This window comes from Molossus molossus, unplaced genomic scaffold (genome assembly GCF_014108415.1).
Source record: "Molossus molossus isolate mMolMol1 unplaced genomic scaffold, mMolMol1.p scaffold_m16_p_15, whole genome shotgun sequence".
Classification (NCBI taxonomy): Eukaryota; Metazoa; Chordata; class Mammalia; order Chiroptera; family Molossidae; genus Molossus; species Molossus molossus.
The window spans coordinates 60731959-60876137 of NW_023425350.1; the positions used below are offsets into that span (position 1 = coordinate 60731959).

Sequence of the window (144179 nt, forward strand, 5' to 3'; positions counted from 1 at the left end):
TAAAGTATGGTATATTTGTCTTTCTCATAGAAATATTCTGAAACTAAGTAAAAACTATTCAAAGAATCAAACTAAATATAAGAAACTACATGATACTCTTTGGAACTCAGTTGGTGGTTTCTCATAGTGTGTATTCTTACTGTAATAGACTTAATATGTTCCCCAAAGCGTCAAAACAGTGTTTTTGGACTAATGATGTACTGAAATGGTATTTGAAAGTATTTCTAGTATTACCATCTACCTGTCTCCCTTTTGCTGACAAGAAACAGTTCTTCCGATGATCTCCAGTTCTGCGCTCCTCCAACCACTCCCTACTGTCTACTTCAGATTTTGTTCCCATTAGGAACTACACATGTGTGGAGTTCAGTGTAATCTCCCTGGGCATTAAGACATGGCAAGAAAGCAGCCTGGTTTGGGAGAGAACTCAACCAGATCACAGCAGGTGGTCAGGAGGCTTCCGGGAATCACCTCTCTGCTAATCACTTGTTCTGTGTGCCCCAGGGCTCCCAGGTCCGGTGGCTCTTCTCTTCTCCTTCACCCTTTCTAATACCCATCCTCCTGTCCTCTTGAAACCAGCCTAATGGGACAGATCAGTGTTTTGATGGTGGTTTTGTGTGTTGCTAACTGTGGCCAAGCAATCTGACCTTTGATGACCAATTCTCACTCTGTGAAGAGAAGGAACAACGTGAATTGAACCACTTGACCTAGGAACTTGAATTCAGTCCAGCTGTTTTGGTTGGTATCGTGTGTTAAAAATGTGAAATTCACATGGCTTTATACTAGACCTGCATGTTCTCCTTTGCGGCACACCCCACTGTTACCTATGGGTGATTCCAGTCTCTTCTATACAATTCTCACACCCGTGTAGCCCCTGAAAGCATTAGAGTTGGTTGCTGTGGACTGGCATCTTCCTGACAGACTGACAGGCAGCTCTGAGTTCCTTCAGGTGTAGTGCTCTGATTTTCCACTTATTATGAGTCTCTCTTCAATCTAAAGCATCGCCTGTAGCGTGTCTCTCACTGACCCACATTTAGTACTGATTTGGCCAAAATCACAGCATTCTGCACTCAGTGATGAGTCTAAGGGGCTCAAATGACCCTGTAGGTAGATCAGGAAAGCCCACAGCAGGAAACGGGTCAAAACAACTCAGTGGAAATACATTATGGTGTGAGCATAAGAAACCTGAAGAAATAATTTGTTGTTAGCACCCTATTCTGGAAGAAATGCCTAACTTGGCATCAATACTCACAACATTTGGCTCAACACTGAAGGGTACCTCATCTTGTGGAAGATTTCTCCTGGATGTGCCGCTGCAAGCGAAGGTGCAAGGCTATGTGCTAGTACACTATTCCTTTGCCTCCTCATCATTTTCACTCAAATGTTCTTTAATACAGGTTGCCAACTTGGCCTGCTCCATCTCCAACAATGAGGAAGGGGTGAAATTAGTTCGAATGGCAGCCACCCAGATCGACAGCCTGTGTCCCCAGGTAAGCCTCCTTCACTTCGTCTCAAAAGTGTGTCAGTGACCTGATATCAGGGACCTTCCACATTCCAGTTGGGGATCATCACTCCTTGCCTGGCCTGGCTCTCTCTCCTCTTATCACAACACGCTAACCAGCATCCATGCGTGGTTTCAAGTTTTACCTTTATCAACAACAATAAATAATATCTAACTTTTCCAGTCTCTTCGGAATCTCTGTGGCAATTATTGTCTTTTCCCACTCATACTGGCTCTGTTTTATCTGTTTTGGGCTGTTATTTAATCACCCCTTCTCTGTTTGACTTGTCTCAACAAGTCAATTGTGAGCTTGCACATGTAGAACAAGAGTGATATTGCTATCACGTCCGTGATAAGTAAACAGGACTTGTCCAGTGAACACTTTCTGAAACCTGATGCTAATTACTGTATCTGAGAAGAAAAGCAAAGCAAACAAAAATGAATGGCAGTTGATCACCTACCTCATTATTCATGTTTCTGATTGTCCTTCTGAACACTGAGAACCAATTTAACTGAAGAAGCTACGCGGTCCAGGGTTTCAACTTGGTATTTTGGAGGACGTTTGTTGTTGTTATTAATCTCCTTACCTGAGGAGTTTTTTCCCATTGAGTTTTATAGAGAGTGGAAGGCAGGGCGAGTGGGGGGAGAAGAGAGAGAAACACCAATGTGAGAGAGACACATCAATTGGTTGTCTCCCACATGTACCTTGACTGGGACGGGGGATTGAACCTGCAACCCAGGTACATGCCCTTGACCAGGAATCAAATCCATGACCCTCAGGTGTATGGGCTGATGCTCTAACCACTGAACCACACCAGCCAGGGTTGAAGAGTGTTTTTACTATGTCCCTGGATTGTGTCTAACAAACAGGTCATCAATGCCGCGCTCACACTGGCTGCCCGGCCACAGAGCAAAGTTGCTCAGGACAACATGGACGTCTTTAAAGACCAGTGGGAGAAGCAGGTCCGGGTGCTGACAGAGGCTGTGGATGACATCACCTCGGTGGATGACTTTCTTTCTGTCTCAGGTAATCAGACACAGGCTCCTGAGAAGGCAGCTGAAGGAGGAGAACAGGATGAGATAAGGGATAATTTGTAAATGTCCTGGGTCTGTGTTTCAAATGCTCTTCTTAGTCCTCTGAGCTTTCAATCATTTCTGCCAGTGTGCCTGACACACCCTCTTGAAAATTCCTCTTTGGTGTGCACATCATTTCAAGATATTTCAAGTCAAAGTATTAGGGGGGAAAACAGAACTTTCTGATAAAGATATCAGAAGCCCGAACAGGTTATTTAAGACTTTGGTTCCTAAATATAGTTTCTCCTGTTTTCTAAATCAGGACGGCCTTCAAGGCATCTGAATCACCCACCTGGAAAGGAGACTGGGGTCTGGGATTACTTAATCCTCATGGTTTATGTTTAAATATCAAAATTAAATAAAACAATCTGCTCTTCCAATGTGGCCATGTTCACTTTTGCAATAAGTGAAGTTATCCAGGTTTGTCATAAGTCAGGAAGAAATATTAGCCACAGAATGAATCCGTTAGAAGGCACTTGGGAGCTATTGAGGCTTTGAGCACTTGTCTACGAGCTTGTGGAAGGAAGGGAGAGAAAGCAAATAGAACTACTCGCCACTTGAAATTGCAACTTTCTTCTTTGTAAATGCAGCCAGACTGAAGGAGGTCGGTGCATCTGAATAATGGTGTAGTCATTTTGATGTCTAACGGGACTCGCCAGCGCCATTGTGAAATAGGGCAACCAGCCAGCAAATGGGCCTTTTCCCAAACATATTTGGCTCAGTTCATGTAGAAGACTCTCTGGACACACTGCCCTCCAGTGTGAGGTATTCAAATAACCAAGTGACCCTTGACAATTTCAAATTGACCAGGAGTTGATTCTACCCACAGGTGTGTGTGGGACTCACACCTGTCAGCTCAGTCAGCAGTAACCTTGACCAGGCTGTTCTTGTTCTTGGCCACTGAGGCCTGAGAGGGAGGGGTCACAGCACTGCCAGGGGCGACCAGGCAGACAGGGCCCCTGACTGCAACAGTGTGGGAGAGATTTCTAGGGGAGGCTTGTTGTGTTTGCGAGTTTTCCCTAGGTACAGCCTTTCCTTCTCACGAAGAAACAGGAAATGAACTACTGGGGATTTCTGTTCAAAGCTTGTCTGACAGCAGCATGGTGGAATCTATAGATCTGATGGATAATTGAAAAACCAAGTTTGAAACCATGGAGGGCAAGACAAGACAGATGGGAAAAACAAGCCAACACATGCTCAGTGCCTATAATTTGCCCAACTCTCTACTGCTTAGTTGAATTCTTGCCAATATTCTATAGAATAGGTGTTAGTATTCTGAGCCTTTCTTTGAGAAAACAAAGTCATTGAGAGGGTGGGCAACTTGGTGGAGAAGGCACTAAAATTCAGATTACCCTCTTTTCGGAAGCTGTATCGTTCTCAGTAAGTCAAGCTAGAGAGGACATTTTTTTTGGTGCCTCTGGCTTTCCTTGAAGCTCCTGCTCCCCACCTCTGGTGTCCTCATTCCTCTTGCTAATCCCTTTCAGAAGTCTGTCCTGTTCTCCACTCCCAAGGTGCTCTGTTTTTGATGACTGGACAAGGCAGCTGTTAGTTTAAATATACCCCTACCTAGGGTTTGGCTGATAACTCAATATGTTGCTATTTCTGGAATTTTTGTTTTACTGATGGCTGAGTTCTAACAACATAAAAGGTACACTCAGGAAACACGTCTCTCATAAGGTGCTTAGGAACTATTTGTTTGTTTGTTTTTAAGTTTTTATTTTTATTTTTTATTCATTTTAGAGAGAATGGAAGGGAGAGGGAGAGAGAGAAACATCGATGAGGGAGAACATTGATTGGCCGCCTTCTGCATGCCCCCCACTGGGGATTGGGCCCACAACTTGGGCATGTGCCCTGACTGGGAATTGAACCGGCGACCTCTTGGTGCATGGGTTGATGCTCAACTACTGAGCCACACCAGCCGGTCTTAGGAACTATTTGGATAGGCATGTTGGGAATTTGGATAGTAGGGGATAGAAGTGGGGCCAATGATATTGAGTATCTTTCTTGTATGCAGTCAGTTTTTTCCAGGATGACCCACAGAGACACCCCAAAAGGGGCAAGAGGACTGCCCACTCAGCCTCAGATCTCACAGAGCAATCCCAGTAGCCCCTGGAAATCTCACTCTGCCTCCCCTTCTAGCTACAAATGAGTAAAAAAAAATACCCATGCATTACCTTTTCCAAAGAGTGCAGTACTTCTAACTTCCCCAGCTTATTCTTTTCTCTGAATGCATGTACAAAAATTTCCGAGGATGGGGAGAAACAAGGTGAGCAGGTCTTATCTCAGACTTTTTCAATAGTGCAAAGCTTTTCTTAATTTTCTCCCACCAGCCGGGCCTCTTTGCTACTTTTTCCCCTGCCATGCCTTTGTGCATCTCATTATTGCCAGCAACAAGAAAAGGCTTTGGCTTCCTCTGATAACACGGTGCTGTCCAACCCCAGGGGTGCAAGCGCCGCAGCCTGCCAGGACAGGGAAATGAACAGGCGCTGTCAGGGAGCCAGTCACAGCAGGGCCTGCTGGAGCATGCCTTTGCTGGCCACAGACACCTCTGCCCAGGCAGGCTTGACACGTAATGACACAGCCCACTCACCAGCTGGCAGGCTGCGGACACAGCCCAGTAGTTGGGGAAAATACTTCTCATCTCCTCTCCAAGCAGGAGCCCAACTATTTGCATCCATAAATGGCGGGTTTGACCCAGGAAGTAATTTTGAGATGGCATTGATGACATTTTATGTGTCAGTTTCTTAAGGGACTATTTATTCATTTTGGCAGGAAACGCTATTGAAAAAGCAACGAGAAGAACTGCGTGTTTATAGCTTTTCTGTGTTTTGGTTTGTTTCCTGCTACCTGAGCGTGTGCGTCTGAGCACTTAATCTGTCCATTTGAAATGCAACAAGTTTGCTGTTGCAGTGATGCCACCTAATAATGTTTCAGGAGCAAAACCAATTTTCTGAGGTGGCCTAGGCTCATAAAGAAGTGGAATGGCTGTGTTTGAGCACTTTAACTTTTCCCACTGGGCAAAAACTACAATTTTAATAGTGTTTTCAAATTAGCATCTTGGCATGAACCATGTGAGAGTTTAATTCTTGGGTTTAGGTGACAAAATAGCAGGCATCTAAGATCGGAAAAAGCTATTAACTAAATACCACAATATCCAAAAGTTTTGTTTCTTTTTTTTTTTTTTGACTCCAGAATTTCACGTTTGTTTCCTTTTAAAAATTCATACGGTGAACTTTGTTTTTGAATTTAGAAACAATAGCTTTGAGGTTTCTTGTTTTGTTTTATAATCATCAAGTAGTTTGGTCATCAGTGATTTCTGTAACATAATCACTTTTCTGAAGTAGGTTGCAAAAATTTAAGAAAGTTTATTACAAAATCTGTTGCAGTCCAGCATTTTATGAAATATTTAAACACCATGCTTCACATCCAGGGATGATATCCAAAGTACCTGAGCAGTTTTGCCCCGTAGGATACACACACTTTTTCTTGCTACTTTCACCTCTATATTCTTTTCTAGTTGGAACAGCATTCCTCCGTTTTCTTACTGAAGAGAGTATTTTCTCTTGAAAATACCTTAGGATCAAAAAATGTATTTGTCCCTTTTCAATGGACACATGTATTCACTATTTCTTCTTTGATTGCCTCTTGTGAAAGGCACTGTCTCATGTGGATTCTGCCTTTAAATAATTCATCGCCCTTCTTACTAGATGCTACACCAGTGTGCACCCAAGCCTGAGAGCCCCGGGCCTGAGTGTGCGGGGAGCAGGAGGGGAGGAACTGTTACAAGGGGTCCAGCAATTCACATTTACACCAAGTAAGGTCTTGTGATCAAATCAAATGCCTACATAAACAGGTAAAGCTCTTTTTAAAATGCATTGTTGGTACTTAGATTAATAAAATGCAAGTCTATTTAGATACATTCTTTATCATTGGAGCTTTTATATATATCCCGTCTACCAGTATAACACCTATCATGAGGGAACTGTGACTTATTTTTTCCATGAAAGGGGCACCTGTAATTGGAAAAGGTTGGGAAATGCTGAGAAAACTATCTTAACATTTCAAGCAAAAGTTAATTGGGAAAATGGAGTCAATTTATTCACATGATTAAATGTATTCAATATGATTAACCTATCTTATTGAACAAATTAGTTGATTTGTCTTAATTAAAAGCCTTTTTAAACTTTATTTTTGTTTGAACTGTCACAGATGTCATATTTTCCCCCCTTGCCCACCTCCACCCAGCCCTCATCCTCCTTCCCTGTGGTCAACACCACACTGTTGTGTGTGTCTATGGGATATGTATACATGTTCTTTGACTAGTCCCTTCACCTTCTTTTTTAATTTTTTTTTTTTATCCTCACCCGAGGACATTTTTCCATTTTTTGTTTAGGTAGAGTGGGAGGGAGAGAGAGGAACAGAGAGAGAAAGAGAAACATCGATGTGAAGGGACACATTGAGTGGCTGCCACTCGCACAACCCACCAGGGCCGGGGACAAACTGCAACCGAGGTACGCGCCCTTAGCGGGAACCGAACCCGGGTCTCTCAAGACCGCAGGCCGACGCTCTAACCGCTGAACCAAACCGGCCAGGGCCCCTTCACCTTCTTTTATCTAGCCACACCCCTTCCCCTCTGACAGCTGTCAGTCTGTTCCTTGTATCCATGCCCCTGTTTCTATTTTGTTCATCAGTTTAGTTTGTTCGTGACATTCCACGTAAGTGAGATCGTATGGCAGTTGTCTTTCTCTGACTGGCTGGCCTCCTTCCGATATTTGTAGTTATATATACAAAGCATATTCTTTGTCTTGTCCCTTAATTAAATTAGTTGCATGTTTCCAGTTTGGAAAAGGAGATTTAAAAAAAAAAAATTTTATTTTAAGATATTGGGTCATAAGTGGGTTGCTTAATTTTTAAAAATATGTTATTACCACCAGAGAGATGAGTATCTAAAATAACGAACAGATTCTTGTTTGCATTCAATTCCAAAATTCCATCTTTAAACTATGCACAGAAGAGCAGTAACTATGCCTACTCTTACACTAGATTATTCAAAGGAAATGACAATTGGATGCTTGTTTTTGACATGAGGACCCTCTCAGTTGCTCACTTTCAGGGATTAGGGAGTATTTGAAAAAAAATTTATTGATTTTTAGAGAGAGGTAGAGAAAGATAGAAACGTTGATGAGAGAGAACATTGATTGGCCACCTCCTGCATGCCCCCCCCCCCCCCCGGGGATTGGGCCCACAACCTGGGCATGTGCCCTGACTGGGAAACAAACTGGTGACTTTCTGGTGCATGGGTCAACATTCAACCACTGAGCCACACCGCCCAGACAGGGAGTATTTTAATTGGAGGAATCCAGCCAGGCAGGAGGCATGGCTTATGTCAATCAGACTTTTGAATTTAAAATCCTGTACCAAGTTTCATTTGAGTAAACCTTTCTCTCATTGTCCTTTTAGGTGAGTTTGCATGATAAAATCCAAGATCTTATAAAGGAGTAGTTTGCAGAAGTTTCCTTAATCAAAAGAAACACTTCTGAGTCTACATTGTCACAATTGTTTTTCTCATTTACTTGGAGAAATATCAATATTCAGAAGTACTGCTACTTGTGATTTTAAGATATTTAAAAATTTCAACATTTTATTTTTCTATTCTAATTTCTATTTGAAATAAAAGAGTTGGAGAAGGTAAAAACAGGTATTTGTAATGGTTGAGTGAGGAAATCATATTACATGAGGTAAAAATGGATGTTCCCTGATAAAAAGTAAGTCCTACTTTGCAGTTTTCTACCAAGTGTTGTACAAGAACAATTGTTCCCTCTGAGAAATGGTTTAGTGAAAGAAGGAAGGATCCATAGTGGAGACGGGTTTGCCGAGTACCCTCTCATTTCTCCTCCTTCAGGAATTTTACAATTAGAACTAGGTCTAGAAACTTCTTAAAGTGGTAAATACGTATTTTCTTCTTTTATTAACTATTCATTGGGTTTGGCAATTATAATTTTTTAAAGGTACCAGATTACTTAAGACTGTTTTTAAAGTTGTTCTATTTAATTGATTCTGTGTGTGTATTTTTAGTTGAAGTTCTTTTCTTTCCTGAAACTAAAAATACTAAACTTTTTGAACATTTCCTTAGTATTCCATTTCTAAAGCATGTACAAGGGACATAATTACAAGTCTCGCTTTGGACATGGGAAATCCAAACTGTATACTTGCAAAACGGTGAGGGCGCACACTATGTGTTTTCTCTGCGCCCGTGGAGAGTGAAGCCCTTCATTCTGCCTGCTTAGGTTCTGTTCTGGGCAATGGCAGGAAAGTGATCACTAATCTTGACTCGAATCCAAGGGAAGACTGAATTGCATTATAATCATCTCCCCAGTCTGTGGCCATCTTCACCTGATCAGTTATCCCATTGCATATACCTTGTGCATGACATGACATCAGAAAACCGATTGGGTGATATTTGTTCATTCTGTGGTTTCCCTTAAATGTTCTTTAATGAAAGCACAATCCAAGAAACATGCACCCAAAGCTGGTATGTCTAGAAAACGACTTTGTATTAGCTGTACAATCACTTCTAAAACACCTTTTCCTGCGGTAGATCTCAAACACTGAAACAAAGAAAGGGATATTCTTTAGATTTGTGGTCCTCAAAGTTCGGTCCCTAAACCAGAAACATTAGCATCATCTGGAGCTTGATAGACATGCAATTTCTTGGCCTCTACCCCAGACCAAATGAAAAACCCTGGGAATGATGCCTAGGAGTCTATAGAATTCTGTAAGTCCTCAGGCTGGTGCTCAAGTTTGAGGACCACTATTGTAAGTATAAACTCTGTCCTTTAAATACCATTTCTGTGTTATCAGGTGTATATTGATATGCAAGATGATGGTTCATGATAGTTGATGAATCTTTGATCGGTTATTAAAGGTCTGGGTGATATCAAATCATATAATGTGCACATGTTTTTTTGCCCTAGAAAATCACATTCTAGAGGACGTGAACAAGTGTGTGATAGCCCTCCAAGAGGGGGATGTGGACACTCTGGACCGGACTGCGGGGGCCATCAGGGGCCGGGCAGCTCGAGTCATACATATCATCAATGCTGAGATGGAGAACTATGAAGCTGGTGTTTATACTGAGAAGGTGCTAGAAGCTACAAAATTGCTCTCTGAGACAGGTAAACATGGATATTAGATTCTACCAAAATGTTGATGTGTGATTGATTTTTATGTTGGAATAAATCTGTTTCATTTTTTTCTATAGGTCTTTATGCATCTAGATTACACACGACCATGGGAGGGGTCCTGTCTTTGTTTTTTGAGTTTAAACATGTGTAGCATTAGCACAATGATGATTTTATTGCTTTGCATGTGACTTCGTAGTTTTCACATATACGCTCATTTGATTCTCACATGGACCTTACAAAGTAGGCAGATAACAAAATGTTTTTCCACTTACAAAAGCAAATGTGGATGTTTGAATCAGTGAAGAGATGGAAAAGGCTAGAGAATAGTGCAGATGTGATTTGAACTTGGAATTGAGAACCTGAGGACCATTCTGTAGTTTGCTTCTTGAGAAGATAGGACCTTGAGGATGGACTACAGACCACAGTGGGAAGGAAGCACAAAGGCTCTAGGTAATGCCTGGATAGGAAGTACTTAAAGGAGGTGGTGGCTTCTGACAAAGGGTTAAACATTCAATATATGTCCTAGCCCCTCTAGAAAAGCCTTACATGCCCTCCTCAAGGGGTGTATGGCTGCCCACTGGGGAATCAGTGATGTGGTAGGACACAGTCACTTATGAGATTCTGGCATACCTGTCTGGTACAATGAGATGAAAAAAAAGATTTATTTCCAATGAGTTAGTAGAACAGCCCATAACTTTGAATAGTTGTATCAAAGACTGGCTTACTTTTAGTAGCTTATGCTCTTGCCTAGTGTCTCTTGGCTTCAGACCACTTCCAAAGTCCCTCATGTCTTGTGGATTTGTATGTATTGGGGGAGTGAAAATAAGTTCAGAAAAGGAGAGAACACAAAGCAAATGTAAATCTATATTGCATGAGGTTATGATTAGGTAATGAGTTGGGCTCCTTGCCTGCACAGAAGGACCTATTCTCAAACCCCAAGGTTGGGGGTAGGAAGTGGCTTCTCCAGTCTGCACATGGACTTTGGAACCTAGTGCGCTTTTCAAAAATAGATGTGTCTCTAAAAGGTCAGATGTAGCAGTGTTCAAGTTCAACGCATTAGAAACATGTTTTCTTCTACAGGGAGAAGGTTATTTACAAAGACTTCTGTAGATATTTGTTAGTCTGGAATACCAAAAAATAAAAATAAAATAAAGATAAACAGAGACATTGGTTGCTCTCTTTGAGATATAAGCAGAATGAAAATAGTGGGATATCACATAATATAGAGCATATCCAGAGATTGTAGCTCTTGAGAAGCCTCACAAATTTAGAATTAGAAATAATAACAATAAGATCTATTTGCATTTTAATCGGCTGAAATTCAGCACTGTTTTCTTTCATAAAGGCTTGCCCTTTGCATTCAATAGAGCAACACACAAGCCATACAGTATGCCTTTCCTCACTTGGAAGAATTAAGAAATAGGCATATAGCCCAGCTAGTGTGTCTCAGAGGTTGAGCATCGACCCATGCACCAAGAGGTCGCCATTTGATTCTTGATTGGGGCACATGCCTAGGTTGTGGGCCTGGTGCCCGGTGTGGGGCTTATAGAAGGTGGCCAATCAATGTTCTCTCTCATCGATATTTCTCTCTCTCTCCCTCTCACTTTCTCTCTCTCTAAACATCAATAACAATAATAATAATAATAATAATAAAGAAATAGGCACATAACTTTCCAATTCAAGGACTTTTCTTTCACCCTTAGGGGACCCTGTTACATTCCTGTGTCTCCCAGTTTCTCACCCATTAGCTCTATTTGTTACAAAGTCTCAGCTTCATGCATCAGGTCTGACACAGAGCAGCATTACCTTGGGTGTGAAACTGGAAATGAGGGTCAGAAGGTGGAGCACATAGAGATGGGACTCCCAGTTCATGCCTGCTCATGACTGGCTGGAATGGTTGTCGCAGGTGAAAGGTACAGAGCATAAAGTAAATTTACATATGATTTCTGTGCACACAAAGAATTGAGGCATTTTTCAAGAGATAGTTGAGTTTTTTTCTTATTGTATCTTGGGATGCTTTAATGAACAGGAGTGGTGCCCATTGGGTCAAAATCTACTTAAAAGCAAGGACAGTGTGCTTAGGTGATTGAGATATTTCAACATAATTTTTACCGAAGTCTTGAAATGTATGTAATTTTCTGGTTGATTATTTAAAAAAGAAAATCAGTGAAACAAAGCAATCCATTCTGAGTTGTTGTTGCTAATCAAGACTTTGCTTTTATTTGCTAATTTTCAGAGCTTTTGAAGTTCTCACCCTAGCCCTCCTTTACAGAGATTGAATACTCTGGGACTTGACTAAAGATACTCTCCTGATTCTGAAGTCCACATTTAGTTTTTAATTGAATAGCTAAGATGAGCAAGATATTTAGATGTATTCTATTTCTCAGGATCTATTGAAAATAAGTAGGAACATAACCAGATAGAAGACATTGAAATAGACAATTTGTACACAACTTGAGTAGAAAATACAAGAATGCATGTCAATAAGAAATGGATATTAGTATGCTACAAGCTAGAATATAGACAGTATATGAATTATTTCGCTTCTGTCACCAATTGGTCACTAAAAAGTATGTACTTAAATATGTGGAATTTGAGGAGGTCAATAGGATCAGATCTGTGAGTATGATTGTACAGAGTTTTGTTGAAAAAAATATATATATTGTCTTCCTAAAATGAATTAGTCCTTGTCAGTTTCTGGCTGTGCAAAGAAGACATATGTTCTCAAAATAAAAACTCTTATGCATATCACTAATGTTCAAGTTTCTACCTTTGGGGTAATGTTTTATTCCTGGTTTAAAAACAAAAAAATCTTATAGTCGTGTTGATTTGGTCACTTTTTTTTTTTTTTTTTTTTAAATATGAACCTATCCAACTTTGTCCTGAGAGTACATTTTATTTTGGGGACAGCATACAGGGGCATTGGTCAAGAAAAGGAAGGTACCAAGAGGAAGGATGAGGAAAAAGGAAAGGAGTCCAGGACATGGAAGACAAAATGTCATGTTTTCTTTTGCCTCGCTACAACCTACGAGGTTCTGCCCTGTTTTTTATCTGAGTTATTAGATCCAGGACCCTAAGGCAGAAGTTCCCAAATTCTGTATTATTGACATTTTAGTCTAAGTAATTCTCTCTTGGGGGATGGGAGCTGTTCTGTGCATTATGTGATACTTGGCAGCCTCCCTCGCCTCAACCTACTGGATGCTTATAGGACCTTCTCCCTTCTCCTCCTCAAGTTGTGACAACCAAGTGTCTCTAGATATTGCTACATGGCCTTGAGAGAGATAACTCCATTGAAAATAACTGCCTTAAGGGGAACAAATATCCCCAAATAGGGGCAAGTTTCAACAAGGCAAAATTGAGCTCATATGTTGTGGCCATAAGGCCTTGTGAAGGGCATAGAGTAATAGTATATTATAAAAAAGAATCTTAAGAAAGGCAGAATATTCAAAAACTCTTGACAGACTTTGCTGCTCAAGGAGTTTGTAAACAGGCCAGTCCCTGTTTAGACATGCAAATGACATAGGGTGGGTCTCTGTAGAGAAACTCCCACTATACCACCTGACTGCTTTGGTTGAGTGGCTAGAAAGTAGGAGAGATCTAAAGAGTACAAAAGAGTCTGATTTGTTTCCCATGAATTATTTTACTTCCTCAGTAAAGACCATGCTGAAGAATGCTTTGTGTGTTCCTATGAATGCTGAGTTAAACTTGAGGAATAATTTTGGGAATTATGAGGAGGCTAAAATTTAAAAACAGTTATTATATTTAAAAATTACCTATTTATGTTTTATAAAACTAATCTAGGCTGATGAAAACACAGTAAACTCAGTCTATATCAGCCCCATTTCATGCTTACGTATTTGGTGGGCTCTTCAATAAAACCTGAATTATAACAAATTGTCAACAGCTTGGTAGTAAGGGAATGCTGGACCGGACTCACCTTTGGAGATCTCATTTACAAAGTCAGGCTGCTGCAGCACGTTGAGAGGGGCTGAAGTACAATCAGTGACATCATATTTAGATATGTGAGGAGTAGCTCATTCTTCACTGAGCAGATTATATTGAAATGTCATTTTAAAAATTTGGTAGTTGATGCCAGTTTGTGGCAATGTGTACGTGATCAGGTTGAGATTCTGCCAGCTGTTTCTTCTTTAAAGAAGACAAAAAAAAAAAAAAAAAAGAAGAAGAAGAAGGAAATAGAAAAAAATACACTGTATTTTCTAGGATTCTATGTTCTTAGGCACTTTATATGCAGAAATGAAAATTCCATTATTTTGGAGAACATGTGGGCCAATTAGATGGCATAATTTTTTTTAATTAAGGCTTTTTTTTTCAGAAGAGTTTAATGCTCACTGAGAAATTGAAGGGAAAATACAGCTATTCCCCATATACTCTTTGATTGCACATATGTACAGTGTCCCCTATTATTGATAACCCCTACCAGAGAGGTGAATTTGTTACAGTTGATGAACCTATATTAACATGTCATTATCATCTAAAGTCCATAGTTAAAATTAAAATTAATTCTTGGTGTTGTATATTCTATGGGTTGGACTAATGTGTAATGACGTGTCTAACTTTGTTATTATATCAAATATTTTTCACTATTCTAAAAATACTTTGTATTCCATCTAATCATCCCTCTGCCCTTCCCAACTCCCTGACAATGACTGATCTTGTACTGTCTCCATAGTTCGCCATTTCTAGAATGTCGTATAGTTGGAATCACACAGTATATAGCCTTTCCAGATTGGCTTTATTCACTTAGTAGAGATGATAACATTTTTACTTGTATGCTTCTGTAAAGGTTTTATGAAAACATGAGATTTTTACCATTATTTCTATATATTTTACCCAGAAAAATGTAATAGGATCAGCAAATCGAAAGCACCCAAACTGGAACTAGCAACGAGGCTACCACTGCGTTTCATTGTAATAGAGTAGAGGGAATCCAGGATAGGAATCAGAACTCAATTTCTTGGCTTTTACCAACCACTGGGACCTTACGCAGATTAGTTAATGCCTCTGGGCCTCAGCTTCTGATGTATTGCCTGACGTTTTCTCATCCAAGAATGTCAATGTTATTGATCTAGGAATATATGTGTCCCTCTCTACTGGCTTCCTGGTGACTTCACTTAACATGGACAATTGTTGCCCATGAATCTTCTAGTTTTAAAAAAAAGTCCTCCAATCTGTCTAGACAGGCGTATTCATTACTCTTTAAGCTAAGTGTACCCATGCTGTTCATACCCTCCCTCCTGTAATGTGCTCCATTTTCTCTTTCTCTACATCTGTGTGTTGAATTTATTTTTTTAGATTTGGCTCAAGTCTCTGCAGGAGACAATAAGGACCAATCTCTATCAGTCTTTTGACATTTAATGTTCTCTTCAGTGTAAAAGGTTTATAACTAGATTCATTTCTTAGAGGTTGGTGTTTCTGTAAGCATCTAGGGTCTAGAACAGTGTTATATAATTAGCATTTAATATGTATTGAATAAATGAATACTAAAAAATTAGGATACTGCATCTTTGGTTCAATAGAGAATAAATATGTCCTCTAGTATCCTTAGGTTTATAGCTCAAGATTTCAGGATGACTATAAAGATGCCACTCCCCTTCGTACCTATTAAAGAGCAGCAATCTGCTTGGTCACTTGGAGTATGATTACTCTAGTGAACTGATTTCTGTTGCTGGGAGTGGGGGTAAGTTTTATGATTGACAGGTCTAGGTGATCTGCCTATATATGTGACTGGACATGTGAGGTGTGGGCTGAAGGAAGATCAATATCAGAAGAAGATGGTAGGGATAGCTTATTGGGAAGACAAAAAAATAGCTATTATAGATAAAAAGGCCTATTACAGTCTAAGTTCACTTCTCCATAATTGACCTTGAAACTGGATTATAAAAGTAAATAATGTCAATAGATCTGTAATGACTGAGGTGGTTCAGCCTAGACATCCTAATATGTGTATTTTAATATGGCTGTTATTATTGGTGTAAAGAATTTCTCTCTAAAAGATCAAAAGGATTAGGTATAGAGGAAATGTCTTTCTTACTGGTGGTTGTAGTATTCATATTCATGGTGGTGGGAAGTCAGAGTGTAGGAGAAATGAGAAGGAAATTTTATCCACTTAATAGCCCTTAAAAAGGAAATGTGTAGTTTCTCTTGAAGCCCTTTCTCTATGATGAAAACCTACATACTCTAGCTATTGTTGAGATTTCGCTGATGGTTTTAAATAACTATATTTATTTTATTCTGAAATCAATCTATATTTATCTATATTTATTTTATAGATAAATATCTATATTTTATCCTGAGGTTTCTGGCTTAGAGAAAAATAAAGTATTACAATAATAACCTTGCCAGTCCCCAGTTCTTCATTCTGCTTCTCAAGACATGTGATGAGGGCAGATGAATTCTGCACACACAAGGGAGGTCTATGCTACAGGAGAGGAGACACAACATTATGAATCTGGGAGCTTACTTAGGAGCTGGTGCTCAGCTGCCCATCTCCCCTCCCAAGAGGAGGAGAGAAACATTTACTCTTTCACATTAATAAACTCCCTCCAAGCAAAGTCCCCATGCTGTTACTACCCTTTGGAATATGAGTGGAGTGGCTCCTGGTTTTATCCCCTTTCGAAATGTGGACACGTTTCTCTGGGGGAGATAACCTGGAGATGTACAGGTTTATTTTACTGTCTTCGGACTGTTCATTAAGTCATCCTTTGAACCAGGTTCCCATCCAGAAAGCCCTGGCCATGAAGAAACATGAACGTATTTTCTCTACTTTGACTTATTTGTAAGCAAGATGTTCTTTTAGAATTCAGACATGTCCAGCTGTCTCAGGACAATGGGCCAAAAAAACACCTGAGAAAATACAACTTAAGAGAAAGTAAGATACACAATGTTAGCCTGATAATAACCCTTTAATAGGGAAGTTGAAGTGAGATGGGGTATACATAGGAAACTCACAGTTTCATATTTATGTGTCCAAAGTTTTGAGCAACACAGTGGAAGAAACAGCACTGTTCTAGTGTCTGGCTGTCCAAGTAAAATGAAAAGGAAAAATGTGCATCTCCAATAATGCATAGGGTCACATCATGGATTCAGAATTCTGGGGACTGCAAAGGACATGGTACTTATTTCTCACTTTTACGGCTCCAGGGACCAGTGTCCATGGTAGTGATGGGGAGTGGAGGAAGGGCATGAGTATTTCATCATCCAGCAGGCACCCTGGCACTGATAGTGTCCACTGAGATTGGAGACCAGGATGTATTAATCGTGCACAACAGAGGCGGTGTTAGATTCCCTTCACCTAGAAGAGCTGCCAGGTCAGTGACAGGTGTTTGCATCGAAGAAGGGAAGAATGTGCTGATAGTCACTTGTTTGGGAGCATGTGACACATCACGGGTGTATTCCAGAAATAGTTTGAGGAGGAAAAATAGGCTTTGTTCGTAGCTGGAAGATCTGATTTAACAGATGGACACAAGAACAAGAGAAGTTCTGTTTATTCTTGTCAAAATGATCCCAAAATAATCTGCCCACCTGGTTTGTCTTTCTGTTTTTCACCTGTTCTCTAGCAATGCTGGTTTTGTCCCTGTCGTTGAAGTTTTCTCTTTAACCACACCAACAAATCCCACCCCTCTGTTTCCCCGTTGCTCTTATTATGTGTGTCACTCATTAGGCACCTACTTATACTACCCTGTGTTGCAAAATCTTTGCCTTTTTGTTTGTTTTAATGTATATATCTGTGCTCTGTCCACTTTTTTATCTGGGGTGTGTGTGTGTGTGTGTGTGTGTGTGTGTGTGTGTGTGTATTCCTAATTAAATTTAAACCCCCCTGATATGTAAGACCACCTCTTTATTTATTGTATCCTTGAATAGAGTTGAAGCTTAAAAATATGTATTAACACAAATGAAAAACATAAATGACAGAGTAATATCTTATTTTGGTGGTTGTATCCTTTTTGAAAATTACAAGGTTAATGATCAAAATCAGAATCTTTTAAATTATATGCAGTAAATTTTCAGCAATTCTTTTACTACATCTTCATCCGTTGAACTTCAAAGATGCCAAATTTAACTGTATTTATCAAGTGTGATTTTCAGAAATACTGTAAACAAAAGAAGGCACGTTCAATTCTTTATTGCTAAAGTTTCAGAATTAAATGTGCGATTGTTATTTTTTTGTAATTTATATCCCATTTGTTATTATTTTTGAAATGCTTATTTTAAAATATAAGAAAACTTTCCCAGCAAGCTTTTTCTGTCCCTAGGGAAAGGAATTTGTGTCCAGACAAGAGCAGATGTATGTTTCCCGATTCTCTTAGGGTAGTTATCATGAATGAAATTTAGAGGAATAGTTCCCCCTTTTTCTAGGCAGTGCTTTTTTATCTTTCATCAAACAATTCAGCTCATGGGTTATGTATGGCCTTCTGGAACTTGAATTCGATTTTGATGTTTGGAAAATTACAATGTACATTTCAAACATGAATTAATGAAAATGGAAGCCTTTAGGAACTCCCACAGAGGTGACAGATGACTGACTCTGATAAAACTAAGTCCAGGAATACATACAGATGAACGAATTAGAACCACCCAGAATGACGCTGACGCCTGTCTGGAAAGGGAGAAAGAGCAGACAAATAGTCACTAGGGAACAAGGAACAGATGAAGCTTTTGTCCCTCCTCCTGGTTTCTGGTGCTCAGCATCATCCAACTTGATTAAGAGTTAAGAGAATGCACTGCAACACTTCGTATATCATTGGTCTAGACAGGACACTTTAAATTTAGAGACGGTGTTTCAGTAGTATTTTGGAATGGTCTCTACCACATGTCAAAAAGCATTTGAGGACACTGAAGATTCAAATCCAATAAATCAATTAGTATACAATAAAGTAGTATAAGTTTGAGATAGAAGGAAAATAATTTCACAAGAATATTAGATTAAGCCGAGAGGTGTTTTGAAAAAAGTATCTTATTTGAGTTAGGAAAGCTATATATTATCGTTGTTGTTTTTGTTTATTATTATTATTATTTGCAAAGTCTCTTAACTTTTTTTTTTTAATCCCCACCTGAGGACATTTTTCCATTTTTTGTTCAGATAGAATGGGAGGGAGAGGGAGGAAGAGAGAGAGAGAGAAACATCCATGTGAAAGGGACACATCGAGTGGCTGCTGCCCGCACAACCAACCAGGGCCAGGGACAAACTGCAACCAAGGTACATGCCCTTAGTGGGAACGGAACCTGGGTCTCTCTGGACCGCAGACCGATGCTCTAACTGCTGAGCCAAACTGGCCAGGGCAGTCTCTTAACTTTTAAAGATTGCCTTTCCTTATGGATCTGGTGAGGTCATAATGGAATACAATGTTTAACACAGACCTTGCTGGCAAGCAAGACAAAAAGGGCAATTCTAGGGGTAAGTGTATAAAATCTTGTCCCAGTGACAGATATTATAGGAAATTTATTATTTAAAATGCAGAAGGATGATGTGGTCCCACTAAGGGCAGAGAAAGTCATAAAAGCAGGAATACTCTGTTTTTAACATAAATTGTTCCAACTTCTCAATTTTCAGAAATTTCAGCACTAATTGGTATGCTGTGTTCAATTTATTCCCACAAGGTGTACTTTTTAGGGATGAATCATGTAGTTGTACCTCCAGGTTCTATCCAAAGGAGACTGGGTGGTTGGTTTTGCCTGCTGTAAACCATGAGGGGTGCAGGGCTGGGTAGACACAGAGGGTCACGGTGTCAGAACAGTTACAACAACCGTTTCCAGGGAATCTTATGTGCCAGGCACAAGAGTAGGCATTGTACGTACATTCCAATCTCTTGTGCCTTGAAGGAAAGATCATTTTGTTTTGTCACTTTATTCCCAGTGCCTGAGGTGGACTGCCTATGCTTATATAAAGTTCCATAAAAAAATTGTTGAATACATTATTTCTAAACTTGATGTAAAACCCAAAGGACTTCTCTCATTATCTCTGTTTTGTAACCGAGTAACTGAGGTTCCAATTGGTTAACTTGTCCAGAATGAAATATTGAGATGCAGTTGTTATTCTGTCTTGACCCACTACAGAGATGAGAAACCTAGACCAATGCTACTTGCTAAAATGGAGCAGAAATTTTAATATTCTGCTCACTCTTTTTACTGATATTTCTATTTATGGCACAGCATAGGCTATTAGTTATTGCTGAGCATCAAATCACCCCAGATATTAATAGGTTAATATTAGAAATATTATTGCCTCCTATTTTTTATGGATCAGAAAGCTGGGCACAGCTTAGCTGAGGGCCTCTGTTCCGCTCTCTCAAAAGGATACAGGCAAATAGCCGAGCTTGGTAGTGGGGGAGGAAAAACTAAAATTGGTTCAAGGTGATTGGAGAGAGGAGAGGGAGTACAGAAAGACAAGTTTGGGGAATTGTACAGAGAAACATAAAGCTGGTACATAATTCAGAGGGAAGGAAAAGGAAAGAGAAAAATAAAAACATATCACTAAGGAAAATTTCATTTGACTTAAGTTCAGAGATTCAAATATTAATCTCAGCATCTCAGAAGAAGCTGTGTAGCCAGTGGTGATGGACGTCGACCAGGAGTAGAGTGAACATCCAAAATCAGGGTGAGGAGGGGAAGGTCTGGAAAACGCAGGACATCCTGGCCCAGCAAATCCACAATATTCTGGCTACTTTTGTACCTTGTAGGAACCCGATACATCTAGTGGCTTTATACACAACATGTGGAAATAAAATAGCTACTATCCACGCAGTAGACTTATAGATCTATTCGAGTCTTTACTTTTTGCCCAATGGGTAGAAGCCCAAACAGTCCTAAAGAGATTCTGAACTCAGGATTTTGAAAGATGCCCTGTTTGGGGGTGAAGGGAGCCCTAGGACATTCTTTACCATCTTCATGATCATGAAGTTGTTTACTGAAACTACTGAACAAATGGGAAAGATTGGCTAGCTTTTGTTTTTTTTCTTCCATTATTTTCGAGTGGTACCAACGCAGCAAATGTGTCACAGCTTCAGCTGCATTGGTCCCTGCTTGTGCAGGGGTTATGACTTGGAGCTTCAGATTCAAACTAAGTAACAAGGCTTCATGGATGTGCTGAACTATCCAGGTATACCCAAAACCTTGTAAATGCTACTCAGGCTGTGCTTTGGGCAAATTCAGGTCCCAAGTGGTTTAGGTCATACTCTCCCTTATACTATCTTCTTCTTTTACCTAGCATCTCATTGGGGGCACCTGAATGACATACCTTCACAGTGTCGGATAAAAACCAAGTTATGGAAAGAATGCATTACTTATAGAAATATCAAACAGTACTTTCCTGCCATAGGAGGATATTAGAATTGCCCCCCCCCCCAGTGTCTCTCCAAATTAATACTTTCTGGTTCAAGTTACTTTGATAATACCTAATTCTTGACCTATCTCCAACTGTTAAAATGGCATAGTAACTATTTGTGATGGGTAGCAAAGGAGTACAATGTATTATTCCCTGCACTGAAATTGGCCACAATTCCTTCCCAGTCCTGATATTTTATTTTCTTTCTAGATTTTTTAAATGTTTTCTTTTATTTTTATATTTTCTCTGAACACTTATTAGATTGGGTCTTTCTTTAGAACAAGGGCTTTGTCTATTTTCTCTATCTGCAGTAATAAAGTTTTATAAGGAACACTCCTAAGAGAGTATGTAGGTTGACTGTACCATCACGATCGGGTACCTCCTATGCATACAGATATGCTAGTTTGGCCTTGGTGAACTAGTCAAGGGTACAAAAATGAATTTTCCTCCATGCTTTGTGGTGAAGCTCCTACACAAGCAGTTCTGAAAGGATTCTGAGCTCAGCTCTCTGAAAGGTCCCTAGAGTCCAAACCTAGAACGCTCACTAATAACTTGGTTAATGACTCATGAAACTCTTTAATATGATTACTGAACTAATATAAAATGATGGGCAGAAAGAGACTTAGTATGTGAAATGTAATACAGCTCATTTTGTCCCTGAAATACTTGATGACAGATGAGTTCTTCCTTATATTCCCCTCCCCACCCTTTTTTTTTTTTTTTCCACTTCTCATTCTTCTCCCAACTGGATAGATTAGCTGTGCTAGAAACACAATACGGGCTTAACATGCAAAGAATGAAGATGACTTAATCTCTTCCTAGAAGTGACTCCTACATGAAACAGTTGATGTACAGATATGTCAAGCAATCCCAATGTTCTAAGGACTGTAATAATGCATGTATAATTAGGGTGCTATTAAATTGTAAAGAACTGTCAACTTTGGAGTGTTTGTGGATTAAGGAAGGCTTCATTCACAATGGTAGTCAATTCTAAATTGGATTTTGAAGATTGAGGAGGAATTTACCTGGGCCAACGAGAAAGAAGTACATTTCAGTATGAGAGAATAAATTGATCATGGACATGTTATAACATGGTATGTCTCCATGTCATATTAGAAGACATAGGAGTAATTCAGTCTAATTGTAACATTTGAATATATGGAGGAATAGATGGAGAGACAGTGACAGGAATTATAGGAGAGTGTCAGATTTTTGTATCTTGATGAAAAGAATTCATAGTCTCCTCTATTAAAGGAAATCACTGGAAATTTAAAGCTGGGTGTGGAACTTTCAGATAGTCACTCAGAGGCAGTGGGTTTGGTTGTCATTCATTTCCATGGCCTCTAGCTCACCTTGGTTTTTGCTCTTATGATCATCAGCTGTCCGATTTGCATCTTCAGCACAAGTTTTTATTCATTTCATTGACTCACCCTATGCTCTGAAACGTCACCTCTGAAGTCTCTCAGGAGGATTCAGTCCAGATCTTTTTCACCTCTGGTTTAGGATCTCAATCAACACTCGAATGAGACGACCTTGATTTTTATATGCACACTTAACTCTGATTTCATTGCTCCTAGAATGTCATCATTCTGTGGCCTAGGCTGCACTCTGCTTACAAAAGTGTAGCAAGGGTTTAAAAGATCATTTCTAACTTTGATCACCCTTTCAGGACATAAGCTATTAAAAGCACTCCAGGATTTTGATAAATAACACTAAAGTGGTGTCTAAATTTTTTGGATGTAATTCAGAAAGTAGAAAGAAGCTTCTATTTATATAATCCTATATCAGAAACTCTGTTAATATATAATGTGCGAAACACAAAGCCAGTGTGCTGTGTTTTGTCCTAATTAGAGGCAAGCAGAATCAGCCTCAACTTGAAGTAGCTGGAGACTTTTTCTATCTCGGTGTTACTTTTGGGGTGTTTAACTTTATAGACCCTACTGAAGTGTTAGAAGAATTTATGAACGAACATCTTAGAAGGATTGCTGTTCTATAAACTCTTGTTTGTCTGTCTTACACTTTTAAAAACAAAGCTAAAACTAAAACAGAGAACAGCCCTGTGGAAAGCCAATAGTAACGTAGGTTAAAAAGCATCAGTAGTTGACCAAGTCCTCAATAAGTATTGAATGTACTTTGGAAATGAACATAGGAAAATATTCTCTTAAGGGTCAGGTCCAGAAAAACCCTGACTTGTTAGAAAAATAGATATCTTGTCAGTTACAGTAAATCAGATCTACTTAAATTGAGTTCGAGTTCTAGGTTTTACCAGCTTGTGGAATATAGTAAGGCCATTGGACTATTAACACTAAATTGTACCCTGAGCCCCCATCTGGAATGGAAGGCTTTTCATCCCTTTTTCTGCCATTATTCCCCTGGGAAGGCTGGTGCTTTTTTCTGTTCCTCTCTATATAAAAGGACCTTGTTTCTGCCACTTTGACAATGCCATACCATCAACACTGCGTTTGTGCCAAGACCTTGTCCTCCTAAATTTTCACATCCTCCTAAAATTCTGCACTCCATGCTGGAGCCAATAGAATGCCCTTCTCAGAGAAGTACTGGGTATGTTTTGGGTCCTAGAGCCTCCCTTCGGAAAATACTCCCTTTGGGTTTTAGCTTTCTTTCCTTCAACATGTCACCTGCTGCCTTTTCCTCCTCCCCAACTCTTCTTAGAGTGACCTTGCATGAAAAAACCCTGAAGTAACACACAACCCTGCTCACCCTTTTAGACTCTAACAAAAGACTTCATGCAAATGGGGATTGGTGTGTGGGAACTGAGGTCTATCAGAGGGGTGCTCCTTAACTCAACTTCCCAGTTGGCACCTACTCCAGCTCAACATTAAGCATTTGATCACAGCCACAAATTCTGAGGGAATTCCTCACCTAATACTCTTATCAAATTAATTTTTATTATGTCCTGAGCCATGAGCTAAAACTATTTTTTCAGAGCCTTATTCTGTAAGAAGTACAATTGAAAATAATATGTTGATCTCTTTTTAAATATTTGAATTGTGGAAAGATTCAAAGGTATAAGAGGAACAGAAACTAATAAAACCAACAGCCTCCTTTCACCCTGAGGAGTGTAACACATATTAACATTTTGCCATATCTGATTCCCATTATTTTTTTCAAGTTAAGGTGCACTTGAGGCCTCTTTAAGATCTCTACTTAATCCCATGTCTCTCCTTTCCCTCTCAAAAGGAACCGTGATAGTTAAGGTGGTATATAGCCTTTCAAAACATGCATAATAAGAATGCATATTGCTTGGATTATACACAGCACTCTTTTGTATATTTTACAATTTCTCACAAATAATATCTCTTTCAGTTTGCTTTGTCCAGATGAAACTTTGACCTCTAGACTTATTTTAGTATATTGGTTGTCCCCTGATCCCAAAGTCCACTTTGAGCTACCCAGGAGGACTTCCTGGAGTGAGCAGCTCAGAGTGGTTCCCTCCTGAGTTCGGGGACTCAGAATAGAGCTTGGATAGAGCCTGTTGAAAGAACTCTCCATTATTTCAATTCCCAGGTTTTACATCTCTTATTAACTCTTAGAATATACGACCTATAGAGAAAAAGAAACTGTAACCAGAGACACAAAGACCTTCCCGTGACTCTAATGTACTCAGCCCCTCCTAACCAGTGTCTCTTTATAAGTCAATATTTGTCTATGCTCTCGATAATGCCCCAGACCACTGATTAAGACCAGGTTGCTTTACTAGATTTTGTCAAAGTGTTTGCCAGAGGGGTGTGTACCTATTTTCACTTCATCTACAGTAGAAGGCTCCCCTTTTCTCTACATGTTCAACAAAATATTAAACTGATAAGAACAGATACTACACTTGATCTTAGCCAAAAGGCCGAGAAGCGATAACAAAATAAATATTACTGGGTTTCAATCTGTTTCCCCCTCCCAACAGGTATATAATAATATCTCATTGTATTTACATTATAATTTTTTCAATTATTAGTGAAGTCAAGCATCTCATTGTGTGTTTATTGATAATATAGGATATCTTTTACTCTGAATCACCTTTTCTAAACCTTTGTTTTCTACTGTTTTTCCTAATTGATTTGCTGGAGTGTTCTTCTCATGTACATGTAGGATTACTGATCCTTTCTCAGTTATACAACAGGGACAAAAATGTATGCAGCTAATTGCTACTGATGGCATCATATAAATATGTAAAATTGTTGATGGTCATGATCATGGCTTAAACATAAAATAGAATTATATTCAGAATTTTCAGTTTACGAAAGAAGAGAATTTAAGGAAAATATTCACATGAAAATGGCAAATACCTACAAAAAAATGTTTTCATGCTTAAGGAGGTCATTTTCAATGATCTAGATTATCTTTTGTGAATGAGTTTGTTCCCAGCACTAAAGCATGGTTGAAGTGGCCTGAGTTGAATGTGGTGGTTTTAAGAAATATATTTTCCTTAGATTCATATTTGAGGCAATACAGTTCAAAATCCCCCAAATTTCTCTTATATGAAAGCAGTTCAAAAGCCCAAATGCCAACTCACAGAAGAAAATGAATCTAGTGCATGCTTTGGTTTTGATGATTTCTATTGAAAGAATGATTATTCTGTTTTCCTCTAACCTTCCTTTAAAAAAAAAAAAAGTTTGATTTTTCCTAGTAGAAATACATTTTTCTAGGAATGTTCTATCTTGAATCTCTGACCCTAGAAAGTAAAGTAATTCATCAGAGTTCTCACACTAGGGATTAAAATGGATGTTAAAATGTCCACCGAGGATGAAAATGAGTATAAAGACGAATCAGGCATGAAAGTTCAGAAATGGAAAGAGATGAATTATGTTTCTATATTAGTGTTCTTGTAAATAAAATGAACTGTGCTCCTGGCTTTCTTTTGCCATACGAATGGATTGTTACAAGATAACAACTGAGCAAATTGAATTACAATTTTTGAGAATCAGTGAATCAGCATCATTTTCATAAGTATTCCAGGCATCCCCTGAGTTTACTTTCCACAAACTTCTGGTGTATACGTAGTTGCCCTAGTTCAAAGAAAGAGGTGCCAGCATTTTGGAAACGTACAGATTCATCTTCTTGCACATCACGGTGGTCCTGGTAAATGGAATGATCAATTCATCTGTAGCTCACTAGTCTCTTGGGATTTCCCTGTCCTCTTACACAGTCCTCCCACAAGCCTCCTTCCACAGCCATGCCCCGCCCCCCACCTTCAACCTCTGGAGTCCTGCATTTCAGGAAAAAGTAGAAAGGGTTGGATTATTCCATTCACACTTTTCTATGACATTATGTAAGTGAATGTCTGCTACTCACCAGTTACGACTTTAGCATCTGCAATTAGTTACAGGACCGGGGGCATCTAGTACATTTATATGCATTATTCTACTGAATCCTAAGGAAGGAGCTTGTTGTTACATTTTTTAGACAAAGGTTTAGAAGAGTTAAGAAAGCTTGGCCAAGGTTTCACAGCTAGTAACTAGCAGAAGGGACACTCAGCTTGGGTCAGGCTATCATGAAATCTGTGCTTCCACACCTTGTAACACATCAGCTGGGGCAGGCTTGCTCTGTAGAACACCACCACTCTCAATGGAGTGACAATTGCTTCCCCTGTTGTGAGTAAGTAGCACAAAGACCACTAAATCGGTTCACCCCAAACTGGACGGGAGGACACGCGGCTCCACTGAACTGTTGGAGTGCCCAGAGCCTGCCACCCTGCCCAAGGGCCAGTAGAAAAGATCACGAGGAAGATTGGCTGATGCGCTGCTTTTCATTTTGTTTACCCCAGTGATGCCACGCTTTGCTGAACAAGTAGAGGTTGCCATTGAAGCCCTGAGTGCCAACGTCCCTCAGCCGTTTGAGGAGAACGAGTTCATCGATGCCTCGCGCCTGGTGTACGACGGCGTTCGGGACATCAGAAAAGCTGTGCTGATGATCAGGGTACGTAAGTCCTCTGTAGCTCAGAGCTCATCAGTCCTTCAAAGAGGCACTCCAGAGACTTTACCATTTGCTTTTTAATTACTCAGTTTAACTTGGCAAGTTGTTTGGCTCATTTACTCAGACGTTGGTAACTTTTTCCTCATAAAGGGACGAATGAGCACAAGCAGCCTAGGTTAGTGATGAAAGTCCTAAAGAGTGATGTCAGCCTGCTTCTTGCATGCATTGTTTCCTCAGTTTGATTCCAACCTAGGGCTGCTCATGCAATTCTCCATGTGTTCCTCTTGCTAACATTATCTTCCCAGCAGGACCATGAAGCCATGGGATGCAAAGGCATGAAGGTTACCTAGCCTAGTAATATTAATAATGATGATAGGGATTAAGGAATACATAGCTACATGCTCCTAGTAGCAAATAATTAAGACATTGTAAATAAAGCTATATGACCTTTCAGTAAACTTTCCCCTGTCACTCACCCTATAATTGTCCCATCCTCCACCTGCTATTGTCAGGTCGTGTGAGCCTTCCAAACCACTGTCCAGGTAATTACATAAAGACCCATGCTAGAGAACATCCAGGGTGGGGTAAAAGTAGGTTTAGAGTTGGTCATATGGAAAATAATGCAATAACTAATAAATAATACAAGAAGATACTCTGTTTCATGGACTCATTATTGTACAGCAGATTTTAAAACAAGTATCATTTGCAACTGTCTTTGTTGGCACACATTGTGCCTTCATTTGCCTCTATCAAGACACATCAGTTACCTTATTCCATTTAACTGCTGCAAAATACTCCATGGTAAGATGAGAGTTGTTCTCCTTACCTCAGTAACAGTTTGGCATAGGAGTTTTAAAACACTCAAGCCACAGAATTCTTTCTTAAAATAAACAAATATGCAAAAACAGAAATAATGAACATGTTGGCCAATAGAAATAAAATGTAAACCACATTTGTAATTTTAAATTTTCTAGTAGACACGTTCAAAAAGCAAAAAAAGGAACAGTTGAAATTAACTTTAGTAATATATTCCATTCAGCTAAATATATCTAAAACTTAATCATTTCAATGTGTGACACTAGCCATATTTGAAGTGCTTAGTAGCTCCAACATATTGGACAAGTAATACTTGACTGTATCCTCACCCTCAGTCTCTATGGTTGTCTCTGAGGCTGTTCCATGAAACCACAAGGTGTCTGCTGTGTGCATTTTGAACACCTTTCTATCAGGATGACCACTGAGCATTTAAACCAACATCCTCTCTAACACTGCAAAATGATAACCAAATAATTCATTTTCTGTATGTGGTCCCTCCGATGTTTCCTGAAGTATCTGTTATATATTCTCACTGGACCCTTGAGAAGTTCATATGTGGCATTAATTGTCCCCCAAATTCTGGTAACTTTGAAGTCATATGTGGTCCATCCTCTTCCACTGTGGTATCTAGAGGACAACATGGTTCTTCCAGGGTGGCCTGAGCAGGTGGGGTGGGGAATCATCAGAAAGGCTCTCCCCTCTCTATTGACAGCCATGCTTCTCTTGAAACATCTACCAAACTTCGTCACTTGGGAGCACAAACAGCATCTTCTGGTCTTTTCATCTTTAAGTAAGCTTGCCTGTTCTTATGTTAAATGTGTCTCTTAAAAATTAGAATTCCATGATCAATTCAAAGTATTCAGAGCATTGTATAAGTTGCATCAAACTAACTAAACAATGTAGAGTTCAAGTTTGGAATTTGGAGTCGGATACATTTCCTGTTCTTCTAACATGCCCATTTTGGATCTCGCAAACCCTTACCATCGTTCTTTTTCCTTTTTCTTTATTATTTTCGTTTGTTTGCTTCTCTCTTTATATTTTCAGTCTGGCTTTATTATTTTTTAATTGAATTTATTGAGGTGACATTGGTTAATAAGGTTATATAGGTTCCAGGTATACAATTCTGCTATACATTATCTGTATATTGTATTATATGTTTACCATCCCAAGTCTCCTCCTATCACCATTTATCCCTCCTTTACCCTCTTCTACCTCCCCCACCCTCCTTGCCCTTTGGCAATCACCATACTGTTATCTGTGTCCATGAGTTTGTTTTTCTTTGCTTAATCCATTCACCCATCTCACCCAGCACTGGCCTCTACAGCTGTCAGTCTGTTCTCTGTATCAGTGAGTCCCTCTCCACTTTGTTAGTTTATTTTGTTTATTAAATTCCACATATAAGTGAAATCATATGGTACTTGTCTTTCTCTGACTGGCTTGTTTCACTTAGCGTAATCATTCCTAGGTCCATTCATGCTGCCACAAAAGGTAAAATTTCTTTCTTTTTTACAGCTAAGTAGTATTCCATCGTGTAAATGTACCATAGCTTTTTAATCCACTCATCTACTGATGGGCACTTGGGCAGCTATCAAATCTTGGCTACTGTGAATAATGTTGCAATGAACATAGGGATGCATATATTCTTTCAAATTAATGTTTCAGTTTTCTTCGGATAAATTCCCAGTGGAATTGCTAGGTCATAAGGCAATTTTACCTTACCATCATTCAAGACCTGGCTCAAAACTTTCCCTAAATTTTCTCCCTCAAATATACCGACCCTGTCCTTTAACTCTCGCTAACTGTTTTGCTTGTGACCATATTTATTATGCTATTTCCTTGTAGGTCTCTTACCTTCTTAAGTCTGGGAGAATTTGGAAAGCATGGGCTCTCCTTTTCTGTTCCCTTCCCTGTGGTGTGCTGCCTTGCATAGTGCTTGATACTGTGTGTAAGCTGGGTCTGCGGTCGGGGGCAGGTACCTAGGCAGATAAGAATGTAGCACAGAAAATGTAGGAGATTGGAGGAGAAGGAAAGAAAGGATAGTCAGCCTTTTAAGACAGTAACAAATTAGATCGTTTTTCTCATGACATACTAACATGTAAAACAAAGTACTACACCATGAGAGTTATGTTTTCAAAGCCTTTGGCACTAAATCCTACTAGAATCCTTAAGATATAGTCCCTCTTTTGCCATTTTTCTGTTTTGTTGGCCTTCACAGTTCTGTGACAACCGTTCATCTGTGGCTGAAGAAACGTATAGCCACCATTCATTTATTCATTCGTGATCTGTATAAAACAAACATAATTTTCGATAAAATGTCAAATCTTTGTTACACGGTGCCATTCCTCCATCTCGACATTTCAAGTGATTTGATCAGATGGATTTCACACCCCGTAAAACTTAGAAAGAAAAAAAATGTACAGCATGTCCAAATTATTTTTAAACTCCTCCATTTAGCACCCAAAATGGCTTCACTTTGTACTTAATTTCTTGGTTTGCTTTGGAGTATAGTGATTAAGTCTACTTGAAAAATACTTCATTGCATGAGGTCAGGAAGAAAGATAGCAAGACGAGTAGAGTATTCCTTTCCCAGGAAAACTGCCCATGCTTCCTCCTGTCCCAGTGTCTATTAAACCGAATGCAGGAAGGCATCGAAGGGACACTTCTCCATATGTGGCTTTCAGCAACCAATACATATTTACTAGTGATGATCTCTCAGGCCAGCCAAGACAATATTCTGAAGTAAACAAAGCTTACCCTTCCTGCATTCCAAACTCACCATTCATGACTCTACTTCCTTCTCTGAGAGATCTACTGTGCTCCTCTTCCCGGAGATTGTTTCTTTTTGTTTGTTTCTTGCTGAGGCTTGTCCTGGGTGATCTGTTGGCCACACAGGAATTTCTTCATCACTCCAGTATGGTAGTTTAGAAAGTTTCTGGGGGTTAGGGATAAAAAGCAAGCACAATGGATGTTCAATTATATTCCAAGGTTTGAGAAGTCATACAGTATGTAACAGACCTGAAGTTGTAGGTCCAATTAACTTAATCCATTTTTAAAAATTTCTTAATCAACAGAACTATTAGGTTTGTGGGGTTGTTTTGGTGTTATTTATGTATTTAGCCTAAAGTCACCATGAAAAATTGCTGAGGCAATGAGAGTGCTTGAAGCAATAAAGTTTGGGAACCTATTGCTTAATATTTTGGGATTGTTGTTATGCTAATTCCCTTCTCTGTGGCTTGGTTTCCTCAGCTGCAAATGGGGACAGATATTACCACAATTATAAAGCACTTGCATTGATCTGGACTTTAGTAGGTTCCCAAGAAATGTTTTCTTTTCTCATCCTGCTGGGATGAAGTTTATCTTTATACAATTATTTAATGCAAATAAAACTTGTTAAATAAATCAATATTATTAAAATCGCAGGGATTGGAGTCTGAGTATTTTTCATAGCTGGAAAATAAAGGGTTGAAGAGTCTATAGAAATAACTTATGAGACAAAATTGATCTATCGATTACAGATTGCTATTATCAAGTTAACCCATAAGGTAACCTAGTTTTGTTTTCTTAACTAATTAGTAATAATTTGGTATGTTTTTTGTTTTTTTAAAATGGTCATTTGATCCTGGTCATTCATGTATCAAATATTTCTTGAATGCTTACTACAGGCTTCACTGTTGGAGGTACCCCAAATATAGAGAGGAGGAAAATCTTTACCCTCTAAGAATTTACATTCCTTTGGTGGGAAACAGAGAATAAACAAACTGATATAATTTGCCAATTAATGTGCCATGGAGGAAACCAAGACAGTGTCAAGGAGGTAGAGTACAGGATGGGTGTGGGTGTTTTGAAGGGTGACCACTGGGTAACATTTGAGAAGAGACTTGGAGAACGAGACAACAAGTCATCGAGGTATTAAGGAAAGTGTGTTCCAGGCAGAGGGAACAGCACCGGTGGCCTGGGGACCACAATGAATGAGGTGAGAGCCATTGCAGGGTTCTGAGCAGGGCAATAATATGACCTGACTTAGATCTTAGAGGGACCACGCTGGCCATAGTGGTCAGAATAGAAGGTATAGAGCAAGGGCAGGAAAAAGATAAGTTAGGAAGCCAGAATGGTAATACAGAATAGAGATGCCAGTGGCCAGTCAGTCCTGACAAGGGAGATTCAGTTCTATATTGGCTTTGGGAAATCTTTAATTCTGTTTTCTAGTTTCCAATCCATTCCAGTGGTATAGAGCTCTGTTGGGAAATCTTTCTTCATCCATCACCCAAACTTTCCTATTATAGTTGCCAACCTATGTCCTCATCTTTCTGCTCCCAATGAAACTCATATACATTTGAGCCTTTCCTTTAAATGGTCCTCAATACATTTTTCACATGTCCTTGAGAAACAGCTCTAAACCCTTCAGCCTTTTCTCATTTGGCTTCTTCACAGAAGCTGCTGTACAGGAGATTGGGCGTTTGATTGAGGACCAGAGGCAGGAAGAATGATCCTGTTCTGTAACTGATGTGTGGTACGATCATGGGCAAGTCAGATGAGCTCCTTGGGCCTCCACATTAGGCACAAGTCACTCTCATAGACTCTTAGAAGGGAGAGGTTTTAGAGGCCAAATACTTTAATTATGCCATTTTACAGGTAAGACCTGCTTTCACAATAATCTGCTATTATTAAATAATAGTAGATCTGGGGATCCAAGTATAGCTCAAAGTGGTTTTTGATTGTTGTAAAGAAACTTCCCTGAGAGCACATAGGGCAGAACTGAGACTTGACCCCCAGTGTCCAGCCTCCAGGCCAATAAATTACAAATTTTGTTGATTTGTTTTACCCTATAACATCATCTGATGATACAAGTCTGATTATCTCTGGACCCATTGCAGACCCCCACTATTTTCCACGTCTCTTTTAATTTGTAAGCGCCCTTGACCAACCAAAAATAACACTCATACTTTTAAAAAATAGTAATTCAAAAATAACTGGATGAATAGGAAACGTGTGTGTGTGTGTGTGTGTGTGTGTGTATGTATATACACTGTGTATACATGTATATATCTGTGTCTGTATATATACAATATACATATACATATGTACTCTAATACATACACACACAAACATGCAATTAGCAAAATGCACATGCACAGAACTATTTATAGGGTGGCTTGGATGGGTTTACTGCATGGTTAAGGCACAAGAAAATATTTTAATTTCATTTATTTGCGTGGTGCATTTGTGATGGTTGAGAGCATGGGTTCTGGAACCCTCAGCTTGCTAGGTGTGACACCTTGGAAAGTTGACTCAAATTAGAGCCTGCTTACACATGTATAAAATGGAGATCCATTTATTTTAGTAGGTTGTTGTAAGGATTAAATACTTTAACTGAATGCCTGTCCCTAATGGATGGTAGAAATTAATGCTATTAGCATTATTATTGTTGTTAGGTGTATATTTTATTAATCATAATAATTATCTCTTATTTAGTTCCCTTTTATAATTTACAAAGAATTTTTATATATATTTGATTCTAGACTCATGCGAGGCAGGCAGGACAAGTAGCAATTTTTATCTTCACTTTATGAGTAAGGAGAAAGAAACGGTCTAAGTGACTTGCCAAAGACACAGTTTTTGAGTGGTCGAGAAAACAGAAACATTTTGCTCTCCTGGGTCCACATCCAGGCCATTACTTTCTTCATTTTTAAACTTCGTTTTAGTTCCTAAGCCACAGTCACTTAATGAGACTCATCATCATTAGCCTTCTGCAGACAGGCTGTTGGTCACTGACTCAGCTAAATTGGCAGATCACCGACGTGTTTGCACACAGTGCTGTAGGCACTCTCCTATTCACCTTTGTCTGTCGAGTGAGGTTTTCCATTCGACTTTGCTCTCTCCTTCCAAAGCTCACGATGAGAAGTGTGTGCAATCTTGTCATCTCATCTGTCCGCAGAATTTACCAGCTTGCTGTAACTGTTGCTTAGTACATCCCAGAAGGTTGAGGATGACCGAAGAGGATAGATAGTCTCTGTTCTTAGGCTTATAGCTCAAGATCTCAGGATAAATATGAAGACACCCCCCCTTTCTACATATTAAAGGGAACCAATCTACCTGGTCACTTGGAGTGAAACTGCACCCCATTACTAGAACTAGACTTTGACCACCCAACTCCTGGTTTATTTGATCAAGTATGGGAACAAAACTTCTTCCTCTTTTTTTTACTATTCCTCTGAAAGAAAATTGAACATCTTTAGATGACTCAGTAAATATCACTAAGGTTGATGGCAAGAGGAGAGAAACAAAAGGAGTACGCCAGAGTTTGGAAAATTACTAGGCATGATGTGATTTTGGCATGGAGAACCCCATTTTATGCTTGTCTGACCGATCTCAAGGCTTCATCAATAACCAACCCCGATTAATTACACTGAGGTAGTCAAAACAATCCGGCAGAATAAAAATGTGCCCTTGTGGATGGGGAATGAGCAAAAGCATCATCAGTACTGCTTGTTAGCCATTCCTCCCTTTTGAAAGACAGCCCTGGGAGGTGGTGCAGGTGTGTGCTAAGAGGCAGTTTGTGGGTGACGTCACCCTTAAAGCCAATCACACTTGAGCTACAAATCTCACACCATTGCGTCACTTTCCCCTCATGCAGCATCCTTCTACCTCCTGGCTCCATCCTCTTAGAATTAACAGAGTATGATAGTTCAGACTACATGCTTCAAGTGGCTGGACTTAGAGCCTTTTAAAAAGGTACAACCTCTCACATCTCAGTTTTATTATCTGGAAAATGAATGAAATCGTGTCTATATGGTAGGACTGTTAAGAAAACTGAGTTAGCGTCTGTAAAGCATGTAGAAAAAACAGTGGTAGCCACATAGAAAGCCCTTAATGCACGTTGCCTATTATTATTATCATTGAAGATGGGAGAGTTTTTTATTTCTGGGTTTATGGATTCATTGGTATCTTTTCTCCAACACTCACTTGACATATCCGACAGGTTTTCCTCTAACTCCACTCACTTTAAAGCCATTCCATACCTCCCATTCTTGCCTGATTTGTAAAGTGGAAAAAAAAAACTTATAAAGAACAACATGTTTGGAGTCAGACACATTTGGGTGTTTGGGTTTAAATGCTAATTCTGTTATTAGCTAGGTCAGAGGCATTTGGGCAAGTTGCTTCACTTCTCAGAATCTTAGTTTTCTCATCTTTAAGTGGACAGGAGAACTCTCTATCACTTGAAACAGCTGCCCCAACAAAGCAAAAACATACATATATAATGGTTTTATTGGGATTCAGTATTACAAATAGATGGTTCAACAGCCAAGGGACATAGACTACCTAGATCTTGAATTGGCACACGCATCATGGTGCTGCTTGAAGTCTCCAAGTGTGTTTTATGGTGCTGTACTGAGATACATGTATGAAAGAGTTATTTCATCCTTAATGGGTAGGTAGTAGTGGACGGCTTCACTATAAAAAACATTTGAATAAATTAGTTCCCAAATCCCAAGCAGTAGTGATGGCAAACCTTTTTAAGATGCTTGTTACATACTAGACATCTACACAGAGTACATTACTTAATCTTCATGACAATGAAGCTACTGTTATCAACACCAGTAGCTACTGTTATCAACACCAATTCACAGACTTGGAAAGCAATGCTAGGAGAACATTTTCCCATGGTCACATAGGGGTTTATATTTAGGCATTCTTGACTCTAGAGTCTGAAGTTGTAACATGTATACTAAATGGCTTAGTGACCACTTCAGTTATTTCATCAGTTCTAATCAGTTCTGGCCATTGGTCTGGAAATGATCAATCCTTTTGGGGCTTAATGAGACTAAAAGAGAGCTAACATAGAGCAAAAAGGGCATTCCAGAAGAAGCATAGGTTTAACTTTGTTGTTGATGGTGCATTTCTATCTTAGAATATATTTGTATGGGTGGAAATAACACAAATATTTTTTTCCTTAAGAAGCATGTCATGTGAAGAATTAGACTTGCTACATCTACAGAAAGAAATAATAAAAAGCATTGAGAGAGAGAGAGAGAGAGGGAGAGAGAGAGAGAGAGAGAGAGAGAGAGAGAGAGAGAGAGAGAGAGATACATACATACATTAGGGCAGCCTTATTTTTCTGGCTCCATTTTAGCCAGTATCTGCTAAACCCTATACAGATAATCCCCTCCAAACTCTTTTCTACTTAGCTTTTGCAGTGACAAAGTATATGGATGAGGGTAGAGGTTATCCACTTAAAATATAATGGTTGTTCTCTTTCCTCTGTATCTTTAGACTCCAGAAGAACTAGAGGACGATTCTGACTTTGAGCAGGAGGATTATGACGTGCGCAGCAGGACAAGTGTTCAGACTGAGGATGACCAGCTCATCGCAGGACAGAGTGCACGGGTGAGTGGATATCCAGGACTTTGATGTTTTATTATTTATTTAAATATTTTTATTGATTTTTAAGAGAGAGAGAGAGAGACAAACATTGATGTGGGAGTAAAACATTGATTAGCTGCCTCCTGCATGCCCTCCATCAGGGATCAAGCCCGTAACCTGGGCATGTGCCCTGACCTGGAATTTAACTGGTGACCTTTCAGTGCATGAGATGACGCCCAACCAACTGAGCCACACCAGCCAGGGTGAGGATTTGGTTTGTTACACAGAAGCTATGTTCACCAAATTGGTTTGAGGGAATTTCCAATTTTTAGAGACTTGGAACCCCAGATTTATGGCTCCAAAATCTGTGCTCTCACCGGGGGTTGTTTATAGTGACTCACATTTTGCACAGTGGAAATAACCACCACTGCTTCTGATTCCTTTTAACTTGGTTCTCTCTTCATCACTCAAAAAATAGCAGCCACAACACAGCAAACACTTATGTGTAGAGTGGGTCTTGTTGGGGATGAGGATTATGACTAGATGGTCCAACAGCCAGGGAAACAGGATGTGCAGATCTTCCATTGGCACAGACACCATGTTCTGCTTGAAGTCTCCAAACTTGTGAATTACACAAGAGACAATGACAAATGGAGAATTAGAGTGCTGTTTGTTACTGATGGGCTGTACTTCATACTCTGGCCTAGGGTCTCTAGTAAAGAAGACCACACCTTTTGTTTTAAAAAAACTTTTTTTCTTCATTGCTTTTTAGAGAGAGAGAGAGAGAGAGAGAGAGAGAGAGAGAGAGAGAGAGAGAAAGAAACATTGATGAGAGAACAGCAATTTGACAGCCTCCTGCATGCCCCTCACTGGGGATCTGGCCCACATCCTGGGCATGTGCCCTGACCAGGAATCGAACTGGTGACCTCTTGGTGCATGGGTCGATGCTCAACCACTGAGCCATACCAACCGGGCAAGACCACACTTTTTGATTTTGATTGAAGACCTATGGCTAGGACAGTAGGCCATATCTGTCTGCCATGTGATAGCAAAAGAAATTATAGAGACATACCAGAAATATACCACTTTAAGGCATGGAGCAGAAAGCAAAGAAAGATGACTGCTCTGGCTGACATCTGAACACTCCTGAATATTTTGTGACACTGTCCACCAGCACAGGTATTTCAAAGAGGATTGTGGACTCTGACCAGTCTGATCAGCTGTATCTCCTTGAGGCTAGAGGCAGGTAATCAGGCAGGTGGCAGGAGATGAAATACCTGGGATTGCAAAGGAGGGCGAGATTCTCCCTTCCTTCCTTCCTTCCTTCCTTCCTTCCTTCCTTCCTTCCTTCCTTCCTTCCTTCCTTCCTTCCTTCCTTCCTTTATTTTTAATATATCTTTTAAAAAATATTTTTTATTGATTTTAGAGAGAGAGGAGGGAGAGAGAGATAGATAGAAATATAATGAGAGAGAATATGGATTGGCTGCCTCCTGCATGCCCCCCACTGGAGATTGGGCCCACAACCTGGGCATTTGTCCTGACCAGGAATCGAACCGGTGACCTCTTGGTGCATGAGTCGATGCTTAACCACTGAGCCACATTGGCTGGGCAAGATTCTCATCCCTTTAAAGCCTCCATTTTCATAGGGTAAAAACAATCAAGTTATAATATGGCTGACAATGAATATTCTAGTTTTCTGTTAGGTTTAATTTAAGAAAGTATAATCAGTGGGAAGCATGATGTTCAGAAAGAGGTGATGATTTAGGATAGGGATTAGGAAACTCCAGAAAGCTGATGCTGGCTTAGGAATTGGGAAGAAGAGTGAGAAATAACCACAAGTTAAAATAAAGAGGCTTCAAAGAAGATTAGGCCTGTGATGAGTCATAAAATTTTAATAAAACCCAAACTCTATTTTGTGCTTTATGTCCTGATAGTCTCATCTAACGATTAGCTAATCCAGAGGATATTGATGGACACTGATTGAGGAAATGTGAGGGTAAAATCCAGAACATTAACGATGCATTGGCTTTGATTTCAGACAGACTTAATTTTAAATGATAAAGGTTAGAATGAGGACCAAACTTTGTTATATGTTGCTTAATTTCCCTGGGCTTCAATCCTATCATCTCTAAAATATGAATAATAAACTTATTACAATTATCTTAGGGTTTTAATTACTTAATGTTTGTAAAATAATGAGGATAATATACCTGATATACATTAAGTGCTCAATAAAGGATGAGTCTGAAATGCTATCCTTTGGAGGAGTGATATCTTCTGATCACAAGCTGGTGACAATAGAAAAGCACACAAAACAGTAGGAAACCCCTTCACTGAAAATTCCTTGTGGACTCTATTTAATCCTGCCCAAAATGTTGAAACCTGGGAACCTAATTAGCTGAGAGTCTTTTGAGCCTAGTTGGCATAACACTGAACTAATTCATCAACCAAGTCATTCGTCTTCAAAATTAAGTAAAACCAGCATTTTTACATCAGTTGACAAAGGGCAAGTTTGAGTAATTCATCCAAACTTTAATCAATTCAAAGTCAATTTGATTGATTGCAGCTCAGTATTGATACAGCCCAGTAACCATTGACTTGTTTTCTCAAAGACCAAGGCTTATTGTACAACTCCTCTAATCACCATCTGTCAAAATAGCACGATCAGTTCCACTTTTTACAAGGAAGAACCAAGTCCCATTGTACTTCTGTGTCATGCGTCTCACTTACATTAGACATCGAATCCGTTGTGGGTGGAATCGAAAGCCAGAGGGCACCTAGCTACACCATCAGTTATTTCTTCCCCCAACAGGTGAAAAGACAATCGTCTTTTTTGAAAGATTTTTCATCATGAATTCTGAACATGGTCCACGATAGTAAGAACCAAGTCTCATGGTAGCCCAGCACTTGCTGATTGGTCTTTGAGATCCATCATGGGCTCTGTGTGATTATTTTGCAGCAAATAGCATTAGTTATTGAGTCAGTCTGCTTTAGCCTGTAATTAGATGATGACAAATCAGAGGCATAGAATTAAGGCTGTAAGTCGGAAATAAGAGTGTGCATTGAATCACTAAGATGACAGCTGGTTGAACTGACTAGAGAAGTGTGTTAACTTGGTCAAAATTGTGAAGGAGGCAGAAGCTGTTTTTGACAGAACCAGTTCTCCCCTTTAATGACCTTATTTTGTGTTCTCATTGAGACAGTCTTCTCTGAAATGTTAAATTAATCTAAAAGGAGGTCAAGGTGGTTAAAAAGCTTTTAGTACTCACTCCAGCCTTCCTCTCAAATTCTGAAATAAGAGTATTGGTTTCCTTTGTGTGTCCCTATCTGATGCTTCTCTACAACATTTTAGGAAAGGGAGTTAGTGAAAAGAAGGAGAGTGATGATACCCTGGTCTAATGAAATACATAAGTGATTAGACCTTGACATGATGTCTTATAAGATCTTTTTCTACAAGTTGTTATAACTAAAGTTGGTCAACAACCTTGGAGATAGAATATATTATTTAGAGTCACACAAACCTGGTTTTAAATATGGGCTTGATTATGCTATATGATTTGGGGCTACTTTCTTAATCTCTTCATGCCTCATCCTTTTGCACATACATACACACAGCATCCTACCTTGTAATGTCATTAGAACTGCGTGATACAATGTATCACAATACTTTTTATATATGTAATATTAATTTGAGGAAGATGATGATGATGATGACGATGATGCTTGTAACATGAGGCAGTCATTCTTTAGCAAGTTGGCCAAATAGTTTACCCTGAAAGCTGGACAATGTAGGCAGTCATGAAAAATTTTACTTGAATTAATGGGCCAATTGCTTCAATTTTTCAATTCACGTCATAGCCTGAGACTGGTAAAAGTCAAAAGTCCCAGTCCTTAACTACTTATAGTTATTATCCTGCTTTCACTGTGACTAGAAATGGGTACATTGAGTATTATCCTTTTTACTCATTATTTACAAACATTCATCTCCTTGCATGAAGCTTTAATGTTAGACTCTTATTCTGCATTTAAGAAACAACACTTGTCACTTTGGAGAACCGTAGACTTCAACAGTAATTTTTTTTTTTTTTTTTTTTGAGATTAAAAAAAAAAAAATTACTATATGAAAAGCTTCTTGAGATTTAGATTAAAGAAAAGATTCGGGCTGAGGAGTTGTTGGCTTAGATCAGTGAATTTTACTTTTATTTAGTAAGTGGAGTTTATAACATGAATCACACACTCAAAAAATGGTTGTCAGTTCAGAGGGAAATCTGGGAACCTGAGATGAGCGGATTGGACACGTTGTGGATTCCAGTTTCTGATGCCACAGATTTAGGCCCCTTCCACAGTCTGGAGAACTCTGCATGGCCACTGTGATCAGAAGCAGCAGAAACTCTTCGCCGGCCCCAGGTGATCACATCACACAAACAGAAAAGCTGATTTGTTTCCTTTCCTCTTGGCCGTGAACATTATTTTTCTCATGTTCCCTTACTTTGAGGGAATGAACAATTGCATGTTATTACTTTGTATTCAATTTGATTTCAGTGTGACCAGACTCTATTTATTTTTTCTAGCCAGAATAGCATTAATGTGTTAACATTTCAAACTGCCGAGTTACATTGATAAGACCTAATTAAAACTGGTATGTTGAATTTCAATTTGAAATAACTTGCAAATTTTGTAGTTTGTGATCTACTGTTTATAGATAACTTTTTTTTAAAATTGCAGTTTTAGCAAAGGTCAATTATGAATTTTTAAAAGCCAGAACGTTTAGAAAAATATTTAGGAAAAGGCTGTGGCTCATTGATAACTACATGTGCAGAAGCTTCTATGATGATACTTGCATCCAAGTCACACAACATTAAGTGTATTATGCGGGTTGAACACCCTGAGAGTCAAAATAACATTTCCTTTGCATATCTGCCTTGAAGGGACCAGTTTTCCTTCAGAATTGTACCCTCAGAAAATGTCTGTTCTGGTAAGTCCTCTGGGACTGTGTTGATGCAGTAAGTGGGAAAATGTTTAGGCAGTCAATCAAAATATATTTATTGAGCTTCTATTCTGTGGAGGATGTTGAGGCCTCTACCCTAAGGAAGCTGAGAGAGAAGTCAGGTAGGGCATTAATAAGCATTAGAAGAGCGAGGCAGCTAAAATTCAAATGCTAAATTGTACAGTTGAAACTCAAGTGGTATATTTCAGAGAGTAGTGTATATCCCTCAACACACAAATTAACCCTTCTGGGGTTACAAAAGACCCATTGCTTTGCACCTGGACATTGAAGGTAGAGTTTGGAGGTCTGCAGGGAAGGTTTACAGATTCTTTTACAGAGAACTACCTAGTGAATGCTTTCATCATGATGATTGGAACTTGTGAGACTAAATAAAACATAATTGTCGATTTTGTATGTGGGGGACAAGTTAATCTATGACAGCTTTAGGTCATGCAAACCTATCTCAGATGCACTGGAATAGCTGTCTTGTCATCAATACCATATTGTGTACATGGGTTTATGACGAACTCCTGTGTATATATAACATTGTTTTAAATACAGTGTTTGAAAGTACTTTTTCAAAACGTAGTGTTTTAAAATTCTTTTACCATAGCATTTGTACCAGTCTATTTATTTATTTAATTTTTTTTTTCTTTTTTGATTTTGGAGAGAGAGGAAAGGAAAGAAGAGAGAGATAGAAACATTAATGAGAGAGAAGATTGATTGGCCGCCTCCACTGGGGATTGGGCCCACAAACTGAGCATGTGCCCTGACTGGGAATCAAACCAGTGACCTCTTGGTGCATTGATTGATGCTCAACCACTGAGCCACACCAGCCAGGCCAGTCTGACTCTTTAAATATGAGTTTTGACTTGTCTATGCACACATACATGCCTATAAACATGCATTATGTACACACTCGGACATGTATTATTTATATAAAGTCACATACATGCAGGCATGAATGTTACTAAACATGGCTATTAATGAGATGTAGCATCCAGATAGCTGCTAGTCCAAGGACACATTTATGCAAATAAGACAAAGATAGCCCTTACTCTGGGCAGATGAACCCTCATCGATAAGATGCTCAGCTTATCAGGCTAGTGATTTCAGTGACATTTGTCTCATTGAGCTGGGATCACTGCACAGTATCTAACCTGTATGGTCATGGGTGGTGATTCAGTTGTGCACAATGGTTAAGCACAGTGTTAGCTGATTTGGTTTTGAATCTTATTTCTACAGCTTATTAGTTGTGTAATATGGGGAACTGAATTAATTTCTCTTGGCCTTGGTGTCATCATTAATGCAATAGAGGTAATAATAAAATTGAACTGGTAGAATGATTATAAGCAGATTAAGTTTTTTGACATGTGTAAACTTTTCAGCACAGTACCCACTATGTATGTCTGGGTTTCATGTCAATCTTCTGTTTACAGGTGGTCATATAGACTCGGGCTCATTCCTTCCCATTGATGGCCACTAAGTACTAAGTTACAGGGGTAGCTAGAAAGGAAAACTGAATCAGAAATGATGATAAGCTAGAGTTAACAACAATCCAACACAGGCTTAATTTCATTTTTGTCAGACGAAACACTTGACACATTCCTTTTGTTTGCTGTCCACCATAACATTTTGAGGTAATTGTTAACTATTCTTACATTATATCTGCAGGTGTTAAAGCTAAAACCCAGTAGCAATGAGGTCAACCCAAATCAGTGACAGCCTGGTAGAGACCAGTTTTTCCGAGCTTACATTGTCCACTGACATTTCTATTAGGCATTGGCCACCTCTCTTTCAAGCAACTCACTCACCTCGAGAGGAGCTTCACAGTGTAGGAGGCAGTTGTTCCTGTTTTTTGCTTGTCCTCTGTAAAAGCTGTAGGTCCCTCAAGTCATGCCTGCGTGGTCTCTTTTCTGGGAATATGAGTCCTAGAGGCAGAGGGAGGCTAGGGCTAATATTACTCATGCGCTCCTTCCATGAAGCAAGTTGCACGCTTCTGTGAGGATGCACTGAGTTGATGTCAAGCAGTTCACTGAAGGCCTGCTACATATAGTGCTAAACAGCCTGGCTGGTGTGGCTCAGTGGATTCAGCATTTTCCCATGGACTGAGATGTCCTGGTTTGATTCTCAGGGCACATGCTGGGGTTGCAGGCTCGATCCCTATGGGAGGTGTGCCGGAGGTAACCAATCAAGGTTTCTCTCCCTTACACTTTCTCTAAAAAATTAATAGAAGATATTAAAAAAAATAGTACTTAACAAGTACAGTTGATTCTCTTTATTCATGGTACTTATGTTCTGTAGTTACCACAGACACTTAATTAGCAATACTGAATTATTGTTTCTAGTGGAAATCAGGGTTAGGTTCCTGAGAGCTGCTAGTCTCAACACTTTCTTCAATCAATCATCTATAATCTTGTTTAATGAGTGTTTCTATTTAGGTATCTGTTTTTGTCATTTTGATTCACTTCCACTGAACTCACACATCCAAGAGCACTATAACTCAGCTTGATTGAGGCTCATCTAATACATGGGTTTTCTCCATAAGGCACATCACAACCTTCTTTTTATTGATTGATTGATTTTAGAGGAAGGGGGGACATTCATGTGAGAGAGGAACATCGATGGTTGCCTCCCACTTGCGCCCCAGCCGGGGATTGAGTCTGCAACATAGGCATGTGCCCTGACCAGGAATCAAACCCATCACCCTTTGGTGTACAGGACAACACTCCAACAAATTGAGCCATCCCGGCCAGGACATGTCACAACCTTCTTGTGCTTAGGGACACTTGGCAGTAATATGCACTATGCTTGGGGGCCATTTATACAGCAAAATTATCAACAAAAAGTACAAAGATGTGGAAAACGTGTCATTAAATATACCCCAGAAGGAACATTTGTTTATTGTATAAGTGCTGAAACAAGAAAACAGAGAATCCCTTGCTCAACCTCACCTGGGATCACACACATCAGGTGCCTCATTTTGATTTGCAGTTCTGGGCATCTCTGTTAGACTGAAGGCACAAGTATTGATTTGGGCTTGTAAATCAATTTTAGAGAGTAGGTGAATTTGCAAAATAGAATCCATGAAAAATTAAAACTGACTCTAGTTCTTCCTTTTCTACATTCCCTTACCAAGCAACTATTGAAAATCAACCTTTGCTTTCTAATCCTATATTTTAACCCATCCCATTGTCTCTGTCTACACACTCATAGACTGTACAGGGAGCCTTGGTCGTACCAGGATTTCCATAGAGGTGGTGGAGGAAGACTGGAAATAGGTGTGCCATCCCTGAAATGCCCAGGGTAGGGAATTTTTGTTTGGCATCTAACCATAGACTCCTTTATACACATGCATGGAAAGTCTCCCCACCCCATCCCACTCGAATGCTCTGATAGTGTTTAAAATTCTTCAGTGACAGAAGGCCTATTTTCTTTTTTCCCTTCTCAGAACAGATTTCGGTGTTGAAAGAGGCACATTCTTTTATCTGGTAGAAGTTTCATGAGACCAAATATAAAAATTGTCAAGAATAGATTCTTTTTGAACAAACATATGTCCTCAGAACGGCAGAGAAGTTCTGTTACTGTGAATGTGCGTGGACCTTTGGATCGCTGTATCTTTTTGTGTGGGGGAGTGGGGACGGGGAATTTGGGGACCTCATCGGAAGTCTGTGCTTTTGCCTTCCCCGGGATGGAGGGAATGTCCTTTTCAGAATGAAGGGACAGCCCATAGGCTTTGCCGTGAACTGAAGGCAGAGTCAACCTACTGTCTGGACTTCCTTGGTCACCATTAGTCACACTTTTCTGTAACCCACACAGGCCATCATGGCGCAGCTACCGCAGGAGGAGAAGGCAAAAATAGCGGAGCAGGTGGAGATATTTCACCAAGAGAAAAGCAAGCTGGATGCTGAGGTGGCCAAATGGGATGACAGCGGCAATGATATCATCGTGCTGGCCAAGCAGATGTGCATGATCATGATGGAAATGACGGACTTCACAAGGTGAGGCCCAGAGGCAGAGTGGAAGATTTTCTCATTAAACCCAGAAGCAGAACAGTGTATATTGGCTTGTAAGTGCTTGCTGAAAGATTAAACTATTACATAAAAGCTGGGTACGGAGCTTCTAAAATTTACATGTGAAAGTGAAAGTGATCTAAACATAAGTCTTAGCAGATAGGTCCTTTTGGTTAAGAAAAACAGATTCATTTTTTTGTGATTATTTATTGTTTTCCTTATCTCTCTTAAGTCAGTCATTAAATCAGACTCCTGGGGATTGGTTGACTCATTTTTCTTTTGTCTGTGCTATTTTGCAATGCATTTAAATAACTGAAGATAAGGCGAATGATTTGTTAATAGTCCCTTGGGGAAAAATACATATTTATATCTATGTGTGGGTGTACATGTATCCATGTAATATGTTTTAATGCTAGTCCATGGTCTAGCATTAACTTCAGCTCATTTTTACCCTTATATTCAAAGAATCAGATTCAACAAACTGATTCCATTTTTTTTGACAGGTTAATTAAAAATTGTGTATGGTTTAGTTCCATTTACTCCGAGCAGTGCCTTTAAAATATCAAGAGACTAGTCAGAATTTTGTCAGGAGCCTTTTCTTCATCAGGGTCATTGCTATTTCTGCCATTGCATTTTTAGTCTCTTTAGAGGGAGGTGACATTTCTGTCCTTCCTACCACACGAAGGTCAAACTAAGGCAAAATAAAGCTCAATGAAAAGTTCTCTGGATTTTGAGTCCAAATACCAAGTGAAGAACCAAGTGATTTTGGACCAGTCTCTTAATTGTCTTTATTTATTTGCAGAATGGGGAAATGATATATTTTCCATAAACTTCACAAAAGGGTTTAAAATCCAAAGAGGTAATGCATTTGTAAATTATGCTGTCAGAGAATAAGCTATCATTATATATATATATTTTTTTTTTTTTTTTGAGCAAAGATGTTTTAATGATTTCACATGGTATCCGTTATGAAAACAATGTAAGATGTGTAGCAATGTCAAAACATCACCTGCGGGTGACAATTTTTTTTTAATGATTTCTGAATGCTTCTAATAAGAAAAGGCTGCAATTGATTATAGATTATAATAAAATACCTTACACCCCCCCCCCCTCCACTCTTTGCCTCTGACCAATATGTACTAATGACATTACTTGGCCCTTTCTCCAAATGTTTTAAAATTGTTTCTGACTTTAGTGGAATGATTTTACTGTTATGAGGATGACCTTTAAGACTTTCAAATGTCATTAGAAGTTCAAATTTGTAAATTTAGTCTCTGTCACCTCACAAATTTATTACACACACATACACACACACATACCCCAATAGTAGGAATAAAAAGTCTGAGCTATTATTTAAGCTTTAATTTTCTACAAATTATACTACCATGGCAGCTTCAGTCATTGTTTTTTAAGGCTGATGATGACTTAATTTGCTTGCTTTCAACATTGTATTAGTACTTTATCTGATGGGTATTATGCAATCTATTAATAACATCACTCGAACAAATATTCTCATTAGGTTAGAGTGAATAATGAGTCTAGTCATGTTGCTAGTGACAATGTGTGCATTATATATAATCGTGGTCAAGGAAGAGAGGTTTGAGGAGGTCTTGTTAGATGTTAAATAAGATAGACTTTCTATTAGTCAAAGTAGGGTTTTAAAAGTAAAAAGAAGGCCACTTCAATTTCCCAGGGATTTCATGTAATCATTTTATGCTGATTTGAATAATGAAATGTCTAGAATGCTACTGGCGATCATTTTTCCCCCTGCCTAATGAGCAGTTTTGTGCCCATTTGTGAGGGCAAAGGGAGGAGCACAATAGTAATTAATGACCAGAGAAAAGACGACAATGTGAATTGGAAATGGAACACTTAAAGCTGAGGTTTGGCCGCTGCCTCCATCTGCAAGGCCTCCCCCTTAACAAAGAGGTAGCTGACTTGAGACTTTTTGGTGGCCTCTCCCCTAAGTTCACTGCACTCGATCATCTGCATTATCATTATCGTCCTTGCATTTTCCACTTCAAGGAGGAATGATTTCAGCTCTATACCTCTAATAACTCCCATACACTATTATGTCTTATTTAAAGGAACTAAAACTTGACTACTCTGCTGAAATTGTATGTTTAAAGGGCATTCAGATGCAAAAAATACCCTTGCCTTTAGTATGTTGTTATTTTATTCTTATCAGTAGCTGATTTATTAATTTGATTCAGTAATCCCAATGATATCCACCCCATTATTATTAAAGTTGAAGAGGTTCTGCCTCATTATTTGTGTAATAACTTCTTCATGGAGGATAAAACTGATTATGCCTCATGTCTTTTTCCTGTTTGGTTCTTAACTTCTAGCTCACAGGCGAATGGCAGAAGCACTGCAATGCATGGGGTGAATCCATACTCATGTCATTTTGGAGAAGAAATAGCATGTGCTAGTCTCGTGCTCCAATAACAAGAGATGTGGAGAAGGCAACAGCTCAGGAAACAAACTCACATTTAACTGTATAGCAAGGGACACAGCTGTCTTTTGAGATTAACCATAAATTCTGATTTTGAAAGGAATAGGGTTCAGGATAACATAATATTTTTAGGGTACATCCACCTGTCAAATCCTGAGTACAAGACTAAAAATCATGTAATCACCTCCGCTCTTCTCAAATTCCTCTCCTGACTTAGTTCGGGCACTCAGTACCTAAGCCTAGGCATCACCTGACTGATCTTTCAGTTCTAATTCCTTACTCTTATCAGTTTATTCCATACCACATCTGGCCATTAAAGGGCATTCATTCAACTCCTTTACAACAAAACGTTCATGAACTCCTCTTTTCATAGAATAAAATAAAAATCTTGAGCTTACTATCTAAGGTCTACACTTACTGACCCTTACCCTTCTTCATCACTTTTGTACAAGTTTGGACTTCAACTTCAAGGCCATAAAATAAATGTTACTTTCTTAAATAGTTCAACTCACATTCCTGCAGTCATGTTCAACTCCTCATTAATCCCCGGACTCATTAAACTTTTCTGTATTGTCTTCATACTGCTTCAGCTCTTCAGTGAAAGTGATATTTCCCAAACATGTTTTTGGGAAGCCTGGTTCTGAAAAAAAATTTCTATGATTCAGTGCATTTGCAAATACACTCCTTACATACTCTATCCTCATTATTGGAAAGTCACATTATATATTGACAGGCTAGAGGTTTTGAGAATGTTATAGCAAATAAATCTTTTGAATTTGGATTAACTCCAAATTTAAGAATTTGAGGTATTGAGTAGAGAAATTCAGAAAGGACTCATACATTGATTTTTTTCATGTTCATACCCATTGCCTTTTCATGAAATAAATATGAATTGTGGTCAATGGTAGATGACAGTGATATAGTAGTAGTTTTTATGACTTTCTCTGTTTTTTTTTTTTTTTTTTTGTATTTACTACTTCCTGGGAAGGCTCCCAAATATTGACCCTTGTATAAGTATTACCTATTACCAAGAGACAGAAAGTTATACAGATCTATACAGTGGTCCCAATTCTAAGCCTTGATATTCTTTCCAAGAAGACAAAAATATATGTTCCAGATGGAACAACATGATGGCTTCTGTCTTTAAGGCCACAAGATTGCCCAGAGCACCTTTTAAAACACCCAAAATAGAGAATCTGGTCTGATTTACACATGTAAGTCAAAATGATAGAAAACAAAAGGGCATAAGCCACGTTTTGAGACAGAGTTCCAACCAATGGGGATATTCCCTTTATTAATATTGCCTTCCAGGAAGACTCAAATTTATGATCTGTCTTTTCTGGGCCTGATATGCATAGATGGATGGCTAGCTAGCTAAGTAGATAGATTTTTTCTACTGGCCATTTGTTTCTTGTTTCTGTGCCCAATTCACATTATTCAGATGACTGTGGCTCATTTAGACCTATGATGTCCAGTAGAGTAGCCACTAGACACATATAGCTATTTATTTTTTATTGTGTTTAAAAATATATGCAATTGACTATTTTAACCATTTTTAAGCATATAGTTCTGTGACATTAAGCAACTTCACCTCGCTGTGCAATCATCACTACCATCCAGCTCTAGAAAATGTTCATCTTCTCCAACAGAAACTCTGTACCATTGAACTGCTAACTCCCTATTTCCCTCCCCACTCAGCCCCTGGGAACCACCATTCTCCTGTCCATCTCTGAATTTGACTACTCTCAGTATTTCACACAAGTGAAAACCTAGAGTATGTGTCTTTTGGTGACACATACTGGCTTATTTTACTTAACATAATGTTCTCAAGGTTTATCAGTGTTATAGCTTATGTCAGACTTTCATTCCTTTTTAAGGCTAAGTAATATTTAATTGTAGGTGTATATCATTTTTTGTTTATCCATTCATCCAGTGTTGGGCATTTGGATGCATTCTACCATGAGACTATTGTGAATAAAGCTGTGATGAACATCGGTGTACAAATATCTCTCTGAAATTATGTTTTCAGTACTTTGGAGCATATACCCAGAAATGGAGTTGCTGGATCATATGATAATTATATGTTTAATTTTTTGAGGAACCACTGTCCTGTTTTACATAGTAGCTGCACAATTTTACCTTCCCACCAATAGTGCACAAAGGTTCCAAATCTCTCACATATTGCCAACACTTTTTATTTTTTTAAATTTTGTTTTTATAATAGTCATCTTAATGTGTGAGATGGTATCTCATTGTGTTTTTTGTTTTTTTTTTTTGTATTTATTTATTTATTGTTAACAGTATTATAGATGTTCCCCATTCATTCCTCCCTTTACCCCCTCCACCAAGCCCCACCCCAGGTCTTTACCACATTATTGTTTTCATGTGTTATGCATATATGCATATATGTTCTTTGTTTAATCCCTTCCAGTCCCCCCTACCTCACTCCCCTCTGTCATCTGTCAGTTCCATGTATCCATGCCTCTGGTCTTATTTTATTCACTAGATTCAATGTGTAAGATCATGTAATTTGTATTTCCCTAATGATTAATGATGTTGAACATCTTTTCATGTGTTTGTTAGCCATTATGTATCTTCAGAAAAATGTCTGCTCAAGTCCTTTGCTTATTTTTTAATGAGGTTGATTAAGTTTCAGTGTTGAATTTTAGGAGCTTTTCTATATTCTGGACATTAATCCCTTGTCAGATATATGATTTGCAAATCTTTTGTTCAATTCTGTGGATTGCCTTTTTACCATGCTGATTGTGTTTTTGATACGTAGAAGTTTAGAAATTGGATAGATTTATTTATTTATTTTTTGTTACCTGTGTTCTTGGTATTATATCTAAGACATCATTGCCGAATCCAACATTATGACATTTTCCCCCTGTATATTTTTGCAAGATTTTTATGTTGAGCTCTTCTATTAAGGACTTTTATGCATTTCAAGTGAAATTTTGCATGTGGTATAAGATAAGGGTTCCATGTCATTCTTTTGCATGTGGATATCCAGCTTTTCCCCAACATCATTTGTTGAAAACACTGTCCTTTTCCTATTGAATTGTCTGAAGACTCATGATGAAAACAATTCTACCATGTGCATGAGGGTTTATTTCTGGGTTCTGTTCTGTTCCATTGGTTTATATGTGTGTCTGAATGCCAATGCTACACTGTTTTGATTTTAGCTTTGCAGTAACACTTGAAATCAAGGAGTGTGAGGCCCCAGACTATGTATTTTTTCAAGACTGTTTTGGCTATTTGGGGTGCCTTGAAACTCCATATAAAGTTTAGAATGGATAATTTCTATTTGGCAAAAAAACACTACTGGAATTCTGATAAGGATTACGTTGGTTACTTTGGATGGTATTGACATCTTAAAGTTAAGTATTGACATCTTAATAATATAAGTCTTCTAATCTATGAACACTGAGTGTCTTTACATTTATTTGTATGTTTATTTCAGCAACATTTTGTAGTTTTCAACTATATAAGTCTTTTGCCTCCTTGAATAAGTTTACTCCTAAGCACTTTACTTTTTGAAGTGATTACTAATGGGATTGCTTCATTAATTTCTCTTTCTGATAGTTCTTTGTATGTAGAAATACAACTGATTTTTGTATGTCGATTTTATATTCTATAACTGTTAAATTCATATATTCTATTTTTTTATAGACTATGTAGAGTTTCTACATGTAAGATCAGTTTGTCTGTAAGCAAAGTTCATTTTACTTCTTCCTTTCCAATAGAGATGCCTGTCTTTCTTTCTTTCTCTTGCTTCATTTCTCTGGCAAAGATTTCCAGTGCTCTGCTGAAGAGAGGTGCCACCCTGTCTTCTTCCTGACCTTAGAAGAGAAGCTTCCAGTCTTTCACCAATTGAGTATGAAGCTAGCTTTAGGTTTAAACATTTTATTTAAGATAAACTAAAATTGAAAAATTGTTTGACAGTTTTTTTTAAATTCGAAGTAGATGTATCCTAGGATCCAGTAATTCCATTCTTGGGCATTTGTCCCAGAGAAATAAAAACTTACGTTCACCCAAAAACCTGACACAAATATTTATACTAGGTTTATTTGTAACAGCCTAAAACTGCACATTATTTAGATGTCTTTCATTTGGGTAAATGGTTAAACTTAACTTTGGTACATCTATATAATAGAATACTACTCAGCAATAAATAGATGCAGTGACTTAGATAGATCTCAGGGAAACTACGCTAAGTGAAAAACACCTGTGTGGGTGTTTACTGTGTGCTTCTATTGACATAACATTCTTTAAATAAAATAAAAAAAATGGAGAGATGGATAACAGATTAGTGATTACTATCTTGGGGTCATCTAGGGTTGATTACTATCAGGAATGGGGTGAGTGATAGAGTTAGTACAAGAGAACCTTGTGTTCTATGCCTGAATTGTAGTAGTGACATGAAGTTACACATGTGATATAATTTTTTATAACTTACACACATATACACACAAGTGTATGTCTAACTGCTGAAATCTGAATAATCCCTATAGATTTACCAGTGTCAGTTTCCTGATTTTGTTATTACACTAAGTTATGCAAGATGTTAACATTGGGGGAGACTGTATTAATGGTACATCAGACACATCGCTATATATATATATTATATAATATATATATATAATATATTATATATATTATCTTCACGCGAGGATATTTTTCCATTTTTTGTACAGATAGAGTGGGAGGGAGAGAGAGAGAGAAACATCAACGTGAAGGGACACATCGAGTGGCTGCCACCCGCACAACCAACCAGGGCCAGGGACAAACTGCAACCAAAGTACGTGCCCTTAGCGGGAACCAAACCCGGATCTTTCTGTACCGCAGGCCGACGCTTTAACCGCTGAGCCAAACTGGCCAGGGCACAATATATATATTTGCAAATTCCTGGTAATACATAAATACTTCCAAATGAAAAGTTAAAAATAGAAACAAGTGTATAAAATTAAACTGAGTTTCTCAGTCCTGCGAGTCACATTTTAAATGTTCTGTAGTCACATGTGACCAGGGACTACTACATTGGACAGTACAGAATTATGTATAGAACATGTCCATCACTGCAAAAATTCTCTTGGACAGCACTGCTGTTGACACTCTGATGTCTAAAGGGGTTTTAGAATTTACTCCCAACCTACACAATTACATTAAAAGAAAATGCTACCCTTGTTATGTAAGCTGAATTCAGGGTCTTCTTTACAGATACTGGCTATTACTCCACAGTTGTTACCTAACTACTAGAACAGACAGCTACACAGCCTGGCATATAAACAGAAGGAAATGAGTACTTTTGATCCCCTTCCCAATAAAATGGTACAGCTATCTTTTCTGTCATCTTTCTCTCTTCTGTTCACAATGTGGGGAAAGTCGGTCATGTCATTGGCTCTGTACAAAAATATCTGGGCCTTGAATCATTCTTAGAAGTGTCATGCATGATGCTTAGAACTATATACTAGATATTCAGAATTTTTGAGATGATTCAAAGAATTTTCTTAATTTGGACTCATTAAGCAATGAGTTGGTTCACATGGCTTTAAATACTGATAAATGTCTAGAATCTTCTATGTGGGAATAAATTTTTCTTGTGTTTCTTTTTTAATGTAATCATAATGCTTTCTGTTTTTATATTTACATTTTAGTTTCTATTTGATATTTGTATATGTTGTGAGATGATTACTACAATAAGTCTAGTTAACATCCAACACCATACATGATATATAAATTTTTTTGTGATTTTAAAATCTTAAAATCTATTTTAGCAACTTTTAAATAAATAATATAATATTATTATATCCTAATGACTTATTTTATAGCTGAGAGTTTTTACCTTTTGACTCCCTTCTCTCATTTCAGCATTTCTCACCTTAACATCAGTCTGTTCTCTCTATCCAGGATCTTAGGGCTTTCTTTTGCAGGGGGAGGCTGTTTGGTGTGTTTATTTTTAATTGAGTTTATTGGGGTGACACTGGTTAACAAAAGTATACAAGTTCCAGGTGCACAATTCTACAACACATCACCTGTACACTGTGTTGTGTGTTCACCACCCCTATTTAGTGTTTTTGTTTGTTTTACTGATTACACATATAAGTGAAATCATATGGTATTTGTTTTTCTCTTTTTGACTAATTTTACTTAACATAAATGCACTCACAGTCTATCCATGTTGTCACAAATGGCAAGTCTCATTTTTATGGCTGTAAAATATATTTATAACATACATTTTCTTTATCCATTTATGGAAATTTAGGGTGCTTCCATAACTTGGTTATTGTAAATAACACTGCAATGAACATGGGGGTACAGGTAATTTTTTGACTGTTTTCATTTTCTTCCAATAAATACCCAGAAGTGTAATTGCTTATCCTGTGGTGGTTCTACTTTTAATTTTTTGAGGAACTTCCATACTGTTTTCTACAGTGGGTGTATCTACTTACTTTCCTACCAACAGTGTGGATCCGTTTCCCTGCATCTTCGTCAACACTTGTTATTTCTTGTCTTTTTGATGAATAGCTGTTCTAACAGTGTGGTTTTGATATCTATTTCTCTGATAATTAGTGATGTTGAGCACCTTTTCATTGTACCTGTTGACCATCTGTAAATTTTCTTAGGGAATCTGTCTATTAAATTCCTTTGCCCATTTTTAAAATAGGTTATTTACTTTTTTGCTATTGAGTTGTAACAATGATTTATGTGTTTTGGATATTAATCCTTTATCATAGGTACGATTTGCAGATATTTTCTCCACTTCCATAGGTTGCCTGTTCAATTCATTGACCGTTTTCTTTGCCTGCAGATGTTTTCAGTTTGATGTCATCCCACTTGTTTATCCTTTACTTTTTGTTTGCCTTCAGTTTTGGTGTTAAATCCAAAAAATAATCACCAAAACCAGTGCCACAGAGCTTGCTGTCCATTTTCTTCTAAGGGTTTTATGATTTCAGGTCTTATGTTCAAATCTCTGATCATTTTGCATTGATATTTATCTATGTTGTAAGATAGTGGTTTAGGTGCATTGCAGGTGGCTGTCCTGTTTTTCCAACACCACTTATTGAAAACGCTCTTTTTTTCCCATCAGATATTCTTGGCTGATTTGTCGTCAATTAATTGACCATGTATATGTGGGTTTATAGTTACATTTTAAAGTAAGATATTTACTCATGAAGAATTTACAAATAAAAGGTACACAATTTATTTATTTATTTATTTTTATCCTCACCCGAGGATATTTTTCCATTTTTTGTACAGATAGAGTGGGAGGGAAAGAGAGGAAGGGAGAGAGAGAGAGGAACATCGACGTGAAGGGACACATCGAGTGGCTGCCACCCGCACGACCAACCAGGGCCGGGGACAAACTGCAACCAAAGTACGTGCCCTTAGCGGGAACCGAACCTGGGTCTCTCCGGACCGCAGGCCGACGCTTTAACCGCTGAGCCAAACTGGCCAGGGCAAAGGTACACAATTTAAACATGAAGAGTCAAGAAGGAAGAATTCACTTTTCAATAAACAGTTCAGGGACAATTGGTTGCTCTTATGGAAAAATAAAGAGTGTGATTACTATTTCACCTTACATACAAAAAATAGACTATAGGTGGATTTACTATCTAAAGGTGAAAGTAAAGAGAATATTTTTATGATCATGGGGCAAGGATGTACTTTTTCTTTTTTTCTAGCTTAGATGTATAACATTGTGTAACTTTAAAGTATAAATGTATTGATTGTGTGTGTGTGTGTGTGTATTTTTTTTTTTTTACTACTTTAGCATTAGCTAACACCTCCAAAAAGGAAAAACTTCTTAAAGAATATGTGAAAAGCACAAACTTTAGTAGAAGTGATCGATACATTTGACCACAATAAAATTAAAATTTATATTTTGAAAAAAACTGTAATTAAAGTAAGCATACTGGCTAAGACTGGAAGAAGTTATTTGCAACATAAATAACAAAAGATCAGAATCCAAAATGTTTAAAGAGCATAAACAAGCAATTTAGGTAAAAGCAAACAAATCAATAGAAAATTATACAAAAGATTTGAATAAACAATTCAGAGAAAAGAGCATGAAAATAAGAAATATTTCTACACATCAGATTAACAGAAAAGTAAGTAAATATTATTTAAATTATGAAATGTATACCTACAGAAAAGTACCTAAAAATATTCAATTTCAGTAGGATCATAATGTAATCTGTGTAACCATCACTCAGCTTCAGAAGCCCCACATATTTGCTTCCAGATCACAATATCCTTTCTTTCAGCTGGATGTTACTACTACCTGGACTTTTTAAAAAAAATTTATCTTTATTACTGAAAGTATTATAGATGTCTCCTCTTCTGTCCCCCATTGACACCCTCCTCCTGGTTCCGGCCCCCTCCTGCCTTCCTCACACTATTGTCTGTGTTCATGGGTTATGCATACATGCATATAAATTCTTTGGTTCATCTATTCCCCAACCCCCCTTCCCTCTGAGGTTCCTCAGTCTAACAACTAATTTGTACTCAATCCCTTCACCTTTTTTGCCTTGATCTTTGACAGTGGTGTGCTGATTTTCTAGGGGAAAAACACCCTCACTTATGTAGCATTTGCTGATTTCTATGGAATAAAGTATTCCCATCCTGGCAGATTCTAAGCTACCAACAAATATGTCAACTGACTCACCAAATTCCTGAAAATTTAACAGCCAGCTCTTATGAGCATGCACAAATCCATTTCAATGCTCAAATGTCAGTTCCTCCTTTGCTTTTTCTTCATTTAAGAAAGATTTATTATCTAAGAATTATTAAATAAATAGTGTATATTAGCTGCTTCTGATACTATCCCCATTTGTTTTTAATGAATTGTTTTTTGAAATCTTCTTTTCCTATATTCTGGAAGAGTTTAAAAAGCATTGGGATTATCATCTTTTTAAAGGTTTAGTGAATTCCTCTGAGAAACCATCTGGATTTACTGATTTTTTGTTTTGTTTTTTGATCAATTTCCTTTCTGATATCCTTATTTGTTTCTTTCATGGAAACCAGTATCTAGATATTTTAATATCTTTTTTTCTGTTAATATCTTTTTTTCTGGTCTGTCTTGGCAAATTATATATTCCTAGAAAGTTATTTTATCCAGGTTTCAAATGTATTTATATGTAGTTAAGAAGATTACTTTTATGATAGTTTTAATTCTCTGTTTTCTAAAGCTATTTCATTGTTATCTTTTTTACATTTGAAGATTTGTTTTCTCCCATTTTTCCTAATAACTATCTAAATATATTTTCTATATCACTTTTGCTTTCTTATTTTTTGAACTAGTTTTAGATTTATTTATTTCTAGTGTTTTATTATTTTCTAATAATGTATCCTTTTTTGAAATTTTATTAGTTTCTTCCTCTTCTTTATTTATACATTTTGAGTGAGATGTGGTTTTCATTATATCTTGCATGTAGTTATCTATGGTTAAGGCTATTTGTTTTTCTCTGACATCACTGTTTTAGCTGTTCTCATAAGAATGAAATATTATAGCAAAAGAGAAGACGCACTTGTGATTCAGGACACAGAGGTTCCAGTCCTGAAATTCTCTATCATTCTGTCTGTAGTATCTTGAGCACATCACTTAGTTTTCCTCCAGTAGGAAAAAAAGAAAGTATTTGATGTTCTAAAACTTCTATTTTGGTCCTGCCTGGTGTGTCTAAGTGGTGGGAGTGTTGGCCTATCCACCGAAGGGTCTCGGGTTAGATTCTTGATCAAGGCATGTATCTGGGTTGTAAGTACCACAACCAATCTATGCGTCTCACCTACACTGATGTTTCTCTCTCTGCCCCCTCTCCTTTCCTCCCTTCCACTCTCCAAATTTTTTTAAAAATCACGAAAAAAATATCCTCGGGTAAAGATTAACAACAAACACTAAACCTATTTTGCTCTCTAGTTTTGTGATATACTTGATTATTATCAGCTTGTGACTCCAATCATTTGAATTGGGTCTACAATGTGAACCCTCAGGTTAGATAATAACAATGTACTAGTGAGTCCGTGAACTGTGGCCCCTGGTGTAATCACAGAGGACATGCTTCTAACCATTCTTTTGGCTGTGAGACGGGAGCCTGAGCCTCAGTCCAATTCGGGTCTCTCTAAATGTTCTCAACTTCGTACATTTTGTCAGAATCGGTCAACTGTTGAACATTGTCATGTAAGGTTTACAAAGAAGTTTCCCTCAAACCTTTGGGAATTCTTGAAGTAAACAAAGATGCATGATTGTTGGTAATAAAAAAATCAAGCCGAGTGCAGCTAGCTTTTTATGACTGGGTTGACATGAACGCAACAAGGAATAGCAAACGTTGTGTCAGTGAAACTGCAAAATAGATCTTCTAAGGTCTGAAACTTACAGAGAAATGTATAAACATGAGAACATTATTAGATAACAGATTCTGCATCTAAAATTCCCTTTAAAACTGTAAAATAAAAACATGAAAATGTTTCTTTAGAGATAATTTTTAAAAAGTGTTAGAAAATAGAAGCCAGACTATCACAGAGTCTTTAACTCATACATATTACACAAACTTGACATGTGAAATCCCTGTCTATATTTAAATATTGAAATAGTAACTGAAAAAAAAAAAAATCAATGTCCTTCGTGGAAGAGTTAATGTTATCACAGCAAAATAAAATACTCTTAAGTTTTAAATTCCCCTATGCACGTGTTTTAGCTTTGACATGAACACAATATATTTTAATTTTAGCTACTAATGTAAAAAAAAAAAAAAAAATCAGAACAGAAATTAGAAGGAAAACTGAACAAAATGCCCTTCTTTTACCTTTATTTTCTAAACCAATTTAAAATTTTTTATTTTATATAACATGTAACATTGGCAATCATTGCTCACTCTATATAACCTTATGTGTTCTAAATAAATCACTTCTGGATAGCTTTTGTCCATATTTCATCACATTTCTAACTGTAAGAATTTAATTTTGTAGCCCTAAAAAAAAGAATGCATTGATTTTTAGATGCACCTAAGGAGATCAGGCTAATTAGCAATGCTAAAAAAAAGAGATAAATATACATCTTTAAACTATTATTTATCTCTTAAGAAAAGAGAAAGACAACTTATGTTATAAGCTATATTTTATTTAAAAATTTCTGATGCAGCACAGTTTTCTTTTTATTAATAAGTATTTAAAGGACATGTACTATTTAACAGTTCACCTAATTGGAAACCTGTGAAAACACTGGGACAGTGGTTTGGAAACAAACAAATCTACTGTCACTCAGTGTTTTGTCTGTTCCCACATAAATCAGTACCAGAAACATAGAAGCCAATGAGAGTAAGAGCTGAACAGAATTCTGAAATTTTGGCCAGTTTCGCATTGAGTACAAAAGACAATTGCTTCCCAATGTGTCAAAGTGGACTTAAAAATATAATGGTGTTGGACGTGGTATGAGAGACAATACAAGAGTGTTCATTTTAGCTAGATTCTCATTTAAATTTAGAATTGATTATGACTTGTATACACTTAGAGGAGTTCATGATTTTTAGTTTATTTTTCTCTTTTCTAAAATGGAAATGATGGTACCTAGTAGGGTTGTTATATAAGATGATGTATATAACAGCATAGGTGCGTGGTAAGTATTTCAGTATTAAATTCCCATTGCCTTCTGCTCACCCTTTTTAATGGAACACTGTCTAAAATATGTAAATGAATGTAAAGAATTAAATAAGTATGAGCACACACATCAAAATAGGGAAAAATATGTCCTCAAGATGAATGGAAGTAAAATGGATTATTAATGTGGAAATTGAAATGAAAACATTTGAAATTCTTCTAACAGGACCAGAGCCAAATATAAAAGCAGAGCCCTGGACAAACAATATTGTTGGTTTTCTCTTTTGGGTCATGAAATGGATTTCTAAGTATGTTGTATATGTTGTTTCAGAGGCAAAGGCCCATTGAAAAATACATCTGATGTCATTAATGCTGCCAAGAAAATTGCTGAAGCAGGTTCTCGAATGGACAAATTAGCCCGTGCCGTGGCTGATCAGGTAATAGAAGAGGGAAGAATCATTCATTAGCACTTGGGTTCTGGAATGGGTTTTATACACCCTACAGAATGCCCCTGACGAATTACTTGTAGAAAATCACTACCCTTTTATAAACTGGCCTCTAACACTGCTGAGACTGAGCTGATGGAGGAAGGTGGGTTCAGTTTAGGAAGGACTCCTAAGGCCCGTGACCAAGATGAGCAACTTTCTACATATGAGACATAACCCCCCAAAGCCACAGAGTATCCCAGACACCCTCGTTCAGAAATTTAATCACAACAAATAAGAGACAGGGAAAAGAACATTACATCTTGATATTTAATATTGATCTCACTGTAATGATGCTTTTGATGATTCTTAATAATGTATGCTCTACTCTAAATGGGATTAATGCACATAATCGAGAACCTTCAGATTTCAGCTGCATTTTTACCCAGACTCTGAGGCATCAGAGATAAATGAAATTCTCAGACTCTCTTGTGCTTTCAGACTGAAGACACAGATTAAAATAGTTCTTAATCTCACCTTGAATGTTTGAGTTGATTTCCTTTTCACACTTTTCATTTTATTTGGCTGAAATTGGAACTCTAAAATCCTGTTGTAAATATGCCTTGTGGCAATCACATTCCATTTCCTAGAAGGGTTCTTTAGTAACAGGCTTTCGCATAGAATGAATCCATCTTTCTGTAAGTAACAGTGGTTTACAGTTTGAACCATCTTAAAAAGAAAATGTGTTAGAATATAAGTTCTGAAATAGAAATATTATATAAACTATTATTTACATGGAGACACCATGAGCATGAATTTGCTTACTAGACTACAACAACAGCGATGCTCTCTGGAGACTTTAAAAGATACAGGGTTGTATCCTCCTCCATAGATAGCCCTGGCCTTCTAGTATTTTAGGGTTATTACAGTTGTCCTTCCCCATTCCTTAACATTAGGCTGTTCCTTTAAATACAGTCTTCAACATCTCAGATTCTTAAATATTTTAAGAAAAACACATTATTAAACAAGTAAGATTATATTTAAAATAAGCCAATATATTGTCTCATATATCGGTAACAAAAAAATAAATTAATAAAAATTGCAAACCCCGTGTGTGTGTGTGCGCACGCGCGCTAATTAAAGGGAATGTTTTTGTTTTTGAATTTTGGAGAAACACTTACTAGTAAAGACAATTCATTAAATATTACCCTACTATGAGACCCCTCCCCAAATTTGTAGGGTTTGAGGACCAAACCATCACTAAATTACTACAGGGCAATATCAACTGCCAGGCTTCCTTAAGGTTGTAGCATAGTTTGAACTTTTATCTACAGAGTTGTATATATATCCCAGAAAGTTCATGTAAAAGAGAGGAGAGACAATGAACTTATCTGAAAATATGTATGCATACAAACAAACAAAAATATGCCAACCAAGAAAGAAGGCCACATTCTTTTTTTTTTTTTTTTTTCCCTGCAAATGTTGAGGGGGGTTGGGATGAGTAGAATGAGCAGAGATAGGTGGGTGATCCTGGGAGTTTTAGTGGGAAAGACTTCTTCCTGGGAGTGAAAGTGGATGGATGAAGGTTAGATGGCCTTTGATTATATTCTGAATCGCAGTGGCTAAAATTGTTTCTCAATATTCTCAGGCATATTGTATTGTGATTCTTGTTTGTGATTTTTGCAACATGAAGCAAAAACAGTTCTTATATCTGGAAAACAACATACAAATCCCAGGATTCTAGATGTCTTTTGAGATTGTGACAAAGTATTTAAATGCTATTTAATGATGATTTTAAAAATAAACAGATGAAGGTAAACACAACCCCCTCTTTGTGGCATTCTTGCTGACATCAGTGGTGAAGCAACCTGCAATTTTATTCTCATGTTTTGTCTGAATGGGACATTTCTTTCTCAAATTCTGCTCCTGTTTCCATGATGTAAGAATTACTTTTCTTGTTTCATCATGCTTTTAAAAGCTTCAGTTTAAATAATAGGGCAGAATGAGCATTACCAAGGAGTGGACTGGTTGCCTTTATTCTGCCTGAAAATATTTTTATGAAGATTTGATATATGCACGCAATATAAACTTTTTACGGACGGTTGCATTTTTAATTACTGTTCCATTGAGATAGAACTTCCAGTTTAATTTGCTGCAAGGTATTTGTATCAAAAGACTAGTCAGCCCTCTAGGGAGATATCATTTTAAAGTGAATTCCTTTCAGTATGTGGGTCTCTGGAGTACAATAAATATTACAGTATTAAAGTACTTGTAGAAAGCTAAAAACAGTCTCTGTGGGATTCTTTCTTGATAAATGCAGTGAGTGAAAAAAAAAAAATACCACAGTGGTAAGTGTTACGTATAAAAGAGACTCCTTTGTCATTTACTGAATAAATGGCTATATTGCAACCACTGACTTCACAGTATTAATGAAATAATTATTTTTCTTGAACTTGCAGAAAACAGCTGGAGTGTTTTTCTCATGCTCTTATCCTAAATAAGATACTTCACTGTGCCTGTATGTGCTTGCTTCTTATACTGTATTATCAAGGATCTGGTGATTATATGGTTTTTACAAGTGCCACATTGAGCCAGAACAATGGAGAGGCTTGGAGAAGCTGGAGCTGAACTTTTGATAGCAATGGGAATATATTTTAATTACTGGGTAGCCATTGGCATTGAAGCCTCAGAGATACTTTAGGGTGTCAAATAAATGTCTGTGGAAGTATTCATCTCAGCTCAGTGTGTATTTGATGGAAATCTCCCTGTTTAAATCTCAAAGAGAATTCAAAATTCCTGTTCAAAGTTGATTCTGGCCCACCCAAAGTCTGGGATCTGTCGTTATTCTTACAAATATTTCAGTTGGCATCAAATTCATTCTTTTTCTTACTTCTGTTTCTCTTAGAGGGGTCAAGATTCTTCTCCTTTGTTTAAAAGAAGTTTACCATGTTGCTAAAATTGTGATAAATATGAAAATCCAAAAAGTATAATAGACTTTCTTTAGTGAATGATGCATTTATTAGAAAGCCAAAGGAAACAGGTGATTTTTGGCCCTCAACTAATTGAATTAAAACTCTACCCTTTTTAATGGCAGAGAGATTGCCACCCAAGGTTCTTTCCTTCTGGTTTATGTTGCTTTGGTAATCTGTATTAAAACACTTTGCCCATCATAAATGTTGAATGAGCCAGTAGGAGGGAAAAAAGTAAAATATGTCATTTCTTATTGGTATTCAAGACAACTGGTAAAATACCCAGAAACATGTACAGAAGTCCCAATAAGACTTGCTGGAAGACCTTTAATATCCTTCTCATAGAATTTTGTTCAAGTAGAGCTAATTATTGGAAACTATTGGTTGTGTCCTTCCTAAAATGCTATACAAAGAAGATAAGTTAAATGGATGTAATTAAGGGAGATGACACTGAAACATTTTATTCTCACAGCTTTTGTAGAGCAAGTGTTAGAAACTGAAGAGGACTTGCTAACTGAGATCACTTTTTTAAATGTTTTATAGTGTCCTGATTCAGCATGTAAGCAGGATTTATTGGCCTACCTTCAACGAATTGCCTTGTATTGCCATCAGCTTAATATCTGCAGCAAGGTGAAGGCAGAAGTACAGAATCTGGGAGGAGAGCTCATTGTATCAGGGGTAAGCTGGGGCATGGGCTTCACTATTTAAGTTCCCACTGTTGTGCTTCAAGGCGAGAATTCTTGGCAACAGTACTGCTAAAAACACCCAACTACAGTGATTCATAGGGAGGTAGTTTTAAAATAAATGTTATCACCATTATTGCAGAACTTACAATAACTCACAAAGAGCAATTTGATTTTCCAATTACCCTATGTTTATACTAGCCTTGTAAAATCTCCATTCTTCACAAGGAAACTAATTTCATAGTCTGCAAACTTATTGCCAAGCTGTGACTATTATAATTATTTGGGGCTTTTGCATATTTACTCATTGTGAGTCTACATGCCTTTGTTAGTCCTAGTAATTTTTATTCTTTATTCACGAGCCAGCCTCTCTATGTGTGGATTGTGTTCACATGTTAGAGATGATAAAAACAATGGAAATTCATTCATCAGGTTCCAATGCATACTAGGTTAACAATAACCCTTAAAAGCCACAATATTCAAATTTAACACAGGTTGATGTGCTGTTGCCAAAAACTAACATAGTTGTCAAACACTAACAATTATATAATTTTTTTTTACTCAATCACTGAAGTGTTTCCTTTCTCATGAAAATATGAGTATCTGGTTCATTCCACCAAATTCAAAGAAATAAGAAGTTCAGTGAATAGAAGGATCATGATTTCTTGGCAAGATTTTCAAATGTATGTGTTGAGGTTCTTCATCTTGGCTTCTTCTCCTCCCTCACTCAGTGCCTCTCTTTTAACAAAAGTTGCCATCTATTATTGTAAACTATTTCCAATTCTGAAGTGTGGCTCTACCACCTTTAGTTCTTTTCCCAGTCAACCATGGTGCTGCCTTATGAAGTGTGGCATTACCAGGAACAGAACCTTATCAACATAGGGAATGCCTTGTGAAAATCATGCTGGTTGCAAAGCTCAATTTTTCTCTAAGCCATTTTCAAAAATTCATCAATTTGACCATTTGACAAAAAAAATATGTGGATAAATCATTCTTGAACCCAGAGGTTTCAGTTCCTATATTATTTAGCTTGCGAAAGCATAGCTGGGAAAAGAGCTGATCTGGCTTGCATGGAGATGCCATCTGCAAAGCCTGGTCCATGCAATCCCACCTAGAGCCCAATCAATTGGATATTTTGTGCCTCTTTCCAAAGCAGTCACCTCCTTGCATTTCCAAAACGATCCTGCTTCAACATTCTTCAACAACCAAGTGCAATCTGTCTTGCAATGTGTCTTTTCTGCCAAGTTGGTAACTACCAAGATTCTCTCTGCCAAGAAGTGATCAAAACATTGCATCTCCCTTGCTTCCTTTCTTATCTTCAGCCTCGATGGTATAGTTTCTCATACCATTCAGCGGTCATGTCCATCTGTATATAGCATCCGTGGAACTGAGTGCTTTTTGTTTAGCTTGCCTTGTGTGCTTTCATTTGTCACTTTCCTAATCTTATTATTTACATGGATGCGCAAAGCATCTTTGTGGATCTCAGACTCCACAGCTTCATCTGGACAGTATTTTCCTGGCAGAGTTGTTCTCCATCATCCTCTCAGTATCCATTGTTCATCACTGCCTCCAGAGCTTCATTTTCATTGTCTTTTCCTCATCAAGGTGTAGTCCAAACCATCACTGGCTTTTATCACTCGCACTGTTGGCATTTGCAGAGGTGTTTGCAGTTGAGAACACCGTCAAGAAGCCTACTTCCTTCTTTGAGTCTTATTGGCGAAGAGCAGAAATCCTTGCATGGGAGAAGGCTTCTTTGGAGGAATGTTACACAACTTTATAATTCTGAGTCAAATGCATTATAAAGGTTTGCTGTGTATTGCTCGATGACGAGCCCACTCTTGGCCTCCTCATGATTTTTTTCAAGCTTGATTGCTATTTGGTGCCATGCCTGCATCTGTGGTCTGCTGTCTCTGCCACTTCTGCCTCCACCTTATTCTTCATTCTCCTTCACTGCTGGCTAATGGAGAAAAAAAGTCAACATGTTTATTTTGCAAAATAGCCACAAATGGCTGCCTTCAAAGTTTTGAAAGCATCAAGAATGTGAGACCCCATACACACAAACTTTCATCGATTTTGCCAAGAAAATGCACCCATGCTTTGGGCTCCATTTATTCTGTTGTCTGGCCTGATGAAGTTGTTATATTTTTGAGAAGCAACTAAAATATAAAGCACAATAAAAAAAATAGAGATACTTAAATCTTTCATGTTTTTCCCCTCTGTTTATGTACCTGGGATCAAAGCTGTGGATTCTTCTCTGAAATACCTAAAAGCCCCCAGGAAAATGCATTTGTTAGAAGATAAACTTTCTCCTCATACAGGAGAGATTTGGATAGTTTATTTTCATTTTGCCAAGAAAAAATAATGTGAATTTCAAAATGCAAAGCCATTGTTTGTAGTCTTGTGCTGACATTATGTATAGATGTTTTTAAAAAGTCTATGTGCACAATTAGATACCATGTCAGCAGGTGATGTTTTAGGTGATTCTGTAGGTAGGCACTGGAAAAGGCCTCTTCTGTGTTAGCTCTAGAAAAGTCACTAGGTCATGGAGGACAATGGGAGCAAATGCTCTTCATGAGTCATGATGGGGAATTAAAGAAATAAAGCAATTTAAGATGTACACCAGCATATGTTCATTCACACAACTGCTGTCTAAGAAGCACCATTAGTTTTCTGGCTGGCAACCAATTTTTTAAACTCGTTGGCTTAAACCTTTCTCAACAGCCAAATGGTGCCATTCTTATTAAATCTCAAAGTAGAAGATGCATTTGGGAGCCAACTCAGCTCAGCTGGGTTGCTAAGCAGGTAATGGAAGCGTGGGAAAAAAAAAAAAAAAAAACAATTTAAAAACGAGAAGAGGGATAAAAAAGTTAGAGTGAAAATAGAGAATATTAACATCCAGAAAATGAAATAGTCTCTTAGTTTATAAACTGGCCTTGTTTGCTCAGTTTCGTGTTTGCTTAGTTTCATGTTTGCTTATTAAATCTTGTAAGTCAGGTTACATGCATTTTGGGGAAAGAAATGTTGAAAGAAGAAAAGAAAGAGAGCGGGAAGAGGGGAAGGTAGGAGGGAAGAGGCATGAAAGAGGGAAGAAGAGGAAACAAAGGAAAGAGAAACTTAATCATATCATATCATAATTTTTTTAGTACAGGTAATAGCTACTAAATTTGAGTGTTGTATTCATCATGGGAGAAAAGTTGAACCAACGTGTTCCAAGTATGTAAATATATTTTGAATACAAATAAGTTCTAATGCCATAATACATTTCTCATGTTTTTTTATTAATTTTTATTCACTAGGTTTCAGAGGATTTAATGGGTTCTTTGAAATTTAAAAGCAAAGATGGACACATAGTTCTGGAGAAATAAGACCCATTCTAAAACCTCAGATTATCTCCACCTACCCAAAGATTTATATTCTGTTGTGTTATTCTGAAAATGATTAGAAACACTACTGTAGGATTTTAGAATATAGAATGCTGAACATCAAGCATCCTAATAAAACGGAAAAATCCACTTTTTTGGGGTTCAAATATAGCAGGAGCTTCATTATAACATGAAGCCAGAACACAAGAGCAGTAACTCTGCTTAGGGCAAGAATTTGATGTTCAGGTCAGAAATGGAGGGACATTGGTATGACTTAGAGCTGACTCCACAAGAAAATGCTAGAAATTTAATACATTTTTTTGCATATGCGTCTTTTTTTTTTTTTCTTCAAAACTGTTTTTATTGATATTTTAGACAGATTCAAAGGGAGGAGAAAGAGAGAGAAACATCAATGTGAGAGAGAAACATTAATTGGTTGCCTCTATATGCGCCCAACCAGGGATCAAACCCAAAATCTGGGTATGGACCCTGACCAGGAATCCAACTGGTGACCATTCAGTGGATGGGGTGATGGCCAACCAATGAGCTGCAGTGATTAGGGCTGCAGGCCTTTTTATTATTATTATTATTATTATTATTATTATTATATTAACAAATATAGCAACAGTTTGGAGGTGAGGAACATTAGTTCCCTAGGTCCTCAATCTGCTGGAGTGGAGCCGTAACCTAATCCCGCTGGACTGAGTAACTTGCCTTAATGCACAGTCTTGTTTTTTGCCTTTTAAATCTGAATCCATTGTAACTGAGTTATGGAGAGAAGTTTGACAAGGCAAGCAAGTATAATTTGTGACACTGGTAGGGTTTGAATTGGAAAAGATAAAATTAGAGAAGAAGGGGTCAATTGCAGTCATTCTTACTGCCTATGTTTCACATCATTAAAAAAAATAGGCTCAGTTAAAATGAACATGGATATGTATGGTGATAAAAAATATTCATAAAAATACTGAATAATAATCAGATTAATCTTACCTAACATTGGCATGTAATCAAAGATATGTATGTGGATCTGCACACATTTATACACAGCAGATACACTTGATTTGACATGTACTCCCTTACCCTCAGAAAAAGCAGTAATCAAGAACCGGACACATGGGTGACAAGTGGCATGTCTGATCCAGTACAATTCAGGGAAAAGAAAATTGGTGTATTTATATAATTTCATATATAATATATTACATATATATGTAAAAATTGTGGTTTGTTCAGATGAGAATTGCATTTTATTTTAAAAGTTCTGTTTTTCCTCTATAAAATGTTTTGAATTAGGATGAAACAGTCATTTGAAATAAGCATTGCACCTATTTATGTAGACCTGTACTTTAAGCAACTCTTTTTGGAGAGTCTCCTTTTTATATATTCTGCTTCTGTCTATTGTCAATTTTTTATCATCACTACTGATGAAAGTGTAGGAGTAATGGGAAAAAAATCTAAATTTCCAACTATTTCCATTTGGGTCTGGAGTGCATTTTTGTGCTTCATTTGAACAAAAGGCTATGTGTTTAAGGGATTTACAGCAGTTCCAAAGAATTGTGTCCAGATCTTTCAGAGAGTAGTCCATTAAGTATTTGGGTTAAAGGACTTTTTCTGACCTAGGGTGACTAGGAGAGTCCAGATCTAAAGGGAGTAAGATAAAAACAAAGTTCAGATTACAAGTGTGGATAGAGGACTAGTGGAGATACTCAGTCAAATATCTATCATGTGCAGAATGGCACATATTTTGCTAGTAAGATGGGTTGTTGCATAATTCCATCTTCCTCCCAAAAGTCTATCCCCCTAATCTGTTATGATAGTAAAACTAGGACCATTTAAATTCTGATTTGTGCATCAAGTCTTCCTTAGTTACATTCATATCAGTGTACCTGTCTTTAATATTTGCACAAGCCAACTTATGCAAACCTTCAGAGAAAATAACCCTTAAGTGGTTTTTCAGTGCCAATTCATTCTCCCATTGTTATAAAAGTGGCATTGAACAAACTCAAGGTATTATTTTTGGAAGAAATGGGAAATAGGAAATCTTATAAGGAAAGTAAAAGTCTCCATGGGTGTCAGTCATCATTGGAAGCTTTGTGTCTATTGCATCACACCTGTGTAGGTATCACCCTGAATAGTCTTGTGCTCTGTTCTAAGACATGGCTTTTCAGTTAAATACTCTATGACAGTGACCCTACATTTACCAATATGATCCATTCTCTTCATTGAAAAAAAAAAGTCAGTTATTCACTGATGGAGTTAAACCAGAGGGCTATCTTACTGAATTGTTTGATGTGCAACAACAAACAAAAGAAAGACTTTATAGTCAAATGCTCTCATCCCCAAAATAAGAAATCAGACTCTCTTTTGTCAAGACTGGGATGTGAACCAAGCAAATAACTCTTTTCCCCTTAATTGGAGAGAGAGATGAATTGGCCTAAGTCAGATCTACTCTGTGGATTGATTGGGTTGCATCCCCTGAACTTATGGGCTGAGGAGTTTTATTTTAGTTTAAGGGCATTTATTACTTGTAAGAGTAGAAAGAGTTAGTGGCTTTAAGAAGACATTTTTGCCTGAGATATCTCAATGCTATTACCTGTCATTCAGTCAAAGAACTTTCATCCCTTTTGATTTTAGTATTTTAAAGCTATGAAAAACCACTAAATTAAAATAAGGAAAGCAAATAATTCACACCTTAATATATTGCCACTTAATGCCTTAGGTGTCACTTAATATTCTGAGAATTATTTGGCAGCCAATGAATGATAATATTTTGTGAAAGCTTGAAAATTAGACACATGGGAGTATGATACCTACATGAGGGACAATGATTGCATATATCTTTTAATATCTGAAACACAGGCAACCCTATTTAAGAAGAACTGGTTTATAACATTTTCCCATAAGACATGATTCTCATTTTGAAATATTGTCTTCATGTGATCATTGTTGAATTTTATTCTAAGATGTTAATATGTCTTAATCATTAATGTCTGTGGTAGTGTCTTTGGAGCTACTTCTTCCCCCTTTTTAACTAATTTTGAATATGTGAGAGAAAATCCCTTCAATTGGACCAATTATGGGAATCTAAAGTGTTGAGCAAATACCTTTATTTAGAAACAGTATCTGCAATTCAGTTCTTGTTTTTTGGTGTTTCTGTATACACTTGGACTTATCAGCCCTAGTCAAGAAATACATTATTTTGAATTAAATCCATTGTAATTTTTTTTTTAACTTGGACATGCCTCAAGAATTCCTGGACTGAAAGTAGTTGAAGAAAAAGAAGATAATATGTAAACAAGTTGATATAAAAATAAATAAGAATAAAAGAAAAGATAAACTTTAAAACCATATACTAAATATTATCTGGGGATTTCATTATTGATTTTGCACAATTTTTCATTACCTCAGATAATGCAAAAAAATGAAAGAAATAAAGAGACACCAGAGTCAAGCAGAAACAGAATGTTTTTGTTCTTTACTGGATTTTATAAAATTTTGAAAATATTTTTCTAGAGAAAGAGCAGTATTTCCACATGTTGTTCCTAAGTTCTAATGACAAACTAACAACTAGAACTTCAGAGAGTGGTATTTATTTTTAGTTTGCATAAGGGTATTTTCTAATTAATCGAAATAACATTTCCGTTGCATTCCAACTATGTAAAAAGCATAGTGCTAAATATCATTTGGGTAAGGGCATTCAGAGTCCTTTATCTCGCGTTGGTGGTATACTGGTGAGCATGGCTGCCTTCCAGAGTCCTTTATCTCTAATAGCAAATAATTTTCTTAAAAGATAAACGTTTCTGTCCATTGTGCTTTGATTAGATTGTGTATGCTATTGTTTATTTTTTTCTTTATTTATTCTTGTCTTACTGTTCAATATTCTCAGCCAGAAGATCAGGGTATCTGTTGATAGCTATCTCTGTACTCGCTGTGTTTCTTGGTTTACAACATTCTACCAAAAGAAAAGGGGGGAGGGGCAACTTACTATCATCTACATTCTACCCCTACAGATTCTTTTGTCAAATGCTTTCTTCAGCTTAATTCAAATGATTTATAAAATATGGCTTTGATCATAACCTGTAGCAAAAGAATATGTGCCATGTTATTGCCCATGTATCTTACAAATAAAAGTGACTTCGGGATGGGCACTGTGGAGTTTTCTTAGTTCAGATATATTTATTGCTTCAGAGGACATTGTCTTACTCTATTTTGAACATTTTTCTTCTGGCTAATAAATGCATTTCAAGTATGTTATACTAAATCCTATTTTCTTGAAGGCAAGCTTTCATAATTTAGACTTTAATCTTTTCTTTCATTATTAATACCATATCTTACTTGATTGCTTTTCTCTGAATACCTTCCTCTGTGCTGATGCCTTGCTGATAATGAACTTGACTTCCTGGAACTCGGTCTAGATGTTCTGTCAAATCCGCACAACTTCTCTCTTGACCCCTTTCATCCATTTCCTTTTACAAATCTATTTTGCAACTGAGCGAGAATAATATCCTGGAGAAGTTCCAGTCATCATCTTCTAAGAATCATGTACTCTTTTAAGCCTAAGGGTCTGTATATGAGACAGTATCATAGAAAAAAACCTCAAAACATAAGCTTTTTATCTAAGAACTCCTGATTCAGATCTGTTGCTATCAAAATTAGATTCTCCCTTGCTGTTTCTCTTCAATAACATTTTGTTCCAATTGCATGCCAACTGCCTGATTATGTCTTCCATGGTGAATTATTTGTAAATACATCCGCAGCTCATTCTTTCAGAGTGTACAAATTATTCCACCTGACTTTTCTCAATCCTTTTCACTAAAAGGATTAATAAATAACTTTTTTCAACAAGCAAAAATTTGAAATCAACCTTACATCTCTCTGGTCAGAGTTAAATTATAATCATGACTTTAGTAATAGGGTCTCTTGGCTGAAATCTTGCAATTACTTCATATTTTGTCTTGAAGGGCTAAGTCATCCATTTCTATAATGCTATAAAAAGTATGCATCAAATCCATAGTTGCTGCAAGACTTAGTTTTCATATACAGTGTCAAGAAGCTAGATCCTAAGAATAGTTGGAAATGATCTGATCCTGGCATTGCATTGTGTGTCAAAGAAAGCTTTGTTATTTTAACTAATCTAACTAAAGACATCAAATTCAATCATATTAAAAAGTCAGCACAGTTCACCACTCTGCATCCTTTTGATGCAGCCTAGTTTTGCATTGGGTTCCTGAAGTCATGTTCCATTTCCAAATAAACAGCAGATAAATAATGAGAAATAATAGATTATAATCTAGTTCCAGCTTGTTTTAATATTTACAACATGTAACTCCATTTTTTTTTTTTCTATTAGTTTAATTAACATAGAGGGGAGTGTACCTTCTTTGTTAGGTAGTAAAAATCTTAAGGTGTTTATTGGAAGAATGGGCAAGTGCATGATTATTCTTAAAATATTGAGCTTTAATGAATTCTATACAATGGCAAAATTAAGAAATGCCAAATTTTAAAAACCAAATGGACTTGTTATAAAGCATAAAAAAGCAAGGATAAGCCAACTAGTTAATGATCCATTATGTAAAAACTGGAAGACAATAAGACTTCCTAGGGCCATTAATTAGGAAATCTCCTGCACCAAAAACTGTCGAATATAGAATTTGAATTTAGACTTGGAATTATTAAAAATAAAAATAGAACAATGAAAACATAAGCAGAGTATTATTACTTTCTCTAATAAGTGCAGAAAAAGTCAAACATAGGACAATTTTATTCTTCTCATATGCCAGATTTTTTTTCTTTTCTATTGTCTTTAATGCTCTTAGAATATTTTTTAAATGTCTTTAAAATTTGCTTTGAAGTAAAAGATGAGAGTAATGTTGCCAAATCTGTAAATTAGATTGAATTTAGTAGCTTCTGTGTTTCAAAATACTCGCTCAGTTTTGCTTAATTTTAAATTGTGATTACCTAATTCACTTATGTATTTAGTCAGTTAAGAATGACAGAACTAGAAATAGAGCTAGATTGGCTGAAAACTTAAAATAATTCGAAATTGGGAATCTTGTTTATCTGCGTACAGAAATGGCCATTTAGGCTTTACTCACTTATTATGCCATGAATTACAGCTATTATTTAAATTTTTTTTTACTAAAATATTTTCTGTGGAAAGAGATCTGGCTTCCATGTGGATAGTTTCTGGACCTGCGTACTCTTCAATATTGCCCCTTCCTTTTGTTTTGTCATAATACCCAATTGACAACTTGGAGTAGTTCACATTTTAAATTTCTGAATCTTCATATGAAAAAATAAATAAAACATAGTTCTCTCCACATTATTCTTCCACGTTAGCAGATGTCCAAAAAAAAAATCATTCAGAGTAAACAAAGCTATAACTATATGACCATAGCACAACAGCATTTGACAGAAATGTTTGGTCACTTAGCATCATTGAGTCAATTAAACTTGACCTCTGAGTCCAGCAGTGCAGGGGATTTTCATGAGTATAAAAATCTTGCTGTTTGATTTTTCTCCAGTTTTGAGGTGGGCTCTCATGATCCCCTTTAGATGTATGTCATATTCAGTATACATGGAAAAATTTAGTCAAGACTGTAATATTTTATGTCAAAGGTAACATTTTTAGAGGTGGAATCTTACAGGTAGAAATAGGCATTAGTTATTGCCTTATCTTTGAAACTGTGCTTGCCCCGCAATCCACCCCTTGGGTACAAAAAGGAAGAGTAAAAAGAGTTGCAGTTTTCGCAACAATGAATGTCTTAGTTCTTTGGTGATTCCAATGAAAGAGGTAAGTATCCCTTTAGTGACATTACTGGCTAGAGGTGTGAAGACCTGGGGCCTTGACGAAGATCACACAGCAGGGCAATGGAACTTCCAAGAAAGACATCTGAGATGTCCCATGTCCTGTTCCAGGCTTTAAAAGCTGCAGCCCTTGCTTTCTCTCTTGGTGATCGTCAGTGCTTTAAACGGGGGATTCTTCCCCTTTGAACCCACTGCAGTTGCCCCGCTAATGCCTGATGAGGCAGGTTGCTTCTTCATCCTCCTTTTCCCAGGTGGTCCATTGACCTGTTCAAGAGAATCAATGAGGAATCCTAATGACCGGGCTGCTTAATATCACAGAGGCCCACCCATCTCTTTCAGCACTGAATTCGAATTCCTTCGTATGACTCTTTCTCCCCATTACCCACTCCCTCTTCCACCTCCCTAATCCCTTCCCAATAGGGTACGTTTTATTTATTTTTCTCTTGCTCGCTCTCTCACGCTCTCTTTTCTGTATCTCTCGGAAATCAGACAGGAGTTCAGAGCACTTTCACTACCTTTTATGAGGTAGATTGTGATGTCATAGATGGGGGCAGGGCTAGTCAACTTTCTACCCACCTCCCAACCTGTGCTGAGGGAGCTCCGATCGGGAGTGGAAGCAGTGATTCCTCCATGGTGAGTAACTTTGCTTTCTAATCTAATCTGTCTCACTGTAAACATTACTTTTGAAAGCAGGAAAATGGGGTTGCAAGGAGGTAACAAGGTGACTACTCAAGCGTCTTATTATTAACCAACTTTGGAGAAAGGGTCTACTTGTTCATTCTCTAGATAGGTGAAGACCTCTACGGCTCAAATTTACTCTTCAAGTGTGATCTAAACTTGAGAAATGAAAACAGTATTTTTATTCCTCTATTTCTCAATCTTTCTTCCCATTGGGACTGAAAGCCATTGCATATGAGGAATGAATTTGTTCTGTGGTCCTTCAGGGAGTTTGTCTAAGGAAGGCTGGTGAGGAGAATTTGTTCTTCATTTGAAAGATTTCTGGATCACAGAATATCCTTTATTGATATTTGCTCAGAGAATCAGTCTGCTCTTCTCAAATTGTGGGGTAAAACTGTGAAGAAACTGATACATAAGAATTGCCAACAATTCTGGCTTTTGCTATAAACAAGTGAAAATATTTCTAATGCAAAGACAAAAATATTTATTTGAAAAAAAGGAGTCACCATTCTCACAGGATTAGGGGAACAGCCAAATTTGCTACCTTTTTTTAAATTGTTGATGCATGTAATGATACTACTGATGCTGTCTGGTAGGATTTCTTGGTAGTTAAGAGCTGTGGAAAGCTGCTGTCCTTTGTTTCATAGGGGTTTCTGTTACTGATTAGTTCTTGTATATGCCTTAGTGTATACAAAGAAAAGATCGGGTGGAGTGAGCATTTTTCTCCACCTCCCTTGTTTGCTTCTGTGTACCTATTAAAACTGTCAAGATGTCAGCTGCTATAAAAAAGGGCAAAGTAAGTTCTTAGAGGTGAATACATCTGTAAGAGATGTTCGGCATCAGAGTGGGTGTTTTTGAAAGGATTAACATCAAAACGGGAGGCCCTCATGAGGTGGGATAAGAGCATCCTTGTGTGGCTTATGAGTATTATGAAATGTTAAGAAGGTATCATTTATTTTTTTAAAAGTATAACACATCCGGAGTTAATTGGCTAAGTGTGGATATTGGTGTTAAAGAAGTAAGGGCAGTTTCAAAGGAGGAGTCTTTGCTAATCAATAGCTTTCCTAGTATGGGTAGATCTCCTCCTCCTTCCTAACTTATACACTTTAACAGCTCAAAAGCACCAGTGGTTCTCAACCTTCCTAATGCCGCAACCCTTTAATATAGTTCCTCATGTTGTGGTGACCCACAACCATCAAATTATTTCTGTTGCTACTACATAACTATAATTTTTCTACTGTTATGTCTTAGGCAACCCCTGTGAAAGGGTCATTAGACCCCCAAAGGGGTCGCAACCCACAGCTTGAGAACTGATGGACTAGAGCATGTACTAGAGCTGATACTGCCCTTTTGTTACCTGGGGTAGAATCGTGTGGCAATTACTGAAGTAATTTCCCACCTAAGCTTTCTAACCCGACGTGACTGTAATGGTGGTGACTTCAAGTACAAAACGGAAAAATAGAGCCATGACTGGCCGATAGGAGGATTTGGGTGATAATCACCTGCACTTGGCTTAGTATTGCAGTGTGGGTCAAGTCATATATGTTGGGTGTCAAAGTCATACATGTTGGGTGCTCCCTCTCAAGTCTCTGGCCTACCTTCCATTAAAAATGCTAGACCCCTGAAACACCAATGCAAGTCAACTTTCAGTGCCAGAAAAATCTGATGTTGAATCATAGCTCAAGTGTTTAATGTCTTTTATCAACCTTCACACAGCTGCCAGGTAAGAAATGCTCATATTTTACATACCCTTGGAATACAATCATCTTTAAACTTCGTGAGTTGGGAACAGTTGTGTCACACACTTGTGTGAACTGAGAGAGTCTACTGTGGAATGTGTTGTGTGTGCCCTTGTGTATCCATGTGCATGTCATGTACAGTGGCATTCAGTGTTGAATTCATTTTGTATATATTGAAGCTATCACTTAAAAACACATAAATTGTGCCCAAAAGGAAACAGCGAAGTATAACAGAAGTTGAATAATTTGGGATCTGAACACTGGTCTTATTGTTTTCATTGCCTAATAAGGGAACAATGTAAATTACTTAGGTCTTTTGGGCCTTTATTTTCTCATCTGTAAAATGAGCATAGATAATCTAATGGATATATCTTATTCTAAAGTATTTCTGCTCTAGAAATCTATGGTTTTATTACTATATATATATTATTTTTTTTAATCCTTGCCCAAGGACATTTTTGCTTTATTATATTTTTTTGAAGAAATGGTTTATGGGGAAAAGAATTGAATAGTTGATGAGACTTTTTTAAATGAGTCCCACAATTATCTAAACCAGAAAGACAATTATAGTCCAACCTAAGTTTTTAGAGGGTACCCTATATCTGATGCAGTAGTATTTTGTTACTATTAGTGGATCATATTCTTTTAAATGGACAATCTCAAGTCCATGATAGTTAGCTATGTGTTGATTTGTTTTTTAATTCTATAATTTTATGTTGTTCTCATTTTTGAGATTAGAAAATAAGACCCTCATCTATTATGAAATAGATGGAGCTAGGTTTCATTGAGATTCTAACATTCAAAATTGGTTATGCAATATTGGAAAAATTTTCCTAAGTGATGGGAAGGGTTGATGAGCTGGGAATGGGTGGGTACTGAGCTATGTGCTTAGGGGGATAAAAGCATGTAAAGCCTGGCTCCTACTCTTGAGGAATGCATGACCTTTTGGGAGTCTAGATACATGCCAAGTGTCAATTTAGAGGTGAAAACAGTAAGTGTCAAAGACCCAAGACACTTGATTCTGGATTGTACAAGGAAGGCTTTGGCAGAAGCTGAGGCCTTCCACTAACTTTGAACAGAGTGGTTTGTTTTTGTGTTAGAATGGCCGGGAAGCATTTTAGACGAGTGAGACCACAGAAAGATATAATCCAGCAGCTACTTTCACAGTTACACCGAAGTTCATATGATCACTCACAGCCACAAATGTGGAAGAGAAATGAATAAAAGGAAAGAATTAGGAACAAGAGGAAACTCTAGCTCTGAGACTTTCTGGTTTTCTGATGAAGGTGGGAAGGGATTATCATTGACAGGTTTAGAAATAGCAATGGCCATGGAAGTGCCCATGGTCATGAAAAATGCCCATTAGCTAAGCAAAATCCATGGAACCAGGATGTTTTTCCAAAACAAAAGGACGTTTCTTTGTGCACTGAGCAGGAATCATGTCGTATTCTGCTCTCAAACAGCCAGTGTTGAGAAGGTTTAAATACTAAGTAAACTACACATGTTTATGCAAGTATTTTTCCCTGGTATACATGGAAAGAGGTTATTGATTTGGGCATGATTCGCCCACGTTGACAAAGAAAACCATTTACATTCAAAAGCCTGTCCGTTGCTAAAGATGATTTGCTATGTATACTTTGCATCATGTAGAGGGCACTGTTTTTTGTGTGTATTCGCATCCAAGTTAGTACTTTGGCTTTTCTAACAGACTGGAGTTCCATGAAGAAAACTGCTTTACCCTCTTATCCCAGATTCTAAGGACTTTGTTTACATCATCCAGTGAAATGTTTCTTAATTTCCTATCATGACTAGAAAATTACTTGTAAAAGCTAAACTTGTCTAGATACGAATGATGGAGTAGCAGCATCAACATCAGGTTTTCAAAGAAAGGAATGCCTTCCTTAAACTTTTCGGAATAATATAGATTATTAAAGAAAGTTAGAAATACTATAATTAGATTTGTCTCAAGAGAACAATAACAATTGCTTCCTTAAATATCCCTAAAATGTAATTTCAGAAATAGAGGATTAATTAGATTTATAATTCAACAAACCTTTATTGAGTTAATAACACATGATATTCCCTCTCCTACGGATGGACAAGGCATTAGCATGGGAAAGAGTCAGAAATAGTAACTGTGATAGGTTATTATACTCACTCAAACTGAAGTATATACAAAATGATGCCCTATCCAACCCTCAACCCATACCAGGTGATTCATTTTTACACCAAAATTTTGGGACCTCTGCAAGGCAACAAAACCGACTTGTTATATTTTTATGTTCTTGGAAGAAGATTCAGGGGGCATAAAGTATTAAGATGTAAAGGCTAGAGGAAAGTACAATTTAAAATGTAATATAAGAATGTCCTTGAGGAAACTGGTTTGAATTTGGTTAAGCATAAAAAGAATTTTCAAGGATGATGGTTAGTATGTATACACAATGAAGTGATGCTCTTAAAATAACTGTATATATGAAACTACATACATTTAAGGGACCATCTTGCACAGTTCATTGTCCTGCTCCAATACAAAGTTCATGAAGTTCAGAGTTAAGGGATAGGGGTGACACCCAGGACAGTCCTTGTTTCTGAGTGGTATTCGTTGGTAGGGCTATTCAGATACTTTTTCATTTTAATTAGGTGAACTTCATTGAAAGAGAAATAAATGTGCATACCACCATTCCTAGCATGATGGCAAAAATCAGGCTATCCTGCCAGTATTGGGCCTGACCTATATTATTTATATAACTATATGTTTGAATCAGTCATCATTTAGAAGTGCTAACTTTTTTTCTCTATTTTTTTTTTTTTTTTCATGGTAACAGCTGTTATCCTATGCCTGTCAGTCTGTGTAGAAAGTTATACAACTGTTCACAGATGTAAGAGAGAGAGAGACTAGAGAGGTATCTTACATTTGGCTAAGATGTGAGAATACACCTTCGTCTGGTTGAAGGTGGGTCTCAGACTACAGCAATGAGGATCAGTTCTGGATTTCACCCTGATTGTTTTGCAAATTGCTCCACCATTCCAGATCACCAGACTCTATTGTACCTTTTTGAGAATTTTGTTTCTTGAAAGTCAAGAAACAGCAGTGAACCTTGCTTTCTCTCCATATTTCTCTGTCTGTGCAGATAATTAAAGTAAGTTTTTTGGTAGAGATGGTGATTGTCAGATTCTAGAAGCAGTTGAGCTAGTAGGATGCCAATGCCTTTGGCGTTTTGGCATGATGACTTTAAAGACTTTTTTTTTCTTTTTTTTTTTTTGAGTTTTCTTACCAATGATGTGTAGCTCTGTCATTGCCTTTATCACACTGACTCAGGCAAAACGGTTTGCTTCAAGGCCTAGTTGCCTTTTACCTGAATAAAAGCCAGACAGAGAACAGGAACGGCTACATGGTTTTGATGTCAGGTCTGCAAAATTAGGTAGATGTTAAAATGATGAGCAAGTTATTGCTGTCACGTGAATTTGGAAACCAGCCCTGTGTTTTACACTCTGGGTGGCATTGGGCAGTATCATTAACCTCTGTGCTCTCACTTTTGATTTATAAATTGGAATAGTAATGCCACTTGGACCACAGTAGACATGAGGTTTTAGTATGTTCCAGGCACTGTGCTAAGCATTTTTCAGTCTGTTTTTACAGTCATCCTATGGAGGATCCTGACACTGTCATCTCCATTAAAATATTAGGAAAATGAGGTTCAGAGAACTGAAGTCAGCGGTTGGTAGACTGTAGTGCTTCCAGGAACCTGCCTGATAGTCTCCCAGTGTCTGATGCATTCTGCCTGGTGTTGTTGATACAACAGTGCCATGTCATAACACTTAATTTTATGTCTCCCAATTAGTCTGTAAGCTCCATAAAGATAGGAAATGCATCTGAATGTTCATTTTCCCCTGCTTTGCACAATGAGCATATAACGCATGCTTAATACATTAACTTCTTTGCCATTGTAATGTTATCACACTGAGAAATCTGAAGTCTATCATTCATTCATTTGTTCCTATATGAAAGCACTGAGCTTTATTTTAAATATTAGATTTCAAAGGATATTAAGATTTGGGGCCAAAGATCAAGTAATTAATTTTTTCTAGCTAACAAATTTCTTTCTCCTTTAAAGTAGACTTTTAAAAAAAGATTATGGAATGGATATATACAGAATTTCTTCCAAAAGAACTGAATTAATTAAATTAGTCATTTATTTTAAGAAGGAATTTGAAAATAAGGGCCACTGTGACATTGTTGGTTTCATTTGACCTCCCACCTAAAGGTCATAATATATTAAAATGTAATTTAATGTAGATGTTAAATTTTGCTTTTTAATTAAGTATCCTAAATTATTAACACCCAATAATAGTACTCATAATTTTATAAAGCCTGGCACATGTTTTATTTAGGTTTCATTACAATGGCATATGCTAAGTCATCCAAATAGAGTTAGACCTATGAGAGAGGGAACCATGAGTAGTCAGGGCCAGCAGAATAAGACCAGAGTCTGGCATCAAGGACTCAGACCCCTTCTAACTCGATGGTCTTCTTTTTCTCAAGTTCATTTTTAGTCTGAGATGACTACTAACCCTCCACACAGGAAGACGCAGAGGCGAGATAACAAAACTGCTGCTTGGCTGTGTCAACTCCCTTTAAGATTTCTCAGGAATATTTGTTCCCCTCTTTAATGTTTTCTTACATTGTATGAGAAATCTGAAAAAAATTTAAAAAGGGGGAGATTTAGGCACGGGTTTGCAATTCTTGCCCATGTATAACCTCCACTGAATGGAACATGAATTGAATTCTGAATCCCAATAGTTAGTATGTGACCTTGGGCAAGTCTCTTGACCTCTCTAAGTCCCATATTTTTATCTATAAAGTGATAATACTATTTATATTGACTTTATTGCATTATCATCAAAATTAAATGTGTACGTGCCACACACTTAACACAGAGTCTAGGGTGTAGAAAGACTAATTAAATGGGTAGCTAATGTTTTTCTGTTTTCTTATCTCTACCAATGAGAGAGAGTCTTCTGGATAATGGGAGGTACCCTCTCGTTGTCTTTCATCATGTCAAACCCAGCTGAGCCATTGGACATACAGCTAAGGTCCTGCCCTCAGATTACATTCTTTTGTCATTTGGAGCCCTAGAAGCAATTGTGATCACTGAAAATACAGAAGGGAATTAATTGCCTTAATGGAGAAGTGAAGTGGTGGTTCTTATATTTTAATTTGTAAAAGGTTCCTGGGCTCTACCTCCACAGTTCTGACACATGCTGGTCTAGGACATAGATGGTTTCCTCAGGAAAGACCTATGGTGACAGCTTTCCAGAACTTGGCATCAGTTTTGACCCTTTCCTAATAACACTCTTGGCTTATTCCATTAGGCTATTTTAGTCTAGTGTTGAGGGTTTGTTGTGGTTGGTTGTTGGTAGGATGTTTAGTAACATCTCTGTTATCTTCCTTCCTTAGTAGCGACAATCACATGTCCTCAGACATTGCCAAATGTATATTGGGGTAGAGAACAAAATTGTCCTGGATAAGAACCATAGGCTGATATCCTGACCTTTTACTTAGCACATTTAGACTATCTGAAACGGAGGCATTGGCCTCTTTCCTCTGGAAGGGTGGAGGGTGGCAGATACAACAATCCCAGTGCCTTATGCCAAATGCTCACTCCAAGCCTGGCCTCAGAGGGGGGCTGAGAACCCATCACCATCATCCTCTGGCCATAATTTTAATCTACCTTTTAAAAGTCTTTACCTCCTAGTTACCTCAAATCTCTCTGTCTTAGACCCAAGCATTATTTACTCTCAAAGGCAATTAAGGGTCTTGGCAAGAATGTTTATAACTTTAAATAAGGTAAAATGACTTCAATTTCTTGCCTTTTACAAACAAGGTTATTGAGGTTAAAATGATTCAATTGTTTTTATAGCACTTTTTTTAAAAATCGTTTTCACAGATCATTGCATATCACTTCAGCTATTCTCTGATGAGATAACAAATAAGTACATTTAAAAAAAAACAGTAATAGTTTACATTTTAAAAAATTAATATTAAGAAATGCAGCAGGATGGTCTTCTTGAGATGAGAATTGTTTATGCAGGTATTTTGAAGACAATATTTAACTCTGCAGTGCTTAAATTAATATGGGTGAGCCCTTGAAAGCAAGCAAGTGATAGGTAGAAATAGAACGTTTCACACCTTAGTATTAATTTTTTAAAGAGAAAGTTGGAGAGCTATAACAGGTGGAGAGTCCAATATAACCAATTCCTTTCAAAGATGTAGTGTATTTGAAGAGTTTGCCTTGGCAGTTTTTAGTGTATCAGGTAAAGAAAAATAATGAGCTGGCCTTTGCATCTTATTATAAACATAGAGGTGATTTAACTTTGTCGAAGGCTAGATTCAGAGAGACTCCAGGATAGGGATTGTGCCTTGAGGAGACTTTCATCTTAATATTAAGCATGATTTTTAGTCGGGGTGAGCTATGTCCTGGACTCTCTCCAACCCTTTAATGTTTATCTTTCTTCACTGGTTCAAAGTTGTTATTTTCTTCGAAGATCATGCAGTATGTTTTTATCCCCCAAGAAAATTTCCGATTTCATAGATTTGAGGCTTTCTTTCAAAAGAACCACTAATATTTTTTCTATGATTTTTGGCAATCCTGTTATGCATTTCCAGCCTTTTGAGGATACACTGGCCTTTAATCTGTGGTTTTGAAAGTTCCTTGTATAGCTCACCCTCTTTTGCAAAGGAACTGACAATGTGTTGTCCAGCCATAGAGGTTCTTTGTTGGACCAAAGAAGTAATATTTCCAGTTTTAGATTGAACGGAACCATCTGGTGCTTTTGAGGCATTTTCCCTAAAAGTACAATCACCCCAGGAGAAAGAGACTGTGAGGTTCGAAACCAGGCCAAGCCCTGGCAGGCACCTCTGTGGAGAAGTATCCTGCTTCTCAAGAGGACCACCTTAAATACCCTTTATTTCAAAGCAGTCGAGCTAACTAAGTATATAACTAAATACCCTGTACCTGGGAACAGAAGTCATGCATTTAAATCCCTGATAATTTTCTTGTTAGCTAGCAAGTTACTTCTCTTTAAGCGTCAGTTCCTTCACCTATTGAATAGTGAGGATAAAGTGATGGATCACTTTTTTTTTTTTGGTGAGGCTGATGTGATGTAACATAGAGGAAAGATATAATTGCTTGGGATACTCAATATGTATTGAATCTGGAAAACAACCAAAGTAGATTAACCCAATAAAAATGTGTACTAATCAACTTCTATGAGTAGGCTGGTCTTACAGGTCAATTGAAGAGGCAACCTAAACTGAGAATTCATCACTCAAATGACTAAACACTGGGGATGTGTACACCCAATTCCATATGCTTGTGTGGAGAACACACCAGCAAAGGACTAGGGTGTACTTGTTCATAAGTAGCCAGAAGACTAACACTGAAGACAAGACTTTTACAAACACACAGATTTTTCTTAAAGAGTAAGCAGCAAATAAGCAACTAGTTATTTGATTCTAGCAAAAAATATAACCAGAATTGAGCTGGAATCACCAAGGGACAGCTCCACGGATGAGTTGGCTACTTATATTGCAAGAATGGCTTTCCTTCACTTTTTGGGCGGCACCCCATAGTCAGTTTTTAGGTCTCTAATAGAAGGTCCTTGTGTTTTGTTTGTTCGTTTGTTTTCAGAATCACATTTCTTGACCATTTTCCAAAAATGGGAAAAACGAGATTGTAGCTAGACCTCCCACCCATACTTCATCCCTAGTCATGCCCACTGTCAGGTGGAAGAAGAAAGCTTACCCCCTATAGAAGCAACTTGTTCTTGTTTTGCTAGGGATTATGGTGCCCTCATATTACCCTGTCATCTATTGAATTACCCTTCCTTGTGCAGAGTTTTTTGGCCTGATGTTGTCAGATGACCCAGTACATTATGGTGAAGATTCTAATAGGATTCCCAATGGTACCCAGAGGTTATGCAATAATATTTTATAGTCATACATGTATTTAAAATTTAAAAGGTGTTAGATTTGCCTTCTTATGTGGATCTCAGAATAATTGATAAAATATATTGGTATTATTAACCCCATTTTACAATTGAAAAAATAAAGGCTCAGAGAATTTACTAGAGTAGCCCAAACTAACTGGCCCAACTGATGTTAGGGCCAGCTTCTCTAATGGGTAATCTTGTGCTTTGTGCAATGTAAGGATGTTGCTGAGCTCTGCTTCCATAGACTAGTAATTAAACAGGAAATAGCTATTACCATCATCTATACATTCTGAGATATATATGTGTGTGTGTGTGTGTGTATATATATATATATATATATATATATATATATATATATATATACACATACAGTTTTTAAAAAACTATTTCAATCAACCACCATTATATCATGGTGCCCACTGTATGTATGGCAGACTAAAAGACAATGTTTAGAATATTTTTCATAATGTTTGGCTAAGTAGGAAGTGCTATATATATGGTGGCTAGAGGAAAGAAGAATTAGATGTTGTTATTTAATCAAGTTTTCTTCAAACATGTAGATGGTATTATTAGTTGCTGACAAGAAAATGAGTAAGTAGAAGATAATATGCCCAGTACTTGCCTAGTTCATATTGTATGTGAATCATGATTGCAAGATTGGAAATTGGTGTTTTCATTTTTTCCTTTGTGCCATAAGGAGATTCACCTTCTACTACCTGGTCACATGACTCAATCATGTGAACAGTTAATACCCACCATAACTCATACTCAGCGCCAGATAAAGAATTCAGAGCAGACAAAGTCCATGGTAAAATCCTGGTCAGGGGAGAAGGTGTCATAGTGGACTGACTGATGGTAGTATGAATTTTGTGAACCCAAGTGTACAAGAATGTGAGCTTTTCTCTATTTCAGTTTCCTTATGTATAAAAAGGGATGATGGTTTGCACCTTCTATATCTTTTGAGGATTAAAGATAATTTATTAAGACACCAGCACTATACCTAGCAAATAGCTCAGTGTCTCATAGATACTGATACTATTAATAGGGGAAATTGTCTTTAAAGAAGCTCAGACTTTTATACACTGAAAGCAATAAACATAAAGGATAAAATTGTAAGTATTTTCTGAGCAAAGCCTACTCCTGAAGCTCTACCACTAGGGGCACAGTAAAAGGGAGAGGTCATAAGATTTGTATTACAATCTGGCTAAAGTTTTCTTTATTATGCCCCTAAATTCCACACTCCTGTTAATAACCATGCCTTTCAGTAATCTTCCATGGAAGAATAAACAGGTAGAAGGCGTGAGGGAGTTGAATATGGGACTAGGTATTATGCCCTCTCTTTGGACAATTCTGTCGTGTCTTATTTCCTCATTCAAAAAGTTGTAACTGTTTAATAATAGTTAGCAAATGTGTATGGAAGATACTAGATATTTGAGATATAGCAGAGGGTGGGGGAAAAAAAGAGTAAAGCAAATTGAAGGGGCAAGGGTAGGAATGGAGTTGCAATTTGAAAAGTGAGGTTTTCACTAAGATGCTAATATTTGGCTAAAGACTTGCTGAAGGTAAGGTGGGGAAAGAGCATTCTAGGCAGAGGGAGAAAAACAAAGGTCCTGAAGTGTGGCATGACTGTTCTATCCGAGTAATAGCCAAGGGACCAGTATTTAGGAGTGGAGTGAACAAAGGAGAAATCAGAACTATTGAGGACCAGAGAATATGACCTTGAAGATCATTCTGATAGCTTTGGACTCAGTCTGAGATGCATATCCACTAGCCAGTGTTAAGAAAAGTGACATGTGAGTTTATTTAACAGGATTATTCTGGCTCTTGTTTAAAAATAGACTACAGTGGGTAAAAGGTGGAAGAAAGGAAACAATCTAGGAGAAGCTATTGCACAATTCTGACGAGAGATTCTGATGACAACAGTTGAGAAGGTCAAATATAGATATATTTCAAAGATGCTGCTGGCAGGATATGATGGCAGGTCAGAGAGAACAAGTGCATCATAAGATTTTGGAATTTTAGCCTCAACAGTTGGAAATGTTGTGTTGCCAAAAACAGAATAAGAAGACTGTAGGAGGGGCGGGTTTCGGGTAGAGGTACGGAGTTCACCTCAGAGCTCTTACCTCTGTCCAGAATGTTAAGAAAAATCAATAAGAATCCTCTTTAGAAGCTTAGATCATTCCCTAAATGTCAAGAGGTCTTATTTTTAAAATTAAACACTTGTATAAAAACTTGAAGTGTCCTGTAGATGGAAGTTAAAGACCAAATGCTTACGACTTATTGAGTTGTCTCCTGAACTAAAGATGGAAAACCTCTATCAGAATCTGTGCGAGCACTTGGGGATTATTTGAATATGTGCTAAAATTGGTATATATCTTACAATGGAAAAAGCAGTGATTAGGCAGAAAGAAAAAAATTTGAAGGGTATTATTCTATGCCTGCTCAAAAAACATTTAAAAGTAGGCAGAAAAATGTGTCCATTATAAAAAGCTGTGGATCAACTGTTCAAATTTAAAATTAATTTAATTAAAATTACTGGTTTTAAATTATACATTATGCTGAAGACCTTGTATGAACCTTTGAATAATGATATCTATTTCTTCTTGCCTAACTTCTCATTTCTGTAATGAAAGAGGAGTTGAAATTTTGTTAGTGAATTATTTTGTTAACATATGTTCCTATCATTTTACTTCAATTTACTGAATTCTATTTTTGAAAATCATTCTTTATGAATTATGGGAGAAGCAAATTATGAAATGAGGAAGAAATGTTGTAAACATACTATTCTTTATGCATACACTTTGGGGGTGTAGAATAGAGGAGATGGTGAACAGGTTTTATCTTGAATTCTAACTTACCGCATTTGCTAGTGATTATCTGGGCTATGTCTTGAGAATTCTGTGAGCATTTCTAGATCAGTAGAGCAAAGTACTGTTATTAACTGAAAATGGCCGCTAAAGATACCAATGAAAAAATGACAGCAACTGGGCACACATTGGCCATCCTTGCTTTGTTAGTTCTGCAAGAGACTGGAGCATTGACAAGTATGGCTTGTCTTAATGTTGTCCATGCTGGTTTTTTTCCCACCTGGCCTTTCTAGGTAATAGCCGAGGGAATGTCCTTCCTTAAATTTTGACTTTTATTCATCTTGGATTTTTTTCTTTAGAATGTCGTTTCTCAAAACCTGCCCTTTGCTGAATAATATTTGGTTAATAAATGTGAGCACAGTATGGCCAAAGGCAAAAAATTATTATAGTCATGTTTACGGAAGCTGGTTGGACGAGCTCCCTTTCACAAACTTCTAAAGATATGTAGATTCAATACATTAAACCTATTGATGGATTTAATGATGACATAGGCCAACCTTAGCTGGAGATGACAGGTGCTCAGTTCAAGACTGAGGTAAAAATTAAAAATAGCGCATCTTAAAGAAAAATAGATGTAAGACTTTATGAAACAAGTCTAGTGTGTGTGTTTGAGCCCTTCTAGACCAAAAGAGGCTCCATTTTTGAGGTAGCTAGGAGTCTCAGCTGGGTTCTGACAACAATATAAGATTTTAATGAATTAAGGTGTTACACTTTCCAAGTAACATTATTTTCTTTTTAATTATAAATATCTGGAAATAATATCTTAACCAGAATGAATAGCCTGTATTTTTGGAATTAGGCTCTGTAATTGTTTGACTAAAATATTTTATACTATTTCTTTTTATACCTCTTAAATTAGACCTTCTTAGAGCTATCTTGACTTTATACTTGTAGTCTTCCTCTATCCTTTTGAACCCCTAAATGTTCACACCTTTACATAAAACCTTCATTTTCTCGTGCTGAATTTTGATCCCTCCTTTCCTTAAGCTAAAGGAATGTAGAACTAGAAACAATACAGATGTCTTATTGCTTTTCTATTCCCCTTGTAAATGTCATGCCTTTATCCCTAACGCATTACACCGTAATAGGCACTGAGAGCAAGCCAAGGTGGCAGTAGGTGCAGTGAGAAGAGGTTAGAGAAAACCCAAAATGCTGGATGGGGAGAACTTTGCAAGGAGAAAGTAAAGAGGAGTTGTTAGAAATGGAGAAATATCATTTTAAGACGACTTTTTTTTTTGTTTTTTGTTTTTTTTTACTGAAATGGTGATTTAAGGAAAGATAAACTACGGTAATAATAAACACTAAGATTTATTAAGGGCCTACCATGCGTCAGGCTCTCGGCTTTAAGAACATTATCTCATTTAATACCTAAATATTTAAATACATGTGTGGGTTGTTTTTTTTTTTTGTTTTTTTTTTTATTTTCACTTTAAAAATTAGAAACTTGCCTAAAATTCCACTGGCAATTCTTCTCCTGTTGCATATTTCTCATGGCTCTATTGTTATGTGGGAACAACCCAGAGAGGAGATCCTTAAGTGTGGGAAAAGGAAGAAATATAGGGAAAAAACAGTAGCCTTGGCTATCAAGAGAATATTTTTTGATCTTGTTACAGCTTCTATTATTAAAAGAATATTGATATTGAAATTATAATGCTGAGAGAATTTTTAGTACATGTAGTGGGAACTGCCTACGTCATAACTTTCCACGGGCCAGAACATCACAGAACTCCTACTTCTTAGGACTCCAAGTTTAGCAAGAACACCTTGTTTGGGTTGAGCAAAAACTGTTGTGAGAAAAATGGCCCTAAGCCATATTTAGGAAATTTGTTGACTGTAATTAAGCCTTCATGGGAGTCCCCAAGGTTTACTTACCTATAATTGAAAAAATGCAAATGAAGATAGTTAATCAGTGGACTGGCTGAAGATGAAGCACTACCACCTACCTAAATGAATTAAGAACGAAGACACAGATATGTCTAGTTGAGAAAGTTGCCTGAGAGCCAATTGGCAAATTTCTTAGCAATGCTGGGGAGATTATTTTCTTAGCCTGACGGAGATTGCAGATCTTTTCTGCTAAGGCCTTTGCCAACTCAGTCATGAGCAATGCGTGCAGGGCTTTCTGGAAACTGACCTTCAGCATTGGTGGAGCACCAGCTACCTCCCTGTATCACTCAAGCAAGCCCTGCAGAAAAAATCAAGACCTCTTGTCGTCCTTTCTTTCATGATTGATCCACTATTTATAGTTGTAAAACATTTGCTTTTCAAGATCTCATAACCAAAGGGGAATACGCCTGGGATTAATTTAACTCTACAGGAGTTATCCTAAAGTATTTTCACTGGCAGTCATGGATTGGTAAATGTTCTCCTATTAATAGCTTTTTTTCTTTTTAACAATAATCCAGTATAGTTCTGATGGTCATTTAAAAAAAATGTTTTTATTGATATTCTAGAGGAAGTGGGGGAGAGAGAGAAACATGGATGGGCTGCCTCCTACATACCTCCCCACTGGAGATCAAGCTTGGAACCCTGGCATGTGCCCTGACTGGGAATTGAACCGGAACCTCTCAGTCCATGAGACAACACTCAATCCACTGAGCCACACTGGCTAAGCATAATGGTCATTTTCCACTTCAGACACCATGCTTGTTAATATATTCAGCTAATTTTTAATCACCCGCCCCCCACAAATGTTTTGCACTTCTGTTAATAATTAGCAACTATGGTGTCAGTAATAAGTGTAAAGAGTATATGCAGTGTTTAGATAAAAATATGTCAGTGATCTGATTAGTAGTACCAAAACCAAGGTATTTAACAAGTTAATTTAAATATAGAAGTAGACATACAGGTGATAACATATCAAGTTGTTATCTCTTGGAGCAGGGTGCTAGAAAAGTTATATTTCCCATGCCACCCAACTGATTCTAAGGGAGCAAAGTGCCATGATTGATAATGTCTGCCATGGTCACCACATGAGTGAGTCACAGATTGCTGCCTTTTGTTTACCATTGTTACTGTCTTAACAGGGAGAAATCCACCTTTGCTAACTCACTTCCTTGTTGATTGATGAGGAAGAGTGAGTGGACTAGAATACCGAAGTGAAGGCTTGCCACAAAGGAATTGTATTTTTTGCAAGTGTGTCAACATCCATAAAGTGTGAAGAAAGGTGATTAGGCTGAACCTTTTCACCATATCTGTTTGCCTGATTTATTTATTACCCTGCACTTGCTAGAGTTTTTTGTTTTAGTTTTTGTTTTTTAATGTTATAGACTCAGGGAAAGGCAGGAAGATATTTCAAGGTATTTCAAATGCATCAGAGTTTCTAAGGAGATCAAATATCTCTTCACATCCTCAGATTTTTTAAACATAAAATGTTCTTCTTGGCAAATAATAGGCACCAGAGCTCTGGGTTTCTAACCTCTTATTCATTAACAGCAAAGCTGACTTGGTTGCAAAATCTTTTTATTTTTATTTTTTATTTTTTCCTTCCCTGCAAGCAATTTGTGACTCATTTTGAGTAGATAACTGTTTAAATATAAATAAATGACCAGCTCCAGTGGAAAGGGTCCAATTTTCTCAAGGTATTTGCTTTCAATTTATTGTCAATTAATTCTCCCATCACAACTTCTTCCTTCCAAAACACTACCCCAGGTCTGAATTTGCATAGCATGGTTCCATTAAAATACTTCTTGTTCTTATGTTAAACACAGTCATTACTATTAAAAGATCTTGCAAGTGGCTACAATGGAGTCTATTCATATTTGCAGCACAATTTTATCCTTCTCAAAATCCTTCCACTATCTATTCTAACTTGGACAAATTAAAATACAATAGCCTAGGCCCAAAAGGGACTAGGTTCCCTCTCCCAGGCACTTCCAAGTTTTCTTATATTTAAAAGTCACCTTTGAATGGATTTGGTTAATTTTATTCTATTGACCTTCGCCAGTAGTCTAATGCACGCGCATTATTTTTAATCCAGGGGCAGGTTGCTTTGTACCTGAGATTTCCATGAACTGCCAGTTGTGGTGTATTATTATTATTTTTTTTGGAAATAATCAGCCTCTTGAAAATAAATGCATTTCCAGGCTGTATTTCTGGCTCTACATGCGTGTTTTGAATGGATTAATGTAGAACTTGGTGAAATTTGTCATTTGCTCTGTCATTTTATTTCTCACCCTCTCAAATTAATATCCTAAACCTTTACTATATGTTGTTAATCCAGTGCATTCCCTCCATCTCTTTTACTTTTTTTGCACTTCTGACTATGCTATGCTTTCTTTATATGTGTCTTTTTAAAACTAGCTATTAGTCCTGGCTGGTTTGGCTCAGCAGCGGCTGGAGTGTAGGCCTGCAGAACAGAGAGTCCCGGGTTTGGTTTCTGCTAGGGGCACATACCAAAAAATAAAAAATAAACAAATAAAACCAGCCGTTAAATCTAAACTTTGTTTGTTTTATTGCTGGTTGGCCCCAGGAAGTTCAACATTATTTATCAAAAGTGATTGCTAATTTCTCAATGAATTAGAAAGTAGCCTTGGCTGTCAAGAGAATTGTTGAGATAGTTCTTGATGATGTCATACCTTAGATTATTAAAAGAATATGGAACTTGATAATGCTGAGAGAATTTATCGTACATTTAGTGGACTTTTTGACCTGATAAAAGAATACGGATTTAATATTTCATTCAGCATTCTATTATATCTCTGTATAAATGCTTAATAACATGAAGGGAAGAAGAAATTCAAAATGACAAATTTTATGCCTATATTATGCAGAACACTTTATAAAATTGTAGGGGAGACCAATATAAGCACATATATGATTTCTTATATTTAGCTTCCTGAGTTTCACTTCTATAATTTCAATTGTGCCTTTGATAACAACATGAAACGCAGACATCTAAAACTCAGTAGGTCCCAAGTTAAACTTGTTTCTATCATCTGGGTGAAGAGCATCACTATGTATACAGTTTGTACACGCTAGAGATTGGAGAACTTTCCATTATGCAACCCTTCAATCACCAACAATTTTCTATTTCATTCATTAAAGCAAGTTTAGATAGCATAGCCACCATGAAGGTTCATTTTCCTATCCTGCCCCTACCTAAGTCAAGGTAGATCCCCCTCTCCCTGTTCCTTCCGCATCTTCCACCCTACTAATAGCCCTGATCACTCCACCTTTTCGTTTCTGTGTCCATGTTTGTGCACCCAACGCTATAGCAGAACACAGATACACAGTAGGTGTCCGAAGAAATACTTGGGTGAATAAATAAGTTGGTAGAAAGATAGAAGGACAGACGGGCTTAAGGTAAAGAGTAAATGAGAAATCAGCATTTTAAGAAATGTTGTTGCACTTAAAAATTTTTTTTTCTTTATTTATTTGAAGGAGAGATGGCAACATTAATGAGAACATTAATTGGCCGCCTCCTGCATGCCCCCCACTGGGGATCGGGCCCACAACCTGGGCATGTGCCATGACCTCTATGTGTATGGGTCGACACTCAACCACTGAGCCACACCCGCCGGGCTGCACCTTCATTTAAAAGAGCGTATTGTCATTGCATGACTCAATCAGTTTCTATGAAAACTGAATACCTCTTGTTAATGATAGAGCATGGAAGTTAAGACATGGGGTTTTCAGACAGTCCTATAAATTTTGAGTTAAGCTCTTTTCACAGCAATCTTCATCTTTTGAGGTAAGGAGTTAGGCAGCACAAATATCAATAAAGGGCAGAATTACAATCCATGAAAGTCTTTCTTCTGGTATGTGCTTCCCGTTCACAATGAGAATGGTACAGGGAAAGAGAGATCTCCAAGAAGCTGACTGAGGTGAAGAAGAGAGGTAACAGAGGCAGAAAAAGAGCCAGAAAAACCCTATAGACACGGCTGTAAAACAGCTCTCCCCACCTTATTTGCCTTTCACAGACTGCAATAGGACAAGATGTGAAGAAACATCTGTTGCCTTTTTAAAATAGTGCTTTGATATTTTAAAAGAATAGTGACAGAATTAGGAGAAGCCTAATTTCTTTGGTTAGGGACAGCAGACACCTACTGGAAGAGAGTTAGTCTAGCACAGCCTACTGGATCTGGGGGCTGTGCATCCGTCTGTTATGCCCAGCTCCAGGGAGCAGCATGGGGCCACAGTGAGCTCAGGGGCTCTGGAGTCAAGCTGCCTGGATTTAAATCGTGGCTTCTTTACCTCTCATTTGTGATGCAGTACTGGACAGGCGGTATGGCTCTCTCGATCCTAATGGTGCCTAAGAGTATTTCCCGGGTCAGGAGTGGTTGTGAGATTGAATGAGAGAAAAGAAACTCAGGGAGCGAGTCCTGAGACTGGCTCATGGCTGCATTTGCTAAATGTAGGCTCTTATTTTTAAAAGTAGGTGAAAATTAGCAGCTTCTCTTAGACTAAATATAGGAACTGAACGGGACATTCAGTGGGACTAGAAAGTCCCTTAAGCAGGAAAAGTGAGAGTCTCTTTTTGCAGAAAAGGTCAGTGTAGATGCAGGCTAGCTTGAGGAATAGCTGAGGTTTGGCTCACTTTTGAGGCCATGATAAAACTAGCACAGCCAACCCAGGTAAAGGCACAGACCAATTAGAGTAGGTGAGCGCCAGCCAGCAGTACAACCAGTCGTTACAGCAGTGTAGTGAAGGTGCTTCAGAGAAGCTTAGCAAGTGCAAGAGAAATCTGTAGGTCTCAGATTTCTGGCACTGCCACTAAGAGGGAGAATCCAAGACAGGAAGACACCCTGAAGGCCAGCAAAGAGGTGAGTACAGAACAGGTGCCCAGAGGGGCCAGGAGATCCAGCTATAAAGAATTCAGGCTCTGAGGATGAGACCAAAAATCACAGACCAGGTGACATGGGAACTCTCACCATGTAGTCGTGATGTTTAAAGGACAGGCTTCTACCCAGACAGAGTTAATAATTGAGACAGGTTTATTTTAATGGCAGGTAGTCACTGCAAAAACACAAGACCCCAGAAGTTAAAGGATGCTTCAGAAAATAGTGTAGTGGCAGATGGGGGGCTTCCCAGAGAGAGTATTGGTTCTCATCTCTGCTTTGCCCATTACTGCAGGGCAAGTTAGGTTACCTGGCTAAGCTTCAGTTTGCTCACTTGTAAAATCAGAGTAATGAAAGATCCTACTTCAAGGTTTTGTGAAACTTAAATCATGCAATTTAATTAAAAGGACTAAGGCAAAGCCAAGCACCTGCTAATTGCTCAATTAATGTTGGCTATTATTATTAAAACTTTATACAGAAGCATTTGCATGTCTTGTGTGAAAATGTCATGGTTACAGAATAAATCACAAAATAAAATGCAATTATGTTAAATAAGTTTTCCAAAACCTTGTAATGAAAAATCACCTGGTCGTGTAGCTTTACTCTTTTTAATGTATTTTTTATTTTAGGAAGTGAATTTTTTAGCAACAAAACATGCCACTAGGAAACCAGGTCTCAGTGCTATTTTAGACAAGCATAAAGGAGACCTATTTTTCAATAAAACAAATTCTTATTGTACTGATAATTTTTTCACATGCCCTATACCCACTTGAATGTTTGAGATAATTATCTTTTGATCAAGTTTAAAAAAAAATTGGCCCTGGCCGGTTTGGCTCAATGGTTAGAGCGTCGGCCTGCAGTCCTGAGACCCGGGTTCGGTTCCTGCTAAGGGCGCGTACCTCGGTTGCGGTTTGTCCTCCGCCCTGGTTGGTCGTGTGGGTGGCAGCCACTCGATGTGTTCCTTTCACATCGATGTTTCTCTCTCTCTCTCCCACTCTACCTGAACAAAAAACGGAAAAATGTCCTCGGGTGAGGATAAAATAAATAAGTCAAATTGTGTCTCAATTTCATATTGGGCTTATTTTCTAGGGGTATATTTGTTCAAGTTTAGCTGGCCAGATCCTTTAGCTCCTCACTTTGGTCACAAATAAGCATCTGCCCTACCAGGTGGCTTGAATGAAATAATTGGCTTTATATTTCAGAACTGTCTCACCCTCCACCAATGTATTAGGTTTATACACAGGCTATCCTATTTTTGTTGCAGAATTAGACACCATATATCTGAAAATGGAATCTGTGGTAAAAATCTCCAAATTACTTGTAATTCTTCTCTTTGGATTCACCCAATTTTCCCAAGAAGTGCTTGTTGGGAACGATTTACTAATACAATAGTCATGTCGTCTTCTACTTTTGCTAATTTTGTTGCTCTGAAGCAAATCAACAGAACTGTCCCTGCTACTCTATCATCTCACCCTCTTTCTACCCATAGCACACAACAGAATTAACTATCTTTATGAGTGAATATTACTTATTTTTGAAACCTGACAGACTTATAGAAAACCATCAGTTGGCCAAGGGGTATAGTATCAAGCCTGAACTCATTGGATGAAATAAGCCTTCCCATAGTCTTTGGGTGTCATTTATTCGGTGGTTCTCAAAGTTTTCCATGCATCAGGATCCCCTGGATTTCAAGTTTTTAATTCAGAGAGTTTGAGATTGGCCTGAGAAATTGCATTTCTAACAGGTTTCCAGGTGATGCTGCTGGTTCAGAGACTGTTCTTTTGGGGTCATTGCACTAATCCACGCTTAGCTTCTCTTCTACTGATATGAATAATCTAGGATTTGCTTTTCCTTAGCTAGCTGTAGAAACAGTCTGTAGAAACTCAACAGTCTGGGCTAGCAGTTATTTTGGTATGTGTGGACAGTGTAATAGAAGTGGTAAAGTAAGTAGTTACTATCTATTTGGTTGATTTAAGTCACAAAGCGGTCAATTATAATATTTGTTGAATCATGGCTTCTAATGCACAAATCACTTTACATTATTCTGAGGTCAATGTAATACTGATGTTAAATCTTATTTTTCTTAGTCTTGACACTTTAGTTCTATGGTATTGCAAGTAGTGCACACATAGAAAGCATCTTTAACCCCCAAGTATCTGACCATATGGGGTTTTTGGTGGTGGAAGAATTTTCACTTGTCATAAACTATTTTTCTTAAATCAGCATAATTTTATTTAGCCTTTATCATGCATGGGGAACAGAAAACAGCATGTTCTTGGTCACTGCTTGGGACACATTTTGGTCTCAAGAAATGCCAATAAGCTAAAGTGAGTGTGGTTGCATCAGACGGGGAAGGCACATGTTCCCGGTCCCTGAGCTCAAACACTTTGCTAATTATCTTGCATCCGGAAGGTTGTAGGCCTGTCTGCCAACTCTCTAATGCAACTGTAGTCCATCAATTACAGGTTATACCACAAAGCATCTCAACAACTAGGGGCCACATTACTTAGGAGCATCCCTGGGTCTCTCCCTCATTTCCTTAGTTGATATCACAAGAAGTTTGATGACCTATCCAACTATGCTCAAGCGTCCCTGAGGCTGCAGTGATATTTTCAGTCCAGATGTTATTTCTTTTGTTTCACTGGGTTACAGGTAGAATTCTGGCTGAAAGGGAGTCTGGGAAATGCAGTGTTGATCTTTTCCAGCATCTACGGTTCAGGAAGTGAAGGAAAAAGAAGGTTGAATACAATGATGTAGTGTACAGTATGTACTACACTGTCATACTGGTTAAAAGCAAAAAAGAGGTAAACAACAAAAAAATCCCTGGCTTCAGAGTCTGGAGATGAGCTTCTAAACCTACTGTGCTCTGAGTAGTGATTTGTCATAGCATTTTTGAAATTATCCTTCCTAACAGCATGGCAGGGTGGAGCAGTAAAGAGTCTGCAAGGACTTCAGCTGTGTAAAACGTGAGGTTGCTAGAACGCTGCATACTTCATCTCATCATAAAATAGCAATGACAGTAATTGCCACTCTGTAGATTGTTGTGAGAATTAAATGGGGAAATACTGAGCTCTAACAACAGTGTTTGGCACATGGTGCTTAATCAATATTTCATTAACACATGGACACGGGTCTCCCTGACCTACGACAGTGTGGCACAACTTTTGATATTCTTATAGGAGGTATATTCAAGACCTGAGAATAGATAAACGGATACTCAAGCTTAATAAACACTTAAGCAAGAGCCAGAACACCCATGGGTGTTCCCCTGCTGAGCTGTCTGCATCCCTAGCAATCCTAAACTCGGGGTGGAGAAATAATCTATAGAGGGAGGGCATACAATTACAATGTAATCCCTTATACGTTTTTATTCTTTAGTGCCTTCCAAATGCTTTTTAAAAATTTGAGTAAATGTCGCCATTACCAGTCAACCTAATGTAATACCATGAGATACTCTTCTTTGAAAAATTTTCATTAAGGTTGGAATTTTTACATGCTCAAAAGAGGGCTTTACTTTAGAAGTATCTGGACTTGAATAAACTATGCATTATACAGTATCCTTTTTTTTTCTTTTTACCTTGGGCGAAGATAGGTGACTGCTTTATAGCCTATTCACCTTCCCATGTAATAATTTGCTCCTCTGGGGGCAGTTCTGTATACTTGTACAAGCAAAGCATTGTTTTCACTGTGAAATTGCACCCCGCCTTGTGAATGTTGTGCCTTGACTAACCCAGGTGTATCTCACTCCAGCTGGACAGTGCTACATCGCTCATCCAGGCCGCAAAAAACCTGATGAACGCTGTCGTCCTCACGGTCAAAGCATCCTATGTGGCCTCCACCAAATACCAGAAGGTCTATGGGACAGCCGCTGTCAACTCACCTGTTGTGTCTTGGAAGATGAAGGCTCCAGAGAAGAAGCCCCTTGTGAAAAGGGAAAAGCCTGAAGAATTCCAGACACGGGTCAGACGAGGTTCTCAGAAGAAACACATTTCGCCTGTACAGGCCTTAAGTGAATTCAAAGCAATGGATTCCTTCTAGGACGCTAGGCTTTAAGACAGCTTTTTTCTTTCTTTCTTTTTTCTTTCCTTTTATTTCTCAATCCAGTTTTTTTTGTAAGCATACTTGCCGACATGTATGCCTCTGGCACGGGGAAATTATGGGAGCAGAGTCTGTTTGCATGTAAGATGAGATGCGATCAATACTACTGATCCATCTCTATGCCCGGAGAGGGGACAGGGACGTCCTGTCCTGAGGTGGCACGGAGCTGTTCTTGGCAACATTCTCATAAAATTTGGTGCAGCGTTTGTATTGCAATGTTTACGGGAGTGGGAGGGATGGGGAAAATAAACGTAACTCTACAAGAGCAAATTCTAATGCATGCAAGAATAATTAGGTTGGCAGGTATATTCAGTGAAAAATCAGGAAGTGTAATGGTAGAAGATAAGGCTGTGTTGCTTCTGTTGCAATGCAAAAATGTATGCGCCAATACGCTGGTGTGTGTGGCCCTCAAATGGAACAACTCAAATGGAAGGCATAGATGTGGATTTTATAGTAAGGGGACACTAACTCCTCCAGCCTAAAATGCGTCTTTTAATCTGTATTCTGTTCTTTCTTTTCTAGTAGTGCTCATGCTATCCATTTTTCCCCTTCACTGAAGATAATAAAAATTTATTTGAGGCAATTATAATCCTTCTGGGGGGACTGGAAGCACAATATAGTGTTCAATCTTGCTTTTACTTTTTAAAAGAAATTGAACTATGATTTTGCTAGAAGTAGGAGGCCCAGTGGTGGAATGTTAGCGGAATGGAAACTGACAATGTGTGAAGGTTCAGAGGCAAATACATAGGTGTAGCTTGGAGTGCTGGTATCTAATATGCCGTTGTATCCACTAACTCAAAATAAACACATTTAACCTTGACATCTGAAGAATGTTTTCTTTCTTTAAATGCATACTTAATAAAAGATCAGAGCATCTTCTTGGAAAGTGGTGAAAATGGTGGTTTGCTTTCAGAAATGGGGGGGGGGGGTAAAAATAGGTGATACATAAAAGAAATCTCCGAGTCCAGCAATTGCTTTTGTCTTATATTTTCCATTTGTTTTCATGTACTTTCACACTGAGTCTAAAATGAGAAAGTCATGTGTTAGATTTTTGTGGACTTGTTCAGCCCTGGGCTCAATTTGAGAAACTGAATCAACTATATGCCCATTAATCTCAAAGTATTTTGTTCATTTAAAAAAAAAAAATTTAATCTAAATTGTAAAAATAGGGCCCCTGTCACATTATGAAGACATGAATAGTAGTCTTTTACCCATAGCCTGAGGAGTAAGAAAGGGTCCCCAAATCCTCCCATTGAAATGATCCCTACAGGTTGGCAAGTTTCAATATGTCTCCAGAAGGTGCCTGGTAAAATATGTGTTTCTTGGCAATGTGATAACACATTGGGACTATGTTTTATTAACTGAGGTGTGAGATCTCAGAGAGAAGAGATGGAGGACTTAAATTGGAAAGAGAGAAGCAGAGTCCAAAATCTTGTTTAGACATGGTTCTGCTAAAACCACTGCTAACAACCACTGGGGGGTATAAAAGTCCCACCCAGGCTGAGGACAATCAGGTGGAGAAGCCACAATAAAAGCCAGAAGCTGATTTTCAACAGTAATCACTAGATCTCTATTTTCACTCTCCTGCCCCTGTAATGTGTGTAACCCTAACAAAGGCCGTATATGACAGAGCTAGCATCATGCTCAGTGGCGAGAAGCTTTTCTTCTAACATCAGGAACAAGAAAAGAATGCCTACCTCTTGCTACTTCTACTCAACATAGTATCGGAAGCCCTAACCAGAGCAATTAGGCAAGACAAATAAAAGGCATCCAAATCAGAAAGGAAGAAATAAAACTATCACTATTGGCAGATGACATAGTATATATAGCAAACCTTAAAAACACTACCAAGAAACTGCTAGGACTAATAAACAATTTTAGTGATGTTGAAGTACACAAAATCTATATACAAAAATCATCAGTGTTTCTCTACACTAATAATTAACTACAAGAAAAAATTAATGAAACATTCTTATCTACAATGTTGTCAAAAAGAATAAAATACAGAGAAATAAAATTAAGGAGATGAAGTAACTGAAAACTATAAGACACTGATGAAAGATTGAAAATAAATGGCAAGATATTACATGCTCATGGATTGAAAGAATTAATATTGTTTAATTGTCCTTGCTACCCAGAGCAATCTGCATATTCAGTACAATCACTATCAAATTTTCCAATGTAAATTTTCACAGAAATAGAACAAATAATCCTAACAATTTGTATGACACCACAAAGGACCTCATATAGCCAAATCAATCTTGAGAAAGAACAAAGCTGGAGACATCATTCTTGCTGGTTTCAAACTGCATTACAAACCTATAGTAATCAAAATAGTATTATATTGGCTGAAAAACAGACACATTGATTAATAGTCCAGAGGTAAACCTATGCATATATGATAGAGAACGACCTTTTCCATAAAGAGTGTGGGGAGAACCGGACAGCCCCATGAAAAAGGGTGAAATGGAACTATCTTACACTGAATAAAAATTAATTCAAAGTGGATTAAAGACTTATATGTAAGACCTGAAACCATAAAACTCCTAGAAGGAAAAAACAGGCAGGAATTGTCTTACTTTTTGAATCTGAATAAAACCAAAGCATGGGCAACCAAAATAAATAAATGGGACTTCATCAGATTGAAATATTTCTGCACAGCAAAGGAAAACAACACAATGAAAGGGCAACCTCCAGAATGGGAGAAAACATTTGCAACCTGGGGTAAGGTATATTCTCTCCATACCACTTTGTTGAGCACTTTTATCATAAATGGATGCTGAGTTCTGACATGCTTTTTGACATGTATTTTTTAGCATCCTCATCAAATTTATGTATTGATACCTTTCATTTATAATATAATTATCATTTACTAGTTTCCAAATCCCAGCTCTTTCATTAATCCATACCCAAATTATTTAGTCCCCAATATGTTCTGACTTCTGTAGTCCTATACAGTAGTTCTTCTTCTACCCCATTTATTTGGCATATTATGAATTCTTGGCAAATCTATAAAATAATATGATGGACCACCAAGCAAAATAAGCATTAAAAAATACAGGGGTTTTATACAGGGGTTTTATAAATTGTAGTCCCTAAATTTGCTGGTACTAGATTGTAAGTCATTTGATTTTTATTGCATCCAAACCATATTAACCAAAGAGTCAGTACTTACTCTACATATTAACCAATCAGAGAGTTAGTACTTACTCTTCATTTGAAGTGTATGGCATTTTTAAAGGTAATAAAAGACAAGGCAAATTAACTACAAAAGGTTGTTAATAGTCATTTTAAAGAGCCCTGGACAGTTTGGCTCAATAGTTTAAAGTGTCAACCCATAGACTGAAGGGTCATGGGTTCAATTTCTGGTCAAGGGCACATACCTAGGTTGCAGGTTGTCTCCCGCCCCTGGTCCGGGTGTGTGTTGGAGGCAACCAGTCAATGTGTCTCTCTCACATTGATGTTTCTCCTTCTCTCTCCCCCTCCCTGACCTTCCACTCTCTCTAAAAATCACTGGAAAAAATATCCTCAGGTGAGGATTAACAATGACAAAAAACTGTTACTACATATGTGTAATAAAAAAAAAAAAAAAAATCAGTGCACCAAGAAGATATAATTATAAACATCTATACACCAAACATCAAAATTTCTAAATGTATATTTCTAAATTTCTAAATGTATAAGCATGGACAAATTTTGAGAAATAGCTCTAAAATAATAGTAGTAAATATCAATACCCCACTTTTAATAATGGGTAGTACAACGTAGACAGAAGATCAATAAAGAAATAGAAAACTTGAACAACATGATGGATGAATTGGATCTAACAGACATACAGAACACCCCATTCCAAACACAGAACACACGTTTTTCTAAAGTACACATGAGATATTCTTAGGCCACAAAAAAGTATTAATACATTTTAAAAGATTGAAATTATATAAAATATATTTTCTGATCGCAGTGGAATGAAACTAGAATCAATAGCAGAAGGAACAATGGAGATTCTGAAATATGTGGAAATTAAACAATACTCTTAACCAGTGGGTCAAAGGAAAAGGTCACAAAAGAAATCTGAAAAAATCTTGAAATAAGTGAAAACAAAAGCATAACATACCAAAACTTATGGGATGCAGCAAAAACAGTGCTAAGGGGTGGGGGTGGGGGGGGTCATAAAATTGTAAATGCTTACAGTAAAAAAAGAAAGTCTCACATCAACAATTTATTTGCACCTCAAGGAACTAGAAAGAAAATAACAACCAAACGATAGCTAACAAAGGAAGAAACTAAAAAGGCTAGATCAGTCATAAACAAAACAGAAAATAGAAAAACAATAGAAAAAATTTAGTAAAACCAAGATTTGGTTTTTTGAAATAAATCAACAAAATTGACAACTTTCTAGTGAGCTTGACCAAAAACTGAAGACCCAAATCTCTAAATTTATAAATAAAACAGGGGAACATTACTAGTGATTTACAGAAGTAAAAAGAATTATAAGAGTGATATGAATTATACACCAACAAATTGGAAACATTAGATGAAATGGATAAATTCCTAGAAACACAAGCCTAACAATACTGAATCAGAAAATCTGAACAGACCCAAAACTAGTAAGGACATAATCAGTCATCAAAAACCTCCCAAGAAATAGAAGCCCAGGGTCAGATAGCTTCACTCGTAAATTCTACCTAATATTTAAAGAATGAACACCAACCCTCCTCAAACTCTTCCAAGCAAAGTATAAAGGAAGAAACACTTCCACACTCAACCTATGAGGCCAGCATTACCCTGATACCAAAACCAGACAAAAACACTGTAAGAAAAGTGAACTGCAGACCAATATCCCTAATGAATATTGATGCAAACATTATCAAGACTCTAGCAAACAGAATTAAACAACATATGAAAAGAATTACATACATGATGAAGTGGGATATATTCTAGATATGCAGGTATGTTTCAATATATAAAAATCAGTCAATGTGATACACCACATTAACAGAATGAAGAAAAAAAAGTGATCATCTCAATTAATAAAAGAACATTCTTTTACGATGAAACACCCAACAAGCTAGGAATAGAAGAAAATTACCTCAAAATATTAAACGCCACTAAGGGGGAAGTTCTGCCATGCTTGGACTACTGAACTCATTGCCATTTTACCAATATTCCCATCTTCTGGATGTTTATAGGGTTTTATTTCACCATTTCTGACCCTCCTGTGTTTTATTAGGGCATTTAAAGTACTTGTCATTTCCTGTTCACCAGGTCATGACATGATTAATATAGTGGACAAGGATTATGTTCTGTGGATGTCAGAGCAATGAAAGCATCTATAGGCTATATTTTTTCAGTGATTAAGACATTAATTATAACCTTAATATGAGTAAATAGGTTCTTCTATCATACCCATATAAAGGCAACTTGCTTTTCATTCTCCTGATTCATTGGTATTGGAAATAATTTTATGTCCAGATCAACAACCTCATACCAAGTGTCAGAGATGTAGTAATCTTACTCAGTGAAGTTGGAACATTCAATTTGGGAATTTTCAGGGAACATACGATTAATTGAATAGGGATAGGACAGATCTCTTCCTCTGCATCTTTTAAATCTTAAAAGGTTATACTAAGCTCCACACTTCTTTTTTTTTTTTTTTTTTTTTTTTTTTTTTAATCCTCACCCGAGGACATTTCTCCATTTTTTGTACAGATAGAGTGGGAGGGAGAGAGAGGAAGAGAGAGAGAGAGAGAGAAACATCGATGTGAAAGGGACACATCGAGTGGCTGCCACCCGCACAACCAACCAGGGCCGGGGACAAACTGCAACCGAAGTACGTGCCCTTAGCGGGAACCAAACCCGGGTCTCTCCGGACCGCAGGCCGACGCTCTAACCGCTGAGCCAAACCGGCCAGGGCCTAAGCTCCACACTTCTGAGATGGGGTATTGCTTCTGATTTACTAACATAAATTAAGGAGTAATTTAAAGAATTTCACGTGGCTATTTCTACCTTCACAACATCTACCCCACAGGTCAGAAACCAAATGTGATCAGCTACTGAAAATATTCACCACAATCATTCACTATAGGAATAGAAAAATAACCATATGGTGTTGTCCAGACCTACTGGGCACACTGACTAAGACTTGAACAAGACTATGTATCTTTTCTGGCCTTCACCAATCTCCACTCTAGCCAGGATGGAGTGGGGATGGAAGCATGATTACATTTGAGTCCCTAGGCATCGATGTCATTTCAATAGCTCTATGTTTAATAGTAAAGTTTCCAGTAAGTGGACACAGTTCCCTTGGGGGAGAATGAAGGAATATTTATTATCTACATTGTATCTTCATTAGGGTTTCTTCTCCAGTGGATTCGCTCCTGGGACTGAGAACTGATTCCATCTAGAAATTGGATGAAGGATAATTTTCCATTATGGGGCTGACCTTAATCTTCTATTCTCCTGTTCTTAATTTTGTTGAATACATAAGTCAAATAAAACTGATGTTTGCTGGCCATCTCTCTGGTTTCTAGTAACATATTTTTATTAAGCATTGCTATACATCTCTATGGATGGGGCTCCCTAGTTACCACTCCAGCTGTTTATTACAGTAATTACATTGCATCTTGTCTCTGGAACTTACATGTTCCAACCTGGCTTATGCTATCTGGAATCCTATCATCACCATTGACTTTAGGGAAATCCAGTTACAATAGAAGCATCTCCCACCATCAATTTTGGCCTACACAATATAATCATCACTGATCTGATCAAAGATGTTGGTGTTCCCTATTCCTCACCTCCATTTATTACTCTAGTAAATATAATATCACCAGTGTTCAACTCTGTTCTACCAGAAATAACACACACACACACACACGCACACGATTTTTTAGCAGATTGTCCACCAGAAGGACAGGGAACTTGAAGAGTCCCAAGGGACATTAACTGCCCTGCATTTCCGGGTTGAGCATGTATGTTAATCTATTAAAGCTTCAGAGGAATTGGGGAAAATCCTAGTGAGAAAGACCGTAGACACATTTTACACACTTGAGGTAGTATTTGTCAACATGCTGTGAGTCTGAACTTGTATCAAACCACCACTGCCATGGATTAAATCAGACGAAGGCTGACAAAGTCCAGAGATGTCTGCTGTGAAGGCTCTGTCAGAGGCGTGGACACGATGCTATTGCCAAGGGCATGGCATACAAAGGTGTCTGGACACCGAGGGAGAAAGAAAACCTAGAAGGGCACAGAATCACTGATGAGGGAAAGCTTGTCATCAGAGAAACGTGGTCAGAGAGAAAAAAAGGTATGATTTATACTCTTTCAAACAAATAAAATTTACAGGTTCACAGAAGAATGAAACCCAGGAATTTGAGCATCTGGTCAAGAACATGGATGAAGCAGTAGCATTAACTGTGTGTTTTGTTCAAGAACCAAATTGAAATCTCCAGCATAAGAAGAATAAGGAGCTTAGGATCACATATGTATCAGCTTTCAGAGGTGAAGACTCCTCCTCCCCACATCACACCTTTGTCTGCCATGGAGAGAGGGGTAAAAGACACCCCATAATTGGGGATTTTGTGGCATGGGGAAGGTAACCTTGTCTAACTTTCTATACACCTGATTACATTTTTATCACATGTTGTTTTCTGTTAATTAGAATTCTTTGGAGGAGATGGTTAAATAACTGTCAATTATGCAAACCGTATATAAATTCTTTCTTTAAAAAACTTATTTAGACCATTGCAGATAAAGCTCAAATACTACTGATCTGATCGGTGTCTGTTTCTTTCCTCTGCAAAGGTACCCACTAATGTGAATTTATAATAACGCATTTTCCTTTACAATTTATAGACATTAACAAGTCCCCAGGAAATATGTAGTATTTTTAGGCCTTTTTATAAGCATGCATTTCAAGAGTCCTAGCAAGAAGGCGAGACAGCTTCCGCCTCCTCCTTTGAGTAGCGATCATCCGGGAGGGTCAGGAAACAAGGTACGTCGGCAAGACAGTAACCCTGAAAGACTATTTATCTGGAGTACTTGTGGGAAGAAACAGTAAAATGTGTGCCTATGTAATCGATTCGGGGCAATGTGCAGTTCAACCATGAACCTGGAAAACTTCATGCTGAGGTTGTTCACAAAGTGAAATAAGCCAGACACAGGACGACAAACACTGATCTTAATTATATGTGGAATCCAAGAGAGTTAAACTCATAGAGCAGAGAGTAGAATGGTAGTCCCGTATCCAGAGGCTGGGAGAAGGGGGAATGGGGAGGTGATGGTCAATGGTACAAAGTTTTAGTTATGCAAGACAAATAACTTCTGGAGAGCTACTATACAGAATAGTGTCATAGTTATCCATTATACACACACACACACATATACACACATCATGTAATATATATATGTATATGTATATATATGTGCGTGTGTGTGTGTGTGTGTGTATTACATCATATTTGTAAAATTTGCTAAAGATAAGTCCTCTGTTAAGTGTTCTTACCACAGAATGGTTTTTATAAGTTATAACAAATGAAACGAGGAAACTTGGGGGATGATGAATATGTTTATGGCCTTGATGATGGCAATGGTTTCAACAGTATAAAATTATCTCCAAACTCAACAACTTTTATACATTAAATATATACAATTTTTTTGTTGTTGCTGTTGTAAATCCACAGCTGAGTATATTTTTCCATTGATTTTCAGATAGAGTGGAAGGGAGGGACGGAGAGAGGGAGAGAAACACATTGATTGGTTGCCTCCCACACAACCCCAAACAGAGCTGGGGATGGAACCTGCAACCCAGGTACATGCCCTTGACCAGGAATCAAACCCACAGCCCTTCAGTCCACAGACTGATGCTCTATCCACTGAGCCAAACCAGCTAGGGCTAAAACATATACCACTTTTTATGTGTCAATCACACATCACTAAAGAGGTTTAAAAAGTAGTTGGGAACAACTTAATGTCATAAATCAATCCAGTGTTGATGACATATTGAGGAGACACAAGGGTCAGTTTTATCTCACAAATGAACAGAAAAGGGGGAAACGGTAACTGAAGATACAACATCTCTTAGACTTGGCTGTGCCTTCGTGTTTCCGCACTGAGCAGAGAGAAGGTGACTGGGTGAGTCTTTGCTATGTCGTGTGATGTGATGTGGGAAGAACAGGCCAAAAGCTCCCCGCATGAAATGTGGGAGTGGGTGGGCACCAGATTATCCATCACCATATGAACACTATTCTTCAGACAAGCGCATAAGATTTGAAACAATGTTCTCTTTCTAGTCTGGATCCACGGTACTCATATCCGACCAGAACACATCTCTCAACTTATTAACAGTATCTAGAATCTCATGTGTTTCAGCAATCATTTTCAGAAACAGCTTCTGCAAACAATTATGTTGTCTAATTGCCTCAAAGGGCAATGTGGGAATTTTAATGTCTCATATGAAATAAAAATATGTGAAAGTAATTTACATGATCTAAAGCAGGAGCTGGCAAACCTTTTCTGCAGAGGGCCAGGTAGTAAGTGTGTTCAGCTTTGTAGCTCATATGAGCTCTGTCTCAACTACTCAATCTACTATTGTGGTGTTAAAGCAGCCTCAACACTACACAAATAAGCATGTGTGTTCCAGTCCAACTCGTTTACAAACACAGTTGGCAGACCAAATTTGGTACACAGGCTATAGTTGGCCAATCCCTGCTCCCTCTCTCCAACAAACTCTTAATATGCAACACTTCATAGTCAGTAGTCTTATTTTCCAGTTTGGGAGTATTCCCTCTTCTGATGTCTCTTTATGAACATAAACTATCTCATAAAAAAAATGTTTCCTGTGTGTTCCAAACTTAGCACCATTAATTCATTCAGCAATAATGTATTTATCGAATGTTGTATTTGGGCCAAGTACTACTCTAAGTGCTGATGGGATGAAGATTAAAGATTCACTCCTGGTTCTAAAGAAGCTTATAGTTTTGTGATGATGGACAGGTAAATGTAAAATTAAATTAAATGTACTAATAAGAGGAATGTTCAGGATTCAATAATGACAGCACATGTCCAGCACAGCCCTGCGGGAACCTGGTGCTGGGTGGCTTAGTTGGAGGGCAGGGTAGGGTGGCAGTGGGTACTCACAGGTGTCAAGAAGGTCTACATATCCTATTTTTGCAGAAGACTCAAGAATAGCTCTATATCTGGTGCTTATTTCCAGTCTCTTGTGAGGTAGCAATTCTGGTATACTTCGGAAGATGCTTGCTCTTCTTGGAATCCTCCAGGTCCCTCCCATGGCTCCTTTCCCTTACTTGGAGATCGATTTCTATTTGCAGTTTCACTACTAAAGTGATGCTCAGTAAGTACCAGGTTTCCTGGAGTGCTGGATGGGAAGAGAAATTTATGAAGCACCTTCTACCTACCCCTGAGGCACTTTCACTTATGAAGTCATGTGCAGTCCTCACCCAAACCCAAGAGGAGTTTCTAGTAACTCCGTTTTACAGATGGCAAGGCTGAGTCTCAGAGGTTAAACCACAGAGTTAATAAGTGCAAGCCAACATTCAAATGTAGGTCTGTGATAGTGTAGGTCTCCACCTCCTTTCCATGTGCCTGTCAGGGTAAGTCACAAATACATGGAAAGGGTGAATTAATTGTGTTGTAAAAAAAAGTGGTGTGAGTGTGAATGAGAGAGAGAGAAAGAGAGAGACAGGGTTCTGTAATTCTGATTTTACAAGGTCTTAAATATGAGCTGTAACACATTGGAATTTGTTACTTTGTAGATTTCCCTCAAATCTGTGAGTGGGACACAGAGGTGTTATACTGACTGGAAACAACGTCTCCCATTTAGACAGATGTGGGTTTCAATCCTCATGACCTTCTTCACTGAGTTCCTTTCTTTTAGGACCTTAGTTTCTACTTCTATAAAATTGGAGTCATTATCTGATTCAATTTATAATTTAAAATTATTCTGTAAGGTCCAATCACCTTCTGCACAGTTCAAAGAAGTAGGTTAAAAAAAGACATGTTAATAATCACCAGCTCTGCATCTTTCAAGTTTTTTTTAAAACCTCACCCAAGGATATGTCTATTGAGTTTTAGTAAAAGAGGGAGAGAGAGAGGGAGCGAGAGAAGGGGGTGGGGTGGGAAGAAACACACACACATAGGTCAGTTGCCTCCCGTACGTGCTCCAACCAGGGATCGAACCCGAAACCCCGATCTGTGCCCTGACCAGGAATTAAACCCACAACTTTTTGGCATAAGGGATGATACTCCAACCAACTGAGCCACCAGGCCAGGGCTCTTTCAGGTTTTTAATGGTCACAATATTTCTTTTATTTTTTCCAGGGTTGCATTCTTGCCTTAGATTTACCATTTTGGAATGGAGTGTTCCTTGTATTTTTTCCTATTCCAATATACCCTATACCTATAGATCAGTGTACCTATGTGGCCATTAGGTCAGTTTCAAGATGTATTTATTCTACCCATGCATTAAGAGACTGGAGGGGAAAAAAAAATCACAGGGTGGGTCTATAGAACCACTTGACACTGAGAACTAGTTTTAGGCCAAATATTCACTTTTTTTTTTAATCCTCACCCAAGGACAATTTTGCATTTGTCTTCCGATACAGCAGGAGAGAGAGGGAGGTAGAAAGAGAGAGAAACATCGATGTGAAAGAGACACACCAACTGGTTGCCATGCACACGACCCCAACTGGGACCAGGGACAAACTGCAACTGAGGTACATGCCCTTAGCAGGAACCCAGGTCTCTCTGGTCCATGGGCCGATGCTCTAACTGCTGAGCCAAACCAGCCAGGGCCAGATCTTCACTTTTTACTAGCTCTACAATCAGCCTTCACTGCCCAGAGGCACATGGTGTCATTTTTAAATCTTCAGGATTAGCACCAACCACAGCCAGTGTCTAATAATTCTGGAAATTTCTCTCTTGCAAGTACTCAGATACCCTGCTTATGACATGGGTCTTTTTAAGGATACTTTTGAGGATGATTCACATATAATGGTGGCAGTGTCATATGTTCCTTCCCTCAAGGGTCCCAGCTTCGCCTTCCTTCAAGGGGACTCCAAGCCTGAAATGACTTATCCTGGGAGCCAGAGGAGAGGGGTGACCACCCATTGTGGAGATTCAAGTCTTGCCTCTGCTCACCAGATCGAACCTTTTTCTGATTTTACAGATGGAGTAATACTTTTGTCACCATGACGGTAGGTCCCTGGCTATTGAAACCTTTTGAAATCGTATCTTACCATTTCAGTTACCCCCCCAAAAAGGGAAAAAGAAAGCAGCTAGAATAACAAAAACCGACCAGAGCTGGCCTGAGCCAGGATGGTACTGAATCTGATGTGCAGGAGTCTCTGAACCTCATTGTACCCTGATCATAATACATCGGCCTTCTGACTGGCATCTCCACTGGTGCTGTGACAGACCCCACTCGGATCACATAAGGGTGGAAAAGGGGTGGTGCTCCAGTTCCAGGAAGAGACTAGCCCATTCCTGAGACACAGATGCATATGCCTCTCCTCATTGTGTTGCTCCCATAATAATCTCCCCCAGACTTAGAGAAGGTGACCTGTGAGTTTGATTTCTGCTTCTCTGATAACACTGGATATTTATCTATTTTATTCCTAGTGACACCATGATAAACTTTGTCAACACAAAATATCTCAAAAGGTGATGATTATTTGGGCCCTGCTCACCTAATGTCTGGCAATTAGGCAGGTGCCAGGGTCTGTGCCAACATGGGATTCCATTATTCCAAATGAAGTCAGGAAACCAATTTTTTATATGTATTTTTTTTATCCTTACCCAAGGACATTTTTGCATTTATCTTCAGATAGAGTGGAAGGGAGAGAGGGAGAAAGAGAGAGAGAGAGAAACTGATGTGAGAGAGACACATCAAGTGGTTGCCACAGACACAACCCCAACTGGGGCCGGGGACAAACTGCAACCAAACCCAGGACTCTCCGGTCCATGGGCAGACACTCTGACCGCTGGGCCAAACCAGCCAGGGCAGGAAACCCATTTTAATATCACCATCTCCTACCATCATCCCTGTACAGAGAGGGAAGCTACTACACTAAGCTTTATAAGGATGCTGGTGAATTTACCTTATTAATGTGCTTTTGGATATCTAGCAAATTAATATCCTTTTGGGTTATCAGAAGCCTACTGGAGAATGGAAAGAGAAAGAGTGGGTGGCCTGCTCCAAGAAAAATCAACTTATTTTTTCCTGGTTTCTTAAGTCTTGGAATTCTTTCCTGCTATCAGGTAAGTTCCGGCTTCTAAACTTTGTACGCTGCAAGTTACCATCGACTTTCAGCTTCTTTCAAACAATTAAAAAACTATTAGAACTACTTCCAACTGTTCAGACTAATATATTGAACCCATGATCCAAGGTAAATACATGCACCCCTGTCAACATTATAGCTCAAATCTAACATTATTTCTGTCCTGTTTGGCATTCTGTTCTTAGAATTAATTTTCACACATATCACACACATTTTTCTTCATATAACTTAGCAAAAACTCTGCAAGTATAAGTGTTATGAACCCTCTTCTGGGTCAGATTGTTGTGCCTTTTTCTCTTGGAGAACATGGGTTATGCTTTTAGGATTAAGTCTAAATACAATAAGAGTCACTCCAAATAACCATAGAAATCTTAAGAAGAATGAAGTAGGAGGTATCACACTACCTGATACCAAACTATACTACAAGGCTCAAGTAATCAAAACAACATGGTACTGGCATAACACAGACACATAGATCAATGGAACAGAATAAACCCACACTTATATAGACAATTAATACATGACAAAGGAGGAAAGAAGATACAATATGGTAAGGACAGTCTAGTCAATAAATGTTGTTGAGAAAATTGGACAGATACATGCAAAAAAATGAAACTAGAGCACTTTTTTTACACAGTATACAAGAATAAACTCAAAAAGGATTAGACGCTTAAATGTAAAGCTCAAAACCATAAAAATCCTAGAAGAAATCATAGGCAGTAAAATCTCAGGCATTTCTCGTAGCAATATGTTTTTCTGATATATTGCCTTAGGCAAGAGAAACAAAAGAAAAAATAAACAAATGGGACTACATCAAACTAAAAAGATTTTGCACAGCAAAGGCAACCATCAACAAAATAAAAATACAACCTACTGAATGGGAGAACATATTTTCCAATGAGACATCTGATAAGGGGTTAATATTAAAAATTTATAAGAACTCATACAACTCAAGACCAAAAAAAACAAACAAACAACCTAATTAAAAAATGGGCAGAGGATCTGAATAGATGCTTCTCTGAAGAGGACATACAGATGGCCAAAAGACATAAAAAGATGTTCAATGTCACTAATCAGAGAGATGTAAATTAAAACCACAATGAGATATCACCTCACACCTGTCAGAATGACTATCATCAATAAACCAACAAACAAGTGTTGATGAGGATATGAAGAAAAGGGAACCCTCAATGCACTGTTGGTGGGAATGCAGATTGGTACAGCCACTGTGGAAAACTGTCTGGAGTTTCCTCAAAAAGTTAAAAATAGAACTGCTGTATGACCCAGCAAATCCACTTCTGGGTATATATCTGAAAGACCTCCAAACATTAATTTGAAAAGATATATACACCCCTGTGTTCACAGTAGCATTATTTACAATAAGCTGAGCTATGGAAACAACCCAAGTGCCCATCAATAGACAAATGGATAAAAAAGCAGTGATATATATGTATAATGGAATATTAGTCAGCCATAAAAACATTAACCCTTACCATCTGTGACAGCATGGATGAACCTAAAGGGTATTATGTCAAGTTAAATAAGTCAGTCAGAAAAAGACAAATATCATATGATCTCACTTATACTGGAATCTGAAGAACAAAATAAACGAACAAACAAAACAGAAACAGACTCATAGACATAGAGAAAAAACTCTTGGTTGCCAAAGAGGAGAAAGTATGGGGGCTGGGTAAAAACGTTGAAGGGATTAAGGTGTGGAGAAAATTGGATACATGTAAAAATGGAAACAAGACCACCTTCTTACACACTACATCAGAATAAGATTAAGTAGACATTGGTAATTCCAAAACAGTCACAGAAATGTAAAGTCCAGCATTGGGAATAGAGTCAATAATATTGTAAGAAGATGCACGGTGCCATGTGGGTATTTGAATTATCAGGGACTCACTTTGTAAATTACATACTTGTCTAACCACTACGCTCTTCACCTGAAACTAATATCAAATAATACTGAATTGTCACCTTGGCTGGTTTGGCTCAGTGGTTGGAGCACTGACCACAGGACCAAAGAGTTATGGGTTTAATCCTGTCGAGGGCACGTATATCAGTTACAGTTTGGTCCCCGGCCCTGGTCAGGGTTGTGTGGGAGGCAACCAATCAATGTGTCTCTCTCACATCGATATCTCTCTCTCTCTCTGTCTGTCTCTCTCTGCTTCCATCCCTCCCTCCCTTTCACTCTGTCTGAAAATAAATGAAAAAATATCCTCAAATGGGGATTAAAAAAATTAAAACCTCAAATGTCAATTATAAGTCCCTATTAAAAAAATAAGTGAATACAATAGAAATTCTTTTGAAGAGGTTTAGCATCCTCTTTAGGTGAGGTAATTACAAGTCTTTTAAGATGAAAGTCTAGTATCTTCATAAAAATTTTTAAAAAGCCAAGGCCAGATTTTCTCATTGGTTAGAGCATTGGCCTGTGAACCAAAGAGTGGTTCAGTCCTGGTCAAGGGCATGTACCTTGGTTGCAATTCATCCCTGGTCCCAGTTGGGGTTGTGTGGGAAGCAACCAGTGGATGTTTCTCTCTCACGTCAGTGTTTCTCTCTCCATCTCACTCTCTCTCTCCCTCCCTCCACTCTATCTGAAGATAAATAGAAAGGAATCTACTGGTGAGGGTTAAAAAAAAGAGAGAGAGAGAGAGAAAATAAGGGTGAATTCCTCTGGAAAGAGACACTTAAAGGGGATTCAGGGACTCAAGGTTATCACATTCATCTAAGTGCAACTAAATGTCTCTACGCAAATGTCAGGACCTACTGCTGGCCATTCAAGGCTCTAAAAATAAGAAGATTGGCAAAGCTGTAATTCAACCAATTCAAGATAGATAGATTGTAAGATCAAATCTGGTTCTTAAAGTACATCAATCATATATATATATATATATATATATATATATATATACACATAAAATACATATGTGTATTTTTGGCCATCATAGACTATAACCAGTTCTGTGCTTGAGTTGATAATTCAGGGCTCTGAACCTACCATTCCTTTCTTCAGTCTCTCTAATGTGGTAAGAAATATCCAGCTAGTCACATGGTTCTCACTGCAATCATTGCCACTGTATGGTCAAGTGCATTACCATTTAGCCTCCTAATGCCTTATTTTATTTGTTTTTTATTTATTCATTTTTTTTTTATCCTCACCCGAGGATATTTTTCCATTTTTTGTACAGATAGAGTGGGAGGGAGAGAGAGGAAGGGAGAGAGAGAGAGAAACATCGACGTGAAGGGACACATCGAGTGGCTGCCACCCGCATGACCAACCAGGGCCGGGGACAAACTGCAACCGAGGTACGCGCCCTTAGCGGGAACCGAACCCGGGTCTCTCCAGACCGCAAGCCGACGCTCTAACCGCTGAGCCAAACTGGCCAGGGCTGTTTTTTATTTTATTTTAATTTGTTTTCAGCTTTATTGAGGTATAATTGACAAATAAACTATGTGATTATTTATATACAAATACATTGTGAAATAATTACCACAATTAGTTAATTCATACATCCATCAGCTCACTTTTTTGTTGCTCGTGGTGGTGTGGTGAGAACATTTAAGATCTACTTTTGTTCCTTAAAATATGCTTTGTTTCAAGCTACCAATGAAAATAACTGAAGTACTTGGAATGCCCCTATCCATGGGTTGGAAATCCCACGGTAATCCTATTTCCTTGGTAATCCTATTTACCAGGTCAATGAAGTTACCTCTACTTACAAATCCAATGAGATGAGATAACTGATCCCCGTTGCCAATTATTTGAGAGTCACTTATCTGGGACCATTCCTGTTTCAGTTTGAGTCCAATCAGGAAAATGTATCCAAATTGGTTACATCTAAGAGAGGCTCTTTTATATCAACAATTGTTTACAAATATGTTGGAAGGACTAGAGGCATAAAATAAGGAGGTGTTAGAAGAAACAAAAAGAATGTGTGTGTGTCACTCCTAGATCAAGTGATACAGTCCCTGGGCTGCTGTCATACCTCTATTTTGGGAGCTGCTGTTGCTTTGTACCTATAAGAGCTACTGAAATGTTGCTGATAAGTTCTGGCTTTCTGGAGTTCCCAGTCATCTTGCCCCTCCCACTGTCATAGGATAAGACCATCCAACCATGTAAGAGCCAGGATCCGAGGTCTTCTCCCTTCCTTCTGCGTTCTGATCCCCTACCTGTGCCTCCCATGGACAGAACTTAACACGAAGCTAGGGGTTAAAGGAGTCTGCGAGATATAGTTTTCAACACCCCAGTCCCACCAGTTCAGAGCAGAGTGCAGAAGAGTGGGTGGGGGGCTATACAAAAATCACTGATAAGTTTCAATCTTACATATGTGCTTTAACACATTCGAATTTATAGTAAGATGTATATTATAATGGAAGATCTATGAATGTAATTTATATTGGACACGCTGACTAAGACTATCAGCTCTCTGAGACAAATGCATTAAATTTTTGGTTACGTATCTGGTTTTATAAGTTCCAAGTTCATTTTTTTTTCTTTGAAGAGCTTAGTTTTTATATTTGTAAAATGGAGGATGCTTACCTTACTGAGCTGCTATCATTATAAAATTGTGTCAACTACCATGGAACGTAATCGTCCTGTTAATATGGATGCTCACATGGTCATGCTGATGGCACCAATGAGGACGGCAGCATGGGTGGTGGCCGTGATGTTGAATGCTGAATCAATTATTTTTTGTTCTTATTTTCAAAATGACCCGACTCCTCAAATGTTAATAGTTCCTGGTGGGGACTATTGAGAAGACATGTGACATACAGCCAAAGTTCCTCCAACATGATTAAGCTGATGTTGGCATTTGGGGAGAATGATGGGTGGGTGGTAAAGAGAATGATACAGAGAATTAGCAATCATTTACAGACATATTTGGTAGGTATGCAACAAGTTATAAAGTTTAAGATGTTTTAAGATATTTCTTCCACTGAAGCAGCTTTCTGTCTATTTAGGATGTGATTGAAATTGTTCATACGATGGAGGTCATGATGAGGTATAAGCAACAGCCTTGGTTGAGGTGTAAAGAAGGAGGGAGAGTGGATATCAAGAGGTCCTTTTATAGAAAAATGAAAAGTTGGAAGTTGGATCAAAATGCTAATTCTCCTTTCCCTTCCCCCTTTTGCTCACCCTCCTCCCTTTCTCCCTCTCCTCCTTTAAAAAGAAACATTTTAGCCTGGCTGGTGTGGCTCAGTGGTTGAGCATTGACCCATGCACCAGGAGGTCATCAGTTCGATTCCCAGTCAGGGCACATGCTCAGGGTGTGGGCCTGGTCCCCAGTGGGGGCCATGCAGGAGGCGGCCAATCGATGCTCTCTCTCATCGATGTTTCTAACTCTCTCTCCCTCTCCCTTCCTTTCTCTCTAAATCAATAAAAATTTTTTTTTGAAAGAAACATTTTAAAAATTATTTACAACATTGAAACATTTATTTTGTGGTTTTTAAATTGAGAAGTTCAAAAGCCCACCTAGTTAATCAAATGTTATAAAGTATTAATATCCATTCTCATACTCTGATTTCTCCTCTTCCACAGAATTTTAGTCTTTCCAGATATTCAATAGTCTAATGCAGCAGAATGCCACTAACATATCATCATCAGTATAGTTGTCACAATCAAGGCGGGATTGATGTCTAAGAGCCACACCAAAGATGACAATTATCAAAACGTTGTCACCATAAGCAACCTCACTTCCTTTCTCTGAAGAGAGAGTGATAGCATAAAGATGGTGTATTCTAAAGGTGAACTTTCTCAAGAAATGTAAAAATTCTATCTCTAAAGATTCAAAGTGTCAGAAACAGAAGGAATGCCTCTGGCGAGAATATGCTGGGCTCGTTTTGATCCAGACACTCCTACTCTGGTATGTTTCACTAGGTTTGTATTTAATTTGGTCCTTGAAGCATCTTCTGAAGTCACATTTGCTCCGCTCAAAGATCCTGCCACAGCAATGCTTGATCATTAGTGGCTTTTTTATTGTTGCCTCCCAACAATGCGGGTCTTTGAACATGTCTGTTTCCATTTGTAAGTCAATTTCTGCCTTCATATCAGTCAACAGGTTATTTTTTTTCTTTTTCCTACACAGAGCCTATGGGGGAAAAGGGAAACGCAGCATTGCCAGCACTTAAAATAGAGTAGTCAGGCAGAAAAAAACAGAACGATTTTACTTAGCCCCTTTCGCCTTAACCAAGGCCAAGTGGGAAATTCAGTGCTGATTGAAATTATTTAGGTGAAACAACAGTAACAGAAAAAAAAACTATATACTACACATGCATGCATACACACACCACACAAAAACACAACACAGATACATGCATTTTAATCCCCAATTATCTTGCCAAAGGAAGATACATCAGCCATGAATACTATGTAATACTTTACCTTAAAAGTGTGTGTGTGCATGCACGCGCATTGTGTGTGCAAAATGATATATAGAGCAGATTCTTAAAGTTAAAAATATAAAAATCCCCCCCACCTTTGTGGGTTCTTGTATTTATGATTTTATGTGGAACTGATCTGCTTTCTTTTAAACAAGAAAACCCTGCTTATTATAGTCTTGATGGCTTCCAAATCATGGAAAGAAAAAAAAAAATAAGTCAATATATTAATTTCCCAAAATAAAAATTTACAAGCCTGTTCATATTATAGTAGACGACTTGATTCTTGGGGCATAAAGCACCGTAATTCTTTCCACTCCTGCCTTTGTACAACTGTCAAGCCATGAAGATATTTCATGGTTTTACTATCTGAGGAAGCATTCAAGAAATAGAACCTTAGACAATCTGATACTTCTAAAGGGAAAGTATTAGAGAAAATTTCAAAAGGAATTATACCGTGAGTAAGATGTTCATCTGGGTGGGTAGGTTGGGCATTGGAGTATGTCTCTTTTAGCACTGTGACTTTCGTTTGTTCTGGTTGATTGGGGCTAGAGCGTGAATACTTGTGATGCAACAAAATTCATGTTAAGTTCTAACACCAAATGTGATGGTATTAGAAGGTAGGACTGTGGGGGGTGATTAGTTAATGAGGGTGGAGCCCTAATTAACAGAATATGTGTCCTTATGAAAGAAACCCAGAGAGTTCCCTGGTAATACTTTCCACCATGTGAGGACACAGCAAATCAGTGGGCATCCGTAAGCACTTGCCAGTCACCCCATCATCTGCCAGCACCTTGATCTTGGACTTCCCATCTTCTAGAACTGAGAGAAGTGAATGTTTGTTATTTATAAGCCACACAGTTTATGGTGTTTTTGGAACGGCGTCCCAAAGAAACAAAAACACTGGGCACCATTCGCTTAGTGCTTAGCCAGGCATCAAGCTGATGTGTGAAATATAAGACTAGTGCAATAATAGCTGATGTCTGTGGTCATACAAATTTTTAAAAAGTCCACACAAACACTAGAGCATTTTTATTCTGCTCCTTTAGATATAATTGTTATAACATATGGGGCTTTGTGTTAATATATTAATATTAAGTTGGGGAAGGAAATTGAAAGGCGGTTGATCAAAACCTTGATCGTAAAATCTTATAAAATGTGTTTTCTCTAAATAGAATTTGGTCAGGACATGGCTTGCCTAGCATGATGCTAGGCAACATAAGAACACTAAAATCTCCCAGAAGTCTAGAGGACATGGGAAACAGATGGATCGGTGTAGTCAGTTCATCCTCAGTGCTGGACACTGTATACATTACAAACATTTATCAGGGATGTGAGTCAATTCAATACACATAATAGGGTTTCTTGCCTTTAGAACACCAACTTAAACGTACACTAACCCCCTCATTGACTTTCACTCACTCAATATTTATTGAACACTTGCTAATTTCCAGACATCATGGCAAAGATATTTCCCAATTTTCTATTAAAAAAATAGAAATCTTTTGAGTTTCTTTAAAGGTGCAATCAATGGTTAGTTGCAAAATAGTTACACAATTTTGCAACATGTATGTCCTTAGGAAAAAGACTGGAAGTAAATATATCAAAATTCTAATTTATCTCAAGGTAGTGGAATTTTAGGCACTATTATTTTCTTCTTTGTACAAAATATTTTCCAAATTTTCTATAAAAAGTTGTATGTTGCCCTGGCCAGTGTGGCTCAGTTGGTTGGGTGTTGTCCCATGCACTGAGAAGTTGCCGGTTCAATTCCTGGTCAAGGCACATGTCTAGGTTGTAGACTTGATCCCCAGTAGGGGTCATGCAGGAGTCAATTGATCCATGTTTCTCTGTGATTGATGTTTCTCTCTCTCTCTCTCTTCCTCTCTAAAATCTTATATATATATATATATATATATATATATATATATATATATAGTGTGTATGTATACGTATACACATACACACACACACACATATATTTAAGGGTATGTTATAACTTTTTTATAGAGAAAAAATATAAAATAGAAATCTTTTGAGTTTCTTTAAAGGTGCAATCAATGGTTAGTTTTATGGTTTATTCTATTTTCCCCTATTACAAAGCACATTTGTATTATTGTAATTAAATATTTGTGAGTACTAGTTTAGTATGTTAGTATCTTTTTTTGACACAGATGACCTGCCATTCATATAAAACTGGGAAATATCTTTGCCATGATGTCTGTAAATTAGCAGGTGTTCAATAAATATTGAGTGAGTGAAAGTCAATAAGGAGCAGGTGAGCTGCTTTGGGATAGTTTAACAAGGGCCAAATATTAAATGTAAAGTTAGTAAAATAAAATTTTACAACTCCAATTTCTCTTTTTTGAGGTTCTTATATCTCCCCAACTTATCTACCAATTTGGCTACTCTCAACTCTGTCTCTTTTTCCTCCCTATCTTCTCTCTCTCATATCTAAATGAACCTCAGATATACAGTTTAGATAAATCATACTGCTAAGGTTATGACAAACTCCCATCATGGTTTCTAGCCTATAATCATTATTTTTTATTCACTGGTCTACTTTCAATAATATATAATGCTGTGAACACATTATACAATCTAATAAAAACATTGCCAATAACCTACATATCTCTCTATGTTCCTATCTCTTTCCCTGTTCTCGCCCTATCATGCTTAATTTTATGGTTATTCTTCACCTATTTAAAAATAATTCTTATATACATATACATATACACACACACACACACACACATATATGTATATATATACACACACATATACATGTATATGTTAATTTTCTTATTCTTGAAATTTATACAAAGGCCATGATGCTCCATGTAGTTCACGGAGCTTACTTTTTCCACATAGTATCATATGACTAGGTTTCAGCCATGTAGCTGCATGCCTTTATTTATTTTTACTGCAGTGCATCTCACTGACTCAAACTGTATCTTCAAAATTAGACAAATCCTAATGAAGATGTCCCTGGAAAAGCCTAATAAGTGACTTGTTTCCTTTTCCAAGTATGTTCAGAAAGACTTGAACCAATAACTTTAAGAATGTTTAGATCCCTAGTAAACACATTTTTCTAACATAAAACATTAAAGAGATATAAATACATGTTTTAAATTGTACAATTTTATATTTTTAATTCCTGAAATAACAGTAGATATTAGATAACCAGAAATAGTGAACTAATTGAGGAGACAGATTTCTGATTTTGATGTTATCTGGTATTACATATGGGACAGCTGTTAAGGGAGAGAAAAATTCTCTCTTAGCTAAGACTAGACTCTGTGTGACTGCAAATTATTTCTTCTTCAAATAGCTTAGTGTGTATAAATTCTAATCTTGTCCTAAGTCCCAAATATATCTGTTCCTATTTTATTTAAATCAAGTTAATCAAAGCATTTTTATTATAATTTCTGGATATATTTAAAATTCTCACAAGAACACACAAAAGGGAAATGAAAGGTTATTTATCCTTGAGATAAAATAACAGTACAGCTAGAATATGTGAGCCATACCCTAATAGACACAATTGTGACAGGAACATTTTGTCTATGATAACTTTCAATTACTAGAAATTGTAATAAATATGGCTTTACTCATTTCCCACTACCTTTATGATGACAAAATAAGAAAAGCTGTCCAAACAAGCTAAGGTTATAGGTTTTTGACTGAACATTAAGTTCAGTAATGTTTTATGCTTGGTCCATATTAGCCCTGTCTCCTAGAAGACATGTTATAAATGCATTCTGGGCTTTCATTTCCTTCTGTATTATGTTTGAAATGCTTCTAGCCATTGATATGGTGATTTTCTATACTCTTCCTCTCATTAGTCAAAGGGAAGGAGAAAAGAAATGGATGAACACAAACCATGTGCAGTCCCCGACTCTCCCCAGAGTGTTCTCAAACTTAAAGAGGAAGCATTTTCATAACCGTTTTCACAAATGCCTGTTTTTGTTGTTGATCTCTTTTTATATTTCTCAATAGATGTACTGAGCCATTGTGTTCTTGTGAAAATTAATTTCTAATGCCAGAAACTCAGGCAGAGTGGAGCAGAGAAAGAATTTTTAATCTGGAAGGCAGTGAGTGATGGCCTGGGCTGGCTTCTTGTTTCTGCCACAAATGAGCATTGTGATTTGGGGCAAGGGAATTTACCTTCGACTGTCATTTCTTATAGAAAGTGGGAACACAAAGAGGTGCCTCAGAGTGTTGTAAAATGAAATAGATAATGCTTGCTGAGAAATCCTGGCAGGGCGGACACTCAATGCATGTGGATTCTGAGGTGGGCCAGTGGGTGATTGTGGAAAACTTTTAGGTTTCAGCTTCCAAGCACAATAGGAGCTGCCTCTGAATTCACTGACAGGCAAGGCTGGCTTGATTCCTGTGAAGATGCTTCCCTGCTCTTGCCTAGGGAATGGTTTAAAGAGATGGGAAGAGAGGGACACCCCGACACAGAAATCCTCATCCTGTGGGTAAATATCGAGACAAAGACCTATGGATTTCCCTCAGCTCCATATCTCTAATTAAAAATATTTAAAAATGTATTCTTGTGTATGGTGTAAGTATGTGGTCCTCCGACTTACACCATACACAAGAATGAACTCAAAATGGATAAAAAATTTAAATGTAAGTTGTGAAATCATAAAAATCTTAGAAGAAACCACAGGTAGCAAAATCTCAGACATCTCAAGAAGCAGAATTTTTACTGATACATCACTTAGGGCAAGAGAAACAAAGAGAAAAATAAATAAATGGGACTACATCAAATTAAAAAGCTTCTGCACAGCAAAATAAACCAGCATCAAAATGAGAAGGTACACTACTGTATGGTAGAACATGTTTGCCAATGATACATAGGATAAAGGGTTAATATCCAAAATACATAAAGTATTCATAAAACTCAAGAAAGAAAGTCAAACAATCCAATTAAAAAATGGGCAGAGAATCTGAATAGACACTTCTCCAAAGAGGAAATACAAATGGCCAAGAGACATATGAAAAAGTACTCAACAACACTAATCATCAGAGAGATGCAAATTTAAATGACACTGAGGTATCACCTCACACCTACCAGAATGGCTACCAACAACAAAAAAAATCATCAAACAACAAGTACTGGCAAAGATGTGGAGAAAGGGTACTCTAGTACACTGCTGGTGGGAATGCAGACTTGCATAGCTACTATGGAAAACAATATGGAGTTTCCTGAAAAATTAAAAATGAAACTGCCATTTGCCCTAGTGGTCCCACTATAAGAAGTATATCCTAAGAATTCTGAAACAGCACTCAGAAAGAATATATGCATCCCTACGTTCATAGTTGTGGTATTTATAATAACTAAGATCTGAAAACAGCCTAAGTGCCCATCAGTACATGAATGGATAAAAAAGCTGTGGTACATTTAGACAATGGAATATTATACAGCTATAAAAAAGAAATCTCCTACCTTTTGAGACAGTATGGAGGGACCTGGAGAGTATTATGCTAAGTAAATTAAGCCAGTCAGAGAAAGACAAGTATCACACGATCTCCCTTATATGTGGAACCTAATGAACAAATTAAAATGACAAACAAAATAGATCCAGAAACATGGAAGCAGGCAACAGACTGATGAACCTTAAAGGGAAGGGGGATGGGTCTTGGGAGGAAGAGATAAACCAAAGAATTTACAGGTATATATGCATAACCATTGAACACAGACAACAGTGGAGTGAAGGCAAGGGTGGGTGGAAGCAGGCATGAGATGGTCATTGGGGAAAATAAAGGGTACATCTGTAATACTTTCAACAATAAAGATAAAATAAAATTGAAAAAATTAAATAGAATAATTTGTTGAAAGAATCAATTTGCATTAGTATACATTTTTTTAAAATTCCTTTAAACATGGAGAAATGTGAACATTTAAGTAAAGTAATTTGTGAGATTCACTAACAAATGGACCATAGAGAAAAATAGGGACCCACTAGGCTTCAGACATGAGCAGATACAGTTCAGCTCATTCCCTCCTGCCAGGTGCATCTTGTTAAGACTGATGTAAATGTGTGGGCCTAGACTCAGTCTCTACCTAGGGTAAAGAGTCTGTCAAGTGAGGTATGGTGGCAACTCTCACACCCTTCAAAGGGATTCAGGTTCATTCTCTTATTGCAAGAGAGCCCAAGCCTCAAGTTCTGTGGTAGCCTGAGAAGGCCTTCGCCTCTAGGCAGCCGATCAATCCATGCTCCCTCCATGGAGGATTGGCAGTATGGCCTGTGACTGAAGTTTAAGGAAGAGCCCACCCCAAATCCCTTACCACATCTCTCACAACCATCCTTTTATGGCCCATACAACAGAATCCACAAAAACAAAAAACCCCGCAGGGTGTCATCTCTGCTCTAGATCAGTATTACTATGTGCTATTTGTTGTTGTCTTTAAAATATGTATACTTCTCTATTTTCTCCCTTTTTTTATCCCAAAATATGTTGGTCAAGGGACCTATATATGTATATTAAAAAAATATTTAGAGGAGAATAGAGGAGAAATAGTGTGTGTGTGTCTGTGTGTGTGTGTGTACCAAATTATACCTCATAGGAAAAAATATTTTTAAGAAAGATAGACAGACAGATTGATAGACAGACAGACTAATGATAGACGATAGATACACACACACATCAAAAATTGAGAACCATTGCCCTGAATGTTTTGCTCAGTGGTTAGAGCGTCAGCCTGCGGACCAATGAATCACGGGTTTGATTCTGGTCAAGGGTACATACCTGGGTTTTGGTTCTTCCCTGACCCTGGTTGGGGTCATGCAGAAGGTAACCAGTTGATGTGTCCTTCTCACGTTGATGTTTCTCCCTCTCTCTCCCTCTCTCCCTGAAGATACATAGAAAAATATCCTTGGGTGAGGATTAAAAAAATAGAGAACCATTGCTGATGCTAAAAAAAAAAAAAATTATTAACATTATTTTTGTGCTTCAAGGTTTTCCTTTCGTTTCTGATTCTTTTTTTAAAAAAAATTTAAAATTTTGCTGTACTTTATTGAGATTGAAGTAAAATAACATTGTGTGAGTCTGAGGAGTGCAAGGTGATGGTTTGTTTCATGTAGAAATTGCTCAGTGATTGCCACAATAAGGTCATGTCCCACAGTTTTTGTATCTGAAAAGCAGGTTAAACGAAGGAGAGCTTCAGAGTATGAGACAGGCTGGCACAGTGCAGTTTTTGACAGGATGGGAAATGTTGATTCAACAGGCTGAGCAAAGGGAAGATTATCGCACATATTTAAAGGACAAGATGATTCAGGCACAAATTTCAATGAGTTGTCCTGGATACAGAGTCTGTCTGAGGGTTGGCTTATTTCTAGACCGAGGCATTTATAGAAGGGAAAACTACCGTAGGTACAAGAACGTTGGAGCTCATCCACTCTGGCTTTCTTTCCTATGCAGAAATCTCCTTTGAAGCTGTGGTTCTTTGGACCCTAAACCAGTGGGCCTCTCTCGGTGAGGATCTGAAGAGCTCTTGCTCCTTCTTCCTTAGTAGTTCAGTAAAATAAGGTGTGATATGTTTTAGCAGGGCTGTGTCAAACACGCTGTAGAGATATGAGAAAACGGTCATTTTCACATTCGGATTTGCTCCTGGTTCATGTTATCAAGGAAACAAAGTTTTGGTACTCCCAGGGGATAGATCCTGTGGCAGGGTCCCCGTCACCATTCACAAAGCCATAGCCTCTGAGGTTTAGAAATGCCATTTTTCCTATAATAAATCATGATAGCCAGATAGAACCTATTTGCTCACAGGTGCACAAGTCTAACAAAAGCTGAGTGCAGTTTCTTTCTAAAGTAGCTGCAAGAAATTCCCAAGTTGACTGAAAATATGTAATAAAAATAAGATTTTACTTGCTCCAAAAACCTATGTAGGTGAAGGCTCTTTTTGCCCCCACACAAGGCAGGGAACAGAGGGTACCTCTAATTCTGGCTTCGATTCAGTTCTGGCTCCACCATTTACCAACTGTGAGACAATGACCCAGTTGTTAAACCACTGCAAGCCTCAGTTTTCTCATCTGTAAAGTGAGGATCATAGTAGCAGTTTCCTCGCAACGAGGCAGAATGAAATGGGAGGATATACACAGGCATACTTGTGTTAACTGTGCTTTGCAGATACTGCTTTTACAATTTTTTTTTTTTTTTTTTCAGATTGAAAGCAAGACCCTTCACCAGCAAAAAGATTATGACTTGCTGAAGGCTCAGATAATGGTGAGTATTTCTCATTGGTTCTTAGAGAGAGTGGGAGGGAGGGATGTGGAGAGAGAGAGACATCCATGTGAGAGACATCGACTGGCTGCCTTCCACACACACCCCAACCATGCCTAGGGATCGAACCTGCACCCCAGGCATGTGCCCTGACTGGGAATCAAACCCACAACCCTTCAGTGTGCAGGCCGATGCTCTAACCACGGAGCACACTGGCCAGGGCATTAGCAATAACATATTTTTTAATTAAGCTATGTATCTTGTTTTTTAAAACATAAACCTCAGAACTTATATGCATGTATGCATGACCAATGGACATGGACAACTAAGCCGGGGACGGGGTGGGGGTGGGGTGGGGAGGGGGGTGCCAACGGGGTAAAAAAGGAGAAATATCTGTAACAAAAAAATAAATAAATTTAAAATAAAATAAAATAAAATAAAATAAAACATACCATGCGATTACACACCACACTTAATAGAGAACGGTATAGTATAACCTTATCTTTTATAAGCATTGAGAAATCAAAAAATTCCTGTGACTCACTTTACTGTGACATGTGCTTTATTGCCATGGTCTGGATCAAATCTACAGTATTTTTGAGGTCTGACTGTATATTAGTATAGTTTCTGCCCCTACATACTGAATAAACTCTGCTATTAAAATACACTCACTAAGTAAATGAAGTTGTTGTTGTTGTTGTTATTATTATTATTTATTCTCCCTCTCCTTGGCTGTCTTTTGGCCATGCCCACTGTGTGGGGACACGGAGGACGGTGTTCTCTCGGATGTGCTGCAAAGGCCCAAAGAACACAATCCCAGGGAGCTTGAAAGCAGAACCAATACATAAATTCAAGAGACTGCAAGAGGATTTCACTGAACTGAGCCTGGAATTACATGAAAAGAAATCTTTTAAGAGTTATTTCCTATTCAAAAAGTACTTGCTGCATTATTAAATTCCACCACACTGGGAGCTTTGCTCCTTCACATTTGTACTTTCAAATCTTACTTATTACTGCACCAGCCTGGACGAGCTGAAGGAAGCTGGGAAGGCAAATGCTGGGCCGTAGATCAGAATGAGGTATTTGTGAGGATGAGAACACATCTAGCTTTCTGCATACCTTTGTGAGTCGCTGTTAACGTCCCAAAAACAGTTTTATTTTTTTATTCTCTATTGAGGTTGATAGCAAACAGCTTGGCTAATAGTGAAGCAAGGTCCCCAATATAAAGCTGCTAGATAATAAGACATTTTTGTCCCTACTTATTCACCCCACCTCTTAAAAACCTCCAGAATAATATGAACAGTGTGACTATTTCACCACAGCATAGTCACTTATTGAGTTTTCATTGTGTGCATAATATATGTCAAATACTTACATACATTACCTACGTAGTTTTAAAAGCAACGCTTTGAAGAACTTGGTTCGGTTTGTTTGTTTCATGTCAGTGACTGGTTCAAGGTCCTGTAGATAGTGACAGACTTTGAATTTGAATGCAAAAATTTAACACAAAAATGTGTGCTTTAACTACTCTACTAAAATGCAGAAGACAGCCCTGTGCTTAGAATAGATAAAGGACACAGAAACCAGTGGACTTTCCTGTCCTGGGAAGGAGAATGACGTTTCATTGTCAGGGTATGTTTAAATGGTTGAGGTCTATGTCAAGAGACGACAGAGAAGAGAAGCTGGGGAAAGGGTGATTTTAAAGGACCTGGAGGGGAGGACGAAATACACCTGAGTGTGGAGGACAGGGAGACTCTATCAGTCAGAGTGTCAGCCAGCTGTGTGGTCAGCAAGGGTTGTGTAAAAGGAAGGACCTCAGTAAAATGTAATCCGTGACCTATTTCTGTAACCCCATAACTTGCTAAAATAAATAGATCTCAATCCCTGACAGCTGGCATTTATTTGAAAAAACATATCAATAATGACCCTTAATGAGTTATTTCTAAATTGTGGAGTCCTACAGAGGAGAGATTTCAGCATAGGATGAGGAAAAAGCAGGAGAGATGAGGAACACTCAATCAGAAATACTGACTGGGCCAACCCTAGCACGACACTTGTGGACCATGCACGTTCAAGATTAAAATATGGGCAGGGACAAGCTCAGATTGCCTGGAATACTGCCCTTTTCTAATTGTTCTAGAATTAACCACAGGTATTAAATTCTCTACACTTAACATTTCTTACTGACTTATAAACATTTGACCTACTGACCCAGAGCAGTGGGAATCACTCGTGGGAAATGGGCTTGGTATGTGGTATCCCTCGAGTCACCAGGAGTCACCCATCATACTTCCTCTGCTGTTCCCAGATGTTTCTGTGCCCTATGAGGGAGGCATTTTGATACTATCTGTCCTCTTCTTATCTGTATCTAGTGCAGATACAAATAAGAATCTGCGTTTTCTTTTCTCTCATGTATCTTTCTAGATTGTACTTATCTCTCAAGGTTGTACTCCAATCCTACCCACCTTGTGGCCCCTTAGCTGGCCTCAGTAAGCCTTCTATACACTTTGTTCAGCCTGTGTAGCTGCATGAACCCCTTCTTCAAGTAATGATGAAAGTGTCATCTTCCCAGTAAGACCGTCGCATCCTGGGAGAGTAGGAACCACGTCTCATGGCTGTCCTGTACTTCTGCATAGCACATCAAGGGTGTGGTGTTTCCTCAAGTCACAAATTACCAGGAAGCACATTCGAGGTGTGCCCAAACACAGAATTTCTTGGATTAAAGATTTGGTTTTCTAGTAGGAAAAGTTTTAGTTCCACAGAAAATCACTCAGCTTTTAGTTACATCTGTCACTGGGGTTGGGGAAGATTTTGGCTGTTGTTATGATGTGGGACTCTAATAATTCAGGCTGTATATACTCAGCCAATGGCATAGAGATTCTGTGGCAGCTTATCTTATGTGGAGGTACCCTTGGCCACTACTCAACCCTTCCCCAGTACTAACGCCACTACAATTTCTACACCATTTCTTATTATTCCCTAACAGGTGACCTAGAAATAGAATGTTTTATTGGGAAGCATACTGAAAGATACAGTAGATGCTCATTATTAATGGTAGTTACGTTCTATAAAGTAACCAAGAGCACTTACTTAATAAATACTGAATCGTTGCTCATAGCAGAGTTATACGGTTATGTTTCTGAAGGGTGCTGGTCGCAACCTGTTTTATTCAAATGATTAATATATAACTTTGTTGAATAGTTAATGTTAACTCACTAACACTGAACTCATGGCAACAGCAGTGCAATTCATGCCTGAAGAACTTAAATTCTTCTAACATGTGTTTTCCCCATAAGCCCTATTAAAGCCTTCTTGTGCTGAGGATCAATCAGTAGCCATCACTTTATCATCACACTTGGACCATGCATGTTAAAGCACAAAAAAATGAAAAATACAGCACTAAATAGACTGTGAAAAGGACACTTGCTTAGAATATTAATTAAAGCAAGAAGACAGAGGGTTGACATGTTGGGCCTCAACTTGGAAAGTCCAGATTGGTGACTCTCATTTTCCATCACTATGCCCAAATGGGTGAAGGACCACAAATGGGCATGAGTATTGACTTGAGGGTTACAAGTAAATTTTAGTGAGTAGGCAGGTTGTAAAGTACAAAATTGGTAAATTATGATGGATAACTGTACTTTTTTATATGGTATCTATTTGCTATTGATAGTTGTATAGTTTCTTAGATCTGGGAATTCTCCACTTATCTACTTTAGGAAAATGTTCCCTATTCTATTACAGGAATTCTACATATTACCTGGAGCTGAAGGGATTCTGGGCAGATAGGGTCACTATAATATACTCAGTTATGCTTTATCATTCAGCAAGGTCTTCAGGCTTTATGAGATATAGCAATTTGAGCTCAGTAAAAACACAGACTTTGCTGTCAATGAGACTTTAATTTAAAACCAAATTGTGCTACTGACTTGCTGAATGCCCTTGGGGAAGTTACCTAGCTCTCCACACGTAAGCTTCCTTATTTCTAAAACCATCAATATAACTTTTGGGGTGGGGCAGGGTTTGAGATAACATACATGAAAAATGTCTGATCTGAGAGAACGTTGAGTTCACTGTTTTTTCACTTCCATTCCAGGTAATCCTGGAACGAGTCATTTTAGATATTATGTTTTCCATAATGCTGAGATGGAAATGGATGGGGGTGTGAACAGGTGGTCTGAGACAATGTGAAGAAACTGGCTGTTAACACAGGTTAATTAAAACATATATTTTGTTTTTCTCTAATCAAATTATGCTTCTTAGATGAAGATAGTGAGTCTTGTTTTTAGAAATGAGGAAGATATGAACAAAATCATCCAAACACAGTGAAGAGATCAATTTGTGAAAAATTTAGAAAAACCCATTAGCTTATGTATATTATAAGATTAGTCTACGGTTGACATTGAGGGGGTCAATCTTAAGATAAGTGAGTTAGAATAAGAGTAAAAATTAGAGGGTCAGTGTCTATAATTAGAAAATGAAATTGTGACCTCATTTAGGAAAATAGCCCAGAAATACATGACTTTTAAACTGAGCCTCATGCCGTAATTATGCAGGAGAGTTATGAATATGGTATTTGTGATCAATACAAGCTGGCATAAATTCTAATTCAGGCTCTAAAATGGAGTTTTAATGGGATAAGATGGTATTTATATTAAGTAGAACTGGTGTTAGTGAATAACCTCTTCTATCAAAAGTATTTTCATTCTAATTCTTAAAAGTTTTGGGGCTTAATAATTCTAAGAGCTGTCTCTCTGTTTCAGAAATAAAACTGAAAGTTTGAGTCCTAGCTCGGCTGGAGCATCATCCTATACACCAAAAGGATGCAGGTTTGATCCATGGTCAGGGCACATATGGGAAGGCAACTGACTGATGTTTCCCTCTCACATCAGCATTTCTCTCTCTTTCTCTCCCCCCACTCTAAAATCAATAAGCATATCCTTGTGTAAGAATTTTTTTAAAAAAATTGAGAAGTTGGCCATCTCCGATAACACTGGGGCTGTCTACACTAAAAGGATTCCTTGGACACTCGTCATGTCTCTAGCCTACTATTGGTCGGCTTATGGAAAGTTACATAGTTGTGATGGCTAATTTTGTGCATCAGCTTAACTGGGCCATAGAGCGTTCACACTTTTGGAAAAAAGTATTATTCTGGGTAAGTCTGTGAGAGTGTTTCTGGATGAGATTAATAGCCCTCATACTCAGACTGAAACATGGGCCCCTCTTGGTTCTCAAACCTACTGGGTTTTGGACTATAACTTACACCATTAGCTCTTCTGGTTATTAGGTCTTTGGCCTCAGACTAGAACTATACTTTTAGCTCTCCTGGGTCTCCACCTTGCCAACTGTAGGTCATGGGAAGTAGCCTCCATAATGACATGAACCAATTCTTTATAATTATTATTTATCTACCTATCTATCTAGCTATCATCGATCTATCATTGATCTATCATCTATCTATTAATCTCTGGAGAATCAAGGCTAATAGAGTAGTAGATTTCAGTGGACCAAGTGATGGGGTAGCTTTGGGCAATTGCACTTTTCCGAGGGCAGTAGTTGCTGTGATGCACTGTCAAGCTCTCCTTTCAGTTATGAAGATGTTAGTACCCTCGCAGATGAGAATTCCACTCCAGCCCATTCTCAGCTATTTGGTCCTTCAGGGGTTATCTCAGTTAAGGAGAGTCATGTCACCCAACGTCATGCCTCTTCCTGAAATTCCCTGCATCCAGTGACTGATCAATTTGGGAGCACAAAGGCCAGCTCTCATTCCGACTTGTAATAACTCTAAAAGGCCATCCCAGCACTAGGGCAGCCTAGGGGTCTTTGCCTCAGCATATCCCTCTGTTCAGTTGAGCTTGTTCTACTTCTATTCTTCAGGTGTTAATCCCCAAAACATTTCATAATAATATTTCTGCTTCCCAACTGCCATCTCAGAGTAGGCTTGAGAGAAACTCAGCCTTCAGCAGAATCCAGTTCAAGTCCTATATCTCCTGAAATAACTTGCCTGACTCCTCTCTGTTCACATTTTACCTGCTATGACTATAGCAGTTCTTATCACATCATTAAATATGCATTTCAAAGGGTGCATACCCATGGCCTGCCAGTTGCATCTGGCACACACATTTGTTTTTGATTGAGTCAAACATTATATTATATTTAGATGTAGACAATTTGGGTGTGGTACGTACTGCCCAGTCATAATGAATCTCACTACTTCATATTATCTTATACTCACTAGCTTCATTAGGTCTTTATTATCTGCATGACTCTGAAGGTGTTTCAATCTGGACCTCCATACTTGCTCTGTACCATTTTGTATTGATAGTTTCATTTGGAGTACCTAGAAGGCATGTGTCTGTCTAGTTAGCACCTAGATAAAATGAGTGGGTTTTCTCCCCCAGCCTGCATGTGACCCCTTTCCTAACACATCAGAGCACGTGGTTGTGTGAGATCAGTTAGATATTTGTTATCCCTTTTCTGTTGTACATGGTTACATATCTGGTTGGTACTCAAAAAGGATTTATTGGCAAATCAGCTATTCAATTCACACATCAAATGAATTCACCATAATGGATTCCATGCTATATCCCATCATATGTTTGTCTGAAAAAGAACTGGCTGGGATACCTTAATCCAGGAAATATATTTATCTAGCTATAAAAGCACAAAGTAGCTTACAAATACAATCAATATTTATTAGTAGTTCTAATTTATAGCCTAAAAAGCATCATTTGGTTAGTAAGGACACGGAAATAGGAGATAGGAGGGTCCAATGCAGAGTGTAGAATAGAATTAACTTCTGCTTCTAATTTGTTGATATATCTTGTTCTGTATTTTAGTTTCCATATTCTTAGATGAGGTTACTTATACAGAATAACAGCAGGTAATATCATTGGGCTTCAAGTTACCAGTCAGAAATTGATGACTTCTAATGCAAATTCTAGCTCTAGGAAAGTCTGCTGATAAGAAAGTGTTTGAATAATTAGAGAACATATATGTGTATGTGCTCAACCAAGCTCCTGTTCTCTTCTTCACATTAAACAAATGTACAAATACAGAAATGTTTTTTAAAAGTTAATAATGTGCCCTGGCCGGTTTGGCTCAGCGGTTAGAGCGTCGGCCTGCGGTACAGAGAGACCCGGGTTCGGTTCCCGCTAAGGGCACGTACCTCGGTTGCAGTTTGTCCCCGGCCCTGGTTGGTCGTGCAGGTGGCAGCCACTCGATGTGTCCCTTCACATCGTTGTCTCTCTCTCTCTCTCTCTTCCTCTCTCTCCCTCCTGCTCTATCTGAACAAAAAATGGAAAAATGTCCTTGGGTGAGGATTAAAAAAAAAAAAAAAGTTAATAATGCACAAAATAGTCATTTCTCTGTGTTATGTACAGCAGAGAAAAGAAAACTTTGAATAATCAAAATTTCCAAACTGGAGAAAGATAAATTATAGTACATCAAATAGATGGAAATTTTTGTAGCTATTAAAATACATATGAAAGATATTTAGAACAATGCAACAAAATGTTTAGGACAGGCATCACAAAAGAACAGTAAGCAAAATTGTATGGTAGAATTACAACTATAAAAAATAGTATACATTTGGACAAAGTATGCTTGAAAATCAAAATAGTTATTTCAGAGTGATAGAATTTTTGATAATTTTTTTCAAAATGGTCTTTAATGTTACATTGTTTTTTTAATGCAAATGCTATGTTTATGAAAACAATGATAGTTAGAGATTGTCTTGAAACAAAGCGGTAACATGAAATCAAGACAACCTTGAAGAGAGATGTAGTACATCTTTTGATTTACGTCAAGCAGAAAATATTTTCCAGAAGCCTAAGATGGCAGCTTAATCACTGAGTGTTGAGAACCAAATAGTGGGGGGAGTGGAGAGGGAGAGAGGGGTGGGGTATGTGGGTTGCAGACCTACCACATTTTTTTTCAAGACTGTTTGACTCTTTCCTTCCCTTCTTCTGACGTCAACATTGACTGATGAAACTTTGCACATAGTTAGCAAAATTTTCCAGGTCTGTGATTCCACCATCCCTTCTGTTCCACACAGGACATTAAAATGCAGCTTCCTAAGAATCACCTAATAATCAGTAACACTGGGGAGAAATGCCAGGAAGGAGCCCCTGTCCAGCTCTTTAGAGCAGTTTTGTATTTGTGATGTGTAGAAAAGTGTGGAGAGCTCTCAGCAAGAGAACAAGAGACAGGGAGAGAATCTCTGGTTGTCAATACAGTTACAGGTATTTGTCAGGCTCAGATAGTTCTATTCCAGCATCTCTATTTGGTATTTTTATAAATATTCCCTGTTTAAAAATTATATTTGACCGTCTAGTATTTAATATTTTTAAATGTGGGTCTTTGTCCTATAGTAGGGTATTGCAGTGATTTAAATTCTACTTCCAAATACATCTTTGATTAAATATAATTTAAAATACAGGCTCCTTGGTTTTTCAAAAAGATAAACAAGACTGATGGAACCTTAGCTAGACTCACCAATAAACAGAGGGAGAACCCAAACACATAAAATCAGAAATGAAAGAGGAGAAATAATAACTGACATCACAGAAATACAAAAGATCGTTAATAACACTATGAACAATTATATGGCAACAAATCTGACAATCTAAGCAAAATGGACCAATTTCTAGAAACACATAGTCTCCCAAAACTGGACCAGGAAGAGATAGAAAACTTGAACAGACCGAAAACAACTAAGGAAATTGAAGATGTAATCAAGACTCTCCCAGCAAACAAAAGCCCAGGCCCAGATATCTTCACGGGGGAGTTTTACAGAACACTCAAAAAAGAACTAACACCCATTCTCCTCAAGCTATTTCAAAAAGTTTAAGGACAAGGAAGACTTCCAAATTCATTTTATAAGGTCAGCATAATTCTAATTCCAAAACCAGATAAAGACATTACAAAGAAAGAAAACTACAGGCCAATATCCCTGATGAACATAGACGCCAAAATCCTGAACAAAATACTAGCAAATCAGATCCAGCAATACATCAAAAAATTATTCATCATGACCAAGTTGGATTTATCCCACGGATGCAAGGCTGGTACAATATTAACAAATCAATAAATGTGATGCACCATATAAATAAAATAAAGAATAAAAACCACATGATCACATCTATAGATGCCGAAAAAGCCTTCGACAAAATCCAGCATCAATTTCTGATAAAACTGCTCAGCAATATGGGAATAGAGGAATCATATCTCAGCATAATAAAGGCCATATATGAAAGACCTACAGCCAACATTAAAATGAAGGGGCAAAAATTAAAAGCATTTTCTTTAAGAACAGGAGCAAGACAAGGATGTCCACTTTCGCCACTCTTATTTAACATAGTACTAGAAGTCTTAGCCACAGCAATCAGACAAGCTACATGCAAAAAAATGAAACTAGACCATCAACTTACACCATACACAAGAATAAACTCAAAATAGATAAAAGTCTGAAATGTGACTCATGAATCCATAAAAATCCTAGAAGAAACTATAGGTAACAAAATTTTGGACATTATACGCAGCAGAATTTTCACTGATACATCACCTAAGGCAACAAAAACAAAGGAGAAAATGAACACATGGGAGTACATCAAACTCAGAAGCTTATGCACAGCAAAAGATACAATCATCAAAATGAAAAGGCAGCCCACTGTATGGGAGAACATCATTGCCAATGATATATCAGATAAGGGGTTAATCTCCAATATATATAGAGTGCTCACACAACTCAACAAAAGGAAAACAAAGAACCCAATTAAAAAATGGGCAGAGGAACTAAATAGACACCTCTCCAAACAGGACATACAAATGGCCAAGAGACATATGAAGAAAGCTCAACATCACTAATCATCAGAGAGATGCAAATTAAAACAACAATGAGGTATCACCTCACACCTGTCAGAATGGCCACCATCAACAAATCATCAAACAACAAGTGTTGGTGAGGGTGTGGAGAAAAGGGGACTCTAGTACACTGCTGTTGGGAATGCAGACTGGTGCAGCCTCTATGAAAAACAATATGGTTTTACCTCAAAAAGTTAAAAATTGAACTTCCATTTGACCCAGTGATCCCACTTCTAGGAATATACCTGAAGAATCCTGAAACACCAATCAGAAAGAATATATGTGCCCCCATGTTCATAGCAGCACTATTTACAATAGCTAAGATCTGGAAACAGCCCAAATGTCCATCAGTAGACAAATGGATAAAAAGGCAGTGGTACAAATACACAATGGAGTCCTATGCAGCTGTAAGAAAGAAAGATCTCTTATCCTTTGAGACAAAATAGAGGGACCTGGAAAGTATTATCCTAAGCAAAACAAGCCAAACAGAGAAAGACAAATATTATATAATCTCACTTATTTGTGGAATAAAATGAACATAACAGTCTGAGGAATGGGGTAGTTCCAGAGATGTGGAAGTGGGGTACATACTGGCAATCCCCAGAAGAGGGAGTGGTGGGGGAGAGATAAACAACAGAACTTATATGCATGTATGCATGAACAATGGACATGGACAACAAAGCTGGGGCCAGGGAGGAGAGGGAGGGGGTGGGGAGAATCAGTGGGGGGAAAAGGAGAAACATCTCTAACAAAAATAAATTAATTAATTAAATTAAATAAATAAATAAAATAAAATACAGGCTCTTAGCTGGACCATGTGGCTCAGTGGATTGACCTCCATAGACTGAGAGGTCCCAGTTCGATTCCTTCTTAGAGCACATGCCCGGGTTGTGGGCTTGATCCCCAGGAGGGGGCATGAAGGAGGCAGCTGATAGATGTTCTCGCTCACATCAATGTTTCTATCTTATTTTCTCCATTTCTTTCTCTAAAAAAATCCATGAAAACATTTAAAAATACATAAATAAAATACAGGCTCTTAGGCATAAACTGTGTTTAGTTATATTGCAGTAATGACCTATCAGTTTTAAACTAATCAAGTATTTCATATTGATACTGACATATACGTTGACTCTATCAGCTAGTACATCACCTTAGAATTTTTGTGGGTAATTTGTCCAGGTCCTGTAAAGATTAGGTATTACCCATTTCTTACCCATGATAACAGAATTCATATTCCATATCTTCCTCCCCCAGTGATTTTAACTTTTAAGGCAGGGTTCGTAATCACTTTTTTTACTACCCCATTGTATATTTCCTAGAACTGTCATTGAATTTCACAAGACTGACAGGTGCTGCCCTGTAAATGCATAAAATATTCATATACAGTGTGTATTATAGCCAATGCCTGGAGACTGATGGAGAAAGAGACACATATTTGCTGCCCAGCAGGGTGGACTGTGAGAATCATCAATGCTCTTCACAAAATATCTGTGGCTCTTGACCTCGTGGTCACAAGCAATGTTTACACATATGCATTCTCTTATTGTAGATGTGGCCATGTGACTTTCTTTGACCAATGAGATATATGCAGAAGTGACGTGTCATTTCTGTGAGGAAATAATTAAAAGCCAGCACAGTTTTTCTCTCTTCCACTTCCTGTTGTATTAGCGATTCAAAAACACATGGCAGAATGAATCCTTGGTCAGTTTGGGGCTGTGAGAAATCAATATGAGCAGAGATGCACACAGCTCTAAGTGGAACATGTAGAATGGATAAGAAATAAGCATGCTTTGATGGGCCACTGAGACTTTTGGAGTTGTTACCACAGCATAATAGACCTATCCTAACTGCATTGCAATGTGTCAAGATCTGAAAATTTTTTCAAATTTTATTCATAGCCTTTAGAAAAGTTATTCCTTAGTATTTGACACAAAAGAAATCTGTAAGAATTGCGGATGTAAGTTACTAAGCATAAAAATCAAGAAAACACCCAATAAACTTACCATTCAACTTAAGAACTAGAACATTTCTATACTGCGATTATTCGATTATTCTGTTCACCATTTCTTTGATCCTTAATCAAGGTGTGTGTGTGATTATATATATAAAATGTTAAAAGTAAAACAGGATGCAGGAGTCCATTTCTGTAAAGATCTTGTTTCTTTTTAAATCACATTCTTTGTATAAATGGTTACTATTACTATACTATTAATAATTGATGTCAAGCACTTCCTATTTGCCTAATATTGTTTTTTAAAATATGGTTTTATTGATATTTTAAAGAGAGGAAGGGGGAGAGAGCTAGAAACATCGATGTGAGAAACATCGATTGGCTGCCTCCTGCACGCCCCCCACTGGGGGTCAAGCCTGAAACTTAGGCTTGTGCCCTGACCAGGAATCGAACCAGGACCTCTCAGTCCATGGGACGACGCTCAATCCACTGAGCCACACAGGCCAGACCTAATATTGTTTTAATAGCTTTGTAAGTATAGTTTCTTTGTATGATGTAGGAACTATGCCAATTTCCATTTTAAAGATCAAACAACTATGCTGTAGAAATTAAATTCCTCAATCAAGATCAGGTGAATAACAGGTGGCAGAGCTGGCACATGGACTCAGGCCATTTGACTTCTGTATTCGATTTTTATCATGGCCACAACAATCTACCACCAACCTGGTGGCTTAAACAACAGCAACACATTATCTTACAGTTCTGGAGGTCAGAAGTCCAAAATGGGTCTTACTGACCTAAAATCTAAGTGTTGGCAGGGCTTAAATCTTTCTAGATGTTCTCAGGGAGGATCCATTTTCTGGTCCTTCCCAGCTTTGAGAGTCCACATGTACTCCTTGGCTTATTGCCTCTTCCTCTATCTTCAAAGCCAGCATCCCGCATCCTCAAATCTCTCTGACTCTGACCCTCCTTCTTCACTCTTGTACTTGTAAGAAGCCTTGTGATGACACTGGTCCATTGAACAATTTAGGATACTCTCCCCACCTCAAGATCCTTAAATATTCCTGTAAAGTCTTTTTTGTCCATAAAGTAACATTTTCACAGGTTCCAAACATTAGGATGTAGACATCTTTGGGATGGCCATTATTCTGCCTACCACAGCTCCAAAGTCTGCAGGGTTAGGCATGTTGGTCACATGCCTCTCATGGGGATGAGAACCTTAGAACAGCTCTACTGTTATATGCAATGATTACAATCAATAGCATAAATAACTCCAATAAAAAAATTGCATTCTAAAATTATCTTATGCTAAATTAGTCATAGAGAGAGAACTCTGACCTCCTGCTTTGGATCTAATGCATCAATTCTCCAAGATGTTTTAGAGTTTTAGATTAAGCATGGGCCAAGTCCTATCACTGTCACTTACTAATTGTTATTTTCAGTGTTTAACAGCTGAAGAACACGAGACTTGGTTAAGTAATTTGCTCAACGTAGCATAGTTAGTAAATAAACAGTAATTTATTTCCACTGTAACATGTCATCACACATAGGTTTTGCTGAAAAAGTAGAAAGGAAAAGTAGAAAGGAGTTACGTGTTGTGATTTTTAGGAGGGATACACTACAGTGCATTTGTGTATATGGGGAAGCCTTTACTTAATTCTGGGGAACGAACTGTGCCTGGGACAGTATCAGGATATATAATTGTAGGATTCATGTAAATCCAAATACTAATTCTACTAATAAATTGATGCCTTACACTGTGCTAGATTATTTTTACATGCTTATTAAAACAAACAAACAAACACTTGATGAGACCACTAAAAATCCCAAGCATTATCTGGAAACATGTTTGTATTTTCTTATATTTAAGACAACTAATTTGAGACAGAGAAAAGACAGGCTGAGGACCTCAGGACCAATGTAGAACCTAATGTTGAGTTCTTGGCTTTTCTATGTGTCTTTTATATTCCAAACTGGAGCTGAAGAAGGTGGCGACCCAGAAGTGCAATGGACATAGAAAGCAAAAAGCCTCCATAAAAACTCGCTCTACAAAAAATATAAAATTTATAAACAATAATCACTTTACTCCAACAAAATGCCATAAATACAATGATGGCCCCATTTACACCTATACCATAAAGGACAACCTGAGAAGCCTCCACTTCTACCTGTGTGAGGCTATCATGAGTGTTCAGTACCCCCACTGAAGAGCTGGCAGAGATGGTTGGATAAGGACTCAGCACTTTCATCTCCACCAGGCACTCCTGATGGTGTCAGTGAAGATCAAATTGTGAGTCTGGACTTTCACTCCCAAACATCAGTAATGAGGCAACTCCTCTACTCCTGGAGCTGTCTTAGAGGTTCCGAGGAGGCCTAATGGAAAGTCAGGACTTTTGCCATTACCAGTGGTATCCAGGCACATCAACCTCTCCGCCTGCCATGGGGTGAGCAGAGAACATGAGAACAGAAAAGAAACATTTCAGCCTTTCTGGGCCAGGAGATATAAGCAGAGATCTAATGGAAGCCAGACTCTCACCCCAACTGAGTAGCAATGAAGAGGTGTCAATGGATGTCACGTATTACAGACTGCATGGTTTTATTTTCATATACACCACTCTTGAAATGCCAAAACTGTGGAACAAAAGAAGAGATGAATTCTTATCAAGGGTTAAGGAGGAAGGGGAGACGAGAGTGTATGTGTCTATAAAAGAGCAACAAGAGGGATTCTTGGTAAAGGTAAAATAGAAATATTCTGTCTCTTTATTGAATCTATGTTAGTATCCCATTTGCTACAATTTTCCAAAATGTTACCAAGATTAAAAAGCATACCAGATCACTCTGTATTATTTCTTTCAACTGCTTGTGAATCTATTATCTAAAAAAACCACTTTTTTTATTTAAAAGAGATCTTGATGAGGGATAGCTGTTATACTTCAAAAGCCATGATATTGAGGTGACATTCAGTGTTCCACTTAAGAGACCCTAGTAGGGTAGACTCATGCTCCAAATTTAAAGAATATACAGAAATAAATATTGTTCTGTGGTCTGTCTCATGTCAACCAAAATCAAAGAGTCTAAAGAATTAGTTTGAAATTCAAGACATTAGTTTAGTATATAAAATACACTTGCCAGAAGGCCTACAATGTTCAAGATTACTAATCAATGCAATCATTCCTTAGGTAAGATCTACAAACTTTCTTATAAGCAAACTTATAAGAAAAATTATGTGTAGAAAACATGTAATCAGTGCATGTGATAGGATGCTTGTCAAGTGATCTTGGTTATAATAGCCCGAGACCCATAAGATATTGTGGATGTCCTCTCCAGGGCTGTTGAAAAACCATTTACAACTTTCTCCTCTCTCCAGTCAATTTCAAATACCACATTCTACTGACATGTTAATACCAATGTACTGCTGATGCCTCAATGCCGTCATGCTTTCCTAGGACAACTACACAGGTAGGGGAGAAAAGGGAACTAAGCTTAGTTGAGCACCTAGAGAACCATGCTCTAGGAAGAATAAAGACATTTAGCCCCCACAAAAACCATCCACTGATATATTGACATTTCTATGTATGAATATATAAGAGATTTATTGTTTTCCACACAACCTATCAAAAATTATTTGGATCTGGCTTTTGCTACTTTTTTATTAGATCCTCAGAGGATAAACTCATCTCTGAGCTCTGGTGAATTTATCCACTGTCACCTATCACAATCAATAATGTGGACTGGCCACATTGCTAGCATCACACAATACAATTTAGAAAACCGAAGTTGCAATAAGTTACACTGAATTGTTCACATTTAAATTTCAGTAAGGCGGGAGGAGGTGGCCAGTGAGGATTAAAAAAAGGAGAGACATCTATAATACTTTCAACAATAAAAAAAAAAGAGAGAAATGTTAAACAGTAGAGTTAGTAGTCACTTATTTTCTGAACTTCTTTCCAATTTTTTATTCTTAGGTATTTGCAAAGTTAATAATAAAAAATTATACATTATAAATTTTAAAAACAAATTTTAGTAAGTGATAGAATGAGATTTAGATGTTCTGTTACTGAGTCTATCACTCTTCTCTGATGATTTGCAAAATTTGAGTAAGCAGATGTAATAGAACATTTTCCCTTGCATTCCCAGCATTCTTTGTAATGTAGCTGGAAACACAATGGACTTCCCTTCTGACACGTTACTGTTGACTACTCTCCTGATCTCCTCTACAGACGTTTTGATTTCCTGCCATGTCCAGTGTCTTCCAGGAAAGATGAAGTTGTGGTAAGATGAACTTTTTTGGAGAAAAGGTAAAGTAAGAGAGAATATGGATAACATGTTTTTATTCTGACCTAAGACAAATAGAGAGGAGCCATTCCACATTCTGTCAAAATTGTTCTCTTTGGTAGATTGTTTATTTGCTGTAGCACATCCTGACTCAGAGTCTGGCTCTCTACAGCTGGCCTATAAAATAAAAAGAATTAGGACAACTGTTCTGCTCAACTGAGACCTGCACTGCTATGCCCATGGGAACTTCCTAACTGATACATGTTCAAATTATTCTGGAATTGAGAAAGAGAAATACCAGCTATTTTGAAATAATGAGAAAGTTTCCCAGTGTTAATAAACTAACCAGAACCGGTGCCGCTGCCGAGAGTCTTGTAATTCCCCCATGAGAAGAATTGGCCCAAATAATTATCCAATGCTTGGAGCAACATAAATAAGATTTTTTGGACTTCTGTTTTCAGCAAATGAGACACGCATGTGGAAGGGAAGGCGAGGAGAAGAAGAAAAATGCATTTAGCAGTTATAAGCTGTTTAAAAAATTATGTTCAACCTAATTTCTTAGTAAAATAGTGAAGTTTAAAAAAATTCTGAAACTCTTTAACCCATTTAACGGCATACCTGCTCACATCCAAATGACCAACACATGCCTTTTCTTGGTCCCATTTAAAAATAAATAAATAAATAAATACATTTTGCATTCAAAGGACTGTGAACTAAAGTATTAACTATCCTTTAAAGTATTACCCAATGAAGGTAATGCCACTTGAAAAGCATTTGTATATAAAAGTGGGCTCTTGACAGCTTTAAGAACTGAAATCAGAACTCTGTGATACAGTACATACTGGGTCTCACTGGTTTGATGGAAACTTGGTTTTGAACGACGAGGGCTGAGCTTGTCTGCTTATGGGGAGGACATGAGTCCGGAAAGAGATGGCGTTCATGACTGACCTTAGTAAAGTTGTCATGATGGGATCGAAATTCAGACTCCTTTAATACGGATACACCTTTTGTTTTACTTCCTTGTATTTGTTGCCTTAGAGAGAAAAACACACATATTTTTCCCACTCTTGATATTTTTTTCAAAATAAGCCATCTATATCGAGTGTTGAGAAAAAGAGAAACAATGTAAGTGTCCATTGACTGATGAACGGATAAAGAAGTGATATGATGGAGTATTATTCAGCCTTATAAAACATGGAATTCATGCCATTTGCAACAACATAGATAAACCTTGAGGTCATATGCCAACTCAAATAAGTCAGACAGAGAAAGACAAATACTGTATGTGGAATCTAAAAAAAAAGGAGCACCTGTGTAGTTGGTCTTTCACCAATCTCACATTTTTGCTAATTCTCACTTCTTTTAATTTTTTTTTTCCTTTATTGATTTGCGAGAGAGAGAAGGGAAGTGTGAGGGAGAGAGAGAGAAACATAGATGAGAGAGAACATTGATTGGCTGCCTCCTGCATGACCCCCACTGGGGATTGGCATGTGCCCTGACCAGGAATCGAACCAGCAACCTCTTGGTGCATGGGCCACTGCTCAAGCACTGAGCCACACTAGCCGGGCTAATTCTCACTTCCAATTCTAATCTCCCTTAATTACCACATATGGGAGATTTCAAAAAGTGGAATTGATACTCTTGTTTTGAACTCAAAATTTCAAGAGTGATTCTAGCACTAATTTTTTTGCTGAGCGAAATGATGAAAGTCCCTGTATGGTCTTGGTCAGAGTCGCTGGAAAGGATGGAATGGAGATGAAGGGGGTTGCCCTGTGATAAAGCCTAGCAGAAACAGGGCGAGTGATTCCTGGCCAGAAGACGAGTCACAGCAGAGAGAGGGACGAGAAAAGGAGGAATCAGAGGGCATGGCAGGGGATGCTGATAACTTCTACCATCGCGGACTGCAGAATTTTGGCATCACTGGTGGGCTGCATTAGTGGACAGACAATGCATGTTTTCTTTTTTTTTTTCCTTAAATTCAGCCTTCTGAATCAGGTATTGGCCTTCTTCATAGAATTGACTCTATTAGGAAAGAGGCAATCGAGGCCTCATAATACAGTGTCTCAACACACTTAGAATGCTTTTTTATCTAATGAACAGTGCCAGCAGTGAGTTCACATGGGGAGAGAGAGATCACTGAATAAATAGACATTTACAAATGACTTATCTATATATGCAAATCCACTGGACAATCCATTGAGTCTGAGAAGGAGACAGTGTCCTAATTTTGTATATAAAATTTATTAAGGGCTTATGATCTCTCTGGGTTTGAAGGCTCCCACATATCGCTACATAGATTCTGAAAACTGCCAAAAGCCTTTTTAAAAACCACCCAACCCCATCAATTACCCAAAATTGTTAGACGCTGAGCACAATATGAGGTAAAATACAGTCAGCCTTGAAAGTCCATGGTACTTTTATATTGCTGATATTTTCAAAATGGTTCAAATAACTGTAATACACAGAGAAAAAACACATAGGCTTGAGGTAGGAAGATGTTAAGGAACAATTACAAAGTAAATGTCTTTTC

General features: G+C 37.8%; 1 protein-coding gene and 1 pseudogene across 1 annotated transcript; one reads left to right on the forward strand and one right to left on the reverse strand.

Annotated features, from left to right (window-relative positions):
- Window positions 1-1406: 1406 nt before the first annotated feature.
- Window positions 1407-98525, forward strand: CTNNA2 (catenin alpha 2). Its single transcript, XM_036263050.1, has 9 exons — window positions 1407-1487; window positions 2369-2525; window positions 9547-9747; window positions 26874-27025; window positions 36110-36223; window positions 45006-45187; window positions 59578-59683; window positions 63184-63318; window positions 97292-98525. Exons 1-9 carry the CDS (start codon window positions 1452-1454, stop codon window positions 97577-97579), a joined length of 1371 nt encoding a protein of 456 aa, XP_036118943.1. The 5' UTR covers window positions 1407-1451; the 3' UTR covers window positions 97580-98525.
- LOC118631321 lies at window positions 24873-24965 on the reverse strand (annotated as a pseudogene).
- Window positions 98526-144179: the final 45654 nt, after the last annotated feature.

Bases quoted from the DNA above. Each gene is read 5' to 3' on its own strand.
- CTNNA2 (XM_036263050.1), top strand. From the start codon at position 1,452: ATGGCAGCCACCCAGATCGACAGCCTGTGTCCCCAG. The intron at 2,526-9,546 runs GTAATCAGACAC...TTTTTGCCCTAG, and splicing joins TGACTTTCTTTCTGTCTCAG to AAAATCACATTCTAGAGGAC. The intron at 45,188-59,577 runs GTGAGGCCCAGA...ATGTTGTTTCAG, and splicing joins GAAATGACGGACTTCACAAG to AGGCAAAGGCCCATTGAAAA.